Source organism: Manacus candei, unplaced genomic scaffold, assembly GCF_025592945.1.
Source record: "Manacus candei isolate 608988 ecotype Guabito, Panama unplaced genomic scaffold, ASM2559294v1 h1tg000014l, whole genome shotgun sequence".
Classification (NCBI taxonomy): Eukaryota; Metazoa; Chordata; class Aves; order Passeriformes; family Pipridae; genus Manacus; species Manacus candei.
Genome location: NW_026138062.1, coordinates 81,593,784 through 81,723,629, shown reverse-complemented (window position 1 = coordinate 81,723,629; position 129,846 = coordinate 81,593,784). Strand labels below are relative to the sequence as shown.

The 129,846-nt window shown below is 43.1% G+C and overlaps 1 protein-coding gene across 2 annotated transcripts; it reads right to left on the bottom strand.

Annotated features, from left to right (window-relative positions):
- Window positions 1-8,467: 8,467 nt before the first annotated feature.
- Window positions 8,468-129,623, bottom strand: GRIK1 (glutamate ionotropic receptor kainate type subunit 1). 2 transcript variants are annotated; one of them, XM_051779499.1, is made up of 17 exons: window positions 129,476-129,623; window positions 63,487-63,654; window positions 60,900-61,157; window positions 57,693-57,874; window positions 50,737-50,790; window positions 49,207-49,380; window positions 45,962-46,105; window positions 41,051-41,158; window positions 37,658-37,771; window positions 36,330-36,533; window positions 35,509-35,732; window positions 30,094-30,212; window positions 25,467-25,684; window positions 22,521-22,746; window positions 18,137-18,387; window positions 15,360-15,528; window positions 9,250-9,335 (listed from the first exon to the last, which is right to left on the bottom strand). In XM_051779499.1, exons 1-16 carry the CDS (start codon window positions 129,606-129,608, stop codon window positions 15,379-15,381), a joined length of 2,727 nt encoding a protein of 908 aa, XP_051635459.1. In that variant the 5' UTR covers window positions 129,609-129,623; the 3' UTR covers window positions 9,250-9,335; window positions 15,360-15,378. The 2 variants fall into 2 exon arrangements, with proteins under 2 accessions (XP_051635458.1, XP_051635459.1); XM_051779498.1 differs by lacking the exon at window positions 15,360-15,528 and having other exon boundaries at window positions 8,468-9,335.
- Between the last annotated feature and the right edge of the window lie 223 nt (window positions 129,624-129,846).

The following is a 129,846-nucleotide window of genomic DNA, read 5'->3' as shown; positions in this document are numbered from 1 at the left end:
ACTTTTATATAGCTGCACAAACCCACAAGGCCCCCTTGGCTGTTTTAGGGCCTTCTTGGGTCGTTTGTTGAGGTGCAAAATCAAATTTTCTGTCACCTTTTATATTAGTTGAGAAAATTCCTTTGAACCCTCCCCTTTTGTTTCTCCCATAACACTCCAGACTTAATTTCCTCAGCTGCTCTCCAGCAAAGACCTCAAAGATCAGTTTGGAATATGGAGTTAGAGGTGGGATGGGCAGGATCTGAGTAAAGGTGAAAAATTTTTGGCTTGTAAACCCAAAATTTTGGCTTGCAACAGTTCAAAGGCTGTCTGGCCTTGCTGTGATATGTTTTGCAACCAAAATTAAGGCAGAAATGACTTTTTTTGGAGAGTGGAGAGAGTTGTCTCCATATATTGCAGATAGAGGTTGATGTTTTCTTCCTCTCTTCCCATGGGCTTTCCTTAGTTTATGGGATTACATTTCTGACCCAAATATCCTATTTCTTCCCCTTCCTCTGCTACAGCATCCAAAAAAGTTATAATTTATTTCTTGTTTTGATATCCTAAGGAAAACCCTTAGGAACCACTAATATTCCCATTTCTTGCCCAGAAGGGGACCCCCCCCCCAAGACTTTTAGGATTCTCTTTGACTGGAGGAATTAAATATCAACATCTGTCAGGAGTATGTGGATATCTGCAGCTCTGCTTTGGTGCAGGGGAACTAAGTGACCTCTCATGACTCCTTCCAGTCCAATTTTCTGGCCTCCCTGTATAGCATTGCAATATATCCAGAAAGAGCAGAAAAGATCCTGCCTAAACATATATATGTATGTATGTATGTATGTATGTATGTATCCAATTATTGTGGTCTTTCCAATAATCCTAGAAGGTCAGATTTGAAGGGAAAATGCCCATAACAACCTTTAACTCCCAAGCTGCTGTTGATACATTAATCTTCTATATTCTTTCAAAGATCACAACAAGAAGCAGTGGAATATAGGGAGGTGTAAGGCAGTTCCCTGGGGAAACTCAGGGAGATGTTTCACTGGGAGCAGAGATTTCACAGGATCACAGGATGTAGAAGTGCAGTCATTTATTAAAATAAACCCCAACACTGCCTAAGTTGAAGAAACATTGATCATCTATTAATATTAAGAATGACACATCTTGCTGCTGCTTTGGCACTGGATCAGCATCGTTGTTTATTAATATCTTGAAACAGCACTGCAGGATGGATGAGGCTCAGATCTGTACCTGAGAAATCCACCCAAATCTTCCTGCAGGGAACTTGGGAAGTGAGGAAAGCAGGAGGAGAAAGGACGCCCAGCTCCCAGACAAGACTGATGTAGTGAGTTCAGCACCTCATTTTACCCACTTTATATGCATTTTTGTATAAATCAAAGGTCGCGTTTTAAGGCTGTGTTAAATCATCAAACAGCTCTTTTCAAAATGTCAGCAATTCCCTGCACAAATAGCCTGCCAAATAATAGTTAATCCATTGCAAATGACATGCAGATTCTCCTGGAAACTTTGGGGAAATTGGTAACCTCAGCTAAATGTAGACAGCATTTTTCATGGCAAGTCACTTCACACACTCACCTTGGCTGAATTAAGACGGGGCAAAGCTCTGATATAAATAATTTCAGAACTGTGGATTAGGCTGAAAAGTCATGTTTGATTTTATGAGCATAACTGTGCTCGTCACAGCTCCAGCCAAGAGTTGCTTGATGCTTCAAACCAGCAGATCCATGTCACAGGTTTGCAGAATCTCTCTTACAGTCCCTGCATTATTTAAATTTTGGGATGTGTTGTCAGCTACTTCATCTTCAAACTCTTTCACAGAACGGCTGCACATGATCCAAGCAGACAACACAACACAGGAACAATTTATATGTCACTTTTCAGACTTAATTGTTCACCTGCCTGAAATCTGCATTTAAATATTAAGGGTGAATTTGCAGGAGTTGGAGTTTCTCAAGGCTTGACAGACACTGGCACTGGCTGTGTGTCTCTGCAGCAAAAGAGAGTCAAAAGCAGGAACAAACAAGCCCAGGTGCTGCCCCTGCATGATGTACCTAGTTTAGATGCATTAAATGAGGAATTGCCTCCACCCTTGGTGCTGGTGTGTCCTGCAGTGGCTCATCCTCACCCAGTGTCCCTCCCAAACACTGGTCCATGTCCATATCAAAGCCAGGAGCAAAAGCCCCTCCAGCCTCACTGCCTTTGACTCCAGGTCAGGGAAATACCCCAAAGTGATGTTGGGAATATTCCCTTTCACTGTGGCATTTCCTACAGAGATAAACCACTGTGGGCATGTTCTTCCAGCTTTGTTTAAAAAAATCATGCATGTGAGGTGGATCTATTAGTGATCCACTGGTAACTCCCCACAGAGATAAAGCTGAAAGCAATCTAAATAATTAATGTAGTCCTCCTGTTGGACTTCTCTTTCTTAGCAGTAGCTCTCATTAAAATCAATAGAAAGAACACAGAACAAAAGGGCATATTTACTGAATTTAGCCTGTAGATAATTAAGTGGCAAATAGGTCACGCTCGTTAGGGATTTATTTAAAGTGATTTTATTTTGATAATGTCAGCTGTCACCAAGTGCTGCTGTCAGCGAGCATCTTCCAGGGAATTTTTCTTCATACCTGAGCAAGTCTTGACCCTTGAAATACCAGTGTGGTGGCTCTGGGGTGTCAGTCAAACTCTGTGCAGGGGTGTGGAGGTGTGGGCACTTTGCATGCTAAGAACAGAAACTGGGAGAGATAATTTAGCCATCAATAGTTGGACAAGTTTGCTGTCTTTAATTAAATAGTCAGATAAAGCTTTGTATTTGGCTTTATCCTACTGGGCCTTCTGGATGGATTACAGTTGCTGAGCTCCAGATATGCACTGAAGTGAGGAGGTAACTTTGGGGTCCAGTGGGGAGCAAAGATCACCTTGTGGGGCTCAGTCTGGGGTGACATTTTTGTATGGAGAAAGGTAGGTAATCATTTGGGAAAAGTAGGGGCAGTGACAGCATGCTGGAAAAGCCTCAGAGCCTCCCCTAGAGATGCTCACACTGATTTAATCAGCACAGGAAGATTATTTAATCAATCATGGATCTGGGGTTTAATTTTTTAGAGAGAGGTAGTTTTCTATTCATTCAGAAAGGGAAGCAGAAAACAAGTGTGTGGTACAGAAAGCTGCCATGTCGGGGGACTTAGTGTGGTGACATCCTTTTGACAAGAGGAGCCTTTGTGAAAAGCACGTGAAACTCGCTCCCTGTGCTTTTTTTTCTCTCCTCAAAAGCGGTAGAACCTCTTAATTTTGTTGTTCTGGCGGAGATGCAGATTCACGATGTTTGTTAGGAATAAACGGCAGCCCGGTCAACGCCTCGGGGTGTGAAATCCGCTGGAAGGATTTGCAGGATGCAGATGTTCTCCGCAGCCCTCTGCCCTGGCCGGGAGCGGGGGGGACCCAACCCCGACCCCTGCCTTGGGAGCAGGACATTAATCTGACATGCGACCTGATTGAATGGAGCGGGGTAAATCCCTGCCGCATAACAAACCGCTAGATTAGCAGTTAGGAAACCTCGTGATTAGAGAGATTAACTGCTAAAGACATCATTCCTTCGGATGGAAAGACTCCATTCTCATTTAGAGCTGGTAGCCCGTGAAAAACTACTGCGCTGGCAGTGAGGAAACCACGAAGGTGCTGACCTGCAGAAGGGTGACTAAGTTTGAGGCAGCTCTGGTAGCAGTGTTTCTTGCTGTTTACTTGCTAGGCAACCCGGTTTTCTTTCTCTGGATATTTAAGGTTTTGCCTTCTCAAAAGATGCTGTTTTCTGTGAAGAAAGGGGAATTCAGTGCTGGCTGCAACAAGGAGCAACAGCCCCTCTCTTTGGCTTTATCATTTCCATAGATTCATAGAATGATTTGAGGTGGAAGGGACCTTAAAGATCATTAATTCCAACCCCCTGCCATGGGCAGAGTCACCTGCCACTATCCCAGGTTGTTCCAAGCCCTATCCAACCTGGACACCTTGGACACTTCCAAGGATGGGGCAGCCACAGCTTCTCTGTGCCAGGGCCTCAGCACCCTCACAGCCAAGAATTCCTTCCTAATATCCAATCTATACCTTGTTTAAAGCCATTCCCCCTTATCCTGTCACTGCAGGCCCTTCTAAATAATCTCTCTCCATCTCTCTTGTAGCCCCTTCAGGTCCTTGAAGGCCACAATTAGGTCACCCTGAAGTTTGTCTTCTCCAAGCTGAACAATCCCAGTTCTCTCAGCCTTTCCTCCCAGCAGAGGTGCTCCATCCCTCTGATAATCTTGGTGTCCTCCTCTGGAACTGAACTGAAAGCTTACAGACCTGTGTTTATACCAAGTTCCCTATTTCCACAGAACAAAGATTCTTAAAAATGAGAACAGGGAATGCAGAACAAGAAAAAACCAAAACCCCACAACTTTCCAGGTGGGTGTACTGGGGGTACATTTACCAGGCAGCATTAAATGTGGTTTCTCACATTTGCCCCTTTCCAGAGACACAGTAGATAGGTAACTCTAATTAAGTTAAATCACAGAGTTGTGATTTTGGGGTTTAAAAACAAATCCCAAACAAAAAAAAACCCACAATCACATTGATTTAAGCAACTGCTTTTGAATATTCTATAAGGCTCTACCTGTGTCTTTGGGCTTCTAAGTTCTCTAAACAACACAGGTCCTATTTGGCACAGACTTTAGCTGGACAGCCAAAATAGAAATGCAAGGGAGAGCTTCACACCTTAATAGCTGCATTACATTTGTGCTGATGATGACGGGGTTTGGATCTGGGGAGGTGACTTGAGTGTGTCTCGAGTCAATTCATCAGCAGGCAAAACCAGCTGCATCTTTATCACTCAGTAAAATAAAACTGTGAGTGATCGATCTCTAAATTGTGGCTGTCCTGATCACTGAGGAATCAGCTCGACAGTGAGTGACTAAAAGCCAAGCTCAACAGTCAATAAACATCCCATTTATTGTCTGTTCACCACAGACCCACAAGATGCAGCCCCCTGACAGAAGCCCCAAAAGGGAGTGAGCTGATCCTCGTTTGTTCTGGGATATCTTCTGAATCACACTCTGGGCTGGGCCCTTAAAAGTCACTTAGATATTTCCAACATTCCTTCTTTTCCACTGTGCCTGTCTCCCCACTTTCTCAAGAAAGTTAAGGGTGTTAAATAAGGATGTTAAAACCTTCCTAAGCCCACAGGGTGTAGGAGAAAGATCACTGACACTAAAACAAAGGCATTCCTGGAATGAAACACATTCAGAAGCATCTGTCAATATTGTATTTCTCTTTTATAACCAACAGGGATGCTGAGTTGCTGCTGCTGCCAAGACAGAGATCTAATGAGGGCATTGGATTTCCTAATGGGTAATCCCTAACCAGGCTTCTCCTCATGCTCTGAAAAACAGGCAGGAAAAGAGTATTTGTTGGGATAGAGTGAGAAGGTCACTGCAATCATCTCTGCTGCTACATCAATAAGTACAACTCCCTGTGCTTGTCCCTCCTTCCTCAGGACAAAGTAGTTGTCTCAGTCATGGAGTGAATTTTTAAGTAGCATCTGAAACCAAGGGAAAAAAAAACAACCAGGGATGCAGCTTGGTTTGCATCAGGGAAGGTTCTTTAGGAAAGGATTTGGGTTTGCTTTAAGCACATTTACATGCAGAAAAGAGGGAGGGTGGCCTGGCTGGGAATCCAGCGGGCACAGAGGAGTGTTTGTGCATGGATGTGTGGGGCTGGGGCCGGCCCGAGCAGTGTTTGAGCCGAGCTGGCAACCTAAACACGTTTGGAGAGGGGTAGGAAAGGTCACAGCTCTGAATCAGGACAGCCCAGAGCTGAATCCTTAAATACCAGCGGGATATAAATGCATCCCTGAGCATTTTCCTCTGCTGCAGTATCAGCTGGCTGAAATATAAAATATTCTGTTGGCTCAGGGTGAGAGACAAGGTGGTTCTAAGCTCCCCACAGGTCTGTGGGTGCTCTGAGCTGTGCCAAGGCCAGGGGAGCACAGGGACATCCCAGGAAAGTGGGAAAAGGTCCCCACAGGGCGGTGGGTCACTGAGGCAGGGGCATCACTGGGAACAAATGTCCTTTGAACTCCTTCACAGCCTCATCTTAACCCTTTCTGTGCTTTCCCAAAAGGAGGCCAATTAGCATGAGAGCCACAGGCCAACAAAGTGGTGCTGTGCTGCTCAATTTATATATATACATTTTCTTCCCAGACAGCAAAAGGAGCTTCATTTTTTCCCCAGCACCTTTTTATAAGTGTTAGAGACCACTAATACTGATGGGGGAAAAAAAAATCAAAAAAACCGGCTTGATCATAAATCTTTTATCACTTTCAGCCTAGTCATTTAAAAATATCTTGGCTGGAGGCCGTGGACAGCAGAGCAATAGAGTTAACACAGACTGAAAAATAATAACCTGCTTTTCAATCATGGCATTAGAATGGTGCTGGTGGCCTGGATGGCCTGTTTGCAACCTGATGATGACATAAATAAATGAAACTACCTATTATGAGATTCTCTCTGAGATCTCACAGCCAGGGGCTGCTTTTCTTAATCATTGCTTACCAGCCCGATGCATACAGCAGATTAAACTTCCCAAAAGCAAGCACTGATGTTTGAGCCTCCTACTGAAGTCACTTTAAAGACACCCTTCTCTTTCCTTTCCCAGAGAACTCACTGCTCCAAACCTCCTGAGAGAAACTCCTGAAGGATAGACAAAGTCCAGAAGAAATGCTGGAAAACAGCAATAATAATTCCTGCCTTCGAAGACAGGGAAAGAAGAATCCAGTTTGGCTTACTTGCATGAAATAGCTGGTTCTTAATTAAGTGGTAGGAAATGAGCAAGAATTAATATGAATCTGTCAAAACCTGGTCTTGTTAATCTGATGAATTTCCTTAAGAGCTTTAAGGGCCCTGTGGGTGAGGGAAAGGGTCTTTAATAAGCCTTTGATCCGGCCCTCATGACATTTTCAGATACAAATAGGGCACTGGGCCAGAAGACAGTGGCAGCCAAAAGCGCTGTTAAATGTCCTATTCTCCAACTGAGGGGTCTACAGAGCTCCATCCCCCCTCTGAGTCTCCTTTCTGGATGGTTTTTAGGAAGTGTGTTTGCTGTATTTACAGGCACCACCCAGCTGGTTCAGGCAACCAGCAGGACTGGGTACAAACTGCCCTTGGCACTTTGGGGAAACTGTTCAGAATAATAAAAACCCCAACAACCCAACCCAAAAATGTGCAATTCCACATGGTGATGCCCCTAAACTCGGGCTGAAGTTCTCATTGCCTGCATGGCCTTCAAGACACAAGATGTTTTCCCACCCAGCTCAACATGGGTGGAAAAGCAGATCTAGTTTTGAGCGTCGCATTTTGAGAAGGATGGGGAGTAATCACAGAGAGCCTTGGGGAAAATGGATCTAATAGCTGGAGTTTTAGAGTTTGGATCCCTGTGGAAAGGCTGAATGGAGGGAGAGGGGTTCTAGTCTATAATAACATTGAATTATCACATCTGAAGCAGAGCTTTGTAAGCAAGCCCATCCACTGCAGGCTGCCAGGGGGCTGTGGGAGTGGTGGGGGGGGGGGGGTGAAGGTGGAGGAGAGATTTTCCACTCAAAGGCTTTCACTTCACTTTCTCCTTTTGCAGAGGAAATGTCCATGGATCCAGGGATACAAGGGAAAGGTAATCAATGGTAAGCATGAAGTTCCCTGGGGGGAAGGAATGTCAGAGGGACAATAAAACTTAACACTTGGTTGAAGCAGCTGGGTAATGAACCCTGCCACGAGCTGAAGCAAATACTATTGACACAGCTCACTGTGCTGTGCAGGAGAGCAATCAGTGGCTCCAGTCCCCTTTTTCCAGCCTTGCCTTAAGATTTGAGGTGGTGGGATAGCCCTGGAAGAGCAGGTCTATTTATATATAACCTGTGTTGGAAGACAGGGATACAGGGAGCGTGAGAGGCACGTGTGTCCTACACCCATTCTCATCCCTTGGAGTGTGGACATGCCTGAATTCCACCCCTTTTCCTTCCACAGTGTCTCCAGAGCAGACCAGCTGGCACAACAAAGCCCCTGGAACACCAGGATTAATCACAGAGACAACACAGAAATAAGTACAAATGTGTTTCACCTCACTGCAAGATAAAGGTACAGCTTTTCATGGGGAGGGAAGGGGAAGATCTGCTGCTCTAATGCATCATTCTTCAGAGTTTGCTTCACAAAAAAAAAAAAAATAAAAAGACTAAAATTCTCCTTTGCTGCTAAAACATTTTGTTGGTGCCCCCCCCTTAGCTGCAGGAAAAGGTTTCAATTCCTGAGCTGTGTTCCTGTCAAATTTGATATCTCTGTGGTCAAGGTTTGTTATAAATTGAATATTCTCAGCCCTGATTTCTAGGAGTCAAGAATTGCTTTATTGGCATCAGGAGAAGGAGGATGAAGGAGTGTGATCATGTCAACCCTGCTCACTGATCATTCCTTGGGTGATTTTGATTTTTGTTTTTCAACACACAGCACCCGCAGTCATGGCATTTTAAAAGCAGTGGAAAGGGGATAAGGAAAAACAGGTTTCTCACAGAAATGAGCCTGAAGAGGCTATGATGTCGTCCTATCCTTATAATATCAGAGAAAATAAAAAATCCTCATTGTTGTATTTAATACATTTTTGTAGTCATGGTTTATGAGTCAATGGTATGAATTAGGTTTTCTGGGACCTGGTTTCTAAACAACTCAGTAGTTCTTTGTGCTCAGTAGAACTGCAATCTTTTGTTCAGAGGGGGAAAAACACAAGTTCCACTCCCAGATTATTGGAAAAAAGAACCCTGTCTCTTGTTTATTGATTTATTTAGAAAGCACACACAGCGATGCACGGGGAGGGGGGGAGAGATGCAAACCAGGTGAGCGTACAAATCCATCCCAAAAGAAAGAGTGAGCCACTTCCCAGAGGATTAGTAGTACATCAGTCCAGGAGAGCATTCCAACTGCTGTACCTCTAGGTTAAAAAAAAAAAAAGAAACCACAGAGAATTCCTGAAGAACAACGTGAAAAGTCTCTTTTTCAGAAATCCCACCACTTGTAGGCAGCAATGTTTGTGTTTTGCTTTGTCTTGTTTCCATTCTGTTTTGGTTTTGTTTTGTCTGGTCTTGTTTTCGTTTGGTTCCCGCTGTCCCCCGGTGCTCAGGCGATGGTTTCCTTCCTCAGGGTCCTCCTCTGGTGACACGTGAGGATGCTCGTGAAGGAGGATTTCCCCTTCGTCCTCGACCTCTTCTTCAGCTTCTTCTGGTGCTTGAGGGAAATTCCGAGCTCCTCCATGATGGCATTGAAAGAAAGACACTGGTGGGAGATGGAAATGGCATTAAAACCCTGCCCAGCACAGGCCAAACCCCTGGCTGAGGGAAGCAGAGACCTGAGCTGGGCTCAGGGGGCTTCTCTGCTGAGACCCAGCTTTGAACAAGCCCCCCAAGGTGCAACAGGTGACTCTACACATCATTTTTAACTTCCCAACTTGGCCTCCACTAAGTTTAGCTGATTATGAATGTTTCTGGAATTCTACACATTTGCCATATCATAAAACTTACCCTTTTTCATTTCCTCCTGACCTTAAAAGAAAAGAGATCTTGTTTTAAATGCCATGAACCTCAGTCACAAAAAAACAAAAGCCAAAAAACAAAACAAAAAACCCCAACCAAACAAAAACATAACAATGACAAAAACCAACCAAACAAAAAGTTTATACAGGAGAAAACAAAGAATACAGGTTTTGAAGATTTTTTTTTTTTGTGGTTTAGTTATTTTCCCCTCATGAAATGTTCCCCTCATGAAATTATTTCTACCATACAGCACAGCCCTCAATCCTCTTCTTTCTTAGGAAAGAATCTTTTCAAATACTGTGTGTTGGAAAAATGAGATAATTGCCACAGGAATAAGGGAGCTGAATAGTTTAGAGAGAAAGAAGAGATCTTTTCTCTTCCCACCATCACAACGTTAACAAAGACATTTCAGGGTACGTGGAAACATCTTTTAAAATCTACAGCTGGAATGATTACACGTAACACAAATAAAATACAAAAGGAGGCATTAGGTGGAAGTATCTGACAATGCAAATAAAAAATTGTTCCATGCAAATATATATGAATAGATTATTTATGTATAAAATGAAGTGATGGCAGCAGTGTGAACCAAAACTTAAACCACCTTGCCTTCATCAAGCTGAATAAATCCTTCCTACCAAACCCTTCTAGAACTGACCAGCTTTAACACAGGACAAAACTACAGTTCTTGTCAAGTGGCAGTGGCAGCAGGGATTTATTTATTTCTCTGTATCAAACATAAATTCCCTTCTAAAGTGAAACCAGTGCAAGGTGAGCAATGTCCAGTTCATAATCAGGAATTATCCAACAGTGACCTCAGCTACCCAGGGCTAAAAAAGGTAAAATCAGATATATGATTTAAAAAGCAAAACCCCCAAAGATTTCCTAGTACCCATCTATTCTACAGGAATATTTTCAGATGCAAACCAGAGCCTGAGGGTAGCCTGGATCAAGGGTAAATAATTTGCTTGAGGGAGCAAAGGAATCACAGAGAAGTGAATCCCACAGGCTTGAAGTCTTGCTGAAAATTTTTATTTTCAAATTCAAACCAGTTGGAAGTGGAACCATTGGGCACTTCACAACTCAGGGAGTCAGATATTAAAAACAGGCTGTGCTCTTTCTTTTCCAGTGTAATTTCTCCCTGTAATGTGGGTAACACAGGCTGAGATCCCAGAATATTTCAAATTTATACTCCAATATGCTCTTTCTTTGAGATGCTTCATTTTTGTTCTGAGTTATGCACCAATTAAACTCTAATTAATTCATGTCAACCCCTAAATGTAATAGGAATAGGCACTGCTTTTGTTTCCAAATCACTCCCCTCTGGAAGCAGCAGGAAAAGCAGGTATCATCCTAGCAGGGACACTATTTCTACACTGCTCCAGGCTGTTTTTAGAGAGTAGCATCACTTATTTCCAAAGTAATAAACCCAAATGCTCTAAGTGGCTGACTTGGTGTGGATTATTGCTCTCTGCTGCCTTAGTTTTAATTGAGCTTTTAAAATCTAGATTACAAAGTGAATCCAGAACTCCATGGTAGATAATGAAAGGATTATATTAACCCTCTGTGGGATTGATCAGGTTTATTTTTATTTTCTTTCCCTGTTGCTCTTGCTAACCTACTGATGTTGTGTATTTAATCACAGCCATCAGTCTCTGCGAAGTGCAGTCAGGGATGATTTCTGCAGATGAAATAGTACATTTTACTGCCTTGTTAATAGGCTTGGATTTTAATTTTCCAAACAGATTCCTGTTATTCAGCCTGTGCAATTATCATAATGCCTTTCAATGTCACAGCCACAAAAGAGTCCCATGAAGATCACTTTACATCTGCAGACAGATGCCTAAAACCCAGTGCTGACATTACCTGTGTCAGGGTTTTAATATCTGACTCCGTGATTTGTGAAGTGCCCAATGGTTCCACTTCCAACTGCCTTGAATTTTAAAACAAATATTATCAGAAAGACTTCAAGTTATTCTTAGGGATGGCTTTGATATTTAGGTCTTGCCTAAAAATTAGGCTTTTGCCCAGTTGTTCATCAATAGCCTGCCAGCCCTCTGAACAGCACCTTTAAAGTCATCTTTAAAGGGAGAGGTTGACATTAAAATTCAGTTTCAAAGGGTAATATGCTGTTCTTTTAGTCTCATATTCAGGCAGCCAAACTGAAAGGGTTTCTTTAAAAACCTCTTTTTTTGCCTGCTGTTCAGTGCACCTTTGAGATCTCGTCCAGCATGAGAGGACAGTGGGCACAGAGTGATCCCTTTTACAACAGAGTGATAAGTTTAACATTTTGCTTTTAGCCAGCTTAACTTTCTCATTCTGGCAGTGTCAAAATGCTGCAGGCCATGGCATGTAAGAGGAAATGTCATCCTTTAAAAACAGAGCAGATTTTGCTCTCCTTGTGATGTGCGAATCTTTCTCTCTCCCCTTTGGTCACTCCAGCAGGCTATTAAAGTCATGGAGCTCCCAAATCCTTCCATACACAGGTCTGTGTTAAGCTGGAGGATAATTACAGATTCAGAATTTAAAAAAAAAACACACCAAAACCGTAAAATAAAGTACAAACAAGACTGAAAAAAAAAGAACCTGCAGCCAGGATTTATCAATCTGCTGTTTATGCCGCTGGGCTACCACTGGGGACAAGATTTTTCAATTGCATTTTATTAATACCTTGCAAAACCCAGCAAATAATAATAAAAAAGCCACCCCAAGCCCAGTGTGTTATGCTGAAGGACTGAGAACTATGAAAATCCAAGGATGTGTGCCAGGTTTTATTGTGGAAGAACCTCTGACCAGCTCAGGGAGAGAGGGTGAAGTGCAAGTCAGGATTTTCCTTCTGCAGTGCCCTCATTGCTCTGAAGGACCCAGAGCTGGGACACTGATGTGTCTTCTGCTGAAAATAAGTGATTTATTTGTGCCTAGTGCACCATAGGAAGAATATCCATAATAGTTTCTCCTAGTGAGCAAACTGCTGTTGCAGCACATTAAGAATCCATGTGAGTACTCTGTCACTGGTGGCTAATTGCACGAGGACATCAGCAAATTAACTTTTAACCTGTCGGAGTCTATTGAGCAGAGATTGCCAAAACAGTATGATAATAATCCATGGATTAATTTAAGTCTTCCTCACTTATAGAAACTGGTCCTCTGCTTCCTCTCTGCAAGAAAAAAAAAAATCACTAAAGCTGCTTGCTGGTCTCCCAAACCTTCTAAACGCAAATAAGACTTCCCAGTGAAGCCACAGCCATGCTTGGAAGGGAATTCCATGGGAAATTTCACACATTTCACAGGATATTCTGATTTGGAAGGGACACACAAGGATCATTAAGTCCAGCTCTTGAGTGAATGGCCCATACAAGGATCAAACCTGAAAACAGAGGTGCTTGAGCTGATGTTTGCTGCAGAGAGGGAATTTGCACACCAGACAACTCCACAAAAAATCCTATTTTGCAAGACCCTCACTGAAACAGGGCATGTTTTCCTTCTCCCCCTTCTCCTCCTGCTTTTTTTCCCAAAGAGCTACAGATGTGAAGCTTCAGGGCTTTGTTCCAGGGAGATCTTGAAGCCTGTAGTGTCTCTGCAGGAGTTGTCCCAGGAGTCACACACTTCCCAGGGGATGTTGTGCCTTCCTCCAGCACCTACCTTTCCCTGGAGCCACAGCAAATCTGGAAAAACTGCCTCTACAAACCTGGATTTGTTAGAACTGTGGGCTGGCACATCAGCTCTCCCTGCCTCAGCTCTAAGGAGCAAGTGAGGCTGTTTGATAACTCTTTGTAGCTGGGGAGGGGGCTGTGCTAGGGAAGGGAGGAACTGCTTTGTCATTCCCAGAGGGAATTCCTCACAGCCTGGCAAGTTGTCTGCAGGGACAAGTGGACACAGGGAAAGTATGGATGTTACCAACAGTGGGACTATTTCCTTGACAGATGAGAAAATGTTTACCCAAAAGGTGACAGAAATTCTCTGGGTTCTTCATTAATCTGAGAAACAATTAGAAAACTGGTTGAAGCTGCAACCCAGAAGATTTCCTGCATTGAGCAATGATGGAGATAAACACATTAGGCATTTTCCTTCTCCTCTGAGACTTGAGAGGAGCTGAATTTAATTAGTTTTAAGTCTCTTCTACTGGGAAAGCTGCAAATAAAAAGTGGTCCTTTAAATCAGATATACAGAACATCTAATTCAGGTCTTTGCTGGTAAGAAGGAGCATTTTATGAAGAACCAAAGCTTTCAAGGCCCTATTCAAACAAGCTGAAAGGCCATTTTGAGCCAGACAATTTCTTGCAGCATCTGGAGTGGAGCATAAACACTCACATCCACGGATGAGCAGAGAAGAATTGGTATAGCCACAAAAAAACCTTCAGCCTGCTGGCAGCACAACGACTGCTGATCAAAAATTGCAACAGGAATGGAAAGAAAAAACAGCTCCCTCCATGCTCTGGCTTTTCTCAGGAGCCAGGTATGAGAGAAACAACTGAAGAGGAGAGCAGAGCTTTGCTGCAGCACCTCGGCAATTGGGTGTGAAGGCACCCACTCGAACAAGTTCTCTAATTGCAGAGAAGTGCAGAAATGGCCCTCAATAAAACAGGTCATTAACTTGTGTGATGAGCAGGAACTTCATTGGGCAAGGAAACATAAAGTAGGTGTGAGAGGGGGGAGATAAATTGGTGAAGCTGGTGGTAACCTGGGATACAGTCAAAGGCAGATAAAAGGTGATCAGGTTTTGAAAACACAGGTTTGTCACAGTTCATGACATTCTAGAGCTGGCATTTCTATACACTTTGTGTATCTCAGATTGTTGTCATATGTTTTCTTCGTGGCCAAACCAGATGGAGTCCATTGTCTCCTGCCCTGTCAGTCCCCCAACTGGCTGAGGACTGGAGAAAATCCAACTGTTATCCTTCCAAAGCATCCAGTGGCAACCTGCTACACAAAAAATTCCAAAAGTGTTTCAATATGCAAAGCTTTACTGCTTGATATAAATTGATATCCTGATTTTTTTCCACAAAGGAGTTTTCTATGTTACAAAGCCTTACAATGAACATCATGAATTGCTCAAGCAAGACAACGGATTTATCCTGTTAATGGTGTATCCGGGTGCTGCCTGAGGGTGCTCCTGTTGAACATGTTCTTAATGGTTACATGGCATAAAATTTAACTGATAGATATGATTTTGTGGTGTGATAGTTACTTGGAGGCTTTGACTAATGAATTTTAAATGGATGAATTAAAATTCATTAAATATTGACACTGGGAATAAGACATGCCAGCTAAAAATCTCCGGCTGCTTGTAACAGGGGTTCAGAAAGTTAATGGAGCCCTGCAGGTTGTTTTTGGAGGTTTATAAAGAGCTGCCTGGCCCACTTGCTGAATACTTCAGCAGAGACCAAGCTAAATGTTTCTCCATGCTTTTAATAATGAGGCTTTTATTGTTTCACTCGGGTTGGGGAGGAGATGAAAAGGAGGCAAAGAATTTTTCTTACCTGAAAGAGGTGAATTACCCCACGAAATGGCAAGGTGGCAATTGTACATAAGACAATGTGATAATTCTTAAAAGCTACTCCAGTGTACTGCACTCCCTCGTGGCTCTGAGGGTGACTATTTTCTGTGATATGCATTTAAACTGCCCAGATTTCAGGGACTCGGCCAATTTACGTCACACACGCTGCTCTCCTGCTGAAGCAGGAGGCACTTTGGAGCTGTGCTTGTGGGTACAACCTTGGCCATTCTGTGCCAACTGTTTGGGTTTCATGTTTTCCGTGGGACACACCTTTTTTTTCCTCTCCTGACTACACAGTGTGAATTGAGGGCTGTGTCCGAATCCCTCGCTCGTCTCGGATTAACTTGCCACAGTCTAAATCCGTAGATAAGGTGGTGCCAGAGGTGGAGTTGGACGGGTGGGTTTGCTTACACTGCAGTCCGTAAAAGAAACAAAAGGCCTTGCATGCAAGAAAAGAAAAATGGAGAAAATAAATAAACCAAAGAGGCAAAATCGAAAGCAAACATGAGAATGAGATTCCAAAGCTGTTTAAACCAAAAGAGGCTCTAGTTATGGAAACAGAAAAGTCACAGGTTGTATTCAATGCTTTGGATTAGCTCAGGGTGAACAGCACTAAGCTTCTTATTTCACCAGGTGAAAAGGAAAACTATCTGACAGAAACCAGAAAGTGACACTGAAATAATTGGTTTTCAACTCTCTGTAAAATTGCTTCTGCAAAAGAAACCACATTAACGCATCTAAAGATTTTAATTATTAAGAAACACCTTGCAGTGCAGTGCCAGAAATGTGTATGTACACACATATATGGAACCCTGAATACTGTGATGTTCACCCAACATATTGCTCAGTAAAGGAACACTCCCTGCTGGTTTAAAGCTGTAGGTCTGCTTTAGTCATGACTTTGGGAACCCATTGCCTTTCACAGACTCCTGAAAAGTTTCCAGGATATTCTGCACCATATTAGCATTTATATCAAACATCTTAATTAGCTGCAATTGTTCTTTAAAATGTATTTGAATAGATCTCCTGAGACATGAATGAAACAAAGATATATTCTTTATGCATTTTGTGCTGAAACAGGTTAAAGTATTACTCAGAAAGCTGCAATATGTGCAAATACATTAGTCCTTTATCTCTGATTTGTTCCAAAACAGGGACACTTTGATTTATATGTCCTGAGATGGCTCCACATGAGCTGTGTCTGTTCCTGGACGTTGTTTTCAGTGAGGGCTTGCTCAGGCAGATGTGGGGATGCTCCTGCATGGCCAGGAACTGCCCTCTCCTGCAGGATACTGAGAGGACCAAGCCCACTGACAGGACATTAGGTGTCAGGGACCCAAAACAGCACCACTGGGGAAATGAAGATGCCTGGTAGGAACCAGCTCCCTTCCCTTCAGCAGGTGTGAGCTTTGGTTTGCCCATTCTCTTCCTGGCAGCAAGGACCTGCAGCTGATGTATCCTATCCAAAATCAGGTGTTGTTGTCTCCAGGCCCTCAGCCCTGGCTGCTGGGTCACTCAGGTGTCAATCCCTCCCATGTCTCACCCTGACTGCTGTACATGGTTCAAAATGCACCTCCCAGAGTGAGTTCAAAACGTTCTCCTCCTCCTCCCACCCATCCCTGCTGCCTTTGTTAAGGGCATTTTTCTCAACAGTCGTTTCTAGGGCTTATCAGCCTTGCAGGATCACACCTTGGACTAGGAGGATGAATGGCCCATGGAAAAGCTCCTTTGGCATCTCAAAGTGCAAAATGAGCTTAAAAAACTCCCTTGGAAGGAGAGGCCTCCTGTCTTAGAAGTCTAAGTGAGGAGATATGAACCTCTTGGTGATTCAGGGGCCACCCTGGTCATCAGGGGCACCCACCAACCCTTCGGTGTGGCATGAGGCTTGTCCCTGTGGCAAATCCTGCTGAAGGGAAGAGGATCAGGGCATCACAGGAGAGCCACCTCAGGGTCTAGGACATGGCCAGGACAAACAGCCCCAGGGCAGGCTGCCACAGGAAGAGAGTTGGCAGCTTCAGGAACAGACTCCAAGTCCCTGCTCGAGCCTTGCTTTGTTTGCAGTGTTTGTGGGCCAGTAAATGGGTGTTTACACTCAATTTTAATGATTGATTCTTTCTCACAAACTGCTGGAATGCTCAAGGATTGATTTATACACAGCATTTCCTTTGTTTTCCCTCTGCCCTTTCAAATTGCTCATTACACTTCAGTGGAGCTATAACCAGAATTTCTTTGGCTCCATAATCTTCTTTTACAGTGGCATTCATCACCTTTCAGGAGTTCTCCTGAATGCTTTGAAGTGCATCCTTCAGCACAGCTTGTAAACCCCTGATTCTGAAAAAAATTGCTCTGTAGAGCAAGAGGAAAATCACACTTGGGGATTTGGACATTCATTCCCGTGTTACTCAAAGGGATGACGTTAATGCCACATTAAAATAAAGAAACACACAAACCCAAAACAAAAAACCAAACAACAACCCCCCCAAACAAACAAACAAAAACCAAAACCCAAATGAAACAAACAAACCCCCCAAAACAAACAGAACAAAAAAAAAACCACAAAGCAAACAAAAAACCACAAAAAACCAAATAACCACAGACCCAAACTCAAATAAACAAACCAAGCCAAAACAAAAAACCCCAAACACAAAACAAAAAAAAAACAAAAAAAAAAACCAAAAAAAACCACCAAAAACAAAAACACAAACAAAAAACCACACAAAAATCCAAAAACCAAAATCCCAGGTGTGTTTTCTTCCATTCCAACCTAATCTCTGCTTGAAGTCTTAAAGATCAAGCAGAAACTCTTTGAGAAATTAATTGCCCTTGTTGTGCACTGCCCTACTAAGCAGCACTAATTGGACTGTGGGTGAAGCACTTCCCTGTTCCTATTAATAAATTATTTGTTATTAGAGCCAGAAACGCCTGCTGAGAATTCAGCAACACACAACCTACACTCCAGCAAAGAGAACTCCAGCACAGTTACCCCCCCCCCATTCCCAACCCTCATCCTGCTGGGAGCACAGGAATGCTGGAAGGGGCTGACTCACCTGCTCAATGTCGCTGTTTTTCCTGGATTTGTATATAAACTCCCCAATGGCTACAAACACTGACAGAACCAGCCCTGCAGCCAGCACGATGAAGATGCCCCCAATATTCTCCACCCCGAGGGCACTGGCTTCTTTGCTGTCCTCCTCAGGGCACCCATTGCCTCTCCACCACTTCTCCTTCATCATGTGCAGCTTTCCCTCCTCCTGGAGCTGCAGGATGGCAATGGTGATCTTGTCTCTGTAAGGAGATCCTGCAAGGGGAGGGCAAGGCCTGTCAGTGCCACCATCTGCAGCCAAAGTGCTGCCTCATCACAAGGTTGATTATTGCTTGTTTTCTCTATGGCACAGGTGGGAAGTTGGTGTCCACCCTGGGGACTTAAAACCAGAAGGCTCCACTGGTGCAGTTATTTGAGAATTCATTATCATTTCTAAGGTCTCCTCCTGAGGTTTATTTAAGCCTTGGCAGTGGGTTTTCTTGCTCAGTAATTCCTCCATATCATATTTGAATATTGCTTTAGGCATCCTTGGAGAATTTCCTCTTTGCATCTCCTCTCTTGACTTCAACATCTGTTTATTTTTCCTACTGCATGTAAATGAGTGGCTGCTGAGAAAAGTCCACAGTCACACAGAGACTTTCTCCTCTTGTTTATATCTGGATCAACCCACAACTCCACTTCAGCTACTTATAAGAACATGGGGTTGCCCAGTCCTTTTTTGCTGTGACAATAGTGGCACTGCAAGCTCAAAATAGCAACTATTTCATGCTTTGCAGGCCAACAACAGCTTTGGAAATGATGTGTGTGCAGGTCCTGCAGCACTAATGGGCCTGTACAGTAACTGGGGGGGTCACACTGAGTGTGCTCTGGCTCTCTCCATCCTCCCAAATCTCTGCAGTCTGTGCTTGGGAGAGAGACTTTTCTTTATGGGACCAGAGTTTTCTGACAGCAAGCAGGACAGGTTTACAAGAATGGTTCTATGAGTCTATGAAAGGCTCTTTGGCTCCAAAGGCCCCCAAATCCTGCCATGGTGGACTTCCTACAACTAGAAGCATTTAGTGTCTGGGCTGAAATACAGTGGTGAAAGCCCTTTGTCCATGTAGCTGACTCCTGTCCATCCTTTCCTCTCCTTTAGCACATCAATGAGACCATGCAGGACAAGGGGGAATGGCTTCAAACTGACAGGTTGGTTTAGGTTGGATATTAGGAAAAAATCACTCCCTGGGAGGGTGGGGAGGCCCTGGCACAGGTTGCCCAGAGAAGCTGTGGCTGCCCCATCCCTGGAAGTGTCCAAGGCCAGCTTGGAGCAACCTGGGATTGTAGAAAGTATCCCTGCCCATGGCAGGGAATGGAACTGAGTGACCTGTAAGGTTCCTTCCAGCCCAGCCCATTCTCTGATTCTGTGATTCCAAGCTTTTCTTAAGCTGCCATTTCACCAAAAAACTCACATTTTGCTGCAAATTAAAGCTGTTGCAACTCTCAACATGATCAAGGTAAACAAACTTTTAAGGCAGATCATGTGCCAGAATTCCAGAGAACTTGTGGTCCACATAGACACAGACTTCTTAGAAAAATCTCACTAAGGCACCACTGTTGTGTCTTTATACATCAAAACAGCCTTGGAAATTCAGCCTCACAGCTTCAGGTTTCTTTGTTACATTGCTGTGCAGGACATTATTAAAAATAATTGTACCATGAACCCAAGTGCCCCTCCCTGCTTTCCATTTCCTTTAGCCCCCAGCCCTGTCTGAGGAGAATCAGCAGGACAAACATTGCAGTTCTTCATTTGTTGTGCCAACACTCAGCTGTTTTTCAGTGCATCCTCCTGCCAGCACCAGGCCATGCTGTGACCACAGATGCCAAGAGACGCCTGTCAGACTATCCAAAATCCATCTGGGAAGCCAGCACTCAGCAGCCACTGCTTGAGGTAGCCAGCTTTGAAAGGAAAATATGCCTGCTGTAAGAAGAGATGATTTGTATGCTCGTTATTAAAGACCCCAAAATAACACAGCAGAAAACAAACCAGAAACACCTTCACAACTGGCTTTACACAGAGAAGTGAATTATTGCCAGTGAAAACAGATGAGAGAGAAGAATTGTTTCTACCTTAGGAGGTATTTGTGGCCCTGATAGACTGTGGGACTCATATATTTTCCCCTGTCTGAAGGGACAGAGCTGTTGGGTAAAGTGGAGCAGGCAGAGTCACAACACAGGATTTGTTGGGATGCTCATCCTTTCTCTGATGTTTGTGTTGCCATCACCATTGTCACAATTTACCCTGAGGGTAACAGGTACATCCATATTTCTTTGTGCTTTTAAAGTTTGTCAGGTGTGCCTGGAGTGCTGGGTTGGTGGTGTTTTATTGGTGAGGTAAAAAAACAAACACAAATCCATCTCAACACCTCTTTGAGTATTCAGCACATAATTTCTGGCCCCTGAGCTATTAACAAACTACCTCTTAAGCCAAGAACTGCATTTATCTCCTTTCTTAACACTCTCCCAAGTAACTGGTAATAGCTTTAGTGTTGGAATTACCTGCATCAGCACTCTCAGTGATACTGGATTTGGAGAACCTTCAAAAATTATCCTTTCCTGTGTCTTTGGGAGCCATTTAGTGTTATTCAGCTCATTCACTGGAAATTTTAGAGTGTAAGTCATATTTTGCTGCGAGAAACCCTGGTCCTGAGGTTGTATATTCTCCTGAAGGAATAACTTCAGGAGACCAGTTAAGACTTGCTGAAACTTTGAGGCCAAGGGTCACAGACAAGCCTTTTTTGTCTCTTTTATTTTCCATACAGCCTCTACAATCAATACTCTGGAATGCTATGAGAAAAATAACAGAGCCTTTGGGGTCCACCTGCATAGTGGAAGGTTTATCTTGTTCATGAAATCAATCCTTTATAAGATGCTGGATGGTACTGAATTATTTCACAGGGCTTGGGGGTATTTATTCCCCTGAATTTTGCTAGGCTTCTTTAAGAAAAAATAAAGGTGCATTTATCATACAAGAAACATCTTATAAATATATTTCACAGCTGTTATTTCCAATGGATGCACTCTCTCTGAGGATTACCATCTGTTCCAATTATTCCTTCATTGTTCTTGCTTTAAAGCGTGGCAGCTTTATAACTGCAGTGAAACTCTTGCCATGCATTTGTCTTTCTTCAGGATTTTAGCTTTTGTATCATTTTCCTCGGGGTGTGAAGGCTGTTCTCACAAAGCCAGTGGAAAAAATACACTTTAAATGTTGTCTGTGTGACGATCTGTCTGAGCTACTCAGCAGCAGAAAGAATGACAGTTCAAAGTGCAGGGGTGTTTCTCCCTTATTTATATCAGCCCTACCAAGCAGTGGATGAACCAGGCCCACCACCTGGTCTAGTGGAAGGTGTCCCTGCCCATGGCAGAGGGTGGAGTGAGATGATCTTTACGGTCCCTTCCAACCCAAGCCATTCCATAATTCTACCTGCACCCCAAAGAGAGATGCATGAAAGGAGATGGATTTCTGATTCATTTTATGACCCCAAAGCAACACATAAGAACAGTGAGAATCAGCTGCAAGGTTCTGCATCAATCTCTCTGAAGTCTTTCCAGTAGACCTTTTCTAGCATATCCTTTTTGAGATATGCTAGCAGAGCCCTTTTTGAGATCTGATTTTAGAGAATTAAAATTTGTGTCAGTTTTCTGTGCTGTGTGCTTGGGAATAATCACAGAATCACAGAATCAGTTGGGTTGGAAAGGACCTCCAATCATCAAGTCCAACCCTTGATCCACTACCACTGTGGTTCCCAGACCATGGCACTAAGTGCCACATCCAGTCTCATCTTAAAAAACTCCAGGGACAGAGAATCCACCACTTCCCTGAGCAGCCCATTCCAATGCCTGATTACCCTCTCTGTAAAGAATTTCTTCCTCATATCCAACATAAACCTCCCCTGGCAGAGCTTAAGACCTTGCCCTCTTGTCTTATTGATAGTTGCCTGGGAGAAGAGACCAACCCCCACCTGGCTCCCCCCTCCTGTCAGCACCAGGGAGCCAGAATTTTTACTGTTCCATAGAATCACAGGATGGTTTGCGTTGGAAGGGACCTTAAAGATCATCCAATTCCACTGTCCTGCCACAGGCAGGGACACCTTCCACTAGCTCAGGTTGCTCCAGCCTGGCCTTGGACACTCCCAGGGATGGGGCAGCCACAGCTTCTCTGGGCAAACTTTGCCAGGGCCTCCCCACCCTCCCAGGGAAGGATTTCCTCCCAATATCCCATCTCACCCCGGCTTTGCCAGTGTGAAGCCATTCCCCCTTGTCCTGTTTCTAGGAGCCCAGGACTGACTCAGATGGCCACCTCAGCTTCTGGGTGAGCTCCACCACAGCTGGGCCCCAAAGCACCTTACCAATGGGGGTTCCCACGCCGTAGCCTTTGGAGTCGATGAGCCCTCCGATCTGGGTGAGGTTGCAGTTCCTCTGGGTCACATACTCGATGCTGGTGGACTCCATGAGCAGGGCATAGTCTGTGGTGAGCACCCTCTGGATCCCCTCGTCGTTGTTCTTCACCAGGGCCGTCTGCTGCCGGCTGCTCATGAATGCCCACATCTTCTCGTACGTGGAGATTTTGGATTTCTGAGCGGGGAAAGGAGGGCAGAGAGTCACACCAGCACCCAAATTGCACTTCTCAAATACTCCTTGACCTGGATCACAGGAAAGGTCCTGTATCATAGATAGGTCCTTTCACTCCATCTCAGTTTCTCCAGCCCTCGAGTCGCAGCTTCATGGCTTCTGGGTACCCCTGGGCGTGGGGGTGTCCCCAGGGCAGGTGTCTGGCCAGGCCAGGTCAGGGCTTCAGGGCTCCCAAAAAAAGGGGCAGAGTTACCTCTAGAATGTTATGGCAAAGGTGCTTTTTCCTTAAATGTACTGTAACACAGGTGGAGTGCAGGGATGGAGTAACTTTGCCCAGAAATCCCTGCTCCTGCCTTCCCCTAATTCCCAGGTCTCTCCCTGTGTCTCCCTGTGTGTGTGCTTAGCTCAGGAGGTATATGCAGTATTTTACAGCCTGAGGGAGGCAACGCTGTACCCTCGCAGAGCACAGAGTCTTCCTTTGGCATAAAGAAGTACCTGTCACATTTATTGTACAGAGACCCACTCCAGGATTTTTTATTTTAAATTTTGTACAGCACAAAGAGCTCCTAATCTTGTGAGGATCTGGAGGGGCTTCTGCAAAAAAAATAAAAGCATCTTTTATTTGTTTGTTTGTACTGTGTGTGTTTACAAGTGTGAGATATTGTATTTTTCATGCATCTTTCACTGTGTCACCTTCACTCTGCCAGGGACTCCATCCCCAATTTCTGTACAAAATTAGTGTACTTTCCCTTGTGTTTGTGTACACTTGTATTTCAGGCACAAGTAAGCCAGCATGTGCAGTGTATAAATATTTAATCACCTCATCTGAAATGTTTCTTTTAAAGGCCTATACATTCTTTTAAGCCTACACATATTTCAGCCTGAGGGATTAATGGTGCAAAAAGAAAATCAGTGTAAAGCTGAAAACAGCTCTAGGAATTTGCTTGAACTTCTCATATTGAACCTCAGAAGTTATTTCCTCTAAAACTACATGTAAGCAACAGGTTTTGAGGTTTTGTCTCTGATGCTGGGTTTGACTTCAGAATATCAATGGCAGTGACTGTCTTTGGGCATGGAAGAGCTCTCAAGTCAAGGGATTTTCCCAGAGTCTTTCAGAAGATGGCACAGCTGGTTCCTGCTGCCTTATACTCCTGAGGAGAGTCTGGTACTCGCCTTACAAAGCTCCCAGGAATATCTCCATGTGGGTTTCCATCTTAATGGAGATGTCAGCTCATCCTTTCAAGAACTGTCTATAAAGGAAACCACTGGAGTTTGTGCCTTTCTTTGAGCACAGGAACGTTTCTATTCAGCCACACGAGAGCCATTACAAGGGCAGATCACCCTGGGCAGCTCCAGCAGGGACAGACTACACAAAATCCCAGAATTCCAGAATAGCTGGGGTTGGAAGGGACCTCTGGAGATCACCCACTCCAACCTCCCTGCCAAGGCAGGGTCACCTGGAGCAGGGGACACAGGAACTCATCCAGGTGGGTTTGGAATGTCTCCAGACAGGGAGACTCCACACCCTCCCCTGGCAGCTGTTCCTGTGCTCTGCCACCCTCCATGGAAAGAAGTTCTTCCTCATGGTGAGGGGGAACTTGTGTTTCAGTTTATGGCCATTGCTCCTCGTCCTGTCACTGGCACCACTGAAGAGCCTGGCACCATCCTCTGACAGCCCCTGGAGATATTTGTGTGGGCTGATGAGATCCCCTCTCAGTCTTCTCTTCTCCAGACTAACCACAGTCTCACACAGTCTCTCCTCATCAGAGAGATGCTCCAGACCCCTCATCATCTTTGTGGCCTCTGCTGGACCCTCACATCTATCACGGGATTGACACATTCTGGATGAGAGTTATACCTTTTTGTCTCATCAGGGCTTCTGGTTAAAGCAGGGCAGGGGCTCAGGCTGGAGCAGCTCATGTTATTTTGCCCCAGATGCTGCTTCCCCACAGTGTCTCATTCCCTTCAAAGGCACTGCATGTTTGACAGTCTACAAACACCGTCCTTAGATGCTCCAGGGAGAAGCCTGACACCAGTTCATCCCGTGCTTAACTTCCCTGCTGAGACTGCTGATGGAGCTGCTAATTAATTCTGACTGTCACAGGATTTTTAGGCATGTATTCTATATTTATAGCTTGCTGGCTTTTACATTGACATTTTATGAGATTATCCATTTTGCAGGTAATTAATACTAATAATTTAAAAAAAAAAAAAGAACACAGTTATCTACAAAGCAATTAGCCACAGAAAACTGTCTTTTACTTACTGATGAGTTCATGTGTTTATGCAGCCCTTGTATTAAGAGTCTGTGTAATATTGACCATGGAGCACTTAAAAAAGGGACAAATAAAGTTGCATTTGGATTGCTGGCAGTATTATCAGTGTGCAAATGTGACTTTCAGAAGGTGAAGCAGAATTTTCCAGCCAAGTGGCTGGAAGAAAATGAGATCCCACCCTGAAGCAACCTGGAGGAGAATATCCCCAGGCTCCCTTCAGATCCCCCCATCACAGGCAGGTGGGTTTGGCCCTCACAGCAGTACAGCTGTGACTGTTTTTCCACGTGCCTTGGGGGAAAAACCTCCCAGCTTTCGTACTGCTGGATTTGGGTAAATGATGTATTTACCTACTCTGCTAATCCTGCCAAATGCTGTGATTCCTCCTCACTGTTTATCCTGGAGCGCCGGGAGTCTCTGACCGGCCAGGCCTGGCTGGTGCCATCTTACCTTGAAGAAGGTCATTGTGGATCCATCTCTAACAGCCCCATACTCTATCTTGGTTTGCTTTGCCAAATCATCTGCTGAATCGATGGGGGACTCCATCCTCTCCACGGTCAGAAAGGCAGCCAGGTTGGCAGTATAGGATGAGATTATGATTAAGGTGAAAAACCACCATATTCCTCCAACTATTCTGGTAGAAAGAGCTTTGGGCATCAGCTCTGATCCTGTTACGATACCACCAAAACAAGCATATTAAAATGATGCTGAGAGATGCCCTTCCTGAGATGCCACAGACGGTTTTTAGGCACAGAATGCTTTTATGAGCTGTAGGATGATAAAATGATTTAAACAATAATCTCACAGATGCACAGCTAACATTTATAATGGGAACACACTGTGAAGGGGATGTATGCCATGATACATGACAAATGGAATTATCCTTGGGTCTAAGCCCCTTTACATCCCTGAGCTAACCATCATTGTAATATTAACCTCTTCTGCCCCCAGCAGGCTATCCTAGTATTTTTGGTTGTTTCCTGAATCCTTTTTTGCCTGTACACTGTAATCAATTTTTAAACCAGAGATCTTAACAGAATCTTACAAGCTGCCTGACAGAAATATCTTACAGGAGAAACCTGCCCTCTGCATCCTATTGACGTATCTGAGCAGAGACAGGGAGATCAATGCAGTCCCAGTGAACTCATCAGCTGTGTGAACCTCAGCTCCAGCCCCAGAAAACCTCTTTTTATAAATGTGAGCTTCACATTTGAAAGTTCAGGGGGTGAACGGACACATCCTTTGGATCTACAGGGCAAAGTTTTGGATGGTGTCTTCAACACTCATTGTTGCTGAAAAGGGTTTAGCAGATCTGCCTGCAGGTCACACCTTATGTTTTGCTTCTGTTCAAATGTTAAATCCTCAAGCAGTGTCTCCAATTCTCCAAGTTTTCGAAGTAAAAAGCTGCCTTGGCTCTGAAGTGCATTGTTTAAACTGTCATTGCCATAAAACCCCACAGAGCAGCACGTGTGCACCAAAATGGTTTCTAAACAGCTCAGATCACCTGTATTTAAGGCACACAAGTATTTCTAAGCATTCTGATACAAATTTTGTGCTCTTTTTTTTTTAGGTGCATCCCCACCTTATATGGGTTACCAAAATCTGGTTCAGCAAAGCTCCTAGGCAGCCACCTGAGTACTTTTGACTTCAAAGTTAAGCCTTTGCATAATTATTTTCCTGATGAAGGATGGACTTAAGAAAACACCTGAGTGCCTGTGAAGGGAGATCTCAGCACAGTAAAGCTTTTGATGTGACAAACATATTTTTATTCCTGGAAAAACCTGTTGATATATTATCTCTCCCCAGCTATTTCACAAGTTCTGCAAGAAATTTCAACATGTTGCAGAGAATATTTTTAGATTTTGCAAGAACTTCAAAAGTGACTTTTGGGGCAGAGACTGAAAAGGTAAAAACTTCCCAAACAACTAGCAAACACATCTAACTTAGCTTTGTAAACACATAGACAGGTCCTTAAAGTCAAAGCTAAGCATAGCCCAAGGGGTGACAGGACTGTCAAACTGTGAGAGCAGTCTAAAAGCAAAAACTCTCACTTTAAATTTTCGAGGCCAAATGTACTTGTTCCCAGAGCTGTAGCTCTGTCTGGGTTTATATTTGTGGTCTGCCGTATTTTCTAGCTTTTCAGAATCGATTTTTTTAAAAATACAACGAAATATTTTCTCTCACTTTTTCTTTTGGTGTTATTGCTTTTAAGCTTAGACAATGACACAAATAGAATTTCTGCTCTTGGACCCCGATGCAATACCTGACTCTGACATCCCAGGAATGCACAACAGCAGGGACCTTGCGGACCCCCAAACCAGCAGCCCTGAAATCTGTCAGTGCTGCACAAGAGGAGGTGAAGAAGCCCTGAGTGCTGCCCTTGTGGGGTGAGACACCAAACCTCCCGTGGTCTCCTACAGCAAAATATGCTTTGTGGAAAGCAGCAGAGTACATTTTTAAGCTTTGAACCCACAGCCTGCTTATTATGCAGTGAGTGACTGTTTGGGGAGGAGCAGAGCCCACCGTGGGCAGGGACACCTCCCACTAGCTCAGCTTGCTCCAAGCCCCGTCCAACCTGGCCTTGGACCCTCCCAGGGATGGGGCAGCCACAGTTTTTCTGATGTGTGGCCTCACCACCCTCCCAGTCAGGAATTCCTTCCCAATATCCCATCTAACCCTGCCCTCTGGCAGTGGGGAGCCACTCCTTCTTGTCTTGTCACTGCCGGCTCTTGTAAAAAGTCCCTCTCCGTCTTTCCCATAGTGTCCCTTCAGGTCCTGGAAGGCCACGATTATGTCACCCTGGAGCCTTCTCTCCTCCAGGTGAACCCCCCAGCTCTCCCAGCCTGGCTCCAGAGCAGAGGGGCTCCAGCCCTGGCATCATCTCCGGGGCCTCCTCTGGACTCTCTCCAGCAGCTCCAGGTCCTTGTGCTGCTGTTCCCAGGGCTGGAGCAGCTCTGCAGGGGGGTCTCACCTGAGGGGCAGAGGGGCTGATTCCCCCCCTCTCCTGCTTCCGACACTGTGGGATCAGCCCAGGATGCGATCCATGCTCACCCCCTTCACCCTACACACTCTCCTGAACCAGATGCTCCTGGTCTGACCCGCTCCCTGGCTGAACTGGGGCTCTGAGGGAAAGCTTTCCTTTCTGAAAGTGCTAATTTCTCTGAATGAATTGGATGAAATGTGCCCTGTTTGGATGCTTTCAGAATATGAATAACACATCCAAGATTTCCAGGGGAAAACAGGGGAAGCAGCATCTAAATAAAAACGTTGCCAGCAAGACTCGGGGGCAGAGACAATACTTGCTGAAGTCTCTCTAGTGCCTTTTTATGGCAGACATGACAGCCAATCCTGATCCAGACTTTGCTCACGCTCTGTAGAAAAGAGAAAGTCTGATCATCACATTTTAAAATTTAAAAAAAACAAGTGGCTTCCAATCAAGCACAACAAGCAGCTGCTGCCAACAGGAAAGAGCCCAACGCTGGACGCAGAGTTTCCCAACCATTCCCATCATGTCCAAACTCTTCACATTGACAATGATGCACAGACAGTCACACGCACCACAAGTTTGTACATGGAAACATTTGTGTTGCCTTACAAATGTTTGGGTTTTTTCTTTTTCTTTCTTTCCTTTTCTTTCTTTCCTTGTTTTGTTTTGGTTTTAATCTCCTTAAAAGACAAGCAGAGTCTGGTTGGGGCTGACTGTCATGTACCCAAGGTAGTGGTAACGAGCAGACACTGCATCCCACAGTTTGCTGTGGATGATGGTAAACTCCAAAAAAGGCAGTACAGGGAAACACAAAATCCTGGGGCACTTTCACACACAGGGCAACCACAGTTAGATACACACACCTGCCTGATACTGTAAAACCTCAGCCTGTGTTTTACTGATAAATTGGAAGGAAAACAAATGGGAAAAGCGATGCAGAAATGCTCTTCTTTCATCCAACCTCCTTCAAAGTAATTTCTGTGGGGAAGCTCTGTGTCCTCTAAATATATTAGTGCACCACTAAAAGCAGGTGCATCCTAGGTTCAATACCAACTTTATTCTCCACCATAGCTAGGAAAAAAATCCTCCTCATGTTTTTCGTGGTTTTTTTTTTTCACTGCTATTCATGTCTGTTAAAGAGGAAAGAATAAACTGTACCTGTATGAATGCAGAGATGGTTTTATATTCCTTACTTTAATGCTTAGGAATTAAATACCAAGGTACTGCTGGGCTTTTCTCTGTATTCCTTTTTGGTTGTTGTTGTGAGGTGGTTGGGGTTCTTTTGGGTTTTTTTGTTCAGCTTTGATTCAACTTGAAATGTTTGTCAGAAAATATTTTCATTCTTTTCAGTGGAGCCCAGTTTTGGTGAATACTGACTTAACTGGAAACCTTAGAACATAAACAAGTGTGTTTAGTACATATATCTGACTTCCCACATGGAGTAAACTTCACTGCCCTTCCTTGTAACTGAGTAAAATGTCAGCTCTTTCCAAAATCATCAGCAACAGAGACTTGTGGCTGGGGTAAGGCTCCTAGAGTTGGATGCCTTTACAGAAGGATGGGGCTCATACCTGCAGAAAAGCCATAAAAAAAGGGTTTGGGTTTGGTTTTGAACAATGAGTTTGACAAGTGTCAGCAAACTTAACAACCCTTCTGAAGAAAGAGCATCTTTCCTTGTTGGGCAGATAGGACAGTTTTTTTAGGGTAGCTAAGGCTGGTTATTGTTGGGATGGAGCCCAACATTCTCCTATTGCCAAACCTCTTATACCAATAAACTCAAACATGAAGCACTTCATAGCCCTCTTGCAAATATTTTCCATTTCAGCTCCAGAAACTCCCGTGTGGCCCTGTCTGCTTCCCTTTCTCTCAGACGCTTCCCCTCCTTCCTCCTGCTCTGGGTTCCACGGCTTCCTCTCCTCTGCCTGCTCCCAGCTGCAGTGGCACATCCTTTTCTTCCCTTCTTCTGTCCTTAGTCTCTCTGAGATCAGGTTTTACAGTATAAGTTGCATTTACAGAGGGTGGAGTTTACCAGCACAGAAGCCCTTGAGCAGACTGTGGGACGTGTGCGATAACGAAGTGTAACCGGTGTACCTTGCTGCATGAGAGCTCCAACTCCAAACCAGAAACTATTTAGTAAAGTAAAATTGTTTTCCACCACATCTGAGTCTGGGTTGCACGGGTGGGGGTTATACCACTCGTATGGTGTAAACCTGTGGCAGTCAACAGAAACAGTCTGTAAACAGCGAGTACACACAGCGAGCCTGCTGAACACCGCGCGGGGAGGGGAGGGGAGGGGGGAGAGGGCACAAGGAGGAGGAAACCTCAGCTGAAAGGGTGTCCTCGGGACATCTCGCAGCTGCCTCATGCCTGGATCTAGGACAGGGCTACTCCTGGACCTAGGACAGGGCTATTCCCATGTAGAGCCCTCAAGGGAGAGGCTGCAGCCCTGCTTGCTCCGCTGACAGGCATCTGCAGGGCCCGGGGGACAACTGGAAGCCACGTAGCTGCTCCTTGGGAGAGCATGTAGGAGTTGGGAAGGAGTAGCAGCCCTCTAAAGGCAGCCAGAGTGAGCTGTCTGTGGTTGAGATGCATCCAGCAGACATCCTCTCCCTGAACAAAAAGCTGCCCACAACTGGAAGGCATTCGGGGCAACTGCAGGGCCCGAAAGCCACAGGGACACGTGTCTGTCACTGCTGAGAGAGAATTCTGCCTTTAGTGGGAGAACTTGTGGTCTAACTACACACTGTGCCCCTCCTGCTCTGCACAGCACCTGGCAGGACCATGTGAAGAGCCACTTCTCCCCAAGGCACCTTTGCCTGCTGTTGTTTCCCACTGCTGCGTGGCTTCCTGCATACTCCTCATAAAGTTTAGGAATACTCTTTGACGATGTCATGCCAATGCATTCTAATTACTGCTCCAACAATATAAATAAGCACTGAGTTTACTCAGCTGAAGTGATGAATTCTGGTAAAAACAAACCCACTAACTGGAGCAGAGTGTGGGGTGCCATCAGCTGCACAATATCACTGCCACCACAATGAGAGTCTCAAAAATCATGACAAAACATGCAGTTTTCAGGTTCAAGACACAACAGGTCTGCACACACCCCTTAAAAGAAAAGCAGTTACCAAGTTATGTGTTTCAGATTTATGCCAGAACAATGGAAGCAGGTGTTGTGTAGTAACCAAATTGTTCCCAGCTCTGTTCATGCACACCTGGGGAAACACATCCTTAGCAAGAGCCCCACAATTAGGATCAGTAGGTTGCTGACAGCCATAGGAGTGAAGAGGTCCCCTCCACAGCATCCCACCAGAGTGCTCACAGAGACTTCTTACTGTAAGAACTGTAAGAAGTTCTCTGTCTGACCTGCCCAGGAATCCCAAGACTGGGATCTTGCAGAGTTTCAGACAACCACCACATTCAGTAGGTTGGATACAAACATCTCCATCGTGGAAAGAGTAAAACAGCCATTGCTGGGAAGTGGCAATAAAATTCTGGCAGCAAAACTCTTTCTGCCAGACTGGAAAGATTTTTACAGCTCTGGGTATATATTTTAATGTGTCAGTAGGGTATAGATCTCCTTTCCACCTCTAAACAAAAGCTGATTTTCTGCTCGTGTTCCTATTGCTGTGCTGGGCTATAAGAAGAGGCTGGTTCACAATTCAGCTCTATTTCACTGCTCAGATCTTCTCTTTCCCTGGCCTTTTTCCCATGTTTTTCTCCCTCTTCAGCAATAGCTGTGCTGAGGTTTCTGATAAAGATGTGATGCTCAAGGTCACCTAAGCACCTTTTTAGCACAGGCTCTGTGTGACATTATTCACCTCAGCTACTTGGCTCTCCCTTCATTGACGTAGCAGCACAGCTGACATGGCATTAGCAGGAAATTTTGGCAGAAAACACCTGGTTCATTCACTGTCAGTGTACTTGGAACAGAGCTTTGTCAGTCTGCAACCCTTCACAGCAATAAAAACTTCAGTGTTTGAGTTTAAAAATTAATGTTACTATCACAGGGCTACCCAAGGCTCAAAGACAAATGAGAAATTATTCAGCTGCTGAGAAGTCAAAAGAAATAACAGGAAGATTATCCCAGTCTATGGAAATTATTCCCTGGTATTTGTCTTCCATGAACTAATGTAAAAATACAGTTAACTGTTTGATTTACTGTGGCAGTGCTAAAAAGCGGATGGTTCCTGAGGTTCTTAAAACCAATCTAACCAATATTTGCTGAAAGACTTTGCAAATCTTACAGAAATCTTGATGCATTTGGAGATATGAGCAGGTCTAGATGTGGGCAGCAAGAAGGGCTTAGCTTAAAATTTGTAAATCTAAATTAACATGACACGTGAACACAATTTTTTGTACTTCTTCAACTTCTTCAGCAGTTGCATTTTAACAGAGCACTGCTTTTAGGTATCAGCTCAGTGAGAGCACTTGTGACAGAAAAAACCTAAGCATTCAGAAAATGATATTTTTTGCTGAACTGGGGCATTCTTTTTCTCTTTTCCTAAAAGAGGTGGGTTATAAAAATGAAATCTATTGATCTGTTCCCGTTGGTTCCGCTTGATCTGTTTCTGTTGTTGCAAGGTCTGGGTTTGTGCTGTGTGTTGTGAACATGTGTGTGGTGCCTGTACCTCTAGTGACATGTGAGCCTTTAGCTAATTTTAGCCATTAATTGGCCATTAATTTTAGCCATTTAATTTAGCCATGTTTGATGAATAGGCAGAGGCCTTAGAGGTTCTTGTGTTGTGAAACACTGCAGCAGGAGCCCCACCAGGAGAGGAGCTGCAGGATGAGCTCACCACTCCTTAGTTATCTGTTAATCAGATCCCCTATAAATCCTCCAGCTGCAGGAAAAGCAAATAAACACACAGACTGACTTCAATCGGTGATCACAACCCACCAGGAGACACAGGTCTGTAGGGAAATTGGGCTTCACTGGTTATGCTGCTCCTGGAATTACTGTTTTTTAACAGAACACAGCTGGAAAAGGGCAAACCTATGGATTTACCAAAAGGCTGTATTTTGGGGCAATATTTAACAGCCAAGAAACAAAAGCAAATAGGCAATGATTTTTTTACCATGGTTCATTTCCTTTCACATGTCTGTGAGCGGACCAAGCACCCTGATACCTATTTAGTCTTCCAAAGTTGATGCCCTTTTTTTAAAAAATAGAAGCACTGAGGGTAACCTGGGTTTTGTTTTCCCTTCCACTGTGCTGAGCAATTGTGGGATATTTCCAGTCTTGGCACACAACTGCAGAAAAGTCAATCTGTCAGAGTCGAGCAGATTTAATATTAGTCATGAATGAGATCATGATTTGAGTACAGTAGGAGTTATTATTTATGGCACAGTGAGCCACTAAGAGCTTGTGGGAAGTCATAACTAATTGTACACAGCTCCACAGCTGCAAGGGATGGATCAGCTCCTCTTTTACCTGGGGCCAACACTTATAACTTAACCCATGGCCCCTCCTCCTTTAATTCACAGAATCATTGAGGTTGGAAAAGACCTCTAAGATAATCAAGTCCAGCCTTGGACTGATCACCACCAGGTCAACTGGACTGTAATTCCCTTCTCCTTCTTCACACTCTCAGTGATTTAAAGGAAAAAAAGCAAATCCCACAAATGTCTCTGCTTTGGTATCAGTTTAAAAACATGGAAATGAGCAAAGCATTCACACAGGTTTGGCCCCCTGGGACCAGGGTTGTTCAGTGGGCCATGGGGAAATGTGTATTTGAGGCCAGTCTCCCCCAGCAGAACTGCCTGTGTGAGCTAAGGCTTTGCAGGGCTCTGTCTCTCGATTAAAAGAAAGCACTGAATTGGAGGATGAGCAGAAAGAGCTTAATTTGACCTGGTTCACATAGAAGTGAAAGTCAGACCCAATGTGCTGAATTACTAGAATTAATGGTTCAGATGACAGCTGGTTTATGACCTTTGAATCTGGGCTATGTACGTGTACATTGGAATATATACATTGCTGTTGACTTCTTAAAGTTGAGCGCCGTCATCTGCAATAAAAACTGCAGCATTTCTGTTACTTTCATAGAATCACAGAATGGTTTGGGTTGGAAGGAGCCTTAAAGCTCACCCAGTTCCACCCCCTGCCATGGGCAGGGACACCTTCCACTAGCCCAGGTTGCTCCAAGCCCCGTCCAACCTGGCCTTGGACACTTCCAGGGATGGGGCAGCCACAGCTTCTCTGGGCAACCTGTGCCAGGGCCTCCCCACCCTCACAGGGAAGAATTCCTTCCTAATATTCCATCTATCCCTGCCCTCTGGCAGTTTGAAGTCATTCCCCTTTGTCCTGTCACTCCAGGCTCTTGTAAATAATCTCTCTCCATCATTTTTGCAGGCTCCCTTTAGGTACTGGAAGGCCACAATTAGGTCACCCTGGAGCCTTCTCTTCTCCAGACTGAACATTCCCAGTTGTCTCAGCCTTTCTCCACAGGAAAAGTGCTCCATCCCTATTTTGCTGTGACCTGAATGTGTAATGGGCTTCCAATAATACATTACTTTTCTTCTTATATTTCATATGAAAAAAATGAAGGATAGGATGAGCTAAAAAAAAACAGCTGGGAATGAAATTCCAAGGCCACTATCTGAATAACTATGCCAGTTCAGAGTTTGGGTTTTTTCAGGAGTACAAAAAATAGTGTTCCTGAAATAGCAAAACCTCTGACAAGTTTCTAAGTTCATTTTCTTTCATGCTTGGTTCGCTCCTGTTCAAAGCCCTCAAGCAACTGCCTTTCCAGAATGTGGTCCATGGTCTCTGAGGCCAAGGGAAGTGTCTTGTACCCACTTTGTGAAACCACATCAGCTGTCTGGAGTTTCTAAGAGAAAGTTCAGTGACAAAGAGTTCTCTGTTGGCCCACTGGACATGTGACTGTGTCCACTAGTCCAGAAACTTTGTGAAGAGCCTTGGAAAGAGATACAAGCTTTGGGTTTATTTGGAAAAGTGGTATGTGCTTATTTCCTGCTGGTTTTGAACAGGGACATCACCAGGACCCTGCCAGTGGCAGGAATAGTGAACCCCAGGCAGAGCCTTGGGAGTGTTTCACCTTGAGATTGTCCCCTCAGGCTCCCAACCACTTTATCTTGCATTTCCAAGGGGGGAGGATTAGCTGAACTAATTAAAATCCTTCAGCATAAATATGTTCACATTCTCTTTTTTCCCCTTTTCACTGTGTGCACTGTGAGTGGAAGGGAGAAGTGCCTACATGCAAGTCATATAAAATGCTTTTCAACATAGAGGTGGGGTGTGCAACAAAAATCCCATATTTCTCTTCCTTCAGCCCTTAAGGAAAGCAAAATCTTATCATATTGCAATGCATAAAAGTGATAGCAGTGTTGATGTGAAAATACCAAGGGACATTGCAGAACATTATGTTTTAGGACTGGATAAAACACTTCGGATAGTTTTATACCCTCTGGACTCCACAGAGCCCAACACCTACAGGAGGAGAGCTGGTTAATGGGGATGCATCCAAAACTATGTCTTGGACTTACCTTGCAATGACAAAGAGGACACAGCTGACCCCGAGGCAGGCTAGGAGGACATACATCCAAATATCAGGAGAAAGAGGGTTTAAAAAGGAGAAAACACCAGGGTTTGTGCCGTTGGGCTTCCGGTACAAGATGCTGATTCCCAGCGTCATGAAGGGCTTGGAAAAATCAATTACTTTCTCTCTTACATAGGTAATGGTGAGAGGAGCAACAGCCAGATCAGCTTTCTGAAAACACAGATGGGAAAACACTCATTCTCTTTCATGTTCAGCAATGAAACAATTCCCTCCATTTCTTCCCCGAGTATTAAAAACTAAACCAAATTTGATTAAAAATCCGAAGCACGCGAGAAAATTTAACATTTCTGGGGTATTCTGGGGGCATGATAACTCTGTTTCCTCTTTCTGCAAGGCAGAAGGACATTTGTGACTTCCATGTGTGCAGACCAGAGGCTGCACAGGGCATGGGTAAGGTGGAATTCCAGCCTCCACTGGTGGATTTTGCAGCCAAGGGATGGGTAGGATGTGCCAGCTCAGCACCTGCTGCTGCTGGACATTCCCCCCACACCTGCAAACTGCTGGTTCAGATGTTCCTTCTCTGAAAAGTGACCATAAAGACTCTATTATAATATAGTATAATATAATATAATATAATATAATATAATATAATATAATATAATATAATATAATATAATATAATAATAAAATTAGTGGCAATAAAGTGGCTCTTAAAAATGAAAACTAAAGCAAAGACCTCAATTGGGCTGGCTATATATAAAATACCACAGGTGAAAGTAGAATAAAGAGAGAAGGGTTCAGTCTTACATGATCTATGAGCTCTTTGACCATCCCATTCCACTCTCCTTTGTCATTCTGGGCTCCATATTTGCCGTCAGAAACTAGTTTGACCTCATAGATGAAGCCTAAAATATTTGAGAGCTCCTTGAGTAAGTCCAGGCAATAACCCTCAAATCTGTCATTTCCATACAAGGGCTTGTCCGACTTCTTGTACATAACATAGGGATCTTCCTATAGAAAAAGACAGCAGACATGTAGGAGGAGAAATGAGGTTTGTTTTAGATTATATCAGTTTCTCTACATCATATTGATATTTTCTAAATGGATTGCAAGCAGATGGAAACCAGTAATTTACTTCATCCATTAAAAACTGTTTTAGGTATGTTAACAAATTCACTGAATGAATTAGTGATAGTCACGAGGGCCCTAATTTTCAGTGGAACTGACCATTCATAGCTCCCAGAAGCTTTAATTACAGCTTAGCAGCTCCAAAATCCCACCCAAGATCTGGACCCTACATTGTCACACTCCAAGGGACAGGAAGGGATACAGGAGGAGAGGGAAGCCTAAATAACAGAAAAAGAACCATAAGGGGAACATAACATTTCACATTCTGTGAGAAATAAATCTTTATTGATAAAAAACTGCCAATGTAGCAAATATCTGTGAGTGGAACAGGTATTCACACAAGGAAATGGAGAACAGCATAGGTAGGGTGCAAAGTACCTTGCTGCTTTCCCCTTTAAAGGATTTTGGGTAGAAGAAGATCTGGGCAAGCAGTTTTCTGCAGTTTAATGTGGCAAAAGGCCTCTGGCAATAGAAAAGTAGTGTAGAAGGGAGCCTTTGAGCTCTTTCCCTCCTCCTGAGGAATTAGGCAGAGTAATTGAAAGCAGTGGCATTGCTGGGCAGGCAGAAAGCTCAGGGCAGAAAGACCCAGCTGCATATTTTCCATTCATCACAGTAAGGGCATAACTCAATCTGTCTGCCCAATGTTTGCTGCTCTCTTTCAGTCCTATTTGTCTCATTTTCAGTAAAAAGAGAAGGATGTATAAGAACTGACTATAAAGCTGAGTATTTCTGTGCGTCAACTCTTCTGGGAAGAAAAGTACACAGGGTTTGTCTGTGAAATATTGAAGCAATTTTGGAGGCAGAGGTTCCTGAGAGTCTTTCATTGGCAGTGGGGTATTTTTGAATCAATCTTGCGGACAGATTTTATGTCGATTCTGAGTCTGAATCAAAACATTTGCCTGAAAACAGACTGGTTTTACCCAGCAGTGTTTAGTGTGGAGGAGAACAAGGCTGGTGTGCAGGGTGGAGGTGGTGAAGGGGCTGATGGAGAGCCCTGCCAGCCTTACCAAAATCGTGGTGACGATGAGGGTCCGGTTTGCCAAGGAATCCGTGATGTTGGTGGATCTGTCCTTGTTGCTGTCAGTCATGTTAAGGCCACTGTATGAGTTCCAAACCCCAATCTGCACAGAGAGAAGTGGGTGAGAGGCCCCAGAGTGTCCCCAAACACTCCCCTCAGTGGCTCTGGGCACCACAGAGAGAGATAAAATGCTGGAGAAGGGGTACAGGTCTGAGTGAGGCAGCAACACCAAATTCAGAAAACACAGGGAATGGACTGCAAAATGCCACTGCATAAGCCCCTAGAGTAAAAGGCCCATCAACACAGTGCTGTGTCACCATTTTGCTGCAAAAGTGGGACATGTAGACTTAGTTTCCTGATAAAAAAATGTCAAATGTCTATTTTTATGTTGTGGGGTTTTTTTGTTTTTTTTTTTTTTTTTAGATTTTGTAAATGATAGAGTTGAGACATATGGCAAGACCTCTCTCTTCTGATACAACAGACTAAAAGCTTGAGTAAATACTTTGAAGCAGATTGATGGATGTACTTGGCCTTTTGCTTCTGCTGTGCCTTCAGCAGGTTTAGCAAAGATTATTCTGTCATTCCTTGACTACTGTATATGACAGAGACAATACCATTTCACACACTGAGCAGGATTTGTTCAGCAAATAAAAGTGGCCAAAGGCAAATTTCTTTCTAGCCCCAGAGACAGTGAAGAATTCCAGTATTTAATGCCCAATCCAAAGCTTCAAGGGAAATGTCTTTGTGATTTCAGCACATTTGGATCTACACCTTGTGGGGGCAGAAAATAGAACTATGTTGATTTGTTGAGATAAATATTTACTTGTATGGAGTCTGAAAGCATCTGCAGTATTTTTGCCTTTGAATTTACATACAAAGCGTGGCTGAGGGCTGATGTGAGAGAACTCCAGGCAAGGAGCTGGCTCAGGCAGTTTGTGCCTGCTGAGTGTGGATTTGGGGTAATAACTCACCATTTCAAACAAACTTTGGGTTTGCGTCCCTGGATGCCTTTCACAAACCTTTTTTCCCAAATTCTGCTTTGTGAGGACAGCCATGCCACTTAAAAAAAGGTTTCTATCAAGCATTTGTCAGTCATTCCCTTTGTTTCCAAAACTAGATCAGGTTGGGAAACTGATCTGGAAAGTACACAGGAGATAAAACGTTGCATATTCTGATGGCCTGTGCCAGGAATACAGTAAATAACCAGTGTTATCCTTGGATTTGCACCAGGGTGCAGGAGCCGTTCTGCCCGTTGTTGCTGACTTGAGAGGCTTTTGTTGGCTGGCAGCAGGGAGGAGGAGAACAACCATGAGGAACACTGAGCAACACAGTCACAGTGCATCCAAAATACACCAGGAGACCACTCCACATCCGGAGAAAGGAAGGACACCGCAAGTCAGCCTTGGTTAGAGGGATAGGGGGAGGTCGGAGGGGCGCTGGAAGAACGAGGTCAAGGTTGTACATCACTGTGGGGAATCCAGGGGATTTATTGCAGTTTAGTGACAAGTTGGAGAGGTGTCATATGCCCTTCTCAGCAAGCCTGTGCTCTGAACCAACTGTAATTTGGTTTAAATCAATTCAGCATAACACAAAATGCCTACAGTCAGAAGGGAGATTGGTTCTGCATGTCAGGTAGGATGATCTATTCACCAGTAGCGAGGGAAAGAGGGGCCTTTGTGCCTTAGCCTGATCCACTGGAGATTGAAACAGGGTTATTAAGGATGTATGTGCTTTATAAGAACACAAAAAGAGCTCTGTAGGATGCTCTCCTCTGGGGTATTAAAATCCCTCACAAAAACAACACAAAACCAAACCCTTTTTTTACCCATGTGTGAGGGAGGGGAGGGGAATAATGAGATCTGTGGGAACTCTGTACAAAATACAATTCTAAGCATTACAAAAGATTCCTGTCCCACAACTGCAGAACATTTTAAACTTGGTGGATGTAGTTTTTATCTTCGCCTTAGAGAACAGCAAACCCAGGTTGTAACTCCAGCAGGGAGCCATGTGTGGAGCTGGTCTCTGACTCCCACTTTAAGCACCTCATGCTAAAAGAGGGGTGGGGTAATTTCCATCTTTTATAAACAAGCCTAGTTCCAATTTCCATATGTTAGTGAATGACAGCACCCACTTAATCATCTGTATTATTTTCTGTAAGGAGCTAATAACACACTCATCAAAATTTTGAGGCAATAATGCTCAAACATTGCCAGCCCTGAGCATTTTGTGTGAGGCAAAACACCCCCAGCCCTGCACATTAAAACAGTCCTTGCAGCTGATGCCAAAACACATCCAAAATAGTCTAAATTTACCCCTCATGGTGAATCTTAGGTGAATCAGGAAGGACAGCAGCTAAGGACTGATTTTACTGCAGCCTCTACTCAAAGAAGGGAAAAGCAGAGCCCTCAATAAATGAAATAATAATTAACACCCCTCAGTTTTGGTGAAAAAGATGAACTCTGCCAAGATTTTTTTTTACTCTTTGGAATCACAGTGTTTTAAGATGAAATAAGTTCATCCTATCAGAAAAATTGCTGCTTTCAGACTGTTGTCTCTAAACTGCAATATGAGAATCACTACCAAAACCCAAAGGCTGAGTCTGCAGACGCAGCCCAAAGGTTTCTTGCATCACCTGTCTGTGTACAAACCTTCTTCCACACTTTATATAAGTGCTTAGAACCCTCTCCAGCAGCCTTGGTACAGAGAGAAATAAACAGAGTGCTTCATTAAAAATGAAAAGAGAGCCCGTCTGGAGAGCTGTGTGGGAGCAATTACAGTTAAAGTCTTAATTAACCCATCAGGAATTATCACTCAGAATTAAGCCAGTGTACACAGAGCTCTGTCTGCAGCTCCAGGAGCTGCTGGTCTCACCTGTGTGAGGGGTTTTTGGACACCCACAGCAGTGGAGGGAGCTCTGTGGAGCCCATTGAGAGCCCACGTCTGCAGGGGAAGGGCAAAAGAACTGATCTAACCTCAAAAACCTGGAGAACCTTCAACATCTCAACTCTTGCTGAGGTTGTTACTCGAGTACCTCCTTTCCTCTCTGCCCTGTGTCACATTTATCTCTATATATCCATATACGTTTCTCTGTCTCTATGTATGAATTGAACACCCTGAGTTGCAGCAGCAAGAACCGAAGATAACTTGCGCTTAAAATTATTATTATCTCCATCAGATAAGTGTTGCCAGTCCCAAATTCCTATCCCACACCTCAGAATGCATTGCAAAATAGCAAACCAATCTTAGTAGCTCTGTTTTAACTTTAACTCAAATAATCTTGAGAATAGTGGGGTTTTTACCCCAAGCACAGGAGATTCAAGCTGGCCTTGTCAAATCAGCTTTTTGTCATGTTTTTTTTTTTTTTTACAAGACATGTGTTTACCTTTTCTGTTCCTTCCTCCTTGAGGCTGATAATGTCCAGATCAAAATCCTTCCTTAAGCCATCACTTTTGTTGAAGGTTATTCTCCCAGTCAGGCCATCCCACCGTGCCTGTGGGAACACAAAAACGCTCTGCCCTGTAACAATCAGCAGGAACTACTCTGAAGCCACAACATGTATTGAATGTTAAATTAAGCACAGCATTCAATCACTTCCAAATATCTTTTTAAGCATATGTGGCTTTGTTGCTTTGCTAAAAAAAACCCACTTTCTTCAACTCCAATATGTTTTGTATTTTACAAGTTTGCCACAGGTTAAATATATAGATTTACATATGTCTAGTACTGTATATAAAAAAAGACAGACTGAATAAAGAGAAAGAGAACATAAAATATGTATTATTTGTGCCCAAAGACAGGGGGGTTTTGCACTGCATAAGAATTCATTAAGAAATTAAAAGAGGAGTCTGCTCTGTCCAAGCTGTGGGTCTGAACCTTGGAATGTGACAACATGAACCCACCAGCCTCACTTGAGTGATCCTCTTTGCCCCAGCTTGGAATGTTTTCAGTTCTCCAGGAAAAATGGGCAGCAGCTGGCAATCGGTGCTGAGCAGGAGCACCCTGAAGGTCCTTCCTGAAGGAGGGTATTTGCCCATCCCAAACCACCAAAGCTTTCTCAACACTTCAATCTTGTGTGACAGAATCTGCCTCTGCTACTCAGCGCCCAGAAATCCAGATTTTTCCAGGAAGAGATGAGCTTTTGTCATCCTTGCTTGGTCTCTTGGGCATCTTGAGGTCCAATGTCCCCCATCAGTAATGGACTTTCACTGTCCTGGACTTTGCTGAATTGTTTCACTAATCCCTACCCATTTTGCATTCCCCAAGGAAGAAGACACACATTCCCAACTAAGCAAACAAGGTGCATCATTCCTAACAGGAGCACTGCCACTGCCTGTGCTCTCAGGTATTGATGGCATGACAAGGATGGCTTTGAAACCCAGCTTCCAGGAAAAGTCCACCCAGTCACAGAGACCTAATAAAAGCTTCGTAGTGTGAGGTACACGTGAGTCCTGCATTCTTGTTTGAAGTACAGCGCACGAGTTGCATATGATCCATTTTGGTCCAGGCAGCATTTTGTAAATCAGTGAATTAATTAATTGTTTGAAACACTGGCAGCAGGAGGTGGACTCTGTCCATCACTCTGTACAGCCAGGATAATTCCCTATGCTGGGGAATGCTTCTTCAGGGCAGCAGGATCAACAAGAAGAATTAACTGTCTCCACCTGTTATAATTTTCTGTATCTTGTAATCTTCCCACCCAGCTCGTTTTCCTTTAAAGAGCCACCTGTCTCTCATCCAGCCCCCACTTTGTCCCCAGAGCTAGGGCTTATCTATAAAAGAAAGTGTTTGATGGGTTTCCAACTGCAGACAATTTCGATAATCTATTTTTGGGGGCTCCCACGTTAGATTAAGTTTCTCAAAGATACAAGGAAAGCTGACAATAAATGATGGTGTTGTTCCTTCACATGTGTCAGCCATATAATTTTAAATTACAGGCTTTTCTACTGCACATCGTTCTTTGCTTCATTTAATTTGTTTGAGACAGAGGACATAAGGAAAGCTGCATCAAAAATCATGAGGCTTCCAGACTGGTGTCTCCCCATCCTTTTAAATCTAAATTCCAGCCCTGAATCTGCAGAGTTTAATCGCGGATGCTGAGCTGTTATTACCACGTCTCAGATAAATCTGGTGCATCTGGAATTCTGTGGAAATACAGCAGGAGTTCAGAACATACTTAAGTAAAATAAGAATGGAAAAGCATAAATGCAACAAACTTGCTGTTTAATAATTCGGGAATACACAAAAATCTCTGCTGTAAACAGCTAAGCACTTGCAGGGTTATTCCTTATTTATTTATTACACTGAAATCATTAAGATAGCAGGAGGGGATACATACGGATGCATTTCATTCCATAATATCTCTTTTCCACTCTGTCTTTTCATTACTCTGACGTGACCCCCATCTCTTATTCACAGAGATGGAGCATTTTTTAAAATATGATCTTTAGAGATCAATCCCTCCACAGAGGGCAATTTGCTGCTGTGAAAGGCTCCCACTTATCGATTATACATCACACGCTCGGCTTCTCTGCTAACCTGATATGATCTGGGATAAAAACCCAACGTGTTATTTTGGGAAATGGCATCAGGAGCCTCCTTGAGGAAAAAAAAAAAAATAATAATTTCTGTGGTGAAATGCATCTCACTTTTGAAAGCAGGAATTGGTGCTCCTGCCTCCACACTAAAAAAGAAGGAAGGAAGAGGTGTTACAAGCTGCATAGGTGTATGTTTAAATTTGAAGGTACAGAGAAGAGCATATGGCCTTTGTCTCACTTCAGTCCCCTTAGACCATCAAATGACCCAAATATGATTTAAATTATAAACAGGAGCCAGGGTATGTTTGTCAGAAGAGCTAAATGTTGAAGGGGGTTTTCAGGCCCTTAATTCTGAGGCACATGCTTCAAATACCGTTTGAATTCTAAACTGAATTTCTGATGTTTATTTTATTGATTTTATTTCTTCTAAACAAAAACGGAGCGTTTGGGTTTGAGCGTGGTGAGTGTAATTGTATTTCTGAACTTCAAGGCCATGCTGGGGTCTGTGTGTTCACCATGTCTGGACAGACAGGTGATGTTTCCTTCCTGATCAGAAACAAAAGTCTTCCTTGAGAAACAAAGGGAGGGATGAGCTAGGAACAGTCCATCCCAGGCCTTCTGAATTGTGTGGTAAAATTTCCAAGCTTTTAATAGGAGTCCTACAGCAGCTGCCTGCTGCATGCAAAGACAGTGAAAAGCATCATTGCTCTGAAATCAGAGCCGTATCCCACCTGCCTGTCAGGGAAATCAGGGATGTGAGGCCTATTAGGGAACGTGTTCAGGCAAACAGAGAAAGCAGCAGTTGCACAATTCTCATTAATTAACAAACTGAAATGAAGCAGAACTTTCTGAACAGTCAGGAACTGTGTGACTGTGTAACCCAGTGATGAGATTTCGTGCTTTCCCACAGGATTTGCTGCAATTTTAATGTTTTTGGTGACATGGTAAATGTTACAGGATATAATGGAAGTGCAATCAGAACCTAATCATGTAATTCATCAAAAATAAACTTTACCAGGGCTGCTTCCCTGACTCCCCTGAGTGTTCCAATGATTCTGCTGCAGTGAGGAAAGTATCTCAAAGTGTCCTCCTGAATTCTTAAGTCAGGTCCCTGAGCACTGGACTGAGTACTCCTGTCTTTTCTTTATACTTGCAAAGAGAGAAGCTAACAAAAATCATGGAATGGTTTGGATTGGAAGGGGCCTTAAAGATCATCCAGTCCCACCCCCTGCTATGGGCAGGGGCACCTTCCATTAGACCAGCTTGCTCAAAGCCCATCCAGCCTGGCCTTGGACACTTCCAGCTTCTCTGGGCAACCTGTGCCAGGGCCTTCCCACCCTCACAGGGAGGAATTCCTTCCCAATATCCCATCTATCCCTGCCCTCTGGCAGTTTGAAGCCATTTCCCCTTGTCCTGGCACTCCAGGCCCTTGGAAATAGTCTCTCTTCATCTTTCTTGCCTTGGCTCCCTTCAGGTCCTGGAAGGCCACAATCAGGTCACCCCAAAGCTTCTCTTCTCCAGGCTGAACAACCCCAACTCTCTCAGCCTTTCCTCCCAGCAGAGCTGCTCCATCCCTCTGATCCTCTTGGTACCTCCCCTGGACTCTCTCCAGCAGCTCCATGTCTTTGCTGTGCTGTTCCCCAGGGCTGGAGGCAGCTCTGCAGGGGGGTCTCACCTGAGGGGGCAGAGGGGCAGAATCCCCCCCTTCTCTGCTGCCCACGCTGTGGGATCAGCCCAGGAAATCTTAAAATTCCTAGAAGTTCTCAAATTCCTAAACCCCTCCAGCCTGGAGTTTCAGTAACTCCCAGTGCTTCCCGTGTAGGTGAATCACCACATCGTACATCGCCCGTGGCAACTCTAAAAACTGTTCTTGGAGGGGTTTGGGGAAGGTGCTGACAGCTCTTCAACATGTTCTGGAGCCACCACATGGCTCGTCTTTCGGTTTGCTCCTGCTGTATTTCTGGATTCAGGTGTTTGCCCTGCCGTGCCACCACCACTCACCTTGTCCCTCAGCCCACAGGTCCTGCTGCACCCACACAAGTGCTAATGAATGCAGTTTTGGTAGGAATCGCACTGGCAAGGACTGGGAATGGGGGAAAAGTTAAAAGGCATGTAGGATGCTCCACGTAATTTCCTATTTTCATTTCCACACTCTTCCCCAAAGCAAAGCTTCCATTTGAAATTCATAATAAAACCTGAATTTTTGAAAGAGTGAAGGCATTTCAACTAAAATATGTATTTTTTAGGGCATCTCTGGATCAAGCCAGCTCAGTCATGGATTCTTATAGTGCAGTGCTTCATGAAGCAATTTCCCTCTTGAAAAACACTGGCTGCACTGTTTCCTGGATATTGATTACTGATTAAACAATGTGCAAAACAATTGGAATTACATAGTGAAGCAAGGACAGAGCTCCAGACTCACTTTTCTTTCAATTTCTAGAGTGGCTGTTGTTACTTTTATAAATTATCAACATCCATAATAAACATGAACTGAGCAAAAAACCTTGGAATTATTAAGATGTGTTAGGGATTTTGTCACACCCAGGGTTTAGCAGCTTCTTTTTTTGCAAGACCAGATAAAGTCTCCACCAGAATGGAGTCTGAAAATCAACGTTTCTCAGCTAGGAAAGGGTAGGAAGAACTTCATATCTGAGCACCAGAAACAAGAGCACAGCATGTGACAAGGAACAGGGAGCAGCCAGAGCGGCAAAGAAGAGAGGAAGGGTGATGCAGGCCACGAGCAGATGGTCTACACTTGCCTCTTTGATGAGGTTCATAAACCTGGGTCCAAAGCGCCAGGGTTTGTGCCGGTGGCACTGCAGGGAGCTCACGGTCAGCTGGGAGGCACGCTGGGAGGCCACCGCCACCATGTACACGGCGTCGTACATCAGAGCTGCAGCAGTCTGCAGGGAGAACAGAGAGGAATCCTTAGTGTCAGTCTGCAGGGAGAACAGAGAGGAATCCTTAGTGTCAGTCTGCAGGGAGAACAGAGAGGAATCCTTAGTGTGCATCGTGGGGCCTGGGCCCTGAGTGTCCCTGCTGACCTGGGCTGCTGTTACGAGAAAGGCCACTATGGGCTCTCCGTGGAAACCTGAAACAGTTTATAATAATTTCACAGCGTCTTCAGGTGAGTTTTGGGAAGGAAACCACATCAGGCAGCTGCAGGAAGAGAGAGGTCGGTGGGTGCAGCACAGAAAGGAGTGCACGGGCAGCTCTGTGGCTTGGAGAGGAGTTTTAAGAAGCCCCAGGTCACACAGCCCAGGTGTGTGAGGCCTCCATCACCATTCTTCTCATAGCACTCCTGGGATTGCTTCCTTTACCCCTTGCTTTCCAGGGAAACCAATCCCACCAGGCAGGTATCTACTGTCTCTATGTGTCTACTCTCCTCAAGGATCTTGGCTTTTCTATATTAAATGGCCCCACCAAGATCTGGCTTTGGTTGCTCTCCTGTCACACCCCTCGTGCTGTCCTAGGGAGAGGTGAACTGTCCTTTTGAGGTGTCTTTTTTTGGGATTAAGTTGGATTTACATATCTAAATTCTCACTGCAGATGGACACAGCCCTTAGGTACTTAAATATTACCAGATAGATTTATTTACTTTTTGCATCTCTGTTTCTTTTGAGAATGGATTTATTGGTTTAAAAAGCATGACCTCAAAATGAGATCACACACCCTGTCACCCTTTATCACTGGGAAGTTTTAGGAAAGTCTCCCCTTCACCTGCAATTGGCATAATGCACAGGGATGCTGAACACATGAAGTGCTTACCTTTCTTGTAAAGCTGATAAATAATTAAGCAGGGGCCTTAAAAAAAAAAAAGTACTAATTCTGCAGATGAGAAACTGGACTCATTTATAGGAACTAGAAAGCTAATAATTTTATAGTTTCTTTTCCATGCAATTACTTTGGGAAAATAATACATTTGATTCTTTGTCTGTGTCATTTACCTAAGGAAATTACAACAGCTTCAGTCTTATCAGCATTGGAGGTTTTTGCTGGCAGTCAAATGTATCTGAATTTATGGATTAATCTTAATATACTGCAGATGAGGAATTGCTCTCAATGTGCTAGTCAGGGTCTGCCCAAAATACTGCTCCCACAATTGGAGAAAATTGGGAAATCAGAAAACATTGTGAATGCTGAGTCAAGCAGGAGGAGACAATAACATCTGTTCTCACTGTCAAATGTCTTAAAACAGACAGTTGTTCCAACCACACTCAGTTGGATCCAAAAACCCTCAAAATCAATGGAAATATTCCCATCAACGTCAGCGGAATTCAGAGAGGTTTTTACCTCCTTTCAGGACTGAATTTTACATGATCACTGCAATCCAGTCTGTCTGTGTCCCAGGCCTGGAGACTCAGGAAGGAGATTCTTGGCCAAAGTTGTCCAGTGTCCTCACTTTGCTCTCCTCTCTGGGACCACTGATGCTTTTACTTGACAACATGGTGCATCCTCCAGTGATTCCATGTTGGCAGCACTGCCAGGCTTGGCTGCTTGAAACTTGTGCTTGTGCAACTTGCTCCTTATCCTTCCTTCCATGTAGCAACTAGGAAGTTGTACCACCTCCCTTGCCCTTTTATTTCTTGCCTCACTGTTGCTCTGTTTTAGGGTGCAACAGGTCACCTCGTTTTCCAAGGACAGTCACCTTACCCTGATGTCTGTATTGTCTGTAAGGTGAAAGGGGCTGAGAGTAAGCCCTTGTTTTTCTGACTTTTGTATCCTACTTAAACCACTGCAAAGAAGCCCAAAGATCTCATTAGAACAACTAGGCCTCTGTGTGCAGTTTGGGCATAAAGTGAGACATGAACTCAGAGCTGTCGTGGTCATGCCCTGCTGACTCCCCACAAGGGGACATCAGGGCAAGGGAGAAATCCTGAATTAACATATAATCCTGATCTCTTTGCACTGTGCAGCTTGTACAGCCTTATTGTTAAATGAAACAGAGCAGTGTTGCAGCTCTCCATCAAACTGAATAAGCAGAACCTGCTATGAATATTGAAATGATCACAGCCAGCTAGGAAGATGCTTTCCTTGGTGCTGGTGCTGCTTCAGAGCATCAAGGACACTGAGAGATTATGGAGAGGTAAAGCAGAGGATAAGAATCAGAGATACAAAGGAGAGAAGAAGAGTCTGGTGAGAACTTTGTTTTTCTGAGTGTTCCAGTCGGGTAATTTGTTGTGAATTCCCAGCAGGGGTTCCCAGGGACAGCTTTCTCCCCTGCCTTGCAGAGAGTGAGCACAATGTCACTGCCCAAACAAGCAATAATGTTTGAAAATGCTAGAGATAACAGACATAATGCATTTCTCTTCAGGATGTTAAGATATTTGAAATTTTTCCCTGCAATCATCTGCAATAAAGTCTATTTCCTATCACTTGGAAATGCCCTCAGAACAGGAGATATGTCATCTTATACTGCAAAAAAATGGCAATCCTTCACCCTGCAAAATCGAATGGAGTAATGTTGTCTACATACTTGTTCCTATTCTTCCCTTGACTTCTTGGGGGAGTACTAGGGAGGAAATCCTAATTTCCTGGCTTGATGACACCTTTTATCTCTCTTTAAATTATGTCTTAGAAGCCAGATTTCTGTAGAAATGGAAATTAAGAGAAAGGGCACTTCACCCATTTCAAAATGCTATTCCCTGCCCACATACACGATACCTTTCCCCGCAGGTTACAAACCTACTCCTGCTCTGAAAGTTCCTCTTTCCTGTTATTTTCCTCACTCCACACAGAATATAATCAGAGGAATGAAGCACCATTTTTTTCCTTTGAGAGCAATCAGATGAATGATGTCAGCTGGGCAGCACTGTGGCAGAGAACTGTCACTCAGTTCTAGAGGGATTTGTCACAGAGGTGAGCACAACATTTGCTGAGGGGGCAAATGCACTTGTGTCGAAAGCAGCGAAAGGAATTCTGGCTTGGGGATGACGTTGCAGGGTTGGGATCAGCCCACACGTGCTGGGACAGATGCCCTGTGACACTGTGGTGGCTCACTTACTGTCATCATGCCATCGAGGAGCCCAGTCTCAGGTTTGGGGGGTGCCTGCAGCCTCTCCATCGACCATTTCTCCACGACGGACGACACGTGCGGGTTGTCGATGTTGAGGAGCCGAAAGCCCGTCATGTTCACCCCGCTGTACCTGTAGGGCTCCAGGTCTAGTGCAAAGAGGTCCTAAAAAAACCAAATTCAACCATATCTAGCATTTTTAAAGCAAGATAGCACCACTAGGCCCAATTTGTGTTTGATTTTCAATCTAAAGCCCAAATATGTTTCTTTTTCCCCTGTGAACACCCTCAAAGTCTACTCATGACCACTTCAGTTTTAAGCCTGACTAAACCAAAGCTGTGTGAAAATGGATGACAAACCACACATCTGCTTTTTGGAAGGAAAAAAATCAGCTCCCCCAAACAACACCGTATTTCAACCAACCTGCGCAGCACCATCTAATTCTGACTTATAGCTCTGACAACCCAACATGAGGAATTAGCTGGCCAATGTCAAGCTTATTTCTCAGCTCGGGGAAGGAAAATTCCAAGAGATGTCGAGAGCAATACACTTTTGCTAATTATGAATCCCATTTTTCTCCTGCCTTGGTGACTTGCTGCCAGGATGTCTGATGGATATATCAGCCATCAAAACAAACCATTTACAGGAGGAGATACCACCAGCACTGCTTAGTGCTTGTTCTGATATGTGCTCTGTACTATCTTCTACATATTGTTGTTGGTGGTTACTATTTTATGGTAGATTCCTGTATTGTTTATTGTATAAAATTTTAAGTTCCACAGTAAATCCTAAATTTTCACATTTTCCTTGGTGCTAAAATGGCCTCAAAGAAAACTACTTCGAGTTCCCAACAGCCAGAGCATCTCTTCTGACTAATAGACTGACTGTTGGATTCAAAACTTTTTTTCACTTCCACATAAAATTTTATTTGGAAAGGAAATAAAGAATAAACAGAGGATTATATAGGCTGATATAATCCAGCCCTCTAGGACTGTTCAAACAATATCAGTTCTTTGCTGTCTCTCTAGTCTACAATGCAAGTGAACCTTAAGCATAAATTGAGTTATATTTATATGTAGTATGTAAGTCAAAATATAGGGAAAATGTGCTGAAATAAGTATTTATAGATTTACAGGTTTACTTTTACTTGAAAATTCCTGAGTGATTTTATATATTTGTGATTTTGTGTTTCGATAAGCAAATTAAACATTTTATTGATGACCTCAGCTCCATTGCAAAGCCATTGATTCGTTATTTCATTTCACTCTGATCCACCTGTACTGATGGTTCCTCCTTAATCCCAATACTACAATTAATTTTCACTGTATTAAAGTGTTAACCAGCCCCACAGATATGGCCAAACAAAATTGTGGGTCCTGATATTAATAAGAAGTGTTAGAACTCGTTCTCCAGGAATTTCCTTGAATAATGGCAACAAAGAGCTCCGAGAAAAAGGGGGAATTTTTAGTTGTCTTTTCTGCAACAGGGAAAATTAACCCCCAAATCTTTAGTGTTTCTTACCAGTGTTGTAAAAAAGTAGTGGTAGTATTCTGTCATCATTCCCATGGAGAGGATCTGTTGGAAGAGATTGAAAGGTGAATGTACTTTACTCTGAAATATTCCACTGCCTTTTGAAAAGTAAGAGTTAATCTGGAACAACACATCCCAGGTCAGGAAAACTTGATTACAACAAACCCTATATTTTTCTTCAGGAGCCAAAAAATATCGTGTTGTATTTAAATTGTGTTTTTATCACCTCTGCTCAGGAAAGAGATTAAAGATTGCAAAGCTTCTAGGACAAGAAAAATTACTAGAGATAACGAGAAGCTGATTTTTTAAAAGTGAAATTCTTTAGTCTGCAGTTCAGAAGTGTTAAAAAGGAATTTACTAGCAGACAACACAATTTGTAAGGAAAAGTGCTTAGGTGCAGGTTTTGTATTCTGGGATTTTGTGAAGAGAGGGAGGAATTATGAGCTGGGAAACTACTGAGGAATTCGTTATCATGACAGTAACACAGACAAAGGTTAACTCTTATTCAGTCTTGATCACTGTAATATAAGTAATTGCTATTAATACTATTTTAGGACATTTTTAGCAGTACCTGAATAGCTGTTTGAAAGACAGGGGAAAATAGTGTGATTTGGCTCACCAAAATTCTCTTTCATGGCAAAAGCCTCCAAAAATCAGTTGAGTGATTGTGTATGGCATTTCCTCACATTAAAAAACAAAATTAAAAAAAAAAAAAAAGAAAAGAAAAAGGAAGAAAGAAAGAACCCAAACTTTCTAAGCTGCAGTAGATAATAAAAACAGCTCTGTGTTCATCTCAAACAACCAATCCATTTTCAGCCACTAAAAGTCAAGCCAGAAGGCAAGTATTTTATTGAAATGCTCCACTGAATTTACACATCAAAATTGCCTTTTTTATTTCTTATTTTATTAATCTTCTTCTATTCTGTTTCTTAGAGTTATCATCTGTAGAAAGGAGCAATGTAGCAACCCTGGGGGCGGATGTTCCTGCCCTATTTACTCACAGATAACGAAATGTGGGAGCATCCACAGAAACTTCTGTGTGCTGTGCTTCCCAGCTGACCTGGCTGGACTCAGTTCCACTCCCTGGAGCCATTGGATTTCTGTGTCTGTGGGAAGGAGGTGCCAATTGGATGGGATTTTTATGATCTTTGAGCTGAAACCATATTGAAATAGCCCAATTGCTTCATACGGGGCATAGAACAGCTGCCGGGTTAAACAAACGTAGTCTGAGCCCAGGTGATCCTCTCTTAGGCCTAAATTTATTTGGTTTGCAGTTGGTCCATGGTGGTGCATTAGTATGAAGGCAAGTTCTTACTAATCAGTGTAAATGGGAGGATAAAAATGCTCAGATTTCAATTGTTGATTCCTCCCAGCTTTGATTCCACCTTGAAACAGGAGAGCTGACAAGCCATTGCACTTCTGTTACCAGAAGGTATAAACAGTCTGCCTGCATAGCAATAGCAAAACAATGGAAAAGCAGGACAATGCTACTCCACAGAGTGCCTTAAAATACAAACTGACGTTAAGCAGACATGCATTTACTGCAATGATTGGAAAGTGTGTGGCCTGGATGTTTGGGAAGCACTGCTACTTGATCCAAGGGAGCCCAGCTGCTGCTTTCCTCTCAAATGCAAGGGTTGTAGCCTGAGAGGAGTGTTCACCTCCTGAACACATCTTTGATGAGCACTTTTTATGAGAATATTGATTGCCAAGTAATGCCCTATAAACAGAGCTGGCAGGACACACACACAGCTGGGAATAATAATGATTTCAAAAGTCGTGCTACAGGACTGTCCTTTTAAACAAAACAGAAAACCAAACCAAACCAACAAAACTTCACAAAGCCCCCACAAACAAACAAAATTCCCAAACAAATAGAAACAAACTCCCTGAAAGCTCAAGGCAACTTCATGGAAAAAGTGAGATTCACCTGCTCTAATCAAGACACAGGTTCCCAGTGGCAATTGCTGGAAGGAATTGCCAAGGACACTGCACCCAAAAGCTCCAGGAAAGATGCTCGTTGAAATTCTTCCAAATGAAGTGTTGCAGCAGCCCAGGAAAGCTTAATCAACATGTCACTTTTGTATTTTCTCTATTAACAGTGACTCAATTAAGATCTGAAGATACAGACAGCTGGAAGGGTAAGTGGCACACACACCTTAATAATGTCCTTGTCTGCTCAAGGAGTAAGAGTTGATGTTGGATCTGTCCCTGACCTGCCACTGAGCTCTGCCTTGGGCACAAGAACAGGCTTAACTGCTTGTCCTCCCCAGTATCAGCCATTAAGGATGATAATTAGTTAACAGTTATTTAGCACTTAGACATGCCTGTGATATCTGAGTTAGATCTGTACAGATTGACCTAAATAGGGTGCTTTTTATTCATGAATCAGAAAGACTTTCAGCAATAATTTATGTACACTTAAGGGCAATATGGTCACTAAATAAAATTCCCAAAGAACAACTATTTAGTGCTCAGGAGATGAAAACAAGTTAAAGCAAAAGCAAGAGGGATGCTGAGAGTAATGCTGGACGTCCCCAAACATTAGTTACTCCCAAGCCTTAATTACTTGGATGCTCCTGTTAGTGTAAATAGGAGAGTTTTGAGGGCTCCTCTTCTGCTGTGTGTTTGCAACACAGCAGATCCAGGGAAAGCACTTCTGAACTCCCAGGAGTGACATAGTAAGAAAAGCCAGTTAGGAGCAAAGATGGATTTCAGGTTGGGACATCTCTGAAGCCCCTTGCAAAGCAGCTGCACGGGCACTTCCCACAGAGCAAGTGACCTCCCCACCAGAGAAAATGGGCCCAGCAGCCCAGAAGAGGGAAGGCAAGGCAGCATATGTGTATTTATAGCTGCCCACAGGAAACTGGAATGAGATTTCATTACACATTCCTATTTAAATAACTTTGCCTGTAATTTTGTAGCCAATTATGCACCTAATACAAATGTCCCATTTAAACAATAATAGCTTTTACTTACCGTGGAACTCAGATGAATCTAAACTAGTGAGATCAGCCTAAAATATTCTCCTTGTAGGACTCCTACCCATTTTACCCCGTATAAAATTTGTTCTTCAGCCAAACTCAGATATGGTTGGACAATAAATAATAACAATAAAAGATAAAGAGACTTCCATCTCTAATCACCCATTTCAGATCAGAAGTCTGGGCCTTGTCTTCTACTTTTAGCTGTGGGTCATGAACAGCAATGTGTCAATGGTCAGATTATATATGACAGGCTGAGAGAAGCTAGATAAAAATATTCTCTCTTATGTCTGAAAATCTCTTTTGGGTGCCCTGTTCCTGGCTTGGATCATATCCCAGCTCCAACTTGATTTATTCAACTTGTAAAAAAATCCCTGCCTTATTTAGAGCTATTGTCAATCTTCCTTCAAGGGGGGATGGAACTGGAATGGTGGGGAAGGGTATTGGTGGGAACTGCATCAAATGCTTTGCTTTCTTTCACTCTGCATTTCCCTCACTCATGCTATTATTTAATTCCGTGGCCATTAAATGAATGCATTTCATTACCCAATTAATTAGTCCTACCACTCTTTTCTAAGATCAGCAAGACGCACCATAATGAATAAAAGCCCCTCTACCTCCTCACCTCCCAGGTGTCCCAAAGCTGAAGATTTATATTCTCACATTTATTATATTCTCACATTTATTACTGTACCAGCAAAGCACACCATGGTGACAGTTAGTTTTCGTACTTCTGCAGGAACTGAATTAATTAATTTTTTTTTTCCTTGTCTGTCACATAGTGGAAGTGAACACAGAAATCTTTACAGAATGCTCTCTGGTGTCCTAACCCTGATTAAACATACAGCACACTTCCTAGAATTTATTTTAGAGGTGTGAAGAAAGGAGTAGGTAATTTAAGGTTAGCAGGAACATAATTTCTGTTCCTGCAGTAAAGTCTATGTCAAGTCTTGGTGTGTTAGAACAGACGGAAGGTTAACCATTAAAACTTAACCTCTTCAGCTGAGTTCCTTGAACAAAAAGGCAATATCACACTAAATACAGCATGTGCAGGATATACTGGAAGATTTGTGCGTAAAACAGATTGCAATTTGCAACAGCTAGGTTTAATTTACTCAGGGACTTCTTATCTAATCTAGACAAAGCACCAAACTTCTGTCCACCAAATATTTCAGGTAAATGTCATAACCAGCAAATTTTTCCACAAGGAAGTGTGTCCATCTTCCATGTGTAAGGGACTCAGTCCTGCTGGTTTTAGGCAAGTTTGGAGGGTGCCTTATCATCTCACACTCTTTCAGATATATCTAGTTTAAGCTTGGAAAGGAGAGATATGTGGGGCACCCTCGGAGCAGAGCAGGACAGTCAGTGCTGAAGTCACACAGGGAGGTTCCTACAGAGCTTAAGCATATCCTGAATGGCACTTTGGTAATCCCAGTTTTACCCCAAGAAACCACAGCTGCTCTCAGCTGCTGCTTCTGGCTTCTAATTCTCTGCTAGATCTCTCTCCTTGTCACATGATATTTCAGTCTTCACAAGCTTTAAAGCTCCACCAGCCAAGGTGTTCAAGGAGATGATGGGAGTGACAGACCTGGGGCAACTTCTTTCATCAGCTCTGCTGGTGTGGGATGCCTGGTTTGAAAAACCCTGAGGAACAGACCCTGACCCTTGTGAAGTAATACAGAGAGAAAATTCAAAGTGACTATTGGAAAAGGCAGCAATTAATAATCCCAGTTTCCTCTTGCTCCTTCCAGATCTGGGTGAGGAGAAGGCCAGGCCTCATTAAGATGGTCAGGGACTGTGCAGCATGTCAGAGAGAAGGGGAAATGTGTGAGTTTAGGGAATAGGTTGTTCAGCTCTGTGCAGGCTTTGTATTTTGTTTCAATTAGGTTATTGATTCTGCCTGCTCTTGTGCACAAGCTCAATGGTGTTTTAGCTGAAGCTATAAATAAGCAAAAGTTGGTCTTGTTTAAGAAAGGAAATCTGTCTTTTGAGCTGTTCTGTAAACCAAAGGCTGAAGGAGGCAAGTGGAGGAGTCACCTCCCCTGGTTCCACAGCCCAGTCATGTGGCTGGGTCAGGGAGCTCCCTAGGATGACTCTTTCAGCACATAATTAATTCTGTGCTAACACTTCTGCTCCCAGGAGGAGCTTTTGGCCATCCCTTGCCCTGGTGCCCCCAACCGCTCACACAAGCAGCCCCTGCTCGCGTGGGTTACAAAACATCTGCTTTATTTAAATACAGAGGGAAGACAAGCAATTGTTGCTTAGGTGACTCTGATTCCTACCCCTGTTAGAAATCTTATATAATTTAACAACAATATGTATTTTTCCAATTTTTATGTATTGAATCATTTGCAAAGTCAAAAATATTCTCTACTAATATCACCGAGTTTTCTTAACATAATTTCTCTTCCACATCTTGCTTTCATTCAGGGTAAAATTCTACAGGGGTTTGTGTGTGCAGGGAAAAGAATGTGAACCAGGGCACTTCATGTAACCTCCAATCAGGTGGGTCCCCCATGAATTCAGAGCCCTCCACCCTGCACATTTCACAGCTGCCTTTGGCAGTGAGGAGCCTCCATCCCTGAGTTATTGCTGCCGCCACCTTTACTCAGCCACAGAACTGTCTCATAGAAAAGCCATTTTCCCTTTCTTTCTAGCCTATATTTATGTTGTTTCCTTTCCCTCAGCTCTGATCCACAGGTGCACCTCTCTTAATTCTCCTGTTTTCTCCCACACTGTCATTCCCCATCCTTCTCTGAGTTTTTAAGGCACTGCGGAGCATTATCTGTGTCTGCAGCCTGTCAGCTGTCTCCCTGATCCATATCCCACACAAACCCTTCTGCTGCTTTGCCCTGTTTAAGTGCATCTTTTAACACTCCCTCCTCTTCCTTTGACACTCAGATTTTGTTTTTTGGGGTTTTTTTCCATACTCTGTTTGGCATATTTGAAGCTTTGTGCCTCCTGCAGTGTTGCCAGACATCTGTACTTTCTTCTTGCAGGTACTTGAAAATCCATGTTGTGTTTAACTCTTCCCCCAGAAATCTCCTTTTGGAGCAGCTTGTCATGTTTTAATGCTTTTGGACAGCCCTGCAGGGAGCAAAGTGAGGGGAGAGCAGCTCCTGTCTAGCTCCTGACCTCCCCTTGCTTTTCCCTCACATTCCCGACGTCTTGCCTGCATCTGGCCCTGCTGTAGCTTGAATAAATAACTTGCACTTAGAAAATCCTAAAATTTAGTACAGGCCAGCTTCCTTACACTAGTAAATCTACCCTACAAGCTCACAGGAACTTGTGCTGCTCTGTGTTGCATCTGATTTAGGACATCATCCTGCAAGTCCATATTCTCAGGACCAAGATCCTCCAGCCTAGAGGGGAAGGTTTTAGGCTCCACAGACTAAGTTGTCTTACTAACTTTGACACAGAAAGCTACTCTGAATAGCTTAAATATTTCAGTGAAACATTCTGGGATGGAAGGAGAAAGGAACCTTTGTGGGACACAGGGATGTGAATGCAGATTTAGGCTTGCCTGCAGTGAGTTAATGCCCTGTTGTTCCTGTAGTCAGCAATGAGAATGACCTGAAACCTCCACAGAAGCGACAGCTCAGCACTCCAAGATGGGCCCTTCCAGGTTTGTTTTCTTTTTTGTGGGAAAGAAATAAAAACTCTATTGATTAAACCAGGACAAGCTAAAATAAATGTAATGATCTTCCTAGTCAAGCAGAGACTGAAGTATTAAAACGAAATGCACGCTTCCTTTTGTGGGATAGTGATGGGCTTCTCTTTGGATGTCATTCCTGCTGCCTGTCCTTATGGCTCTGGGAAGCCTTGTGGCTGCTGCAACAGTTTCTGTCCCTGCCTTTGGCCTAACTGGGAGTGCATTCAGTTTTAGTGTATCCCAGCAAATGAAAGCTGACAACTTTTGGGATACAAGATCCCTGCTGTGCTTTGCCACCCCCTTCCCGTTACCTGCTTGAGGATTTCTGCGGCCGTTTCATGGGAGCAATCAAATATCACATAGAATTCCTTGCCCTTCTTCATCTCCTTGAGCAAAGGCCTGGCATCCTTGTTCCCAGAGGGCAGCTGGCGGATTTTGATTTTAATGTTGTACCTGGAAGGGGCTTTGATGAGCTCCTGCAGGCGAATTAGACCTGGAAAACGATAGGCAATTATACAACTCACCCTCCTGTGCCACGAGGATTGATTGCCACTGAAACAGGGTCTCTTACCAGTTCCCAACATATTTCACATTCCCTAAGGATAATTGTTAGCTCCCTATTTGCCAGCCTCCTACTAACATTATTAAAGCTTTTCATTTTCATGTTTGTACTTGGCTTCCACATCTGAATATTTTGAAAGGTATTTCTAACTGCTTGACCACAGGATGTGTTTGCATTGATGTAATACAATAAAAACATACTGTAATATGTTTAAATTTATATAGTTCATTGCAAAAAGCACATAAGGCTTCTTCCTTGGCAGCCAATTATTATTCCAACACCAACCAACAAGAATATAGAAGTAAAGAAACTTCCTTCCAACTCTCCTGCCTAATGTAAGGTCACTCAGGAAGTGTGAGACCTTATAAAGGACCAAAATATTTTGAGATCCAGCTTTACATCTGTAAACACATCTGTAAAGAACATGATTTCTTAGATTCTCTCTTCAGCTGGCACAGGTTTACCTCCCTTATTTGAAGTCAGTGGAGCTCAAGCAGTTGAAGACTTGTCCAAGTGTTTAAACACAGTGCAATTCCACCAGCTAATTCAGCACTCCTACATAATTTGTACTGCCTCCAAAACCTAAGGAAGACAGTTAAGAGCTCTTTGAGGTGTGTGATTACAGTCTCTTTCTCATTATCCATGAATGCAATTTACCCACAAAAACCCCCGTGATCTCCTGCCGAGCAAAAGAAAAAGGCTGCCTTAAAAATATGTGTGAGGAGAGAGAGAGGGGGGGAATACAGGCAAGAAGCACTTCTTGAACAAAAATCAAACAAATTATTAAAATGAAAAAACCCTTGGCTCTCCTGCTGGGAGTGGGTGTATTTGTCCTGGGTTGAATAGGTCCAGTGGTATGGATAAGGCAAGACAAAACATCCCTGTTTCTTCTGGGGTTACTGAGGGTTCGCTGCGCTGAGGACTGTTGGCTTTCACTGAGTACTGGCAGAGTGCTTAGAAAAAACTAATCTTTCCCTCTGCCTGCAATGCTGGGCCTGTTCTTTGCAGGTTTTCAAGTATCAACAATCAATATAGAATATTAAGCATTATGAGCATTCAAATGTAAATTGCTGCTGGGGGATCGGAGCCTGGCCGGGAGCCAGGCTGGGGGACTATGGAGCAACGTGAGCTCATTATTATGAGAATGGGGCACATGCTTCCAACATTGACTAACAAGGAGGGGAGTTGGTGAAATCTGGCTGTAAAGCTGCAGCTTGGTTGTACCAAGGGTTCAGCTGCAGTGTCTTGGCCACTATAATCAATGGCAGCTCCAAGAGGGAAAGCTGAGATTTGGGGGGAAGAGTCCAGAAATTTGCCTCTTATCCACAGCCTCAGACTGAGTACTGTTGTTTCTCTTTCCAGCAGCTAAAAGTACTTATGTGCAAGAGTGGTGAAGGGCAAAAGAAAAGGATTTGCCAACCCACCTCTACCTTCTTTTAGGGGAAAGAAATTACTGCGTGCCTTAAAATATCTACCTTGGTCACATCAGACTTGGACCTTGCACTTCCCAGCCCTTCCCACTGCCACATGAAGATAAAGCCCAGGAATGGTGTACTGAAGGAATCAAAGTGGCAGTGAAGAGAAGTGCAGTTATTTTTCTGGAGGACAAAGCAAAAGCCTGAATTAGCTGACTGCCAGATAATTAACAGCACAGGGGAACAACCTTCCTCTTCCTCCTGCTCAGCAAATCCAAACCCTTGGATATGATACCACCAAGCATTGATTTGGGACAGATTTTAAATGTGAAGTGCTCAGACTGGCTCCAGGTGGGAGTGAGGAAGGTCTGGGTAAGTGCAGTGCTTGGGGCACTCACCATTGAGAGGAAAGGTTCAGTTTAGGGCTTTGAAGCAAAAGCAGTAAGGATGGAAACCTTCATTAACTTTCTTGGCCTACGGTAGTCTCTGAGATTAAAAAATAGGCTAATATGTTTTTCCTTCTTGTAGTGTAACAATGAGAAATAAAAAGAGCTTAAGTGGCATCACTCTAACCCAAAATCCAAAGACTATTTATATTGATCAAAGCTGACCTGTTTACTTTCCTAACTCTGAGTTAATAAGATGATTGATGACTAATTTACTTTGTAAATACATCTGCAAATGAAGTCTCTTTAATATCAGTCATTTTTGTAACTGAACACGTACACAGCACTTAGTGTTTTGGAATGCTAATTTGGTAATGGGGTGGGCTGAAAAAGGCCTGTCCTTGTTCCTGTTTTGACTGGGATATTTATGTAGGAGCTACTGCAGAATGTCCAGCAGAGGCCACGAAGATGATGAGGGGTCTGGAGCACCTTACTTATGAGGAGAGACTCCAGGAGCTGGGCCTGCTTAGTCTGGTGAAGAGAAGACTGAGAGGGGATCTCATCAGCCCACACAAATATCTCCAAGGGCTGTCAGAGGATGGTGCCAGGCTCTTCAGTGGTGCCAGTGACAGGACAAGGAGCAATGGCCATAAACTGAAACACAAGTTCCACCTCACCATGAGGAAGAACTTCTTTCCATGGAGGGTGGCAGAGCACAGGAACAGCTGCCAGGGGAGGGTGTGGAGTCTCCCTGTCTGGAAACATTCCAAACCCACCTGGATGAGTTCCTGTGTCACCTGCTCCAGGTGACCCTGCCTTGGCAGGGGGGTTGGACTGGGTGATCTCCAGAGGTCCCTTCCAACCCCAGCTATTCTGGAATTCTGGGATCGTGTGATCAGCTTGAAGCTGTGTTATCAGTTCCACAAATAGGAAGCAAAATGGGATTGAATATTCAGAATGCAGGGGCTGCCTCCTGCTGACGCCTTAAAGTCTGGTGGAGTGAACAACTTTCCAAAATCCACAGCAGCAGCAAGACAGCTGCACCTCACAGGTTTTTCCTCTGTATTCTGACAAACTGAACTATCACAGGCACTCTCTCCCACAGAATTCCATGTATGTACTTAAATAGAAGCCCATGACCTGCAGCGCACCAACCTGTGCTGTCTTCATACACCACTGTCACTATCTTCCAGTTGTAGTAGAGCACGAGGTCCAAGACTGCCCTGCTGATGGCTGTGTAGTCCGGGTAGAGGTTGATGTAAAACGCGTCCTTGTTGTCCACCGTGGGGTGCTTCCACCGGGTCTGGATGTGCGGGACCTCCAGGGCGTTGCAGATGGACTGCACGGCGCTGACGGAGGAGCTGTGGGAGGGCCCGAACAGGGCCGCCACCCCCAGAGCCAGCTGGTCACACGCTGAGGGCAGAGCAGGGGCACAGGAGGGCTTGGTTGGCAAGAACAAGGAACTTGTGTGATGCTTACTGAGATCTTTTATCCTCCACCCATCCCCACCATTTCACAGTGAGAGCGGGTCACTGTGTGGCTCCCAGACCCACCGAGAATGGTTCCTAAAGCATTTAGAGGTTATTTAGAGGGTGAGGTTATTTAGAGGAGCGGCTGAGGGAGCTGGGGGGGCTCAACCTGGAGAAAAGGAGGCTCAGGGAGGACCTTCTGGCTCTGGAACTGCCTGACAGGAGGGGGGAACCAGGGGGAGTCGGGCTCTGCTCCCAGGGAACAAGGGACAGGAGGAGAAGAATCAGGACCAGAGGAGGTCCTGATTCTGCACCAGAGGAGGTTCAGGTTCAGGTTGGACATCAGGACTAATTCCGTCATGGAAAGGGGTTTTAAACATTGGAAAGGACTGCCCAGGCAGGTGATGGAGTCCCCATCCCTGGAGGTATCCAAGGAAGGCCTGGCCGTGGCACTCAGTGCTCTGGACTGGGGGACAAAGTGGGGATCAGGCACAGGGGGGACTTGATGGGCTGGGAGGACTTTTCCAACCAAAACGATTCTGTGGTTCTGAAAACAGCTTTACTGATTATTATTATTATTATTATTATTATTATTATTATTATTATTATTATTATTATTATATCCTAAAACTTACTCGCTACAAATCAAAACTCAAACAACTTCCCTGCTTATGGCCTTCAGATAGCATTTTAATTTCTGAATTTCTAATTTTGATTTCTAATTCGCCTTTCTCAGAATGGCCATATCCTGGAGAAACCAGGATCTTCCAGGCTACAGGCTTGCCAGAGGAACATCACATGAATTAAGTTTCATGGCAGCATGTCAGGAAATATGTTCAGGGAGTCACAACAGACACTCTGTGGATTCCCTCTCCGACTGGCAAGTTTCTACCTCTGTGTGTTGCTTTAATTTCAGGCTACTGAAGGAACATAAACAGTAAAGGGCACCATGATTCACTGAGCTCCATAATCTGTGTGTACAAAACAGGCAGTAAAGCCTAAAGCCCTCAGTAACAACATGGGAAATAAAGAACCAACACACACTGACATTTTTATACCTCTCCAAATCAGTCAAATACTGACATCAACAAAGCTTTCTTTCTCCTTGTGCCCATATCTCAGCCCAGAGAACCCCTCCTGGAGGTAATTTTCCTTTCTCTCCGATGTTTTTTCAGGTTGTCAGACAGAAGATGAAGTACTATTAGCTATTTTTGCCCATTAGTAGCATTTACTGCAGATGTTTTTAATAAGGTTTATGGACTGGGACAAAGCCCCGCACTGAGTTGCAATGTTGTCCTTTTGTAAGGGTGCTCTCAGTGGGAAATTACTGTGATTGAGTGAAATATTAAGTACACAAACATCCACAATGAGCTGAGATTTTTTAAATTCGTATTTAGCTCTCTGATTGTAATAGAATATGACAGAAAATCAATTATTTTCTGTTTTCAGTCTACAAACGAGTGTTTTACAGGCAGCATAAAATGCACAGGCTTTCCAGGTCTAATTCAGAAGCCTTTCTAAAGGATCACAGGTTTTAATATGCAAATTGCATAAATACCATCAATAATTCATGATGAGAAGGAATCACTACTGTCTGCACGAGTTTCTTGCATGCAGATTGACAAAAATATTTCTAATGAACTCCTTACTCCATTTTAAATGGAGAAGGTATTCTGAGAACAGTCACAAGAGAAGAGATTCCTACTGATACTGATCCTATATCAGTCTGGATTAAATGGATTATAAACCCAGCACACTTCAGTTTTGATAGCATATAGTTCCAGCATATATTGGATAATTAAAAAAGAATGTTCTTAACAGAGAAACTTCTGTCTCTAAGCCACTGAGTGTTAATATTTCAGGACAGGGAGACTATTGGCCTCTGGTCTTTAAAGCGGAATAGAAATAATTTGTTAGGAATGATGGCTATCTGTGCTAATTATGGGTTGTGGCATCCCACTGTGCTTCCTGTGAGCCCAGGATCATTTTTCTGCAGAATTCCAGGTGGCAAATATATGTTTTGGAAAGAAAAATGGGTTGGACTTGCCACCTTCCATCTGGGGCTCTTAGCATGCAGACAGGATGGAGGAGGTTATTCAGAAACTAGTGTCAAGTCCAAGCCCAGCTTGATTCTGAGCTCAAATATCTTTAAAACATTAATTTTATGTTGCTGTTCATATACATGATACAATCAGAGCAGAAAAGGAGATCAGGCTGGAAAGGTGTACAGTACAAAACATGTATGCTATTGACACAGTAATTGAGATAATTACCTCTTCTTGAGGCTTCAAAACTATCAAAGAGGTTAATTCTCTGGATGTCATAGGTTAATGTGGTATTAGGCATCAGTGTTCTGTTTCTATTAATGTTGGTGACAGCAAACTTGAAAGCCAATTCTTCAATATTAACAGGTTCATTTTCCACAGTTTCGAATATCCCTCCTGTTGAAACAGAGACAAATGAGAAGGATTATTCACCTCTGCATCGCTGTACATGAAAAGAGAGAAATAAATTATGAGCGATAATTTCTGAGTGTTTATAAAGGAAAACCAAATCACTGTTCAAAGCACTACAGCAAAAGCACATTGGATTATCAGTTTTTATCTCCAGAGGCACTGCAGGTTAACCCAATATCATGAATTTTGCTTAGACAAACATCTGGGAAAAATGAGGTGTATTTGTTATTCAGGTTTTTCAAAGAAAAACTTTTAAATCCTTGTGAAAACTTCTATCTAATGAAAGCACTGATATTCACAGGTCTTGTCCCCCCTGCTCCAACCTGCTCTATATTTGGAGATGAAGTTTGGATGTGTTGGAGATGTTTTCTGAAGTGTTGCAAATCCTGGCAGTGCAAGATCCACACTCAGAAGGGATTGAGGAGCTTGAGAGGAAATGGAGTGAAAGTTTCCCCTTGAGGTCTGTGTTGTAGCAGGGCTCTGGGTTTTTTTAACCTTAGGCAATGTCACTGGTCATTCCTCATTCCTCAGGGACAGGGGACTATTTTTACTTTTTCCAAGCTCATTGCTGAATGAACTGAAGTTGGTGATCCAGAACACGGCCAAGCTGCTCCCACAGAGGATTCACCTCCGTGCCAAAGTGCTGAGTCACATCTCCAGTGGTGAGGTGTCTACCAGAGCCTTCTGGTTTGTCTCCTTGCAAGGACAGTGCTGGACCCAGCACAATCACTCCCAGATTCCCATCCTTCCTCTGGAATCTTCTTCTACCATCTGTTTTGATCTACTTGAATCAAGAGGTGTCCAGACCCACCCAGTGCAATTCCAGCTGGGCAGCTGCTCTTTGAGTGCTCTTCAGTTTGCCAGAACTTTTTTTCCTACCATTCAAACTGGAATTTTGTACACTTCTGGCTCCTTTTTCAGAAAAAATGAGGTGAGTCAGGGCTGTTTTTTAACCTGGAAGCAAGCTTTCCAAAAGAGGGCTGTAAATAACCAACCTGAATTTCAGAATGAACTTCTCTGGCACAAATTCTGAGATGGGGAAGGTGGCTGTGTTTCAAGTTAACAGGTTGTCCCACTTAGACTGGGGTGTCTGTTCCCTCTAGAGGCTTTATTATGCCAACACCATATCCTGACTGTCCAGGGGCACTGGGATTTGATGAATGCATAACGAACAGAGCTAATTTTTTTAAAAAAAGCTCTTCTAAACAGCAATCTCCAGCTTCACTACTTGATTTTGCAAGTATAATTTACTCATTTACTGCAAGTCACTAGAGAATACCTTGGATTTCTCACTTACATATTTCCACACTTCCCCATGTGAAATTTGAGGCCCAGATATCTCTCTCTATTTTCTGAGCATCTGAATGCATTCAGCCTGTGAGCTGCAATCTCTTTCAGTTTTGGTGTTGCCGATATAGGAATAGTGCAGCCATTAGCTGACAAGCAGAAACAGTGGAATTAAAGCCTGTTTGGAATGTTAACCCAACAATGAAAGCACTGGAGGCTATCAGACCCAAGCTGGCAATGCAGTCCCCAGCTACTCTTGAATACAGAGTGTTGTATTATCTCTTGGACCCATATATAGCAACGCCTTAACGTGACTTCAGCAATTTGCCAACTTAAGCAATTTTCTTGTTCTTCACTATATGGATTTCTCATTTACTATATAGATGTATTAAAACCTGAAAGACTCTCTGTTTTTTTTCCCCTCTCCCTCATAAAACATGCAAGTGGTTACAAGAGACTGTGACACACAGAAAGAGCTGGAAAAAATTTAAGGGCAGGTTTTGGAACCAAACATAAAACATCAAGTAGAATGCTAAAAGACAGCAGGATTTTACAGAGCTTCAAGCTCCAGATCACCTGAAGGGAAAAAAAAAATCTAAAGCCTGTGATGATACCAGTGATGATACCAACAAGTTTATTGGTTAAATACAATTCTCTTTCCCTGTTTTCACCTGAGGAAGATGGTTATTTTCAGTCAGCTATAATGCCAGCTTGGTCTTGGGCCAGAAAGGTCCAAGTGCTGGGTTTTCCTTGAACCCCTACAGGAATTAGCAGAGCATTGTTCCATAAGGCAGGGTGGATGTCACTGGATGTAAGGAATAGCCTGAGATAACTATGAAGTAAGACAGGGGAACCACAATCTCTCCCCACTTCCAATAGGATGAGTCTTTTGACATTTGATCTTGGCACAAAATGTCCTCCATCCTGGAAATTATTACTGTGTATTGTATCACTTTCTACTTATTTAAAAAATTAATTAAAACTCCTTCATCCAACCACCCTTGAGGCAACCTTCACACCTGTATGTACACAAGAACTTTCTCATTCTAGGGCTAGAACTATTTCCAGTCCTCTAATCAATTGCCTATTAAATGAAGATTAATTTTAATTGGTGTATAACCATGAACTATTTATACTTCATTAGCAGAATTTTGCAGAATTTTTGCTTGGTCCCCTTTGAAAACAAGTAAAAGCTCCCTGGGCAGAGGGAAGGAGGGGAGGGAAAGGAGGAGTGATGAAAAGAGGGAAAGTTTTGTGTGGATGTGTTTTCTAAGCAAACTAATCCAAATTATGCATTATGCACACTTCAAATGTATTCCAGTAGTTTTTTCTGGAAGTCAGTTGTGTAATCATGGAATTGGGACCCCTGCAACAGATTTTCCATGTTCCTTTTGTACACGCTAATGCAGCAGGAAAACTCTTACAGGGAACTCTGACTACAGGCTTTAGTTTGCTGGTGAGATACTCTGGATAGAACATGGAATCCCAGAATGATTTGGGTTGGAGGAGACCTTAAAAATCATCTGGTGTTAATGCCCTGGACATGGGCAGGGACACCTTCCACTAGCCCAGTTTGCTCCAAGCATTATCCAACCTGGCCTTGGACACTCCCAGGGATGGGGCAGCCACAGCTTCTCGGGACAGCCTGTGCCAGGGCCTCCCACCCTCCCAGGGAAGGCTTTCTTCCTATATCTGAATTAAATCTGCTCTCTGTCAGTCTGAAACCATTCCCTCTTGCCCTGTCACTCCAGATCCTTGTAAAAAGTCCCTCTCCGTCCTTCTTGTAGCTCCTTCAGGTCCTGGAATAGGTCTGAGTAAGAACAGGACAGACAGCCAAGAGGTTCCTAGCTCTGTTCAGATGAACTGGAGATGCTGCAGAAGGCAACATTTAGAGTCTCCAAAAGCTCCCCCTCCCCACGAGGATGGGGAAGTTCTGAGGCCACAAAAGTCATTCTCCCAACTCAGTAAATCTTTACTTCACTGAATGTTCTCCTGATTAAACCCCAAAGGAAAACCCTAAAGCCCATGAGAGAGTTTATGGAGTAAATAATTTTTTGGTTACTGTGGGTGAAGTTTGGCATAGTTACATTAGAAAAGCTTGGGCTGTACCTATTTGAGCTTGATTTTTCTGTGTGTAAAAAAGAGTTGAATTAGTCTATCAATTTACATCACAAACAAGCCAGCAGATAAAATCAGCCTGTTCCATGCTGCAGTATTTTCACCCACATATCCTTAATAAAATCTAGCAATTCAGTAAGTAGTTTCTGTTCCCCTTGTTCTGCTGATGACTGACAGCCAAGCTCAGAATTTATTGTAAGGTCCAGGTTAAAAGAAAAACTGCAGAGTAAGTGACAAGTTTGATGAAGAACCCATTTGTCAGATGATTCATTTAAATAAAGTAATTACTGTACAACATTTTAAAAACAAATTAACCACAACATTCTGCAAGGGAAGGGGGAAAAAAATCGATGTTAACTCAATATATAAATGATGTTCCAGGAATGAAGCTGTTATTGCTAAGCACGAAAACAGGCCCTGGCTTTCAAGGTAGCACATACATGGGAAAAGTGGAATTTTTTGAGCAGGTCCAGCTGAGGAGCAATGCCAGAGGTAGGTTCCCTGATCCTATTGCACTCTCTGCCAGCTATATGTGAGCACATCAGTAGGAGAACCCAGTAGTGCTGTGCACTCAACTGATAATCCTATTCCAGTGTGAGAGGAGACCTTTCACATTCAGCACTTACTTTGTCAAGTGATGTCTGTGAGGATGAAGGAAAAAAAGCTGTATCCCCTGTCTGGGATTTAGCTGTGGAAAGTAAGAGGAAAGGACTGCTTGGCTAAAGCTGCTCTGCCAAAAAGGGGGCTGAGCCAGCAGAGACTGCTGACTGACAAATATGACAGAGCAGCAGCTCCACTCATCCTCTGAAGACACAATATTGCTACAGCAAGTAAAATATCAAAAATATAAAAGCACACCTCGGTAGCACATCCCCTGAAAAAGCTTCTCCGGTCCTTCTGAGCCAGCAAATGTTTCCATTTAAAGGGGTCATCCAGGCCTGAGAGAGCTTTAGAAAGGGTCATGGCTCAACAATTTCCACACCTTCCCTTGGGTCTCAGCGTTTCACTTCAAAATGAGGCACAGCACAAAAGCCTGTTACTGGGAAAATTCTCTATGCCTGTTTTAAAACCAGTCATAAACAGCAGCAGTTAAAAACTGCTGACCTTTCTGATGGCAGTTGTGGACCTCAGCCTCCTCAGGCTCCTTTGGGCAGGTTCCCTCAATGCAAAGCATCTCACTACCATTTTTCAGCAGGAATACAGCAGATGTAAAGTACTTTTTTGTAACAGCATATACACAGAACTGCCTGAGTAGCCTTGAGGGAATTTCTGTGATTTCACTCAGTGCTATCACTTTGATGCTTTCAAAGTAAAATGTTAACTTTTCAAAATACTTTTAAAAACTACATCATGCCTTTGGAGATATTTTCCTTACCTACTCCACAGCAAACATTAGAACAGTGTCTGACTGCATTGGGGTGGTTTTTTTTGTTACTGTCTATGAAAACACTACAGAAAGGCAGATGAAATGGAGGCAGGTTTATAGGGAAAGACAGGACTGACAGCCTGCAAAACAGAGGTGGGGAAATGCCATGTGTTTCCAGCACGGTGCTCCATAATTCCTTCTGAGGAGACCTAGAAAGCAAAATTGTGTCCTGCTCTTAAGCCAGCCTGAGACTCAGTGGACACTACAGAAAAACAGCTGTTTTTCAGATGAAGATCTTGCTCTGGGACATTTTTTTGTTTGTTGTTTTGGTGGATAAATATCCTATTTCCCAATCAAATTTGTTAAAAGCCTCTCCAGCTCTCTGGTAGCTGTTTGAGGCAGCTCCATGGCAGCTCCATGTCAATGCTCACCCACTGGAGCAGCAGCCAACCTTCCTCTTGTGCCACGATTCCCCTGTGTAGCAGCTGCTGCTGAACTGTCCTCTAGATATGTTTTACTAGTATTCTTTATTGCTAACACAATTCTCTCTACTTTTTGACAGTGGAAAATGCTGGTGGCGCAGGGAAGTCATTTACTTGTACTGTTAAAACAGAGAAAAGTGTTGCTGAACATGAGATATAGTATTCCAGGACCATAAGTTAAGCCACAATGAGATTTAAAAGATATATCAGTGGGATTTTTATTTGCTGCCAGATTTTCATGTCCCAGCACACCAGCTCTTTCCTACAGCCTAGAATACCAGCAATTTAAAGACAACAGATCAGCTATTCATGTATGCATATGGCTCCAGGAGTAGCCATAGTACTACTAACACCAAGCATTTTGATATTCTGACAGAAATTCCAGTGAGAACCAGGAGGTGCTAAATAACCTGAAAGCTGTTCGTGTTCTTATTCAGGTTCTACACTTCAAAAAAAATGCTGTTTGAAAGCAAGCATGCTGTAAAAAACATTTGAAATATTAAGACACCCCTACTAAGAAGGATGGTAGAGGAAAAATATAGTTAGTAACTAAGATTTTCCTCATGAAGACACAAGTGTTTTTTTCCTTTAACACAGAAGAAGGGGGATTTTACGGCTTATGATAAAATCCTGTTTCTACGTGGTTGATGTCCAGGTTTCCTTACCTTGCTCAAAGGACACCCTGTTTCATAGCCTGGGTATCAGCTGTGCACCTGGGGAGGTGTTGGTGGCACAGGATGACACAAGGAATAAGTGATGTGGAAGCACAGGGCCTGCTGGATCCCAATCCATCCCTAGAGCTTTGAGCCACCCACAGCTTCCGAAGGCAACACAAATGATTTCCAGAAACATCTGAACACCTATTTCCTGGAGGGGTTTGTGCTCTGAGAAGCCTCCCCTCCTTTCCAAGGCACCATCTGGACCCCAGCAGGTCCCTGGGAGCTCTTTAAAGCCCCCCCATCAGTCACTGCAGAGAAAGGAGAGGTAAAACCCCAGTGACTGAGCAGCTCTGTGGCACTGGCTTCCCGAAAGAGGAGCTGCTGCTGCTGCCAAGTTAACGTAGGAGGTTCATAAAGCCACATTAACACAGTTTCCCCTTGCTCTCTTTGATATAATATGGATTCCCACTGCTCCACTGCCAGGATGGGTCAGGACTCACACATGCTTTTGAAGCTCAGTGGGGCTGGGAGGGTGTTGCAGGCTCAAAAAGGAGCCGGGCAGAGCAAAAGGGGAAGATCTTTTCTCCAGATAATGCCCACTTACAGAGTTCCACTTGGACTGAAAGCACTTGCTGTTGGAAACCCATCCCAAGCGTATTTTTCCATCCTTATCTCTTGCCAAAGGGCAGGTTCTCCTGTGCCACGAGGTGTCCAGCTGAGAGCCAGCACACGTGCACTCGCTACAGAGCTAAGCTGGGCATTCATCTCACCAGAAAAGAACAATTACATGAGTTAGTACTTACACTTGAGCAGTATCTGTCTTTGAAAAGTTAGCTCTGACTGTGTAGTATTAGTCCAGAAATTGGCTATTACCTCTAATTTATACATGGCCTGTAAACTACTCCATTATGTGCATGTGTATTAAAAGTTTCTCGGGAAGAATCATAACAATCCCAATCCTATAACAAACAGTAACTGTAATTTGCATTTCCAAATGCCAACAGAAGTGGGTCTGCTCCCCTAGGTTTCTGTGGAATTAGGGGCATGGGGGTTGCATTTGGCTCTCAGAACACAAACTGAACACATTACCATTCTGTGCACGGCTGAATTCAGCCCTGCTCCAGGGACCTCTGAGTTAGGCAGCTATTATCACCCTCATTTTACAGACAGTGGAGCTGAGAGCGACTTCCCTACCATCATTCCCTCTTCAATCTGTTCAAAAGCTGATTTGGAAGCTTTCCATACATTGTGCTCTGTTCCAGTCTATTCCCACCCTTTCCAAGCCCCTGTCCTTACCTTGGCATCCATCATCTTTGCATTCACCCAGTCTGGTCCCTGTCCAGGGTGCCTTGGATTCTATTCCTCTGTGCTATAACCTGCCAAATGTCACTGCCACTCCATTGCCTCTGCCAGATCCTGGATCATTTTCCCTCTGTAACTCATTTTCCCTCATTGTCCGTCTGTGGGCTCCTCCTTTTAGGAGGCACTTCAAACAAAACTCAAAGCACCAGTCCTTGCCCTTTGTACCCTCATTGTTCAGCCAGCTAAATTTAAAAGAAAAGACAGTGGGCACAGACAGGCAAATATCCCTCTCTGATGCTCACCTGGATATCCTGCCTCCCTTATCCCCAGCTCTGCACTTAATTGCTCCCTGTCTCTGTAGATTACAAGCTTCTTGAAGCTATAAGAAATTTGCTGCCAGCAGGATAATTTTATGAATTTAATAAATACAGGGCTGGCTTTGGGGGTTGGGGTGATGGTCACATTTTCCTTTCTATGACTATGTGGTAGGACTTGGAACCTGAAACCTGGGACAGGCTCAGGACCTGAAACCTGACCAAAGAAGGAGGTGCAACCAAGTGTCATACTCAGCAAATGTGGCTTTTTAAGAAGACTAGGTTTGTATATGGAAAGGTCCCTGCCTATTTGACAAATTGAGCATCACCTTGGCTCCAATCTGTCCATCTGAAATCCAGCTCTGGGCATGTGTTTAGGATGTGGTTGTATTCCAGTGGCTTTTGTGAAGATTTTGCTCTGAGCTGTAACAACATTGTATAAAATTTGCTTGATTCTTTGCTGAACTCTCAGAGGGACTCAGCCTTTCTGCTGTTTTCATGCAACATGGTTTAGTGCTTAATTACACTGTGATGAAATGGGTAGAAATCACATTTTGGTCTCAGCCCTCATGTGAGTTCTGTGACTGCCAAAGAGCTGCAACCCCTTTCAATGGACCTGAACAAACAAGACCTGGGTGAAGATTGAGATGAAGGACACAAAGGATGGAAAAAGTCTTAAATGAAAATGTTAAAGCATTTCTCTCTCCCAAACATTCTCTATGTGAGCCAGGGCTAGGTTTTTATGATTATCTGCACCCTAGAAAGGTGCATTCAGCAATGCTTTCATCCTTTGGAGAGCAGAGGGATAAAAATACACGTGTGTTATGTACATGTACAAAAAGTTGAGCTTATTAAGATACAAAGATCGGTCTTTTATTTATTTCAGTTCAGCTTGTGAGTCTGGAGAGATTTCCCAAAGGCACAATTGGCATGATTCATGTTATAGAATTTCTAAGTAATGAACTTTTTCCTTTTTTAACAAGGGAAAAAAAATTGGTTGACCTGATTTAGGTATCTCTTGCAATACTAGTTAGAAGCTAAAGTATCATTTTAGAAGTGCAAACTCTCTATTTGATGAAAAGTTTTAAAAATATTGCCTTGCCGCCTTTATTTTATTATTTTCCCTTGATGCTAATCAGGAAAATGCAGGATAATACATAAGATATTTATATGATTTGCTTTTCTTCCCCACACATAACCATACCCACTTGGGCAAAACACCTCTCCAGGCACTGCAGCATTAATTTCCAACAAGACAAAACCAGGAGAGGGAGAAAATTGGTTCTAATTACCCAGTTACACACGCAACATTGGGTCCCATCAGATGCTATTTCTGGCCATGCAGGAAGGAGAAGGGAATTAGAATAATTTCCCCGTTATTTCTTGGAGCTAGAATTAGGCAGATGAGCCTTGCAGAGACCAGGCTTAGATTTTGGGTGACATATATGTCATATATGGGGGATATGACATGGCCTGTAGGCTGTTCTAAATGTTTCTCCTGATTTCAGTGGGTTTTGATCACATTCTCTCATGGCTCAGCAGTTCTCCCACCATGTTGTAAGGACTTAAACAGTCCCACTGGAAAAGAAACTTACTTTCTCATGTCCTTTTTAATCTTTCAAAGCACTGCTTCACAGATATGCTTTTCCTACGTATCTGAGTCAGAGGATTTCCCTCTGAGACACCCAGACTTCTTGACATATTAATTGCTCAGCATGTGAGGGACTACAAGGTGCTTCTGAGAAAGGAAAGAAAACATGAAAGAGAGAGGAGGGAACAATCCCCCCCCCCAGAAAAAAAAAAAATCAATGTTTATAATAAAGAATAAAGGAAGGGAAAAAGAATTTAACAGAAATAAAAAGCAGATGAGGAGAGTGGAAAATGGTTGAATGAAGGCTAAAAGACTGATGGCATTGAGCTGCAGTTGTGAGTTTGCACAGGCAATGAAACTACTTCAGGATTAGCCATTTTCCTCCAGCTGTTAGACAGGAATAGAAAGACATTTCGAAATCCAAGACAATACTTTGAAATGTGCACTATTCAGTAAACAGCATTTTTTGTGCATAAATGCCAGGGTTATATCTTTAAAAATTATACAGCCTTTCTTTTTGTGGGTGCCCATTAAGCACTATTATCTGTAAGATGCTTAGGAACATAAGGTCTTTATTAAAGCTGAAGAAATCTGAGCTTATCCTCAAAAAGCAGGGATAAAATCAGATCACGACCTAACCAAAAGTACATCCTTTCCAGAAAGGAGGTGGTGGTGGAGGGAGGTTAAAAGGGGGGGGGGACGACACATTTTAAACTCTAACTTCAGTCAGTCACTGTTCCTTTCTGAAATCCAGCTGTTGCAATTCCCCTGAAAGGCAGCGCTGCCTGTGATCCAGAAATGATTGCCACGGGGGATGCCAAGAAGCCCTCGGCGTGCAGATATCTTCATTTATAAATTACTATGCACGCCTTGCATTTTGAAGCGTGCAAAAAATAGTATCCTAATCAGGAGTTCAAACACCGAGGATACAAAGATTCCATTAGCTCTTGCTGTCACACTCTCTGCATGAAGCCACAGTGAATTAGGGCTTTGCCTTCCTTCTCAAGTGCAGGAATTGCTCGTGGCAGATTTTTCGGGGTCTGAAGTTGGTCCTCTCGCTCTGGCTTAAAATCATTGATCTGAAATGGAGCTCCCAAAACGAAAGGACCAGCAGCACACAAAGCCACGGATCTGAGAGCCACAAGCTGCTCAGGCCGTGCCAGGGTGTGTCATTAAGGAGGGATAAACCTGAAGTTTAAAAATAAAAACTCAGAAGAGACATAAGTGATTTCACTGATTTTCGTCATAAGTAATAAAGTTAGCTTTCCTTGGGATAGAGGAAGGATTAACGCCAGGTTTGCCACTGGATCAATTTATGTGATTCTCCTGAAACTCCAAACACACATGTTTGGGGTGGGGACACTTCACTGATGGCCACCCACGATTTGGGAGAGATGAGGAAATTTGCAGGGTTTGCTCAGGATTTGCCTATTGTTCTTTAAACTTCACAGAAACGGATTTTTCCATCCCTCTGGATTATTCTGCCCCTCTTTTACCAGCATTAATGTAGTTTCACCCTCAAATCCTCGAGTGTCAAAAAGGAACACACAGAAAATGAGCTGACATTTTGCTAACCAGGGTATTATTTTTATTGCAGCCTCAGCATTGCAGGTGCTTTAAGGGAAAATACCAGGATACATTTTCAGTCTTGGAAATTCTAATGTCTAAGTAGGCTCACCTAAAATTATGCTTTTAAGGGTGGGGGTTGCAGATTTTGCAACTGATCCTCTCTTACAAGTAATGTTTAATCAGCACCTGTGCTTTGAGTTGCCATATTTCTTTATAATAATGATGGTTGGCTCTTGAAAAGACACTTACTTGAGGTGCCTGCAATTTAAAGCTTTCTTGGTAATTATCAACCTGGAACATTTCTATTCCTCAATCTACTGAGGGCCATTTGTGTCTGAAAAATGTCTTATTCAACAGCTACATTTGCAAATATTGAAGTACCAAGTGTAAACAAAATGCTCCTGCACCTAATCACAACTTTACATGAAGTGCTGAATTCCACAGCTTCAAGAGAAATTTGGAATAGGAACACAAACAACTCCAGGAACTTTTTTTTTCTTGTAATGCTTCTCCTCCCACCACCCCCCTCCAAAAAAATAAATTCTTCTAAAAAACATTGTCTAGAAAGACTGATATGAAAATGCGTGGAATTCACAGAGGAAACCAAGACTTCCCAGCAGTGTTAAACCACCTGATGGAGACACATACGGTGTTGAAATTCCTGTGCATAACAGAGTCTAAACTAACTCCAGAAATTCTTGCGCCGGGGGAATTTTCCAGGTCACATCATCCCTTTTCTTGATGTCGAATATCCCCAGAGGTTCCTGGGAGCCCAACTTTTCATTTGTGTGTGAATGTGGGGACTTGAGAGGCTCCTACTCAAATCACTCATGAAACCTGTAAAAGGGGGATTTTGAGGTCAGCCACCTTCATGCTGTGTAGGTAAATTTTGGGATACCTGAACCAGGAATGTTATATCCATATAAAACCCAGACACAAAATGTTTAACATTCGTGCCTGCTGTGGACATAGAAATGTCTTTCACCAGAAATCACACTCAGAATGAGACATTCCACTCCAACAGCTTCAGTGGGAACAGCTTCATCAAGGATTATTAATGCTGGTTAGGGATGTTATTATAGATATTACACTAATTTATTGTATTAAAGCTATACTTCATTGTAGTTATTATATTTATTGATAGGAAAGTTAGATATGTACTTTGGAAAAAAAGGTGGGAAAATTTGATTCTGGGTAATTATACAAATGGGTCAAAACTGTTTTAAAAGTTAATAAAAATAATTAAAGAAACAAAAAGCCAGTTATCTAAAAAACTGGATGCAACATGTCTGGGCTCCAGGATATGACTGCCTGAGTTACTAAATCATCACTCATACTTTTAAAATATGAAAACTGATGCTACACTAGTTATAGCTACTTTGGGGTTTTTTTTAGCCTCATAGTTTCATTGCAGGAAATTTCAATCAAAAGCCCATAAAATAACCTTGCCATGAAGAGGAAACTGTAATTACTTACAATTAGTACAGTGTGTAAAGGATGGCTTCAACTCAATTAAACAATTTCATAATTTATGGAACAAATTATGGCCATAATGGCCATAATTTCAATGGGTTGCCATCAATCAGGAAAGAGCAACGTAAACTTCAAAATAAAATTAAAAATTCAGCTTAAGGAGACACCAGATATTTTGTCCTTGCTCAGTGACTCAGGTTTCCTCTGCGTGTGTCAAATTTCCTGCACATTGTATGACTTTGAATTCTCCTTTTCTACATTTATAAAAGGTCTTCTGAGGCACAGGGTGGGATTGTTGGGGTGTCCTGTGCAGGGCCAGGAGTTGGAGTTTGATGATCCCCGTGGGTCCCTTCCAACTCAGGATATTCTATGATTCCACATTACCAGGTGGAATTTTTTGGAACAGGTTTACATTATTTTGGGAGCTACATTTTAAGTCTGTTCAAAGTGCTACCAAGGAAAATCTCCCCCTGACAATCAAACAGAGCTTGAGTTGAGCTCCTCATGTCTGCACAGCTGCAAACCTCAGGGTGGATCACCATTCCAGGAGCGTGGACGGAGTTCCAGGCTGCTGAAGCTGTGGAATCTGTGGGAACTGGAAAAGCAGAACTGCTTGAGAGGCTTCCCCAGTTGGTGTCAAGCACAAATTTCACCTGAGACAGATGTGGGACTGAGTTTTTCCAATTCCCAAGGTCACTGAAAAAGGCTTTCTGAGGGAAATGTGGCAGAGCTCAGGGAAAAAAAGAGTGAGGGAATGAAAGGCCTCCTAAAAGGCACCCCTGTCTTGCAGATTATCCTGTAAACCCTTCAGATTCAGGTAGCTTCTTGCAGGGAGATACAGACTATTTCTCTCAGATTACATGATGTGAATGCAACATTTCCCCCTTTAGTCAGCAAAATCAGGATTCAACCCCATATGCACATTCTGAAGTGTTATCACATTGGTTCCAGTAAGTCAAGAAATAAGCTGTTCAAAGGAAGTGCAGCAAACACAGAGTTATTATTTTCCCTAACAAAGAGGTGTTTGGGTTTTTTGTTTGCTTGTTTGTTTTTTAAACAGGTAGTGTTTTAAAGCACATAAGCCAAAAATGTTACTCCTTGACAGGCTGCCATTAATTCAAATCAACCCTGAAAAGATGAGCCACAGTCACACAGAAGTTACTGCTCTCACTTTTGAGGTAAGGGGAGGAAATTCAGCTGCCTGTTTATGATGGAGGATAATTGTAGCTCTCCTAATGATCCTGCCTGGCCTAAAACTTTATGAAACTCTGGAGGCAGTAATAAATCATAGAAGGGATCTCAACCAAGAAGGGGGGATGCTCCTCTGTGGCAGGAAAGCTTTCCTTCACAGTCATATGTCACAACAAACTGGGGAACAGAATTATGTGCACGTGTGGTTCTCACTCAGTGACAAAGCAAACACTGCCTCTAACTATGTGTGTTTTCTGGGAGACACAGAACATTGAAAAATGGTCAAATTAACAACTGCAATACATTCTCCATGTAAATTAAATGCTCTGTAGACGACACTTGTAGTGATTATAGCTCGCTACATGACATATGTTTAATGATTTAGATTGGCTGCTGTTGAGAGGGATTTAATTTAAGGCACTTATGGCATTGGGCTCAAATTATTTGCAAGAGTTGATTGACGCTGATGTGTTACCCTGCAGCTTGTGTTCAGCTCAGGATCATCCTCTGTGGACATCTCCCTTATCTCCTGCAGGATCTGAACCCTGGGCTCCTCTCACATTTTTATCCCTCCATACATATTGTTTAACCACTTTCCAGAACAATCAGATGAGAGAACAAAATTTCTGTGTGTCCTTGTATTTGATTTTTTTATGTCTGCAATTTTTAAACCATTTCCCTTGAGAGCAGGCTTTGGACACCTAGTTCCCATGAAAATTTGCAAGAACTGGTCATCCGACCCCATAAGAAGCTTTTCAACTCTTCATTTTTCTGTCTGTCTGTATCAACAGTCATCAGCGAGCTGCTGACTGTAGGAACCCATGGATTCAGAAGTGTCACCAGCAAATTTGGTAGCAGCTTAAACTTAATCTGAGCTGTGGAGCTCCCAGTAACCTTCCCTGGGATGTTATCTCCCCATGCTGATAAAATCCACTCCATAGTGTTTAGCAGCCATATGCTCCCCACGGAGCATCTGCAGGGCACATCTCCTGCTGGAATGACACGGGAGGCGAGTGCACGGCTTTCACTGAGGCTGTTTGAGAGTGAAAATGAGATTTGGATCCAATATGTAAAGGTATTCCATTAACCCTTCTGGCCTTTGGACTGGCCCCTCAGCGTTCACTGCTCTGGCCCTTATTAACAGCAATGACTGCTAAATCCGGTGGGAGGGTGGGGAATGAGGAGGGCAGATGAGAGCAAATAATCAAAGTGAGTGTGTCGTTGCCCTGTAGCACAAGCCCAGCTGGCTTGGGAAAGGCTGAGGACATCTGAAGCAGTGGTTAGCTCATTATTATAGAATCAAAGAATCACCGAGGTTGGAAAAGACCTCCGAGATCACAGAGCCCACCCTGTGCCCCATCCCCACCTTGTCCCCCAGCCCAGAGCACTGAGTGCCATGCCCAGGCCTTCCTTGGACACCTCCAGGGATGGGGACTCCAAACCTCCCTGGGCAGCCCCTGACAAGGCCTGACAACCCTTTCTATGAAGAAATTCCTCCTGATGTTCAACCTGAACCTCCCCTGGTGCAGTCCTCTCATCCCACTCAGACACTGGATGGCTGGTGGTGCCCTTCAGATTTGTCAGCTAGCTGGCTACTCTGTTCCAGTTTATAGGAGCTCTGGGAAGGAATGGGTTGCTTCTTCCAGGTCTCCTGTGTGTGTAAATTAGTTCCTTAATGCACTGTGGGGAAAAAATATCCAGCTGCTGGCTGCTTGAAGGCAAAAAACCTGGCAGGGGATGTAGTAGGGCGGGAGTACAAAACATGAACTCAAACTGCTGCACTGCTCAGTCAGGAGCAAGTAACAACCACGAGGCTTGGAGAATTCTGCATCACATTGCCAATAACCCTTTTTCCTACAAAAAAAAAGCCCTTACAGAGGAGGATTGCACTCCTTGCTAGCATAGAAACGCTCTGGAAACACTCTTTTTCCTTGGGGGGGAAGTGAGCCACCTTAAGCTCTGTGCATCATCAAAACCTCTCTGGGTAGGACGCAGGACTGGCAGCAGCCCACTGGCAGGGAGCTGCAATTCCCATCACTAGAGCCATCCCTGCAATCCATGGGCCAATAAATGCTCTGGCTCAGAACTAGGATGCCCCCTCTGCTGATTTTGAGCTATTTATACATGTCTTCTGTGCATATTCCCCCTCTCATGGGCAGTGCAGGTGTGCCCAGCTAAAGCAGGTGTAAAATATAGGTTGAATGCTCAGTAAAAGCCTTACAGAAAACCTGGGGTTTAAAGGAGTATTAAATAGAAATCAGCTAAATGAGTTGGAGAGGAGAGCAAACACTAAGCACCTTTTTAAAAAAAGAGCTAAAATAGTTTGCACAAATTGCCTGTGAAATTTCCCACTTTTCAGTGTTTGGATAACTTGTAAACCTTCATTTGGATTCTTCTTTGCCCCTTAAAGATTATTACATTTCAAAATATGGAGCATTTTCTGAGACAAACCTTTGCCTTTATATGCACTGTAGCCAATACAGCCTTTGAAACATTAAATTGTTTCAGATTATTAAATTACAGACAGGGGGATCAAGGGCACCCTCAGGCAGAGGACACCGAGTTGGATGGGAGTGTTGATCTGCTGGAGGGCAGGAAGGCTCTGCAGAGGGATTAGGTTGGATATTAGGGAAAATTCTTCATGGAAAGGGTTTCCCAGCCCTGGAACAGGCTGGAGTGCCCATCCCTGGAGGGATTTAAGAGCTGTGTGGGTATGGCACTTGGGGCCGTGGGTTAGTGGTGGCCTTGGCAGTGCTGGAGGAAAGTTTGGATCTTGGAGGGCTTTTCCAACCTTGATGATTCTGTCAAATTTGTCTTTTTTGAACTCTGACAGATGGCTTTTCTTATGATTACGGCTAAATTTTTGTCCTATACGTTATTTTGTGAGCAGAGGTAAGACTGAAGGTTCGAATTCTAGAAAAAGGCAGTAAAAATACATTGTTAGACATTTAGAATTCATTTCTGTTCAATAAAGCTTCAGCAGTGAGCTGAATTAGCTTATTAATATAAGAAGTTGCTGTTGATTCTTGGAAAAATTGGAAAAAAATGAAGAGTGGTAAGAAACTGAAGAAAATTAAAAGGATCATAAAAAATTTCTGACTGACATATCTCTGTTTTCTCAATCATTTCTTTTTTTGCAATTTTTTTTCTGCCTAGCTTCTGGAGTATATAATTTGTATCTTTTCAAAGGGGTGTATAACTTTAAAACCATTTTATGTGGCAACTAGACACGTTTAAAATAGCAAATGAGTCCAGATGGCAAGTGTTCAATGAGTCTGGGGGGAAAAACCAGCAGAAAAGCAAAGTAGCTGCTAACAAAATACACAGCTTCTCATTAGTGTAGGAATCATGACCACAAGACTCAGAGGCAGCAAATATTGTACTAGTTTTTAGGAAAAGGAGAATGATGGGAATGATGTTGAGAATTCTGATTGAAAGGATAAAGTATAAGATGGAATTTGTAAAATGACTGAGGAAAATGACCTGAGTTATATATATTTAATGGTTAATTTAAAAATTGAGCTAATCAATTTAGCTCTTGCTCTTCACAAAGGACACCTCAAAGCTTCTGTGAATCTTTGTCTTTCCCATTTTTGGGTGTAAATGGATCACACTTGTGCTGCCTAAGAGTCCTTTTTATTGCTCTTGAAAGCAGAGTGTGGAGTCCACACATGTCCCTCTCAACAGGGTGTGAGAAAACCTATTTCTCCTTTGCTAATGTGGCAAATGCTTTATTCGAGCAGTGAACTCCTTCAGCTGTTCCGTGGGCATCCTGTGAATGAACAGCTTCCTTGTTTGAGGTATATTTTTGAAATAAAAATAAATAAATAAATAAATGAAATAAAAAAATAAATAATCTCTTTCTCTGAAAGCCCCATGTAATATCTGTAAATATTTTAGTGCAGAGATTGTGCCTTTTTTACATAGACATGTAAAACTCAATTCCATGGCATTTTTGTCCCAAATGATTTAGGAAATGGTGACGTGAAGTTTACTTAAACTTCTCTACGATATTCATCAAATTCTAAATTAAAAATCAGGGGGGCTGTGCAAAAGCAATGCAGATACAAGTTAATTCGTTTTCCCTCTCTTTTTTTTCCCCACTGAAAATGGAGAGATGTGAAAACCATCTGAAAAAGGGTCTGGGTTTGCTTTGATGTCCTATTAATGAGCCTGTTTTCTCCCCTTAGCACATGAAATTATCTTGTTGGCAATAGGAAAAAACAACAACCACAAAACCACAACAAACAAAGAGAGAAAGTGCAGGTAGTTCTGGATTAACTCCATGTCATGGAGGTATGAGATTGAGAAGAATTTTTTGCTGGTTTTCCTAATAACTCTTTGACACCAGTGTTTTAATAAAATTATCTCACCTTCAGAAACATTTGGATAATTAATTAATTGAGTGATAGAGCTGTCAGCTCTCTGCTGCTCAGCTGACCAGCTGGCACACCAAGGACTTTTTTGCAATTGGTGGATGTTGGGTTTGATGTTTAATTCCCTTATTTCATCAAAAGACTTTATTTTAAAAGACTATTTGAATCATGCATGTGCTGGGGATGTTTCTTATATCTAAATTATCTACTGGAAGAAATGGGGTTTTCTTGATTAAAGATTTTTTTTAAAAAAAGAAATAAAGTTTTTCTTCATGTGGGGACTTCTGTTATGAAAGTCATTTTGCATTTTTCAGGCGTGGTGGCAATGAATTACAAATTTCCTCATCCATCAATGGCTTAGAAACACAACACAGCATGTGCTGAGGTCCCCTTGCCCCTTCACAAAGCTTGCTACTTCTATTTTATTTTTATTTTTAAATATTAAAAGTCCCTGTCGAGCTCCAGAAAGTACAAAGACGAGTGGAAGGACAAGGCCTGCTCCATGGGAAGGTGTTCACAGCAGCCCAGAAGAACAGTTTCATGAAAATAGAACCATAGAACCATTTCCTAGGATCATTTTCAAGTTAAAACTTGCCACAAAATAACATTCTGGAATTATCCTAAGCTCCTGAGGTCCCTTCCAGCCTGAATTATCCTGTTGTCCTACGAACAGCTGGACACGTTTACTGGACAGAGGCCAGGCAGCAGTTTGGGAAAAGTGGTCTTTAGCTGAAATAATGCAGATGATCACGGAATCAGAGAATGGTTTGAGGTGGGAGGGACCTTAAATTCATCCAGTCCCACCCCCTGCCATGGGCAGGGACACCTTCCTCTAGCCCAGATTGCTCCAAGCCCCATCCAACCTGGACACCTTGGACACTTCCAGGGATGGGGCAGCCACAGCTTCTCTGGGCAACCTGGGCCAGGGCCTCCCCACCCTCACAGCCAAAAAAGTCTTCCTAATATCGAACCTGAACCTACTCTTTGTCACTTTGAAGCCATTCCCCCTTGTCCTGTCAGTCCAGGCCCTTGTAAATATTCCCTCTCCGTTTTTCCTGTGAGTTCAGGTCCTGGAAGGTCACCCTCGAGCCTTCCCTGTTCCCTTCCAGTACATCACACAGGCTCTTCTCCCAAGTTTTGCATGCACACACATCCTCCTGCACTGCTTGGGTGGTTCACAGCAAATAAAGTGTTGGTTTGATTGATCTCTTAAAATGAGAACATTTACACCCAACTCTGCCTGGCCTGGGCTGTGTATTTTATTCCCTGCAGATTCCAGCACCTCCTCCCCGGGACTGGTAGCAAGGAGTAAACAGAAAGAGCAGAATTTCTGCAGATTAGTTCCTTGCAAATGTATTCTTTGAGGATCTGTCTCGGTGCACGGTTCAGTGCTGAAAAGGGAATATGGATTTTACATATTTTATATATTCCCTCTTTTTCTTTTGGATTGTGGCCAGCTTTGGCTTTTCACGAAGGCTGGTGTTCCTGTTTATAACACCAGGTACCCCTGGTTATGACATCAGGCATTTCCATTTATAATGTCAGGCATTCCCATTTATAATGTCAGGAGGGATGTAGGAAAGTGGGCAGAACCACAGTGTCTCATTTCCATGCACAGATTCAAATATTGACCTCCCTCTTTGTCCCAGGCATTTGCATTGCATTTTTGGGGAAAAGCTGTGAGCTTTGCATCTAAGTGGATGTTGCCACCACCATGGCATAAGGAACTAAAAATCTTTGCATTTTCTGCTCCTGTCTATGACAGGGAACTGCAGAGGGTAGAAGCACCTGACAGGTAATTCAATTTAATTCCTGGAAGAGCAGCTGATATTTGCCTCCAGCCCATTTCCTTTTCTCAGAAGACACATTTCTGTGACACAGACACAGAGGTTACAGAAAATTGTGTCAAATACCATAACATACAAGACTTAGCAGTTGTTTCAGGACAAAAATACAGCAAACCAAAATGGGCAGTGCTGCCAGGCCCTTTAAACCCATCTGGAAGGTACTTCCCAGAAAGTAATTCAAGTTCCAGCTATGGATGGAACAAAAAGTTCCACTTTTTGACCCAATGCTTCTTTTTGCCTTGTGGCAGGAGCTGTGTGAGCCCTCACCTGAAGGGATGTGTGCTTTGAGATGAGGTCCAAGCTGTGAGGGAATTCTCTGTTCTGAATAAGCCACTGTGTCTGAAATCCCACCTTAGAGTGATGGTGAAACTGCAGCTGCATGTGCTCTCCAGGGAATTTTTAGGCAGGCACTGACTTCCATAATGTTTATGCATGTCATCCATCATTGCAATGTTTAAATCCTCTGGATATCCAGAGCCAGAAAAAGTCAGGCTTACGGGGCTTGCTGTGGCTTTGATATAAACAGAGAAAAGCCCTTTTGCCTCTTTAGTGTTGAAATTGCTTTGACACTGAGTTGGCCCAGATTGACCAATATGCCAGATGGATATGGGAAATACCTTGGATTTTATGATGCTTTACAACCTACAAATTACCCAAACCCATTTCCTAGAAATTATTTAAAATATTAAGGCCCCAATTTTCAGAATGAGCCTCCAATTCTTTGCCTGCAAATAATTACAGGTACAATTTAGAGCAAATGAATGCAAGGGCATTTTTTGAGATTTAGACCTCTGCCTACCTGATTATCCCACAAAAAGATGATTATGTGCTATAAAATGTTTCCAGAGTAACCTGTCTCTTGCTTCTACAAAATTAAAGCCTGAGTTGAAGTCCTCTCAAAAAAAACCCTGAAGTTAAACAGTAATTATACAATTACTGTATATCTTTTTGCAACAGAGCTTTAAAAATCTTCAAAATCTTTCTTTAAATATGTGTTTTATTGTTATCATAATTTCCCTGGGGTCTGCTGCACTGGCAAACTTATGGTCCCTCACCTAAAAACGTCAGTGTGGTGCCTTTGGTACACATAAGAAAGATAGATCTTCCTTAATGTTATTCTAAAAACTATTTTCATGTTCCAGCATTTGGATTTATGAAGCATAGGGTGTATGTATTATATAATTTTATTTGAAAGTAGTAGAATTACATAAAGGAAATAGGGCTACCATTAGGTAAAAAATAAAAAGACCACCACAAAAAAATAAATGAAGGTATTATGTTAGAGGAGAGACAGTTTGTACCTCCTTGAGGAACAAGGATTGTTGCTTTTGAATTTATTTTTGTTTTAATTTTTCCAGAGACTGGCGTAGCTACAGTGAAATTCGATGCAAATATCATGGTACTGATAAAGAGACTGTAATATCCACATACACAGGCTTGCATAATGGTGCAGCCCATAAATATACCATGCATTTTCTAGGACATGTTATCATAGGGCAGGATTTAGTGGATGGATTCTAACTGTAATGTCAATTGAAATATTTGGAGTGGGACTTTGCTCACATTTTTCACCATATCTTCCCACTTGGTATTACCAGAGAATGCCAGACAGAAGAAACTTCTGGGAAAACGTTCTGAAATCAATAAAATATGAAAAATGTGTTAAAAAAGTAGGAATTCCACCCAGAAAGGAGAGGGAATTAATGTTTTATTCAAAATATGTAAAAAAAAAAATCCAAAAGCACAGGCTAAACTTTCTTCAGAGCTGAGGTTCCAGAAAACTCACACTGACTGGGAACATAAATACATGTCACTTATGGAAATATGGACACCTAGTGAAGGTGACAGTTCCAGAATGTGCCACTGTGGTCCAGAAGCAATGGAAAGATGAAGCAAATCTGACTTCACCAGGAGAGGGCTGACAGATAATATCTTCAGGCTTTTTGATGGCTGTGAACTCTCCTCCTGTAGGTAATGAAGGTCATAACTGACAGCCCTCCAGAGCTGATCTGGTCCTACAAGCTTCTGTCATGGGGCAAAGCAGGGTAAACCTGCAGGACATTGCCTTTGGAGGTGGTGGGAGAAAAGGGAATCCCAGAATCATTCAGGTTGGGAAAGACCTCTGGAATCATCAAGTCCTCCCTGTGCCCCATCCCCACCTTGTCCCCAGCCCAGAGCACTGAGTGCCACAGCCAGGCCTTCCTTGGACACCTCCAGGGATGGGGACTCCAAACCTCCCTGGGCAGCCCCTTGGTTAGGGAGCAAATCTGTCTGGAAGCCATTCCCAGCTATGTGAGGGACAAGAAGGTGGTTGGAAGCAGCCAAAATTAAACTCCTTCCCCTCTCCCCCCTAGCACTGTCCCTGATGGAGTCAGCGCAAGGCAAAGCAGCTGGCTGGAAGTATCTGGGAAAAGAGATCCTCCAGGTTTCTGGGTGAAGGCTCCTACACTTTCACTCTGCCAGGTTGTTCCTTATGGCCATAATATCCTTGTGGCAGGCCATAATATCCCTGTGACAGGCCATAATATCCCTGTGACAGGCATATGTCTCTCTGCAGGGAGGCTGCTGCTTTATTTTCTACCCAACCTTCCCATGCTGAGTGGAGGTGCCAGCTCTCCACTGTGAAGTAGGAAAGGGGTAAGGCTTTTAACAGCAGGTTTTATTCTTGTGACTTCAGCCTTTCCCTGCAAAGGTTATGAAAACACCTATAAAATATTTTATTTTTGCAAATCTCCTAAAGCTGTCACATAACCCTTGCCTGCTTTTCACTCCTTGACGGGGCATCAAGAAAGTGTGTCCAGAAAACCATAGAATATTAAATAGTAAAATCTGAGTCACAAAAATTGAGGGTTTTTTCCAAGTGTATTTAATTTCTAGCCATAGTGCAGACTGTGGTATATAATTACAGGGAATTTGAGTAATACTGGTTTTGATTAATGTCTAAATGGAGAATCAAATTGAAAGAGAGTGGGTTTTGATTAGATATTAGGAAAAAATTCTTTACTGAGGGTGATGAGGCCCTGGCACAGGTTGCCCAGAGAAGCTGTGGCTGCCCCATCCCTGGAAGTGTCCGAGGTGTCCAGGTTGGAGGGGGCTTGGAGCAACCTGGGATAGTGGAAGGTGTCCCTGCTCATGGCAGGGGGGTGGAATGAGATGATCCTTAATGTCCCTTCCCACCCAAACCATTCCCTACTTCTATGATAGTAATGACATCCAGCTGAGCATCTTCCACTAGAACTGGTTATGCTGGTTATTTTCTCATCAATGTTACTCAGTCCCCTTTATCAGAGAGAGATTTCTGTGCTAAAATCAAGCAAAACTGTGTCCTGGCTAGTTTTTTTTTTTTATTCTCTTCCATTTCCCACACAATCTTCAAACACACAGACATCCCTGCCCTAAGGAAGCAGCAATCCAGAAAACACCACTTATACCTCCAGATAATCAGAATGAGTACAAGAATAAAAAAATATTTAAGTGAAATCTCCCACTTAAATCACTTTGACCCTTGGTAAATATTTACTGAAACATATCAGCATGTTTGAGAGAGAGAGACCAAATTATTGATGCATATTCTGCAGTTACTGGTCCATGTCCTGCTTTCATGGTGAGGAGAAAGTAAGAAAGGTGTAGCCTCTGGAAAAATGTTGGAATTAACATCTATGTACCTGTTCTGGGTAGTGCTTGTAAGGGATCAAAGCACTGTTCCTTCAGTTTGCCCGTGTCAAGCACATGGAAGAAAGTTTTCCTCATGAATCTGGGAGAGAGTCACACAATAAAGTTTCAGGTATGACTTAGACTGTTATAAAGAGAAAAAAAAAAAGGCAACAATTCACTACTGGAATCTTAGAAGAGTTTGTGGATGCCACATCTGGAAAAACACCTGTTTGAACTCATGCGTGGACCAAAATGTGCTGCTCAAGGCGACTGTGCTGGTTGGGATTAAGGGGAGGTAGGATTTAAGGGGAGGTGTCTCTTCCACAAGATGTGGGGAATCAGGATTTTCTCTGTGTGTCTGCTTCCAGGCAGCACATAATCTTGTCTGGGTAAGCCTCAAGGAGGTCAGGAGCTGCTTGAACAGCCTTATCTTTCTGGAAAAGGAACTTTATTCCCTAAGGTATAATATAAGCTCTCACTGTAGGTGTTGAAGCTTTCCTGAGAAATCACAAGTGTGATCTGGCCTCATCTCACAAAGGCTGAAAATGGTTCCCAGCTCCTGGGAGTTTGGCAGCCACAAAACATCACCAGAACTGGTGAAGCTGAATGCAGGTTCTTCTCACACCTCTTCTCTGATCTTGCTCTCCTTTGGTCTTCCTTCCATTCCATCACTTCTTTTTCAGTATCTAATGAAACAATACCTGAATCTCTAATTGTTGTTCCCTTTCCCTTGGTGCCCTCATTCATTTCTGCCAGTCCCTGCTTTCAAGAAAAGCCATTTTGTTTCCTTCTGTACATCAAATTTTTTCTCATCCCTGCTTTTATTCACTCTCTATGACAAGTATTCTCACTTCTGTTCTTTTACACAGGACAAGCCTTTACTTTCCTTGCCATTATTTTCCTTCCTAAATCACTTTATTCCCTTTTTTTCAGCCCATCCCAACAGCACTTTGAGTTTTACATTTGATTCTTTATTCTTGTATAAAATTGGGGTTCCTTTCCAAAAAAAGCCACAGGTAGTAATAACTGCCACAATCTCTCCTCTCAAACCCTTATTTAGCTACTTTGTTATTTGTCATTTCCCTATTATCATCCTTTCCCTCTCACTTTCATTTTCACCTCCTCCCTGTCACTTTTTCCCATGAATTACTTTTTCCCTTAAGCTTCCATTACTCAGCCAACAATCATTCTTATAATTCCCACTTCTCTCCCCCTCCTTTTTCATGAGAGTCCAATAGTTTGTTCTCCTGTGGTGGCTCTTTTTTTTCCTGGCACAGTTAGATTTTGACATGGGTGAAGAGATCCTGCTCCCAGCAGATGCTCGAGACTGGGTAATGGTACAGAGACAAGAGGTTTGATTTTTACTAGCATTCATCTCATCTCTCAGACCTTTCCTCCTCCACCTTTTCTGACCTCCCCTCCAGATGGCCTCTGCTCAGACAGCTGAAAATTGACTGTTTCACGTGTGAAAGCTCATCCTGACACAGAAAACAAACCTGCAGCAATCAGTTGTTTTGTTCCCCACATCCCTCAGTAATTGTCTCTCGCTCGTTGGATTTTGCTCAGTGACGAGGAAGCAAATGCATTGATTTGGTCTCAGATTAAAACTAAATGTCTGCTGCCCGATAAAGAAATCTCTCAAGTCAACTAGAAGGCAGCTGGGATGGGAATTGCAGCTTGGAGAGCACTGCAGCTAAATATGTGCTCCCATCACAGCATTCCTTGGACGCTGGGCTGACAGAGGTCGGTCTGAGCTGGCCTTTGGAAGCTCAGTGACCACATCTCTATCAAAGCTGATTTTTTTCATGCTTAATTACCTCAGGCTTTCACCTGAAGATGTGAAGATTTAAAGGAATACCCTGTCAAACTGAGAAATTTCAAAGATAACACAGAGTTCTTTACTATCACCACTACATGGTTTGATTTATTTTTTTTTAGAAACGTTTACAAATAATAACTTTAAAATTACTGTAGCAGCACTGCTTCCATGCTGCACTTGCACATCTGTCAGTAGTTTCACATTTTGCTTCTAGGGGCTTGTGTTAAATCTTGAAAATACAGCCACAACTGGAATCTGATGGCATTCTTATTTGATGTTGCTGTCGAAATCAACGGCAGATATATATTCTAGCCTAAAAATAGATTTATAATCTTTAAGGAAAGTAAAGACAGTCTATGACAATTTAGTCTGGAACTGTGAATTAAATGAACAGTCAGATTTCAAGGAGGCATAATTTCATCTGTTGATGTAGACTGCAAGCTTCTAATTTAGCCATAACTTATACAATATCAGGCATAATTCCCTTGCTTAAAAAGTTATTAAAATTTTAATAAAACCAAGGAGATGCTAGGACAAAAGTATATTAAGATGGCATAAAATTGTGCATATATATCATTAATTTAAAGACAGATTAGATGTTAACTAGAACAACTTAATTGAATATTTCCAAGTAGGAACATTTTTAGGTTCACTTGGAATGTGTTTTCAGTTGCTTACCAAAATTAAGCTCAAATGAAATTTTTCAGTCTTGCTGAGTTCAGGTTTAGAGGGTTAGGGTTCAGTTTTAGGTCCAGGTTTTGGGGTGTGGGAGGATTTTTTTTCTGCTCTCTTTCTATTTTCCTTCTACCAAAGCGGGAAATTATTAGGAGTTTTAGTTCCTATCTGTTTCCCACCTAAGTATAAGCTACCCCTTCATAGTCTGCAAACAGTCATTTATAGCTATGAGGTAAAAGTGTAATTGGAACCTGATTTCTTTCATTTCCAAGTGGATTTACCATCAAAAAAATATCCTAGAATGTATTCAGTTCATTTTCTAGTAATTTGTTAGAGAATGGCCTCTTATTTGAACAATCAAATCAATACTTTCCTTTGAGCCCTTGAGCATATATATTGCTGTTTTGTTAGTTAATTTGCCAGTGTAGTATCAATGTGGTCCAGTGTGATATTATTCAGATATTAAGCAGATATTATTCAGGGTAGCTGTGTTTAGATAAAGCTTTTTGGTTAAACTCTACACCACATGGATGCATTTTCATAAATGTCTTTGGGTTTATCTTTCTTGTATAGCTCACATCAAGGTTTTTCAAGCAAAACAACAACCCCAAAGGTGTAAGAACATTCCCACCATGGATAGTGAAGCACCTCTGATTCACTCCGACCTACAGAAGGAAAATAAACACATTGGGAAAGGTACAGGGAAGTCATTCCCTATTTGGATGAAGAAACTATTGAAATTCAGATCGTGGTGTCAGAGGCTGCACGTTCTGTGTAGAATAGATGCCCAAATGTGAGTATAAACTGTTTTGGAGAGAGGAGCCCTGATTTAACAGTAATAATATGTTGCAGAAAAAGATGAGCCCTTTGCAAACATGAACCAATGTCAAATGGTTCAGATGAAAGCAGGGGAGTTTTAAAAAGCAGTTGACTATGAAAAACAAGGCTTCTGTACAATATTATCCTACATATCCTCCAGGACAGCTGGAAATTATAGAACAAGTAATGCAAGGAGAGGATCCAGCCCTAAGAAAGCCACTGGTGAAACAGAAGCCTGTTTCTGTCCCTCCTCCCACTCAGTGTTGATTACACAGAAATGAGACTGCAACATCTTTAGTTTTGTGTCTTAACCCTGGGATTTGGTCAATGGCAGGATAAATTAAAAGGAATTTTATGCAACAAGATGAATGAGGACTCTGGACTGGAGTCTCTGGGTAACCTGTGCCAGGTCTCCACCCTCACAACCAAGAATTCCTTTCCAATATCCCATCTAACCCTGTCCTCTGGCAGTGAGAAGCCATTACCCCTTGTCCTGTCCCTTCATCCCTTGTCCCCAGTCCCTCTCCAGCTCTCCTGGAGCCCCTTTAGGCCCTGGAAGGGGCTTTCAGGTCTCCTTGGAGCCTTCTCTTCTCCAGGTGAACCCCCCCAGCTCTCCCAGCCTGTCCTCAGGTGCTGGCTCAGAACAAAGGGCAGGCTCTCCTGCTTTCTTATCTCCAATGGTGGCAATCCATGGATGTTTAGGAAACAGTACGAATATATAACAGTTTTTCCCCTGAGTACTTGCTATGTGTGGCTCCCTCAGCTCCAGAGCCAGAGGTGATGTCTGGGCGTTCAGCAGGCTTTGCGGGATTATTTTCCCAGGACTTTTCCATTGCCTTTTTGACCCTGTGGAAGTCTTCCTCGGTGCCCAGTGGCAGAACTTTCCCAGTTTAATGCAAGTTGTGTGAGGAACCACTTTGTGCTGTTGCTGTTGCCAATTTGGCCTTTGGTAGCTGCATTTCGTGCTGCTTAGTCCTCAAATCCAGAAAGGCATGGAAAGCTCATTCCAGATTCACCTTCTCCACCATGGTGAATTCCCAGCCCTCTGGCTCAGCATTCCCATCCTTGCACACCAGCTCTATACACTTTCCTGTCGTGCTTCCAGCTGGTTTTATTGCTCTGGTCTGAAGCTCCCTTATTCCTGAAAATACAATCCACGCTGTTCCAAATAAAGGCTGTCAGATTTCCAGAGCTGCCTCTCAATTAGTATGTGCAGACATTCTGCACATACTGGGACCAAATGACCTTTGTAAATGCAGCTTGCCAATACAGTCCCTTGCACATCTCCAACATCCCTCTCTGAATGTTATTTGCCTTTTTAATCCTGCTCTCAAGGGTGATCCATTTGGTGAGCTCCAGTCAAAGAAATGCTCAGCTGAGCCTGATCTCAGTGTGGAAAACACACAGAATACAAACAAACCAAAACCAAACTCCAGCAGCAATACAAACTTTTAAACTCCTACTTTTATAATTACTATATACACATTACTCCTACTTTTACAGTTATTATATACATATATATATATATGGAGAGAGAGAGAGAGAGAGAGAGAGAGAGAGTCTGTGTTTGGGGTTTTCTTGAACCTATTTTCCTTCAATGAAGACCATTAAAATTAGAAGGAACATTCTCAGTAAATTGCTTCAGCAGTTATCAAATGTCTCTGGATTCATTTCAGCATTTAATAACCCTCAAAAGCTGTTTTTTCCCTCATATGTTTCTGCAACCCTTAATCACGGAGGAATTAACCGCCAAGCGCTGGGGGTTTTTGTTTGGTTGGGTTGCTTTTTTTTAAGTATATACATTTCATGTACCAAAATAAGGAATGACAGGGATTTTTTTTCTTTTTTTCCTAATTTTTTTTTTTTTTTTGATGAAGCTACCCCCAATTCTTCATCCTGACAGAAACTGAGTTCTCCTGCAGATTGGATGAAGAGGATCGCTGTCCTCGTGCCCTCAGCCCCACATATCCTGGCTGCCCACATTCCGTGCCTCTTTTCAAAGAACTACCACTAAAGGAAATTTTTGCCTGCCTCCAGCCCCCTCCATCCTCACTTCTTAAAGTAAGATCACTGCTGGGGCTGTGCAGACAGACAGACTGACAGAAACCTGGAGGTTTTTCAGGGACAGACCCTGAAAGCAGCACTTTCCTCTGTGATGCTCTTCTGCCACGGATTACCAGATATCGTACCTGGAACTACAGCAGTTTGTCCAGGCTCCTGCTTTATCTGAAAAGCATTTCCCAGTAATCTTATGTGCACCATCTGGCCAAGCATCCTGCGAGGAGCCAGCGCTGAAAGGAGGAGGAAGTTCTCTCTTCCCCCAAACCGTTGCTAAGCAGCTCCAGGAGTAACAACCACAGCCTTTATTCGGGCTGTGCGAACCTGGGCCCAGAGAGATCCCCCGGCCCCATCTGGGCCACGGCCATCCAATAAGTCACAAGAAATGTTTATTCTCCTCCAACTGTCAAGCTCACCTATTTTTTTTCCCCCTATATTGATTATTTTTAGTGTCCATGAGCCACTGTTATCACAAGAGGGACTGTGTGCCTGCGGCACTGCTTTCGTGCTGCTGGACACCGACTCTCCCCAAGGGGAAGGACTTTTGGCCATGGAGATGGGCAGAGGTTGTCCCAGCCTCATCCAGACCCTGAGCTGCAAGAGTTCAGTACATCTGAGACATCCTGATCCCTGGTGCCACCTCCTGTGCCAGGTGGCTGGTGACAGAAACCCCAGCCTGCCCTCAGTGCCATGGGGGGAAAGGAGGCAAAATTCACCCCTCGCTTTCTTCTGTGGGGCAGAAGAAATACTTCTGATCAGCATCCTTTAAAATGCACTCATGAAATAAGCAGGAAACTTTATAACCACAAAAACTTTAGGACTCCTTCCTTACAGGCCCCTGAAGAGGCCATTCCCACCCATTCCCAGGTCCAGAGCAGGAAAGCGCTCTGGTGAACACATTTAGGCAGCGCCCTACTTAAATTAATCCTGCTGAAATATTACTTATTAATCTCTAGGATGCTGCAGGTGCATTTATAAATGTCAGAGAGCCATGTTAAAATGTTGTGATCCTTTCTGACATATTAAGCCATTTTTAATTCTCTCTCATCACGCCCAGCCTCTCCAGTAGACATTAGATAACTCCGGAGTCCTAAAAAAGCTACAGTGACTTAGGTGGAAAGCAAGTGAGTTATTAATCTTATGCAAATGCCTGTTTAATTTTCAGGATCTTGGCACCACTGTAAGCGCTGAAAGTCATGGACTATAAAGAAAAAAGGTAATTTCCTGTTTGTTTAATTGATCTGCTGTAGCTTCTCTCCTGGCTGGTAAAGCCAGGTAATGGAATTTGCAATGTAAAGTCATTATTAGAAGTGCCAGTATGACATTTGATAAATCCAGGCTATTTAGGCTTAGTAATACACACTCCACTTATGTTCTGGAAGCACAATTGCCTGCTATGTCCCCTCCTGCTTTTTAAATATATTTATACATATCCCCAGCATTATGATACATGAACATAGTTCTTCATGCATTGTTATTAGGAAGTGATAATTCCCCCCACTCAGCAATAGTTTGTTTTGTCTAAGATTTCCACCCACAGGAAACTTTTGGTCTATGTCATGTCCAAAAATTCCTTTACAGGATGGCTGCCTTCCTCAATTCCCTGCAGGATCAGTTCTGGCCACCTCAGGAGTGGCAGATTTCCAGGGTACACCCAGGAGCTGGGGATGACTCAGGAGCTCACACTGGGCTCACTCAGTGGTGAATCAATTTTCTGTCATGCCACTGCTTGGATAAAGCAGAAAATAACAGTACTTCTGACTGTTGGAGGAAAATAAAGGCCATTTGTTACTTCTTTTCACTGGGAGTATTACACCCAAAGTCATGGCCAGCTCCAATTCATGGCAGAGGTTTTGTCTCCCTCCACATCCTCCTGTGCCATTTCTGTTAGATACAACTTCTTTTATCTACCCCTGGTAGATAAAGCCACTGGTAAAAATTCCTGTACATTATGACAGGTATTGCTGTAACTCAGCAATGGACAAAGACTGGTTTTCTTATAAAGTTCTTTGGAGTGAAAACCAAACATTTTCAAAGTACTCCATGACACACAAGGGCTGTGTAACATCCAGGTTATTTTATGGAAAAATTTTTTGCAATTATACTACAGAAACTTCCCTATTTCTGGTTTAACTTCATTTTATGATAATTGTTCTAACTTATGTTTCCATCACAGTAATATTTAGTGCAATCATATGGGTTTAATTTGATCATTCATGTTCCACTGCAGTGATCAAAACAGGCAGTGTACTGCTTGGTGTTACACCTTGCTAAATCAGGCATCCAAATAAAAGCAATTACTGTAAACATGCATGAAATGGTACATATTACACTGTAAAGTGTTAGGAAAATGCTTTTAAACCACATTATTTTCAAGAAAAAAGAAATCCCTTGTGCTTTTCCTGTATGCTTGAGAGCCCAGCTTTGGTCTGTTAAGTCGAAATTGTAATGAATATGGAATATTAATAAGCTTTAAAAAAAATATTAAGTGTTATTCCATGGTAGGTTGCAAACAGGAGTTTATTTATATAGGTTATATTAAATGCTTCTGACTGTGTCTCTTTCTGAAGGGAGGCTACAAGAGAGATGGAGACACACTTTGGACAGAGCACGTAGAGACCAGACAAGGGGGAATGGCTTCAAACTGACAGAGAGAAGGTTTAGATGGGACATTGGGAAGAAATTTCTCCCTGGGAGGGTGGGGAGCCCCTGGCACAGGTTGCCCAGAGAAACTGTGGCTGCCTCATCCCTGGAAGTGTCCAAGGCCAGGTTGGAGCAACCTGGGCTAGTGGAAGGTGTCCCTGCCCGTGGCAGGGGGTGGAATGGGATGGGCTTCAAGGTCCCTCCCAACCCAAACCCCCCTTTTATTCTGTGATTCTTTTGAAGCTCCGACTGCCTGCAGAGAACACCAAAACAACAAAACCAAAACAAATACTGGCAAGGCAGATTCGAAACCAAACACCTTTTAAACAAACAAACAGAAAAGGGCCTGGAGCATTTTCAAGCACTTTTTACATAAAAGTCAAGGATTGCTGGAAAATGAGGATCTGACTGAGAGACCTGAAGTGGTTGTTTATTTGCCTTTTAACAGCAGAATCAAGTGGTGCAACTCCTAGGGATGCTTCTGAGTGGCTCTGGGGTGGGATGAAGGAGAGCACTTGCCTTCCTCTTCTGTCAGCAGGGTCATAATGTGTGAACCCACTCAAATTTCTGAAATACTGAAGTGAAACCCCTCCAAAACCACAAACCTGAATGCAGTAACAATACTGGCCTACAATAGTGGCCTTTCTGAATTCTTGTTTCTCAGTGAATAAGTGACTCATCCCCCCTTCCGTTCCCCCTGACAAGTTTGTCTTTTGTCTGAGGCCCTCACAAAACGAGCCCCTGATTCTGTTTTGTGCCATCAGCTGCCAGATGGTGACTGGACAAGAAGCAGCCTGATTTACCTCGGAGTGATGCTGAACTTCCACAGCTGCTACTGCAAGGGAATGTTCCCTTTTGAATGAAGAGCAGTTTCTGGGGCTCAAAGAAACTGGTAAAACTGCAGTACACTGGTGTTTATGTAGAAATTTATTTTCTTATTTGTGTCTGCTCCCATGAGTGAGGAAGATGAAATCTTTGGATACCTCTGTTTAGCTCCATCCCCTAGAAAGAGTAAAATACTCATGAGTCCTGGTGAGGGCTCACCAGGATCACCTACCTATTCCAAAAAGGTGTGCTGAGAAAGCCTGCCAAGATGCCCGGGAAGTGGAAAAATCCATCTTCTGAGTGGAGAATGGATGAGAAAGGCTTAAACACAGAGCACAGTAAAGGCTGCCATAGAACAAGAATTCTCTTTCTAAACCCAATTTTTGGAGGGGTGTAATATAAAGGGAGGCTGAAAGGCACAACTAGCACATGGAGATGTGGATATGAATGAATAAACCAAAGACAGTAATGAAAACATGGTTGTGGAGCAGCCTCCCGTCCTGGCAGGCTCCCTCTTCCTCACAAATTAAAAGACAAGCTCTTAGAGGGGAGTGGGGAAAAAGTCCTCTCTTCCAGCCCTGCCTCCTACTTCTCCTAAAAACATGGTGCTGGTTCAGATGGGGTGAGGGAGAGAGGGAGAGAAAGGAGTGACTGCTCAGGATTCCTGGCCACTCTTCAGGGGAAGGGAAGCTGTGTTTATATGGGCTCATCACTCAGCAGGAAATGACAGGCAATGATTTCCAGGCTCTTGCCTCTCCTTTGGTGACTGTTTAAAAACTGTTTGTGTTGGTTTGGGGGTATTTTATTATACAGAGAATAGGTATATTTGACAAGCCTTAAATATGAATTGCTGCTGTGCTGCATGAAATATCTGATAGCAGACACATTTTGAAGCAGGGCTTTGCTCTGATGCCTCTGCTTGTTTCTGCTAAGAAGTTTTGTGCTTTCCAGTTTGTTTATCATTATTATATCCTGTCTTGTCTGATGCATTCCCTGGTCTGTAAATGCAACTTTCATTCTACAGTTAACAGTGTCGAGGATTTTAATAAATTGCCTTCCAGTCATGCTGCATTTTCTTTCTGCAGAGCCTCCTATTTGCACACAGAAATAGTTATTACCCATCCTGTTTCGTGGTGAAAACCCAGAGAAGGTGAACCTTAGGCTGCCTTAGACCTGCCTCCCACTCTGTGTTCCACAAACAGACAAGAATAAAGTCATTTTCTTTCTCTACACCCTAAATTCTGGATAACAGTGCTGCCAAAGTATTGTGCTTATAACATTAAATTCATTTTACCAGTTTAATAGTGCTTGTTACGTAAATGCTGCACTCAGTCACTGAACAGAGTTTGATTCTCTAACATGGCTCTTGGTATCCCTGTGCCTCATTGCTCCAATCAAAACTGGGATGTTAAACTTTTTAAAGATTTTTCTTGGAAACTGAGGTATTTAATCTTACCCTAATAAAATAAATATTGGTTAATCGAAGCTTAAGCTACTAAAAAGATTAGAGACATTTAATTAGTCAAAATTATACCTCATACTGTAATACAGTAAATTAGATTAGACAGGCTTTACACTTCCAAATTACATTAATGACTGCATGCATTTCCTTAATATTGTAATCTTTAATCTTCGATCCCTAAAGATACTAATGATTCTCTAACCCATCACTGACTTTCATCATCATTTAAAATTAGCTTGAAGTTACAGGAAGTAGTTATACATCAGAAAAAGACATGATACAGATCGTTTAGAATATGAGATTTAATTTAAATTTTGAGTTCATGGATTACACATGTTCCAATCATGGATGACAGGGGACCAGCTGAGGTGGTTTCTTGCTTTGACTCAGCTTGAAAGGGGCTGCTTTGTTCAAATTTAGCTTATTCTCCTCTGGGGATGGGCTTGGCAAACTCGGGGAGTGGTTGGTGCCGCGTTGACAGAAAATCTGCCTCGAAGGTGGAAAGAGACCTCAGGCAGAAACTCTGTGCAAGGGATGGCAGAGCTCATGGTCAGGCTGTGGCCATCACCTGAGGGGAGGATTACTCTTCAGGATTACTGGGAGTACCAGTTACTAGTTGTTTCTTCCAGACTGAGACTGGCAAGACCTGGGTAAGTCAGAGAGCTTCACCTTTGGTCTTTGCTTCACGGTCAGGATTTGGAGGGAGATGTCCATGTTCCCATTCCCCTCAACCACTTGCTTTCACAGGGACACATCTACCTTTGAAAAGATCTTATTTTCAGAATTTCACAGAATCTCAGAATCACCAGGGCTGGAAAAGACCTCTGGAATTATCAAGTCCCCCCTGTGCCCAATGCCCACCTCGTCCCCCAGCCCAGAGCACTGAGTGCCATGGTCAGTCATTCCTTGGACACCTCCAAGGATGGAGACTCCACCACCTCCCTGGGCAGCCCCTTCCAATGTTTAACAACCCTTTCCATGAATAAATTCCTCCTGATGTCCAACCTGAACCTCTCATCCTGTCGTCATTTAATTCCAGATCTCACTGTGTCTCACTAGAGGATCAGTGATAGAGGATCAGTGATAGAGGATCAGTGGCTTGTTCTGCCTCTCATGAGCCCATGGGCTCAGATTTATACATTTAACAGATTATTAAACTTATTATATCCACCATACATGCAAGTCTCCAGAAGACTACTTGGGCAGAGCAGCAAAATATCCCGGGGTATTTGATTTGGACCAAGAGCCTTTGGTTCAGTGGGTAAAGCCCAGCCCACACTGAGCAAGCTTAAAAGCAATATCTTCTGCTTCACACTAATATATGATCTCACTTTAGAGGTTCGATTTGCAAGGATTTTTTCTCTTCTAGTTTCCCAAAGGGAATTACATCATCTTTTACTTGAATCCGTTTTGTCTAAGTAGGGATGTGTAAGAGTGGTCCCTGATCAGCCAGGGAACTGCCAAGGAGGAGGTGGGACTGGGAAAGTTCAGGAGAGCTGGGGGACCCTGTGTGTTTGAGGGGTGTTTCCATTGAGGAGGAATGGGAAAAAGAAGGGCACAAATCTATTTTTCTAGGAGCAAAACCAAAATGAGAAGACGGAAAAGTGAAAAGGGAAACAAAGACATAATATTTTTCAGCCCTGCTGATCTGGACACCTTCATCCCTCATGAGTGGTTTTGTCACTGTGAAAACTTTAATTCTAACAGTTATCTGCTAAAACAAAAAAAAAGGAAGAAAGAAAAAGAAAAGAAAAAAGAAAAAGAAGGCTGGGAAAGGTCCATCCACAGAGCTCTGTAATCCTCCTACTGAGAGAAGATATGTAGCATCAAAAAATATCACACAACAGTGGACAACATAAAAATGTGTTATTATATAGTGCACCTCCTTAATATTGCTGGACACTAAAACATCTAGAGCTCAGTTGCTTTATGTTATCTCCTCAAGTTACTCCAGGGAATTACATCTTTCTACTGTTTATTGTTGTCTTTACTTGTTTTATTTTAATGCTGGACTTAGTCAAAACCAGAATTAGCCCTGTCCTTTAATGACTTCTTTCAGGATGTTGGTCCCTCAATAGCCTGACAGCACGAAAAGAACAAACAGAAATTAAAACAGCATTAAAAGCAAACAGAAAATTGGACACATCTATAGGAGACAAAATCAGAATTTCTTCTGTCTCATGGAGGTCACAGAGAACAGTTTATAAGTAACTTGGAACTGAAAATGTTCATACTTACAGAGTTTTTCCTCTTTCAGGGACATTTTCTTAATAATACTAATTTGTCAAATGTATCTTCAATTTTACAAGAAGTTTTCTTCTCAAGCATTTGTTAAAGGAAAGATAATTGCAACTGGAAAGCAGCAAAATGAAAAGAACTTTAATTATGCATTATAATAACAAATGTGTTCCAGTTCAGGTGAGCCAGACCAATTACATATGATTAGTGAATGGAAACAATTGATGTTTTTGCATTTTCATTTGGGTCTGATGACCTTTTATGGTGAATGAGCTACAATCTGTCTTCCCTTGGTGCTCAACATGGAGCAAATACTTTAATTTATAGAGCCATTTGGAGAAATTATTTCAGTCTGATCAAAGACAAGCTTTACTGAACTTCTCACAAAAGAGAGAAAAGAGATCAATGACAAGACTGAAAAATGGTGTTTCAGTCAGCTTGGCATGGATTTTATTCTCCAGAGACATTGCCAGAGACATGGACCTCACGGTCATGAAGTTGTGACTGCAGCTCCTCAAAACAGACACTTAAAATGATACCATGGCAGCACAAAGAACAACTGGCAAGGCATCACTGCCAGCTCCAAGAACTTACTGAGCATTTCCCCTCCAGGAAAGGTCTGAAAAGACAAAGCCAAAGTGCACTTTTGAAAAGGACACATCAGGTGATGAGGCTTTTGATTTCCTGTGGTAATGTTGACACGGCATAAGAAAAAGTAATTAGAACTCTTATTAAAAATTAAGCTGCCTTTAATATATCCTTCATTGTCCTCTGTGATGTGATTTCTGGTGTTTACTTTTGCTTAGCACTTCTGAGTATCTCTTAATCTGGTGCCTGAACCCTTTGGGATGCTGTGCTTCAAAATGCCTCCTTTAGCAGAGACATAAAAGATGCACCATGCAAATGTAAATCACCAGAAGCTCTACTAACTCCTTATTTTACTGAAACCTTAGATTAATAGAAATGATAAGAAAATGTGAATCAAATGGGCTGTAAAAACAGACCAAAGACATGTAATTACTCTGCCCTGCTTACTTCATCTTACATTTTTCTTCTAAATATTTTCTTCACCCTTGAAAGTTCTATCTTTGCCAGTGTAGCTGAGCTCTTCCCAGCATCAGGAGAAAGATATTCTGGAGCTCATGCACTATTCCATAACTCCACTACTTTCAGACTGTGCCTTTGGAGAAACATATGCAGACTCCTCAAACCTAATGAGGTTGTACATCACTATATTCACTTTGAAGGTACCAGGGCTGCACTAAGCGACCTGAGGGCATAATTTGTCTACTTATAGGAAAGGAAAAAAAACCCTTGAGTCTCAGAATCCACAGAGAGCCCGAAGGTAAGGACAGGAAAGTCGGATACAGGATCAGCAGGGACACAATAAGCAATCAATCCCTTCAATGGCTTCATCACATCTTTGTTGGGCAAAGCTTCATTGTGAATCTACTTACATTATCAGAGAACTAATGACAGTTTAATTCATAATCAAATTAACTGCAATAATCTTTATTAAGGGAAGAAACCCATTGGCAGGGCACTTTATGGCTCAAACTAAGAAGGATGTGAATGAAGGCAGAGCAGAGATGTTCACACTAAGGATCTAAAAGCCTGAAATATTTTCCCAGGAATATCAGGTAATCAATGACACCACCTCTCCACAGCCTCCTGTGACACCGAGTGAGCTGGAAGGCGGAGGGGATGAATGAAAGAAAAGTCCTGTTGGTTTTCCTGGTCTTTTTTCTCTTACATTCCTCAAGGATGCTTGCACAGAAAAGTACATTTTCACTAAGCATTACTTTCCCAATTGCAACCAATAAAATCATTTCCCCCATAATCAACGAGCCTGCATTTTATCATATGCAACTGGGGAGATAATGATTAATATTTCCGTGCCAGGAACTTTGGGATTTAACAGAGATTGTAGCTATCCCTCATACAAGTTTTGCAATCACTTGCAACTAGGATTAATCAAAGCTAAATTGTCTTCAAAATTCTGCAGTACAAAGTGAGGATTCATGTTAATTCTGCACACAGGAAAGTACAAAGAGGATCCAGTGAGAGTATATGGCAGATGAATAGTAAGGAAAGGGAAACAGATTTGCACAAGTTATATTTTTGGACATCAGGAGGGATTTCATCATGGAAAGGGTGGTCAGCATTGGAAGGGGCTGCCCAGGGAGGTGGTGGAGACCCATCCCTGGAGGTGTTCTAGGAACAACTGGACATCAAGCCATCCAGCTCGAGAGCCAGAGCAGGGCACACACACATCCACAATCCCAGCAGGATGCTGTTTGGAGGCTCCATGTTTTGTTGTGGACAGGATATCAAATAACCTGGGTGCTCAAATGTGCCAACAGCCTCCAAACCCAGGGCAGACAAGGCATCGTGTCCTTGACGTGCCCCAAACCCAGAGAAATTTAAAGGCTGTGTGGAGTTTAATACAAAGCAGTTTGTGCAGCTCAACAGCTGTTAAACTGCATGGCTTGTCTCCCAAAATAGATACAACCTTTTGTGAGACATAAATATTTGCCACAGTGACAGACAATTAATATCCCCACCTTTACCTTGGAAATTTCTTCAAATAACTCCCACTTATCCATGCTCCTCATGTTCCTGGGGATTTGATTTCACAGGGGGAAGGCAGAGGATGCACTGCACCGCAGGGGCTGAGCTGGAGGCTTGGATTTAAATCCCCTCACCAGAAGGAAAGGTATCAAGGGTTTGAGGCAAACCATTCCTCAAAATCCACAGCTGGCAGTCCATGCTCACAGAAATCCCGGAACAGCTCAGGTTCCTGCCCTAGAATTGGGATTCCAGGTGGGGAATTTCCCTCAGCAGAGGCCACAGAAGATGAGATGTAGCAGCATCCACACGTAGGAAAGCTGGGGCAGGTCCAGCTTTGGAGCTCTCCCTGCCACACCACCATTCCTCTTCCTCCTTCCTGTGTTCCCAGGATGAGAAAAACCCTAATTTAGGTGGAAAGCAGGCACTAGTGGACATTGCCCACTGTGCCTTCTGATGATCCAACTACCCACTGGTGCAACTAGAAACAAATTACAGCTCCCCCAACTCCAGTGGCTGAAGTTGTAAAACTCGCAAGAATTATATTTCGAAAAACACTGAGTGCACGGCAGCAATTTAATTTCAGATTATTCTACCTGATTTATCATACGAGAAGCCAGCTATTATCTAGCTGCACACCAATAGTGATTATTTATTCATTTGGAAATTCATCCCTTACCAGACTGAGGAGTACAGCTTTTCTCTGAGCTTGAATCTGCACATAAAACCCAATTTATGCGTTCCAGAGAAAGCCTGTGCTGAATATCTCTGTAATCTGGTTAAAATTTATCACCTGAGAAGTGTGAGTCTTGTCTGCCTGTGAAGAGAAAACTAAAAATCAGATGAGGAACACTGCAGCAAAAGTTTAGTGTGTGTTAGTGTTTCACTCATAAATTGAGATATTTTTCTGTTTTACTCTCTCAGTTATTTCAGACTCTGTTGTGCTGCTGTTCGATATGGTGGATAATTCATCAGCCTCTATGTCTTTTATTATTATTATTGCTGTTGCAAAAAAATCTTGAGTTTAGGAGAAACAAAACAATAATTTTGCAATATTGTCACAACACACTGGGTTAGAAAATAATAAACCTTTTTATTATGATCCTAGAATAGCAAGGAATCACTAAGCATGGTACACAAGAGCATTCCTTCAGAAAAGTTAAGCTTAAAAAAAAAAAAAGAATACAGATAAAATGAAATTTCAGGCTCAAATTGACTGACGAAGTGCACTCAGTTGCAACTGGATCTTTAGGGTCAAAATCAGGATCCGTTCCCACTGCCTCCTAGTGCAAGACCAAACCTGGGTCCCGACCTCAGGCCAATACATGGAGCTGAAAGGGCATTTTTGAGTTTAAGATAAGTTATGGCTTTGCCATTAGGAAGCATTTCTTTACCATGAAGGTGCTCAAGCACTGGCACAGGCTTCCTGGAGAGGTGGTTGGTGCCCCGAGCCTGTCACTGTAGAAGAGGCATTTAGACAATGCCTTTAAAAACACTTTAACTTGGTTAGACACTTGGACAAGGTGGTCTTTGCAGGTCCCATCCCACTGCACCCTCTACTGTATTCTGTAATTTGGTCACACTAAATTGCCGTGTCAGAGGCATTTGGATCTTTGCTGGAGGTGGGGGTTTTTTTTGAGTTAAAGGAGAAACCGTCCTCTGGAGTAGTTTTTTGGGGCTGTAAGTTCTCACCAGCACAGCACAGAACTCCGCTGCCTCCCTCTCCACCCCAGCAGTGCCCCTGGATGGCACTTCACTCCCAAACCATGAGCCTGCCACCCAAGCAGAGACAGGAGGAGCTGAGGCAGATGAATTCCCTGAGGACCCCTCTGCCAGCAGAGCGGGCTGCCAGCCATGAATTATGCATTGCCACTCCACTCCCACATCATTATACCTTTCATTCTGCTGTGTCTGCACGGGCAGGATTGATCTGCCCGTCGCACACTGCAGTGCTCATGATGGGGGAAGGCTGGAAGCGTTTGCACAGCAAGGAGGAAGAACATGAATAAGTACACATTTGGTGTAACCTTATTAGTGGTTGGCCCTCGAGTCTCTAATGGGGCATAAAATGCCATCAGAAAGCTTTTTGCTTTTATCAAAATATTGCCTGCTTAGGCGGTAATTCAGGAGTTGGCACCGGGGGCCTGATGCAAACTGTCTGCTTGCATATGGTCTAGCAGGAGTGGGGAAAAAAAAAAGTGGTGAATTTTGAATATACTGCTTTCCAGAACAATGTTTCATAACAGCCCTGCCAAACATTCAGAACCATCACTTTCAAGACATCTTGCACTACAGAATGATCTCATCCATGGAGTAAATTAATCAGAACAGAAACGTTGCATGTCAGTAGTGCCACTGTGTGCCTGTAACACAGGGCATTGTTCTTCAGACAAGAACAGGCACTGGAAAGGAATTTGCCCATTTCTTATGCCTTGGGATGTTCCACCTGTCTTTCCCTCCACACTCAGGATAGGATCCAGAATACACGTCAGGCATGCTGGCACAAGCACCCGAGTGAGATGTTAGGCCAGGATTAAGAATGAATTTTCTTCTATCAATACACATAAAAGTGGAGCTGTCTGACAACCTGGATAAAGAAACGCAAAGGTTTAAGAGGAACTTCCTACATGGAGGGGGAAAACACAGCCTCTGTATTAGGATATCAATCCATCATTGTTTAAGGATATCATTAATTAGCTCAGCCTGCACTCTGACCTTTACCTCTCCTGTTCATTCTAGGATTGTGAGGGGAAAAAACCCAACTGATTCTGGAAACAGGATTTATATTCTATATATATTCTGTCCACAGAGACTCTCTCAGGCACCAGGAAAGGATGCAAAGAGTGATTACCAATGTTTATCCCTCAGAGAACGTGGAAACACAGTGCTGATCCCACAGCAAGAGCTCAGATCCATACCCAAGTCCTTCTGAAGGACACCACCAAACCTAGTCACACTCAGCTTCAAAACAAAAATGATATTAACTTTTAAGTGTTCCAAAACTATGTTGAAATTATGAGGCATAAAGATTTTTTGGGGGCTTTTGGTTTGGCCTTGTAACAACCAGGAAATGCTTCAGCATTTAAGTGTTTGCATCTACCCAAAGTTCCCCAAATATTTAACTTCCCAGAGACCTGACTTTTAAATCACAATTCCATTCAGGTTGAAAGTGGTGCAGGATTAGCTCAGCTCATCAGAAACATCATTTCAGAGTAGTTCACACATAATTACATCTCAATTAATTCTGATAATTCAGAAACTGCTTTTTATTTTGTTTTCTTATTAAATGTGATGCAAAATCATGGATTTATTAGCACAAAGATATTTCTTATCTTGCCACAAGAGCAAATAATTCATTTTGGGGGGTTAAATATGTATTTTTTTGGGTCAACAGAATTCTTAAGTACAGACAGATCTGATACTTGTACTTTTCAATTTTCTAGTTTTATAGTGAACACAAGGTGAGGAAAAATACCCTACACTGAGATGTATGTGATAAGAACATAAGGAAGAGATTGAATTTGGGGTTTATTCATTTTTTTATGTTTGTCAGAAAAAAGAATAAAATCAGATAAGCAGAACGTATGAGAAATATAATCTTTGGATCACTATTTTCATTTTCCTCCAAAAATTTAGAGTGTGTTACCCATGATTTTATATTTCTGCCTGTAGACTCCACTAAGCCAAGATCAGAACAGCCAAGTGTCAGCTGGATTGGTAGAGGCAGAAATGGGATCACATCAAGTGGAGAATTCACACCACTGCATTTTAGGCATGTAATTGCCTAAATTTAAAAAAAATAAGCAAATAAAAATTAAATAAATTAATAAGTAAATAAATAGATAAATAAATAAATAAAAGGTGTTTAAATTAACAGAATAATAAAGAGGGAGGTATTTACATGGAAAACAGGGCATTGCCTCAGGGAGAAATGTCTCCAGTGACAATGTGTCCCTCGGGTTCTTAATCGAGGCACCAAAGCCGGTGCCCAAAATTAACCTACCGTGAATATTCCAGCTCTCCAAGGCAGCAATCATGGCAAAATGCTACAGGATAATATGTCATCATGTAAAACAGAGGCAGAGATGCTGCTGAATAAGGGAATGACACCTGTTAGAGGGATCCCATTTTCAGTTCTGGCTTGCAGGTAGAGCTGATCAAAACTGGTCCGTGTGACATTTTCCCAGGGAGATGCAGCAGTGAAATCAAATCCCATCACAGGATGGTCATAAACCCACAGAATATCCTGAGCTGCACGGGACCCACAAGAATCATCCAGCCCAACCCCTGGCCCTGCAAGGACACCCCAATAATCCCGTGTGCCTGAGAGTGTTGTCCAAACATTCCCTGAGCTCTGGTAGCCTTGGGGCTGTGACCACTGCCCTGGGGAGCCCGTGCCAGTGCAAGAGTCTGGTCCAAAAAAGGCACATTGGATGTGTACCCTCACCATTCCCAGGGACATCCACATTTTGGAGGATATTTCCCACAAATACAGCCCCAGGCAGCCCCTTCAAATGCACTTGGAGGGTCATGTGGAGACACCACACCCTGTCTTGCCAGTAGTGGCACAACCATTGCCCAGGTGAGGGGAAGTCCCAAGCACTGGGGATTTCCTGGACCTTTGCTCCTGCCAGGAAAAAAGGCTCAAAGCAGCCTGGCAGCAGAACTGTGTGGAGCCACCCCAAAGGAGGGTGGGATTATAGGATTAAGCACAAATCCCTGAATTTGGACTCAGAAGAAATTCAGGAACAGGTAGAACAGACCATGTTGAAAGAAGTTCGTACACTGCAGAGAGACAAAATGAGGAGGGATCTCAGCACTGCATAATTGTTTCCCTGAATTAATAAAATTACATCTCTGGGAAGAAAACTAAGGGATGCTTTATGTGTCTTCAGGTAGGTTAATACACTAATTTTCACATCTTTGCAAGCATGCAAACCAGTATTGAAGAAAAACCTGATTTCTCAGGAAGGAACCTTTTTTTTGAAGTCAGATATTCGTCTATGTAATTATTTTATGGATTCAGGGTTTTTTTCCCAGTTGTTCACCAGCTCCAAAAACTGATAACTACTAAACAAAAGATATTTTCTACTAAAAGACATTTTCTACTAAAGAATAGAAAATCTCTTTGGAGAAATGGTCAGGACATTATTAAATGGCACTTGGAATCCAACAAACTGAACAGGGAGCAGTGGATCTGTAGTAGGAAGAGCAGTGTGATGATACTGGAGGAAGTGAAATCCAGCAAAAATGGAAAAGCAGTCAAATGGATGCAATAGTAAAGAAGGGACAGTATAATGGAAGTGTCATGATAGGAAAGGTGGAGGAAACAAAAGCAAGAGAGAGAAAAATACAGAAGTGAAGTTGGGAAAAGGATATTAGTTCTTCCTCTAAGTAGCACATTTAATTCTCATAAAAAAAGATGGTGCTACAGAGATCAGAGAGCACTGTCTGAAAGGCAAGAGGGTGTAATTAAACAACACTAAAAAGTTACTGACTATCCCAAAGGAAAATTAATTCCTTAAAATGGATTGCACCTTTGGAAAGAACTGGACACACATCATGGGATATGTCAATGATGCCATTACCCCCTTGTCTGGTCGAGTGAGCTGCCAGTTTTACAAAGACTTTGTGCCTGAGGAAAAGAAAACATTAGGAAGATATGGCTAAAGTTGTTCTATGGTTCTCTGAGACAAAACCAAGAGGGTTTATAAATTGGGAATAAGAATATATTAAAGAACATTGCAGATATTAAACACCATGGTGCCTAGGAGGGCTGAGGGGAAAACGGGAGCACACTGTTGAGGTGGCTTGGATGTAGCCAGGAAATTATCCAACCCACAACTATTCCCAACAGTCTGGGCCCCTTCAGAGTCCCACAGAGCAGCTCCTCCACTGGAGACAACTGGTCTTTTCATTCAGTCCTGGTAACTTTTCTAGTGTCCTATTTTGAAGAATATTTCACTTGGCTTTGCTGCCTAGAAAGAGAAGCCTGAAGCTTTCATAATCCGAAATATGGGACCCATACAAAGGAAATCAACTTATTTGGGAGAATCTATCTATGGATTCAGCAAGCAGAGTCACAGAATCACAGAATGGTTTGGGTTGGAAGGGACCTTACAGATCCTCTAGATCTAACCCCCTGCCATGGGCAGGGACACCTTCCACTACACCAAGTTGCTCAGAGCTCCATCCAACCTGGCTTCAACACTCCCAAGGATGGGGCATCCACAGTTTCTCTGGAAAGCCTGTGTCAGGGCCTCACCACCCTCACAGTGAAGAACTTTTTTCTTAATATCTAATCTAAACCTCCTCTCAGTCTGAAGCAGGATGCAACCCCATAACCCCAAGCAAAATCATGCTTAGAAATCCCATCGCGATGCCAAGGACATTTAAATCTCAAATTAGACAGAAAATTTCATCTCCCACAGCAGCACGTTTGGTAACTTCAAATCCAGCTGCAAAATGTATTGTTCCTGATTAGTAAATAAATAAATGAATAAATATATTTCTTTGTTCTACATTGTGTGAGCAAGCCACAAACACTCAACAGCCACTGTACATACAGTGTGTCTCAAGGGTGCTGAGGCAGTAATTTCAGAATCATTTAGGTTGGAAAAGCCCTCCAAGATCACCAAGTCCACCCTGTGCCCCATCCCCACCTTGTCCCCCAGCCCAGAGCACTGAGTGCCACGGCCAGGCCTTCCTGGGACACCTCCAGGGATGGGCACTCCAAAGCTCCCGGGGCAGCCCCTTCCAGTGCCTGACCACCCTTCCCAAGAAGAAATTCTCCTTGAAAATTATTAAAATTAAGATTAATCCACCAGATTAGTTCATTGCTTTTGCTTAGACAACACTTGCGAGGGACTGACTCCTCTCCAAAGATGGTGCAAGTGGAGACCCCGGGAACAACCAACATCCCTGAAGGATCCAGGATATCTGAGAGCCCCCTGTGGAAAAGTTCAGACCACATTTGCCTCTTGCAAACGTGAACAACTCTGGAAATCACCCATGTTACCAGACTCCCTTTGCTCTAATACTCAACACACCCAAAAGGAGAAGTAAAGAGGTTCTTGTGCCAGAGGTTTCTTTCCCCCTGCTGAGCTACTCTGAGGTTTGTTTGTGGTGAAGTGTCCAATTTGCTGTGTAATTGAAAAGAAGTTGCACCCATTCTAAAAAAGCCAGTTCTGTCTACCAGTGTATGTGTCCAAAAGGCAACAAGAAAAAATAAATAAACACAGTAAAGAGCAAACAACTTAGTTTTTGCTCAAACACAGCATCTGTTTAGAAAAATCTGGACTGGAATATAAACACAAAATGCAATTTGAAATCTTTTCCCTATGTTCAAGCTATTAAGTCAAATACATACTTATAACAAAAACCTGTTTAGAGAATTGAGTTTTATTTCCTACTTAAAATAACTCTCAGCCTGGACAGGTACTGGTGGCACTCTTCATATTTCTTAGGAGAGCAGCAGAAAAAATTACTACAATTCCACATGGACAATATGCAGTTACTGTTTTTTCATCAGGGTTGCACTCCGTTGATTTTGACAAATGAATCCTGTCAAATTGGCTTCTTTTCCCATAAACTTCCTTTGTGGTCAGTTAAGCTCTTGAAGCTGATCAAGTCTCATTGGCTCACAGTTATCCCCATCAGATAAAAATGCAGTTTATCCTTCAATTTTCTTTAATTCAGGAATCAAATAATATGAACCATCAAATACACTCTTTATTCCTATGTAAATAAAATGTGTAACACACTCTACATTTAGCATATGAACACCCTCGTAGAAGAATATTTTTACATATGGGGAAAAAATGTTTAAATGTGAGGCCAGCAGATTTTTGTTCACCTCTAAGCACACAGACAAAAATAAACAAATAACCAGAAAAAAACCCAAACAAATAAAATAAAATAAAATAAAATAATAGTAACAATAAAAATAATAATAATAAACCCACCTAGCAGGGGGAATAGCTGTAACCACAGAGAATTTAGCACTGAAGCAGTTGGGAGCGTCTCAGGTTATTGACGGATATCAATGGATGTCATTTTTCAGGAAAAGCACAATGTCCTACTGTTCCCTCTTACAAAGTTGTGGCTCCTAGAGGGACTTTTCAAAAACAGACAGCTAAAAGTGGGACACAGAGTTTGTTTCAGGATTCACTTCTTCTTTACTCCAGTCCCACTAACAGGGAGCACAATCACCAAGTGACCTGACACACGCACACAGTGCTCGTGGGAGCTCACTCTCCTCTCTGCTCCACATGTATTTATTTTTGAAAATGTAATAAACTTAATAAAAGTGACATTTCAGCGCTTAAAAATACCTCAGATCAGATGGTGCTGAGCCATCCATTTCAGGGTTCATGAGAAGGATACTCTTTATAGTCTCACTAAATATTTTATTTGCCTGTTTGGGAGTTTATTTACTTATTTACTTGTTATTTTTTCCTCCATATATAGGCAGGTTTGTGGGGGGAACTGTGTTTGCACATTGTAAAAATGTGCTTCTCTCTGAAGTTTCTCATCTCAGAGTTTCCCCACCACAGTCTTGTTTTAACACCAAAAAACTCCGGCACATTTTCCCAAACCTGAATGCCTGGCATCACAAAAACCCCCTATGTGCTTGCCATCACAAAACAGAATAAGCTGGTAAGAAAAAAAAAAAAAAGGGCTTTATAGGTCATAGGATTGAAATATATAAACAGTGGCTTAATCTTCTAGGCATGAATACAACTTCCAACAAGTAGATGATTTCTTCAGTTTCTGTGTGGCTAAGCCACAGAGAGCAGCAAACAGTGTCAGTTCAGGACAGTTAAAATAGGTTTCCTGGGACAACTCAGATCGCACCACCTGGGGAAAAACTGCCCCAGCATTAACATTTCACTAGATTTTCAATATGTGAGAGCTCCCAGTTTCTTTCTGAACTTATTTCAGGAAATATATAAAGTAAGGAGGCACAAAGTGTCCAAATCAGCATCTTTCCTTGTGACACGGCATGAATAAAAGGGTAAAGGAGGATTTCTTTGGAATTCCTAATTTTGGAAACCTATGGAAAGCCCTGTGGGCCGGTGGCACTAATGAAGGCAAACACACTGGTTTGTGTTCTCCCCTGTGCTGAGTGCTCCCTACAAGAACAGCTTGGAGGAGAAATTTTTGGGAAGTGGTATGACAGCATGGATTCCCAAATATTCACCTTGCTGCTGGAGTTAACTCCCAACCAGGGCATGAGACTTCCCTTATATTTACTTTAAACAAGGGAATGTTTAAAGAAAGGAATGTAAAGAAATTAATATTGGATGCAGAATCTGGTCCCTGGCTCAACTATCCTTCTGCTGTGTAGTATCATCAGGGAATCTAAAATAAAAACACAAAATGTGTCTTCTTTGTCCTTTCAGTCCTCAAGTACCTCCTCCTAAACGGGACAGAAACTTCTAAGAAATTAGTTTATTGCTCCTTGTTCCCATTATAACAGGCAAGGCTGAACTCAGTTTAAATCCTCCCTACAAAATTAGCCAGGGGTTCATTTCCTGGGGCTTCAGCCCATCCAGATACAGTTTTCCACTGTGTATAACATGACCCTCCAGACAGCATATTTGCTTTTCCATTTGCTGGTTTCCTTATCCAGCTTCATCACAGCCAGTGTCCAGTTTTTCCCACTTCCTTTGCCTGCTCTTGCCATCACTTCTGTCAACATCCCCAATTTACAATCACACATCCTCCTCAGCAGGAGGATGCTGCTGCTGCTGTTTGCACTCCTGGAAAGCCCTGCCTGTGCTCCCAGGAAAAGCTGCAGTTTGAAAAGCCACCACTGCCAGTGTTTTGGGTTTGTTCTGTCATTTGCACAGCCGGGTTTGTTGGATCTCCAAAGGAGGGCAGCTGCCAAATAACACGTTTGGCACACGAGCCTGGGAGTGACAGATCCAGCACCGAGCGAACATTTGGAGCACACAAAGCCAGATCATCTCCGGTTTGAGATCTGGGGCACATGGGGTGCACACAGAGCTTGAGCAGTAGTGAAGGTGCTGATGGTGCTGTCAGAGGGTGGGTGAAAAATCACAGAATCACAGAAACATTTAGGTTGGGAAAGACATTTTTGGACAAACACAGAGAGCAAGAGTCCAACTTTTCTCTCTCGTAAAGTGACCAAATCCCTTCAGAACAGGATGACTGAGAGAGCTCCAGAAAACAGTTCTGAATGAAAGGCAAGAGGTTGTTTTCAAAGGAACCTTGTCTGGCAGGTGGGACAACCCACTTTGAGAAAAGTGAACTTTATGTCGGATGGAAAGCCTGGTGTTGTGCCTGATGTTCTGATTTACATATGGAAAATTACCACTTCCTTTACCTCAGTGCCTGAGGGAGTTGATACCTATCTATAGCTGTACCTCTAGAGGCCAAAATCACTGGCTTTCTGTATGAGAGGAGTGAAGCTTTGCTCTGTACAAGAACATTTCCTCGAGAGGCAGAGCGAGGAACACTATAAAAAGCACGTCTGGGTGACCTCAGAGTGCTGTGTCAAAAAAAAGCTACAGTGCCACAGCAGGCCTTTACAGGAGAGAGCCCAACTCAGCAGGGCAGTCAGAGAAATGGGAGGGCTCTTTTGGGAGATCAGAAGATGCTGCTCTTCTCAGGGCATCCTTCCCTGACAAAGGGAAGAGACAGAGTACTCTCCAAGCTGTGAAACTTCTGCTCCTGTTGTTTAACCTTGGAATTTTCCTCTCAGGACTAGAAATTCTGCTTTGGATGCCTCCAGAAGGAAAAGCAGTCGCCCTCTGTCCTCTTAGCTGGTACTTTCCTTTCCTCTCCACCAAGCAGCATCATGTTTATCCACAAAAATTTGAGATTGAGTGTTGATACTAAAGGGAATGAAGGCTAGATCACAGCCCAGCTCACAGCCTTTGGGGATGGACAGGCCAACAGATGGAACTAAGCAGAGAAAACGGGATGCAGATACAGAAAACAGCAAGAGGGATATAGGAGGCATATTATCCTCTCCAGTTGATCCTTTCCATTCGTGTGGACACATGCAGATGCTCAGTGAAATAGGAAAGCACCAAATTCGAAAGGGATAAAAGAAAATGCCGTTTGATACAAGGAGTAATTAACTTGGGGAACGTGTTGCTACAAGGTAATACTGAGAACTGAGAGTTCAGTGGGATTCAAGCACAGATGAGACACGGGGAGAATGGGAACATGATTACATCGGATAAGATTAAATGCACAATTCACGCAGGTTGGTAATAGGCGGAACACCAGAGGGTAAGGAGCTGGGAAAAGCTTTCTTGAGGGATATCTTTCCATAATACTCCATTACAGGGCTTCTAATTTCTTCCTTTCAAACCCCTAACACTGAACACTGTCTGACATTGAAAACCGAAATGAAAAAGCTCCAGAGGATGCTTATATTGTAATTCTTCTGATTTATGTAACAATTTCTGGGAAGTGCCTTTCTGTAAAAATAAACTGAGTACTGAGCTCAAACTGCATATCAGTATCTACCTGGGTAAAATTAACCTTCTGTTTCTAAGCCACTGACAACAGTGAGTTTCCTTCATGACCTGGGGACATTCTGCAGCTCCATGTCCAGCATCTGTTACCTCACTGTCCCACCAGAGACCTCATGAGAGGGAGAGCACCCATTAAACCCCATATTCAGTTCTGCTGGCAGACACAGAGAGTAGGGAGAACTCTCTCATAACTCCACAAACCACCTTTAATTTAACCTCTGTGTCTCCCAGTGGCGTTCTGATACCAGGTTTGTGATCTGTGGCCAGCAATCTCTAACTGCTCACTGGACTAAGCACGAAACGTGTCTGGCAATTCCACCATTCGGTGGATAAATATTTGTGGCTGGGCAAAAATAACACAGCAGATTCCATCTCGGAGGGGAAGCCCATTTGCTGTGATTTATACACTTACTGCAGTGGATAAACACTAATGCCATCATGATTGCCCGTTGTAAAAATCCTGTCATCTGCAGCAACCTGTTTTTTCCATGGGGGCCAACTGTTCTATCTGATGATAAGCAATAAAGCTCTGGAAGGTGATTGTAAAAGTAACCGACTGTCAGCAGCAGTCAGAGCTGTTGCTGCTTGGGCACTGCCACTTATTTGAATTTTTAAGACTTACAAAGACAGGAAACTTGCTGTCTTTCTCACAATTTAGTCTTTTTTTTCCTCTTATCCTGCCAAGAAACAGCGAACATCTTTGAGTCTTAACACAAAGATATCCCTGAAAAAAAAATATGAATAAATCCCTTACTCCCCATTAGCTGCAAATACATTCTGATACCATCTTGGTGGTTTTATAAGCACATTCAGATGATTTGCTAGGTGCCTGAGTTCACACTGTGGTGTTCTTTCAAGTTTGGGGCACAACACAATATGCCAGGATAAAAGAAGTGTATTTGAGAATTTCCTGACAGTTCTTGCAATAAATCCCACACTCTGTAATCTCTTAAGCATGGAAAGCACTTGAGTTTAACTAGAAAACGTGCATAAACACAGTTCCACATACTTAAGATTATCATCAACCTGCCAGTTCCTTCTTATCTGAGATTTTTTTCCATTTTATTTCCTTTTCTTTATCCTCCTTGTGTACCAGTGCTTGAGCCCATGATGACAGGAGATAGTGGGGGTGCAGTACAGAGCTATTGTAGCACAGCTGCAATCACTGAATCCCATAAAAGCCATCACCTCCACAAGGCCAGCCTGCAGGCTCCAGGAGCAGCCTCCAGCTCCAGTTTTTAGGGCCAGGGAAAGGAGTACAGATTGAAAAATGGCAGGAATTTGGAGGACTATAACCTGTGTTAATATGGCAGCAAAATACTGCAGCCAAACAGCACCGTCCTGCTCCAGGGGCTGTTCCCATATGTGTCCACACACATCAGCTGTGTCACCATATGCAGGTGTCACTGCACAGACACATCATCTGCTTTCTGAGTGTCTCCAGGTCCTCATGGAGCAGCCTGAGTCACTGACAAAATGGCACTCACATCCCAGCCCCTCTTCCACTACTTTAGGGAGCAGAGGACATCATGTCCCTCAACTGCTCTCTGCTGCCTCTGCAAGGGATTTTTCCCTTCCTTCTAATTCAAGCGTAGCTGTTTATGATGAATATTCTCTGTTGCAAAGGGTTTTTACAGTGAGATGAAAAATCCTGTCTTTGATTTCGTGCTTATCATCCCCAACATAACAGAGCAGTGCAAATTCTGGGCTGTGTGAAGGATGGGGATCACACTTTTGGAATAACAAACATCAATGCACTTCTGAGCTTCTCAGGAGCCTTGATTTCTCGAAACATGTTTCCCTGGAATGAAGAGAGAGCTGAGCTACACTGATGGGTCTGATATTCCAGAAATTGCTATCACAGCTTTTCCCTTTGATGTCTGTCTGCATCCTGATTGCACCAATCCCAGGCTGGAGGGGAAGGGAGGATGTTGTTGGCAAAATGCTGCATGGCTGGAATGAAAGTGGTTCCACATCAAAACCCACTCCTGCCCCACCAGGAACACAAATCTCCCCAGGCAAGAGCAACATCACTTTGGTTCTGACTATACACCTTCATGGAGTGTAGCATGGGGGAAACATGTGTTTTGGCTATTCTGGGTATAATCTAATTTGTGGGTAACATCAATCCAAACACTTTAAATCCCTTTTTCAGGCAGATTTTCTAGGGAAACAAGGTTTATAAAACGCTGCATGGTGTCTGATCCTCTCAGTCCTGTTAGCACCGATAATTTAGCCACTGGCCACCTTCAGCCAGGTTTGACAAAGGGTAGAGGTCTCAAAGTCATGCAACTCCTAAAAAAAATTCTGAAAACCAGTTTGAGGAATGTAGTAAATGCCCTCACCAAAGGAAAACCTGGAGTTACCTGCAGGTTTGGTCTGCTGGCTTTGTGTCTCTTGGAAACAACACGAATGTCTCCTGCCACTTGTCATTTGGGACCAGGCAGGAGGACTTAGAAGAAGGAGAAGCACAGGTGCTGCTGCAGAGAAAAGGGCAAGAAGGAACAAGAAAGTCAGCTGAGGTTTCACCAACTGCAGGATGGGGAGAAGCAGAAGACAAGTCTAAGCTTCATTAGGTCCACAAATAGTTTTTTTCTTGGACCTTTCTTTCTTTCCTTCCTTCTTATTTGCCATATATACCTCAGTGTGTCTCAGAATTAAGGCAGCATCATTAGCCAGCAAAAGGGATCCAGCACTAACATTCCATTTTTTAGGATGCAGTACAAACTGAACAGATTCTGATCCTTGGATGCCATGAATTCCTGTGGCTCTTTGGAGGTCAGGGGTCTCTTCAGGTTTACATCAGACCTCACCCAAAGTATCCGTGTGCACTTAGAGCTCAATAATGTGGGGGGATAATTAAAATTAATAAATTATAACTAAGTTGCAGAGCTGTTTTCTAGGTTCAGAGCTGTCTTTTTTGATAACACACTCCTGAGTATGTCATGAGGAATGGCAAAAGATAAGTCCATCCTAAAACAGAGAGTGTACCATTCCTACCAGTGATAGGAGTGATTGAGTGGCCTCAGAATATTCAGAGGGAATAACAAGCCATGGGCACCCAGAGATCCTTGTATGAAGCACTCACCTATAGATTATACATATTATAGGATATATATTTGTATTTAAATGAATACAAAGGAGATTTTTGACATCTTAGCACACCATTCTGGAGTTTTTTATCTCACTTTGGCTCCCACCAAGCAGGACTGTGCCAGGCTGGCTACAGTTCTCCAGCTGAGAACAGGCTTCAGGAATGGTGGGGGCTGCCCACTGGCAGGGAGGTCACTGCTGGTGGCCCTGTGGACACCCCCTGGCTCACCTGTTTGGGTTCCTTCTCTCTCACTCCCATTTTTATAAGCAGTTTTGCCAGATTATGCTTAAATATGACCCTTTTAATCAGGTTACTCAGTGTAATACAAGCAAGATTATGATGAGATGGATGCTGTTATTGCATTACCTATTTTTATCTCCATTGATTCTCCTGGATCTTTCATGAATCACCTTATTGAAAATGTGACAGGTTTATGTCAGTCACAACAGGACTGTAACAATATTAGCTCCACCATGAATTCAGCATGACACCAAAATTGTGTCATACTTGACCTTATTTGATGTATTCGTGTCCAGAATCAGAAGCTCTGTGCTAAGCTGCACAAAGCAAGGGAAGATTCTTTTCTAACAAGACATTCTTCTATATAAATAGTGGTTTGTGCTTTTATTGTTTGCTGCCCAAGCTCCAGCCATGTGATTATATGTAAATAATAATGCTATTTCTAGAAACTGTGGCTACAAGACATTCCAGCTCTCCTATTCCAGCACCATCAGTAGCTGGAATAACTTATGCCCAATAGCATCGGTTCTTACTACAAACTAGTGAATTCTGGCATTCTTTCCATGCCTCTGCCTTGCTGAGAACAAGCAGGGCAGAGGAGGAAACCTTTCCAAAAGTGGGAGACCTTGGCCAAATCAGCAGCTGGAGAAAAAGGAAACAGGAGGAGGCCTTCTCCCTCTGATTTCCTCAGACTAAGGGAATAAAGAATCTTCATGTGCAGTTTGGATGAGCTGCAGTAAATTGCCCAACTGTTCTCTTCTGTGAGAATAACACACTTAGCAGAACCTCATCACTATAAACTGCTGCAGCTCCATTGACTCTGGGAGAGGCAGAGCTAAAGTAGCCTTTGGGTCATTTGTTCTTTTTTTTTCCGAGAAAAAGTGGTCTGCCCCTTAAAACAAAGGGCAGGGAGCCAGAAGAGATGATTTTGTACCCAATTTTCTCACAGATTTTCTGTAAGAACCCACAGATAAGAGCAGGGCTTGGTTTTTAAAGAAGTTTTGCAGTTAATCTATTGAATTTAAAGCTCATGTCAATGAAATTTCCTGGAGAAGAGGGATGGGAATTCGTTGGGCTTTACATGTGGCCAATGAAGTTTATAACAAAAGACCAAGTTTTGAATCTTTGAAAGTCTGTGCCCACTTCCTGAAGCTCTGCCAAAAGTAGGAAGTGATTTTAAATATGATGCATGAGCTTCTCAACACTACTTCGCTTAGTAGGAATCAAGTCTCTTTCTAAGAACTGCAATAAAATGTGCTCTCTTGGTGCTGCAAACAGATGAGCACAAACATAAAAGTCTGGAATTCCAGCATTAATTAAAGCTCCCCAGCAAAGTTTGCTCTGCATCTCCTAAATTACCTGATTTAAATTATTTAAAAATCCCAGCTCTTACTGTGCAGATGCACAGTCAGCTGGCTTCACCGAGCAGCTCAGGTTCAACAGCAGCAGTTAAAAGCCATCACACAGCTTCATCTATTCTTATTAGAAGTCGTTAAAATTATCAATTCCAATATAAATGCCATGGAAATAATATTTTTCAATTTTTCCACATCCTGTCACATTCATATACTCTCTCACTCCCTCTCCTCAACAGGACAGAGGGAGAAAACTTGGATTAAAAAGCCGAGGGATGAAAGCTGAGCTAGGGAGATCACAGTCACTGTCATGGGCAAAACAGACTCCACTTGGGGAAAGTAAATTTAATTTTTTTCTAATGAAAATGCACTGGGATAGTAAAGGCAAATTAAAACACCATCTTTCCCCCTTAACCCAGACTCAGCTTCACACCTTCATTCCCAACTCCTCTACCTCCTCCCCCCCGAGCAGTACAGAGGGGATGGGGAATGGAATTGCAGTCACAGAATCACAGAATGTGCCCAGTTGGAAGGGACCCATCAGGATCACCGAGTCCAACTCCTGTCCCTGCACAGGACACTCCAAGAATCACCCCATGTGTCCCTATCTTTAAGATCCATGGTCATTCCATGATTCTGTGATTCCCACAGGACAGAGGGAAAGTGCTAAGGATATGTACAGCTGCCCAGGAATAAGATTGCCCTGTTTATTGACAATGCATGGTAACAATTTAGTGCTCATAGAAATACTCAGGAACAAACATTTATACAACAGTTCCCTGAAATTACCTTTGTGGAAAGCAAGAAAGGTGGGATTTCATCACCGTTTCGCTTAAGGGCTTGTAGAAATAAATTAGCACACAAGTCATCCTAAAACAGAAGCTGTCATATCAATCATGTAGGATTTAAATGAAGAACAATTCTTTTTTTCTCTTGTCAGCTTGCTGTGCAAAGTGTTTTAATAAAACTGGATCCACTTGGTACTATGTTGCTTTAAAGGAGGCGCCCACTCAGCTTCCTCCCAGGGGCCTGTGTTAGGCACAGGAAGAAACAGAGAGCAGATCTCCCCACACTGGGAGAGCTGAGAGATGAGGGCTGGAAGCCAGGAATTCAGCCTGACAGAGGCATGCATCTGAGTAAAACAGCAGGGTGTAAATATTTCACTTGTTTATTTAAAATACATCTGTATATCACACATACATCGGGCATCTACAGGAGAAGGCCTGTACAGATGAGAAGATGAATTTTTCCAGCTAGTTTTACTTCATGACAGGTCTGATTTCAAGATGACAGCAGAAGGATTACAGTTTCCCCAACCACTTGCTGTTCAGGGCACATCCCACACTCAGTCCATCTGCAGATGCTCTTTAATGTCAGTACATGGATCAGCGACAGGACACGGTCCCCAGGGCACAGCCTGGCACCCTCAGAGAGAAGAGAAAGGCTTGGGCAGCAAAGCGTGCAGGGAGCCACACTGATGCACCACAGGTTCTTCATTTCAAAGGGAAAAATCCCCATTCTTCAGAAAACAGTGTTCAAAAATTTAATCTTCATTCAGTTCAATGGAGCAGCTCTATAATTTACAGCACCAGATAAAGCTGGAAGATGTAATGTGAAATATCTGAAGCAGCTCTTCCCCTGATTTAAAATGCACCTTGGGCAACAGAGCCTTAACTTGCCTCAACATGTGTTTCTAGCAGATAAGTAAACAATTTGAAACTTTCCAAGATAGTTCCAGCAGGGAAAGCATGAGCTCACATTAGACTGCAGCTGCAGTGCCCCACTGATAAGGGTTTGGGAGTTGAAAGGGAGCAGCTTCGGAAGAATAAAACCCCTTTTGTGTACGAGTTGTTGGATCAGAGATAGCAAAAAAAGAAAGACATCATTTTTACACTAAAATTCTGTGAGTGGCCTTGGTGGCAGGATGGAATCCAACACCAGAGCATGTGAGCATCTCCATGAGGGAAGGGAGAGAAGAAGCAAGGCTGGGAGGTTTAAAGGTTCCCGTGCAGAGAAGCAAATCCACCCAATCCATCGAGCTGCATCGACACTCAGCTTCCTTATAACTTCCTTATAAACTTCCTGCACAAAAGCTTCCCATCAACAAACACCTCTGGAAAACACCAGCAGGAGAATGTCTCATCCTTCTGTAGGGCCAGGCCCACAGGGAGAACAGCCACACCTGCAGGGATGGGTGACAGAGCTCTCCATCCTGCACTGCCCTGGTGATCCCTGCTGGGTCTGCAAGGCGTGGGGGAAATGTTCCTGGAACTTCTGGTTGTCTTTTACACAGTGATAGGGAACTACACCAAAAGCTTTTCTTATAAACATCTACAATTAAAAAGCAAAACCCCAGAAGAAGGGAAACATCCCACTAATGTTGACTGAGCAACTTCCAAATCCCATTTTTGTTACCTAACTACATCATTACACCTTGAGGTTTCTAACTCACTTACTGCACTTCTTTACTATGGTATTTTGTATTTAATACTTTTAAGTGTGGGCAAATAAATTGGGGTTATAGCATTCTATTAACAAAGCCATTTGTTTGAGCCTGAGCACAGTTCATCACACAAAAGGCATTGGAACAATCATAAGTGAAAACAGCACAGCAGTGACTCGACGTCCTTCCTGTACCCTGTACAAGATATTTACTCATTCATCTCCCATTCCAACAGACTATCAAAGATCATCTGTCTGAATTTTAAATAATTTGCTATGCTCTTTCTGAATTCTAAGATGAATAAAAGCAATCAAAACCAGAACAAAATAAATATTTTAATCAGAAATCGTAATTTTGTCTCCAAATTGTGGGGAAGAATTCTTAAGTGGCTTACTACTAGTTCCTTTAACAGTTCTCAGTAGGTTATAGCTATATTATTGGATGTGGACAGCTAACTTGCAATCCACGGGAGATTGCTGAAGTTATTCACCATGCATTTCCACTCCCCAGCCAACCTGGCAGTGACTGACAGCCTCTGGAAAAGTGGAGTACAGCTAAAAAACCTGACCTAACTCTTAAACAGCTTCCTCTGTGATCCTGACATAATCAAACCGAGTTTTACATATGTCACACTGTTGCTGCAGCAACCTGGCCTCCTCTCCCCTGACTGCTGACAGGCAGCCTCTGAGCTTGATATGGACTCAGATGCCTTGGGATTAATCCCTTGGGACGGCTCCAGAGAATTCGGGATTCATTTGCAGTTCCTCGAATATGAAGGGACTATTTCACGGCAACTACTTCTCACATTCCAGCAGGCCTGACTTTCCCATTCATGACCTTTACAGGAATGGCTGGGCTGGCACAGGGCCCCCAAGATATTCAGGAGAAAGTCGTTTGCACCATGGGAAGAAGGCCTAAACTGGCTTTGGCTTCTCCTGTATTTTTTTTGGAAAATAATAGGAGAAAAGATCATTTTTGTCAAAGTATAAGTTGCATTCTTGGGGGTTGTTTTCCCTCCTGTGCATCTAATTTTCAGTTCTCCATATCTTCATCAGGGATGAGACCAAGACAATGAAAGCCAAGGACTGTAAGCACTGGGATGTGTCTGAAGTCGGAGTTAATTCCTAGCTAGCATGGCTATAGGATTTTATAAGGACACCTGCAGTTTTGAGAAAGACTTCAGTAGTTTTGATGGTACAATCTCACCCTTGCAAAAGGCTTGAATGCTCTGAAAGCCTCTTTCCAACTGCTCAGACCCTTTCTTGGAGTGGAAGAGGGAAACACTGCTAGAACAAACATGATGCAAGAGAATGAGTCAGGGCAATTCTGTATTTTCCAGTGAGTTAAAGACTAGTAAAATACTTAACTACCTTCCCAAGTTACATAACACTCTTCTGCAAAGGGCTTAAGGGACAAAATGCTTCTCTGTTTAAAATATATGTAATTATAGAGGGCATGTCTGCCATAGTGGAGAAGCTTGTGGGAGTTCCAAAATAGGGAGGAAAATACTGGAAATTCTCCTGTACTCTAAAGGTTTCCAGCCCTTGCTAAGAGTTACCACACCTGACCTTCAGCAGAACTCCATTTGCTGAGCAGATGCAAAGCCAGAGGCTGGGCAGGACATGGCAACAAGTTTGAAAAGATGCTCAGAAGAAACCTGAACAGGAAAAAGGCACTGCCATGGATGTTGGTGGCCTCTCAGAGGCTTCTGGCTGAGGTCAGATACAGCACCTAATATTGAGCCACTACCCAAATCAGGAGAGGAAGGCATGGGCTCTCCTTCTTCAGAGAATCCCCCAGTGCTGAGGGAAACCTTCAGCACTGTCTGCTTGCACTGCACATCCAGGGCTCGGCTTCAAGCGTGGGCAAATCAAATGGTTCAGGCCATAAAACCCCTCCCTATAAACTGATTACTTAAACATACTTAGCACTGATTTCTGCAGGGTCAGTGTAAACCTTCACCTAACACACAAACCATAAAGAAATGTCCCAGCTGGGATGCAGTGGGCAGAGATCTGGGGTGATGGCACTCAGAGACCTGGAGTCACTCCCAGCTTTGCCACAAATTTGCCAGCAAAACACTGAAGTTATCTGGCCTTGGCTGCCCCAATCAGAACATACACCTAATTGTGTGTGTCTGGTGAAGTACCCTGAGCTCTGCTTTAGAACATCTCAGTGCTGGTGTTATTCATTACAGTTCTTGTTGAAATATGACATGAGACAAAGCAGGAAGGAAATTAGTTCAATACAACCTTCCATCACATGGTAATACCCCAAAAGCACCAATTTCCATAATTATATTTCTAATTATATGATTCAAGAGTATAAGTCCATATAAAAGTATATACAGCTTTTCTCCTCAGAGCTGTCTTGCAGAATCATGCTAAACCTGATTTATATAATCAATTTTTTTCCTTTCTTATAGCTACTTAATGTTCTTCTTTTAAAATAGCTTTTTTTCCCCCCCCCAAACCCTTTGATCCACAGCATACACCAATGTCTCTTCCTGCTCATTCTGCCCAAAACATTTAGAACTGAAGAGCCTGCATTACTGAGCCTGAGTGGCTCTGACTATATTTTAGCATGCTTGATCTTTTAAAAGAAAAAAGTGTGGGGTTTTTGTTGGTTTGTTGTTTTTTTTTCTCTGAAGGAGAGCATGCAAAAACACAGTGATTTTAAGGTCTCAGTGGTGTACCCCTGAATTCAGGGGGGCTCTGTCCTTCTCCACCTGAGAGCCAAAGCAAAGCCTCAGCACCCATGTGACACTCCCAGACAGTGTCCCTTGGCCATGGCAGCCATGGGATGTCTCACTGCTCCTACATGTGGAGGGACTGCAGTGATTTTTGCACATTTGCTCACCCCAAACAGGCCCTGCTGTGTATTTCTGGAGATGCTTCTGCACACTGACTGTCACTTCCACCTCCTCAGCACTGCAGCAGGACCCCTGTGCTGCTCAGCAATATGGAAGGATTCAATAAGAATCAATGTGCTGTAAACAGAATTTTCCTTGAAATAGCCCCAGTTTGCATGTGCAGATTCGATGGCATGGCGTGGGAACAATTTCAATGCTAAAGGAATTTATAACTCTCCTCTTTTAAACTTGTGCTGGTGCAGCCTGAAAGCTCAAGGGAAAAAAAAAAGCAAACAACTAGGAGGTGTGATTGTAAAAAGCCTGATGGGCCCAAGAAAAGAAGCTCAAAACTGAGCTTTTGACACAGTTCTAACTCTTTGTTCATACCGCTGGGTCATAGAAATGATTCACACTTCCCAGTGTTTGTGCCACCCTAGTTTAGTGTCTTGTACAGGTGAAGCTGTAAATATAATTTAAGGAACCTTCTGGACTGTCAGAGGAATTCAAAAACTCAAAAGAAAAAAAAAAGGAAAAAAGAAGATACTTTAACAGCCCTATCAGATCCTCACTCCCCCAGCTGAAATGAAAACAATGCCTATTTGGAATAATGAAACAGTTTTAATTTTGAATTTGGATTTTGCTCAGAGAAAGAAAGCAAATTCATCATTTGAAAGCTAATCATTTTCTAGATAATACCCTATAACCTTCAGCAGAAAGGGAGAGGGGAGGGTAATAACATTCCCACTGCAAAGCTTTCCCAAAATCATAAACTCATTACTGTAAACTAAAATCTAAAGTCAACCAAAAACTAGGACATACTGGGCTTGCAGGTTACAGATCCAAAGCTGTGGAGTAAAACTAATCAGTTCTTGGATAGGATTTTTTTTTCCCTGCAGTACAATCTATAGTCTAGTTGGTCAAATCAAGCCTTTCTGAGAAAAGAAGATTAGAGGCAGTTGTTTAAAGTATTGGAGGGGGAGCAGGATTTAAGCTTTATTACCAACCAGGATATACAAAGCAGACTGTAATGAAAAAACAGCATTGGGATTGTATTTGCAGTCTGAATGGAAAATGTTGAGTGAAGGCAGGGCCATATGGAGGAGCTTATAGTTCCAGCAAGAACTGATGCCGAGGCAAATGCCCTCTGAACAAGGGAAATTAGGGGTTATGGGCAAGTCATGGGAATTCAAAATAAAATTATTGCACCTGAACACTACAAACAGGCTGTTAAGCAAGAAGTGAAGTTCAGAGAAACTGCCTTTTATTTTTATTTTATTTATAAGGAACATTCCTCCTGCAACTGTGCGTGAACTGGAAAAGTGCTCGGCTAAGTAACAACCGCTTCGCATAAACAAAATATTTGATGAAAAGCTCTTATCCTTTGGCAAAACCTCAGCAATTGCACTATTTCGAAGATTTTATCCTGCATTCTGTGAAGATCTTAGCTGTCTGAACCGCTGCACATGTGTTACATAAATGCACTTGAAGCCCTGGAGAACCACAGCAGGATGCCCTATTTACCGGCCCATCTGGAGCTCCACGGGTGTGTTCAGCACAGGGGCACTTTAGGATACATTTTACATGAGTTAAGAGAAAATAATAAAATACCCCAGCACAGGTATCAGTGCCCTAGGTTGCTTCCATTTCATTTTCCTACAACCCACTTGGCTTTTCACTGCGATGTGAAACTCTCCACGGTGAACCACAGACCTCCCATGCCGTGAAACACAGGACTGCCATGTCTTTGTTAGGTATAATTCACCTTTTTGTCTCCCTCAGCATTGCTTCTACCATCCTAAGTCTGGTCCAAGCTAGACAAATCTAACCTTGCTTCTTTAGTTTTCACTTTCTGCTCTCAGGACCTTTTCTTTTTTGTTCTCCACCAGCTTTTACAGACAAGTGGTCCAGGACAGAAGCAACTCAAGCTCATAAAACAAGAGCTAAAGACACATAGGACCTGATTGAGCCAGCATTCCTTCAGAAATATTTGCAGGAAAATAGTTTTCTCTTCAGTGTAGAATGAGTAAATTTAGGTAAATTGTATCACAGTGAACTGATAAGCTGCTGAGTATTCAGGATCCAGTGAACGAAGTGTATTTAATGTCTCATCGTCTGGTGGTAAAAATGCAGTCCAACTTCCTATAATATCATACAATAGACTAACTGGTAGACATCTAGTAAGAAAAACTTATGAAAGCTAACAATTTTCATGATGTTCAAGTATGACAGAGACTTCCCAGGAAGGGTTTTTGCCATGTCACACTGACAAAGCTCAGATGTGTATTAATATCATTCCCTTCACAAACAAAATCTCAAAAAGAGCTGGCAAAAAGTAGCAAATTTGCAGCAAAAATAATGAGGTTTCTCTCTTTATCATCCTCATGAGGTAGAAACAGTGATATCACACAGGAAAAGAACTCACAGCTTCAGGTCTGCTTGGGGAAGTACAGGCATAGATCTTAAAACCTATACTGACATTTTCAACTTATTAGAAAACTGTATTTTGTGAGTTAGGTTGACTTATGTGTGCTTGGTTTAAATCTGATATTTCTCAATTGGAGAGGAATATTATGGGGCTAATTCTGCACTGTGGAAAACACAATTCACTAAATCCCTGGGAATTTTGCTTAAGTAATGAATAAATCAGTGCAGAGTATGAACCCATACTTAAATATTCCATTTAACTACAGGAACACACAAATTACTGAAAATTACTTCTGGTACAAACTGAAGGGTTTCTATTTCATCACCTACAGCAACTCCTACAAAGTCTACTCATTTGTTCATCTCCAGGAGCTGTTAATTTTAGAGATAATTGCAAGATTCACCCAAGTAACTTCCCGCAGGTATTTGTTGAAAACTGCCACGTTCTCTTTTTAATTAATTCCAGAGCTTTGTTAATAACTTGCTATTGGTTAGTTCTAATCCAGAATGTAGCTCCAATGAGCTACATGTATAAATTTTCACATAATATTCCTGAATTATATTCTTACAGCCTGTTCAGAAACTGTAATGGCCTTAAGGACATCCAGTAAGAAATGAGAAAGCTCTGGATCCAGCATTAACAAATGAATTACTGTTGTTGCTGAGATTTCTTTGGAAGCTGTTTCTGCAACTTAACACCTGCTTGAGTTAATTTTTATTCTTCCTTGTATTTCATGTATTTTATACAAGTAGGATAGATAAGAAGGTAAGGTTACTCAGTGCAAAAACTAGGAACTCCTTGGTATTAAATCAAAAATATTAGGGTCACGAACTTTAAATATATTTTATATAACATAGTCAAGTGGGTTATGTGTAGATGAAGATGATGTTTCCTTGGACAGCTCCATAAGTTCATGTATCAAGGGAAAAGCTTTTTCACATGGTTGGGAAAGAAATACTCAGTAAGATATTAACATTTTATTTTATTACCTGAAACCAAAAACTGTATCTTGTCTCCAAATCAATTACTTTTATCCTAACGAGTCAGTTTTACTGATCACATTGTCATCTCTCATCTTCTTGTTTAGAGGGCTAGAAAACGAGTCATTAGCTACATGTTGAAAAATAGCTAAATTCATATTGCTTACATGTCCTTTCTCAGCTAATTAAATACCAACATGAGAATCCATTCATTTGTATTATACTCCAGAAAAAAATAATAATAATTAAAAAAAAAAAATCTGAAAGCTCCCTAACAGTGGAAGATGCAATTAAACTCTCAGTGTATTAATTGGGGTGCAAACTGCTGCGCCATTGTATAGCAGTGCTTTCCCTTCCTTAATTAACTAAAACACGGAGAAGAAAATCTGATGGCTTAATAGCAATTTCTTCACTGTCAGAAACACTTTGGGATGATTTTATTATGTTATCACAAAGAGTGTTGGAGGAGTTATTGCCATTACTTCTCTTTGTCACCTCCCAGAGTGACAGACTCGGCGGAGGAACTCGCTGCTGTTAACGGATGTGAAGGATTAATATTTTATAACACCATTACTTTATAGGCAGGATAACTATAGCAATAAGAATACATTTAATATTTTATGCATTCACAGCCACGTAATACACATGGAGCATTTATTCTGCTGCACATCTCCCCGGATGGGTGTTTGGTTGCTGTGATTGAAAGCTGAGCAGTTTGTCACACTTATGATATCGTGGTGGAAGGAGCAGAGGGGACTCAGCATTAGGGTCCAATCACTGTGTGCCCTGACAGAGTGAATCCAAACCAGAAATACATTCAGACCTTGCAGCACAGGGGCAGCACAGCACACAGAGCAATTTGAGGGAAAAACAACGTGGGCAATTTCCCGGGAGCCTTGCTGAACCCAACAGAAGCAGCACAGAAGTTATGCAGTGGAGAGGGTGCCAGAGGGAGCAGTGCAGACCCCAAAGCTCTGCCTGGGTCACTGCAATGCTGATGCCGAGGTTTTAGTGCATTTAGGCTGCGTTCAGGCAACTGTGCCCCCTTTAAACTCAGGTATGCTCCTTCTTCCTTCGGAGGCTATTCCCTCGAAAAGGAAGTTCAGACAGCCTGGCAGCAGGGATGCTTGGGATGTATTTCCTAATCATCCCACTGGGTGCTGGTGGCTTAGCTATTTGAACAGAGATTGTTTCCTTCCCCGAGTTTTCTTGGCCCTGAATTCCCCCGTTTGTGGGGTCGCACAGCTCTGTGTTTCGTGTGCTCTGCGCACGGACATCCCCCTCGGCTACACTGCAGCGGCGAGCGGAGAAACAGCAAACTCCACCTGAATCCTCCGGGGAAAAGGGAGCACACTCTGAATATGGACAGTCAGGAGCTTAACACAGATTTTCAGCGGAAGGTGCTGAGTCCCCTCAGCTTTGCTCCCCCTCACCCCGCTGGTGCTGCCTTTGCCCCGCACTTTGAAGGACTGTGCACTGTGCCCCTTAATTTATTTAAATGTTTTAGTCACCTTTGCTCTCTGAGCTCATGAGGAATGATGCTTCCATTTGATGTATAAAGGAAAGCTGAGTGGGGTTAATGCTTGCCAGGTCAAAAGGCATCAATCTTTAGCTCCGCACAGGAACATGCCTTTGGGAATTGCGGAATGCATCTCCCCGGGCGGCATAAACAGCTTCTTCCCTCTCTTTTTTTTCTTTTCTTGCCTCATGTTCAGTGTTTGTCAAGCAAAAGGGGGATAGACAGAAACAGAAGTGTGGCAGATTCTGCCTACATCTTTCCCACAGTCTTTCCTAACCCCGAACTCTTGTGATACTTTGTATTCACTATCGCACTTGACTGACACAAGAAACCCACTGTAGGGAGCGAGGCTTCCTGTGAACCGAGCCCCGTTTCCATGGTGCGGAGTTTTCTACTTAAAAAAAATAAATTCCCGTTTTCCGGAGCTACACCTCCGTGCAGCCCCGGGAGGGCAAACATCCCCATCCTACGAGGTTTCCCTTCCCATGCCACAGCCGCTCCTTCTCCGGTCAGACGCGGGAAACCCGCGATGTATTTTAAGGTCACTGAACCATTCCTGCGGCGGTGTGTGCCCGGCTTTGGGGGGCACCTCACAGCGGAGCGCCCCGGTGCTGCCACCCCCGCGCCCAGCCCCGAGCGGCTCCGGGGGATGCTCCGCCGGGGTGCCCGCGTCCAACTTCCCGCATCCCGCCACCGCTCACCGCGGCAAACTTTCGGGAGCGGCGTCCGCTGAGCCCCGCGGATCCCGAGCGGCGGATCTCGGCAGCGGATCCCGACAGCGGAGCCGGGCAGGGAAGCGGAGCATCCCCAAGCCCGGAGCAGCGGAGCCGGGCAGGGAAGCGGAGCATCCCCAAGCCCGAAGCAGCGGAGCCGGGCAGGGAAGCGGAGCATCCCCAAGCCCGAAGCAGTGGAGTCGGGCATCCCCAGCCCCGGAGCGGCGGCTCCCCGAGAGGGAGGGACGCGGGTCCCGCTGCCCGGCACAACGCGCTCCCCGCAGGATGGGAAGGTCCCCGGAGCCCCCCGTCCCTCCTGCAGCCCCCCGGCACTCACCGATCCGCAGCACTTGCTGGGCGCTCCGGGGCAGCCCCGCCGAGGCGCAAAGCAGCACGAAGAGGAGCCCCCCGCCACCGCCGCCGCCCGGGGCCGTGCGGCGGGGCCAGCGCGGGCCGAGGGCGCTCGCCATGCTCAGTTCATGGGGGGCCCGGCGGGCGGACACCCCCGGCGGGGCCCATGGCGCGGGGGCTCCGCGCTCCCGCCGCCGCTGCCGCGCTGCCCTCGCCCCCCGCCGCCGCCGGCAGCGAGGGAGGGGACGGGAACGGGAATGGGGACGGGCGGCTCCTCCCGCGGGGCGGCCCCGGGCGGGGCCAGGCGGGGCCGGGGGTCCGCGCACTCGGGGGCACGGACGGACAGACAGACAGCGG

Coding starts and splice junctions, on each gene's coding strand:
- GRIK1 (XM_051779498.1), bottom strand. CDS start 129,608: ATGGCGAGCGCCCTCGGCCCGCGCTGGCCCCGCCGCACGGCCCCGGGC. Junction 61,158..63,486: donor TTTTGAAGCCTCAAGAAGAG/GTAATTATCTCA, acceptor CTCTGCCCTCAG/CGTGTGACCAGCTGGCTCTG. Junction 35,733..36,329: donor TCAAAGAGCTCATAGATCAT/GTAAGACTGAAC, acceptor CTGTGTTTTCAG/AAAGCTGATCTGGCTGTTGC.